Genomic DNA, 144179 nt, shown 5'->3' with positions numbered 1-144179 from the left:
GGTGGAGCAGAAAAGGTCAGAGAGAAAAAGAAAAATGTTTTAACACATTAATTCAAAATATTGATGCCACTGCCATGATAAATCCTGTTAGCATTAGCATGCCTAGCTGCAGTGATAACATTAACAGTCCACCGCCAAGTGAAGAGGAAGGAGGAAAGAGTCTGGACAGATGAGCAGGCTGATTCCAGTGGAGAGCAGGAGCAAGAAGAGGAGGATGCTGCCGAGGATGAGCGAAAAGTGCATGACAACCTCCAGCAGGTGATACTGCTGGTTTGGTGATTTTGACTTTCAGTGTGAGTTACACGCCTTTTTTTTTTTTTTTTTTTTTTTTTAACCCTTCAGTCACTTGTCTGTCACTGAGCGAAATACTGATTATAGCTGTGGTGGCAGATCAGGACAGTCATAGAAATCATTTTTGTAATGGTTTGTAATCATCACCTTACTGATAAAGGTGTCAGATCAGAAAATGCTGCCATGGGTATTGGCTATTTTTAAGGCAATGAAAAACATTGGATAATACCTTTAAGTTTGGAGGACTGTATGGTTTTATATATGGCTGATGGTGGATGCAACTTTGCAAAACATTCATGTTGGTGTACATCTACATGAATGAATACATTCTAGAACGCCGTTTTCCAGCAAAAGTAACATGTGACCACAGCAGGAGTTTCAGCTCGTCTCTGGGAATACCTCCGTCCACATTAACTACTGGGCATGTGCGGAGGACAGATGAGCAAGTCAGCCACAGAAAACCAGTGAAGAAGAAATACTATTTCTGTTTCCAGAGCAGCTTCCTGACAGTTTACTGTGAGCAGCTTCCAACAGTTTCAGCAGAGAAGGGTGGTAGATAGATACGTTTAACTCTAAACAAGCTGTCAAAGTAGACAATTAAGAGAACAACACTCGCGTGAAACCGCATTGTTATGTTTCTTCTTCTTTTTCTTCCAATGAAATGCCTCACTACTGCCACCATCTGTTTTATTACCAATATGAAAGCTGTTTTCTCCATACACACTACTACTCCAAACCAACGTTCTAACATTTACACACTCTGGAGGTCGTTTTGGAAAAATTTCCGGGGGAGAAAAACACTGTTTTAGTCTGGATGGAGGTCAAATTGAAGAGAAGTGGCTTAGTGTGGACATGGTCTTGGTCTCTCATTCAAATCCACAGCTTTAAAACATCACTAATCGCTGATTGTGAGCATGAAAACGGGTGAAAACATTCCAATCCCTCTTTTCTTTTAAGTCTCAACTTTTGGCTCCTGCAATGAACCACCCCCTAGCTGTACCTTCCATTTGAGTCGGAACACTTTGGATCCCCTCCTATGCCACCCCACCAAAATACTGACAATTGTCACAAACACACAGGAAACCCACTGGCCGGGGGAAACTGCTATCGAGTTATTGGCGCATGGGCCCGGGGAGGGGTTGGCATCCATATCATGAGAGAGGTGGTTAGGCCACTGCTGCGAGGTTTTCACGCTCCGCCGGCTCGCCGATCAGAGGCCGACCGCAGCAAACACATGGGCAACAACTGCCTGCCAGGCCGGCCAGTGGATAACACATCCGTGCTAAATGAAAATGGCCGGCCGGGGTGAAATTGTGCACCTCTCGCTGCAAGCAGAAAAGATGGTAGTGTTGTGTTTAAGTGCCGTCCCTTCCCCACCCTCCGTCTCTCCAACCCCTGCCCCCCCCACCCACCTACATCCATTTGCTATCATTATGTACTACTGCCCCCTACTGCGGGACTGCGGCTGTGGTGCCCCCAAGGTCAGTGGGAGTGGGGGCGGGGGAGCTGGGCAGGGGGTCTCTTTACTTCTGAAGAGGCTGGAACAATCGATGGCAAGCCACCAGCCACCACAGGGGCCCCCCCGAGGGCCCTCACAACACTAACATTAGTGGAGATGTCTTCCTCCGTGGGGAGGGAGGGGAGGATGGGGCAGCCTGTTGGGAGTTAATGAGGGAGGTGGGGGGTCCCATCGGGGTCGGTCCATGAGCTTGAGGACAAGGGTGGATGGAGGGGAAATGGACAGCTTGTCAGCAGCTTTTCATGTGTGAAATTTTCTCCTGCACTCTCGTTCTAGATAGAAATGTAGCTCCGATGATTTGATAGAAGTTTGACAACAATTTGAGAAATATCTGTCAGAAAACGTGACATTTCAGCAGCCGGACAGAGACGGACAGGAGAACAAAGAGATGCACTTATTTGTAGATGCAGGCCACTGATTTAGATGTCTCTTCACAAAACGTAATTATCATCCTGTCGCCCCCTAAACATGTGCATTAGCAGTCCTGAGCTCAGAGGCGGTGCATTTACTCCCTTAAAGGTTTGAGAAAGTCAAACGTGACATTCAGGTTTATATTGTCTGAATGGTGAGAGCTTTTGCATTTTCAAAATATCCCTTTTTACACACTCTTTCTGCTCAAATAAATGCATCATAACTGGACTCCATCTTGATTGGCTCTCCTCACTAAGGCTGTTTTCCATTCTGACCCCTCCACCCCCCCACTCTGTTACAAAGTGTCTCTCCGTGTGCAGTCACAGTCACAGCTGTGGAAGGCCCTCCATATTAAGGGATCAGGTATAAATACAATGGCAAACTTTGGGAATCCCTCATTGGAATCAAAATACAACGTAACCTCTAATTCTGCAACATGTGCACGACAATATCAAATGTGTGTCTGAGTTAGGGTAACTTATTAAGAAGTTGACCTATCATAACACACATTTAAATAAGGACATGAGCCTCATCAATAGAAACTAGATGTGCAGCAGCCTCCTGTACTTACTTGGAGCTGGTTACCTCTTACTCCACTGGACAGTAAGTGCAAAAATAAGCAGCTGAGTGTTGTCTGGTCTCTCAACTGTTCATTATGGATCACAAAACAGTAAAGAAGCAAAGCTCTCACAGCATTTTGTGTCTTCATTTCAGTTCAAAAATCTGATGCTCCTAATCATGCTGTTTGCTGTCTCCATCATGTCTCTGGTCAACAACGTGAATAAAAACATAGACAAACTAGTCTGCTTTCATCACACTCTGGCCATAAACCCTCAAACCTTTAATAAAAAAAAACACAGGACTGACAATTTAATTTCCTCTTTATTATAATGGAGCTGTTTTCAACCACAAGACATTTAGTCAAACATCAACATTTATCAGTGTGTAACATATCAGAACAGAAACAGAAAATCATATAGTATAAAACTTAGAAAAAGTGTTTTTTTTAAAGAAGCAGGGAAAAGCCAGGAGGATGGAGGAGTGAAGAGAGAGCTGGATGTTTAGGGGCTGGTTTTCTTGGGTCTGCCTCTGGATATCTTGGCGAGTCCAGGTGACGTCTGGGTGCCCATCTCCACCAATCTGGATTTGGGGACGCTGCGTTTTCCAGTGCTGGCAACCTTTTTTGGTCTAGGAGACTTTTTAGGACTCTTCTTTACACCGTTCACTTCTGGGAGGGGAAAACACACTTTCACTGCTATATCATAAAGCAAACCAACATAAAGTCCCGACAAATATCGGTAAAACACTCAAATGTTTATCATGCTCTGTCCCACTAATGTTAGCGGAGCAGCAATCAGCAGTAACAAACTAGACCGGCTGACCAACACACACTCCAGCATTGAACAACTTGAACCAACTCTGAGGTGAAGACAGTAACTCGGTGCTCAGTCTGTTTCACCTCAGAAACCCTGCGGCCACTCAGCGTGTTGGACAGCGATGGCTTTCCCCGGAGCTGACGGTACAGCAGATAGGCTGCTCTTAATAACACAGCGGAGCACCCCTCCTCCTCCCACTCCTTTTATTATTCTCATACAGGCAGGAGACTGTAAGATGTTTTCAAATTCATTCATTCATTCATTAATGTAGTTCACTTTTGGCTGCGGACCATTTATCTTATCTACCAGTTATGTTTCATATATTCATCAGCATTCAAAGTCATTGATAAACAATGGAGATAATAAAATATTCATGTTGACACTGAAAACCTGTGTCAGCATAGTTTTTTTCCACACAAAAAACTGATCAGGTATCAATAAAATCTGATCAATTCCCATCCCTGAGACAAGGTATCTGATCAGAGGAGAGAAAACCTACCGTTTTTCTTTGCGACTCTCTTTTTCTTGACCGGACTTCCGTCAGTTTCATCACCTCCTTCTCCTTGATCTGCTGCTTTCTTTCTCTTGGTCGTCTTCTGGAAGGGGAAGCAAATGAAGAGAAGGGGACTGTCAACCAGGAGGTGGCTAAACATGAACGTTTGTAGTTGTTTTTAAGATAATGCTCAGCTGTGGGTCATGTACTGGGCACGACCATCAAACTCTACTGTAGCTGGTCTTCCGTGTATTCATTGACAAAACTGCTCATACAAAAAGGAGCCCAAATGCAAAGTACAACACAATTTTTTAAGTCTATAAGTAGAGAGTTTGTTGATGCTCTCAGGCCTGATGTTGAGGGGAATAAAGAGACAAACACTGAGGCGAGGCCTTGACTTGGTGATGAGGCGACCCGACTTTTCGGGGCCTCAAGCCTTCTTGCGTGTGAAGTCTGAGCAAATGCAATTATCGCTCTGCCATCTCACCAGCCACCGAGACCTCGCAGACATTAATCCATTAAAACGTCTGATTATGTATTCCGCTGTTTTGACCACAGAGCGGCAAATAGAAACACTCCAGCTTTCCTTTCTTACCGTGTTTAAACATCGGGGTCAACAAAGATGAAGGTTTTTTTTTTAAAAATCGCTGCTAATACGGCAAAGAGTTTTCCATAAACTATCAATTTATTATCTCCTTCATCTCTACAGAAATCACAGCGAGAGTGAGGTCTGCTGAGGAAAGAGAAAGAAAAGGTGGCCCCCCAAAGAGTCGAGCACTTAGTGAAGGCAATCAACTCCTCCGTCCATCCTCCTCCATCCTGGGCCTCTATAATGAAGCTCCACTCTCAGCCTGAACTATCACTGATCCCCCCTGCCCCCCCCCCTTTCCATCTTTGCTTCCATTTTGACAATTGCTACCTCATGATCACCATGTGGCACCCGCTGAGGTGAACAGATTGGCGGGATAATTACATACAATAACCGGTGCCGGGGCCCGGTAACCCTTCGGCTGGCGACGCCATGTCCCCGGTGGCATCTTCCATATGCACAGAGAGTCAGAGAGCAAGAGCCAGAGAGTGAGAGACACAGACTGCAGGAGAGGAGAAGAAGAAGAGAGAAATAGGAAGATGGAAAGCAGGAAAGAAATATGACTGATCATATTGTCAATAAAATTAATATTAGAATGTGAACCTGTAAGAATACAGACACTGTAGCTGTGTGCAAATAAGTAATTAATGTTATTTCCCACTGCAACAAATTATATCTTTAGCTATAGTAGCAAGTTGTAGCTTCAGCCTCAGTCTTTAAGCATTATATGATGTAAGGGAGTACATCTATAAGACCATTTCAAACAAGTCAGATGGAGTTTTGATGCAGCCACAGTTGACCTGTAAGCCAGTGAAACTGATGGTGTTTAGTTCAAACTGAGAAGCTGCTTTTGTCCACCTCTGCCTGAAATCAAGTACCTGTTTTATCAAATGTTAGTACAAATTTTTGAGTGTTAAATCTTCTGCCAACATGATTGTAAACAGCATATGTGCTGTTGCGCAAACAGGTGCCTATCTGAACATCCGTCTGAAACAGAGCGACATTAGCATTCATTTGGAGTTGTGTTTGTGTCCACCTGTTCACTCTGTGGTGAATGTAAGACCGATATTCACTCTTTTCTTCGCTCAGTTTTGGTCTCCGCCAACCCCTGAGAAAAATATCTGGCTGCTAAAAATGTCTGTTTGCTGCTGAGGAGGTTGTGCGCAGTGGGGTTTTTAGAACTTTTTCACTGAAAACAGCTGCCTGCTGCTGCTCTTGCTGCTGCAGGAAACAAGGTTGATGAGAGTGGTGAGACTGAACCAAAACAGTTAAGTTGCAGGTTTTAAAACCAAAACAATGAGCTGAAAGATGCTGAAATGCTCCATAAAGCTACAGAGTCACACATAGTCAACTTTAAGTAATCACTGACAAGTAAACCTTACTTACTAAAAGCAGATAAGACGGAGATTTCAATAACATTCAAGACACAGAGTAACATGTCATAGAATGCTTCAATAAGACCTTGAACTACTGGATTAAAGACGTTTCATTTGTGGGCCGACTCACCAATAATGATGAGACGGCCTACAGGGATGAGGTGGAGCATCTGACATCATGATGCTCCTTCAAAAACCTTGTCCTCAATGTCCAAAAGACCAAAGAACTGATTATGGACGTCAGGAAGACGAAAAGCTGCAGACTTTCCTCCATCTTTATCAACAGGGCTGAAGTGGAGCATGTCTCTATTTTAAATTCCTGGGATTCTGCATCTCTGAGGATCTCACCTGGACAATTAACACCTGCTTCCTAAAAAGGCTCAATAACGCCTGGACTTCATGAGGAGGCTGAGGAGGACCCGCCTGTTACCAAAGATCCTCATGAACCTTTACCGCAGCACCACTTTAGAGCATCCTCACAAACTGCATCTCAGTGTGGTTTGGCGACTGAACGATAGCAGACAGGAAAGCCCTGCAGCGGGTGGTCGAGACCTGCCCTGCACATCACCAGCACCCAGCTCCTGGCCATACAGGACATCTAGAACAAAACACCCCACCCACCCCAACCATGGACTGTTCTTCCACCTACCCTCTGGTAGGTGCTACAGGAGCCTCTGAGCCCAAAGCTTCTTCCCATCACTCACACCCGACCCCCACCTCTCTGTCATCGCACTTTTTATGACTCTGTTGCACTACTGCCCATTTCTACCTCTGAGACTGTTATTTACATTGCTCCTCTCATTGCACATCCCCCCACCTTAAATATATACAAGCTCATTTCATTATAGTTTGTAAAATCATGTTTATTTCTTATATTACATTGTTATATTGTTGCTAACTTTTATATCTTATCTATTTTATGCCATCTTTCTATTGCTATGTTCCAGTGTGTAGGAGAGAGGAAAGAAAGGATAGATGGAGTCATTTTTTCTAAAGTGATGCTTAATGAAATAAAATTTAAGAGAAAACTGCCCACTACAGCAGTATTATGAAGCATTTGTGGTAGATGAACCATGACAATTTTGCTTCCTTGGCAATAAATAAAGCTAAAAGAAGGTGTATCATCACAATAAGAAATATTATGTCTAATATCATTTGACCTTGTTGCCCAGGGGATGAGAAACTGAAGATGGAGAGGGAAAAGAAAGGTGGAGGAAGACTGAGTTAAAAGAAGTAAACAATAGACTGTCAGTCTTTATGTTTTAATATTCCATTCAAGATGTCAGATGTTTAAGATCCCATCCAGACACGTTTGAAGACATAGAAAAATATCCAGCTTTGAGTAAATGACCTCATTAACATCCTTTAAATTAGATATTGTCCTTCCAACTCATTCTAATCTATGAATATACAAACATTGTTTATTTCAAAACTTTAACTGCTGGACACCAGATGTCTCCTACTTCACTGAAAAGTCCATTCTCAGTGTATTTGCATTGGAGGCGTCACACTTATGTAAGTTGTATACTGGACCATGATTAGCTCCAAACTAGTTGTGATGTCACAAATCATGCTTGTAGGTACATGTGTTAAACTGACATTTAGGGTGACTGATTTATAAAATTTCTACAAGTAATAAACACACCATTATAAAAACATAACCTTCAAGAATGTGGCTCAAGCCTTCCAAATTCCCCAATATGCAACCTCTGAAAGCTTTTTCAATTGTCTTATTCCAGTAAATATTGTCATGTGTCACTGTTGTTATAATGGCATAATGTTATGTCGACTTGTAAACAGCATGACACTTATGTTCAACTGAGATATCTGTTCCCGTTGGCAAGTGCTGTTTAATGCTGCTGCATCACTGGCAGATACTGATCCATGTAGAGGCAGCAGTCACTAATGAGGCTAATGGCTGTATGGTAGCCTTGTTAATGGGCTAGCCATACATAAATACTGGCCCTCTAAGGCTAGTGCAGCCAGACAGCCAAACAATACTCCTAAGACTTTACTCTGGCTCTGTCTCTTTTCCTAAGCTCTTCATGCTATGCTGATTATTGTCCACACATTCATCAGCTATACAATAACTCCATGATGAAGTGAAGGTGTGAGAGAGAATGATTTGCTGCACTGACCTTGGCAGGAGGTGATACAGCTCCGTTGATGGGAGTGAACTCTAGTTTGCTGTCGTCTTTAGCCTGGATAGTCTTCAGTCCGGCCTGCAGGATGGAGCGGAACTTGTCGTACGGTGGGTTGTCTTGGTAACCAAGAGCTTTCACCTCCTCCATGAACCTCTGCATCTCATCTACAACACAGAGAGAAACGCTAAGACGCACCAGTTCATCATAACCTGACAGCCTGCAAATAGCTCCTCACCTCTATGCCACAATCAGTTGTACCAGAAAATGGATCAAGGAGATTATCAAGTCTTCTGCTTTGTGTTTTCTTTCTTCTTTTGTACACTGATATTTTGTTTTGTGTCTGATAAGTTAGCTCTGTGAGAGCTTGTCCTTGTAAAGTGTTTTGATATGCGTTTTGTGATGAAAGACTATTTAAATAACCCTGACTGGACTTGAACATCTCTCATCCTCGTGTTGCTGACTATCTTTGTTCCGAGACTCTGTCGTCACCATAATGTTCCACTCTTGTCACAGCGTCGTGCTTAATTCTGTTTGCTGTGACTTTCTTCAGACTTGACAAACAGTCACAAACACAAACACACACACACACACACACACACACACACACACACACACGCACACGCACACGCACACACACACACACACAGATGGAGTTGTAAACAACAGTTTGGTTGTGCTCCACAGAGCAGAAGGAAGGAGGTGTGACGCTTCGCGTTTTGTCTCTTTTGCCTGAACCGACACGCTGCCTGCAGGTCAAAGTGCCAACATTAAAGTGGCAACTCAACAAACGTCAGACTCACCATTTACAGCCTGCGCTATAAATGTTTCCTGCATTTGTTCTTCCCCTCGATCCTAATGAGAAGCATGTAGACGTGGATCAACATACTACTTCTAAAATCATCAAACACATCTCTTTCAGAAATGACTCAATATTTGTACATTTTTGCGTTTTAAATCAAAATCCAATTTATTTTATTTCCTGAAAAGTAGTCCATCTTTAAAGGAATAGTTCAACATTTTTTTGGAAATATGCTTATTTGCTTCTTGTTGGATGTAACTCTCCCTAAAACCACAGACGTGTGTATGGAACAAACAAAGAGAGAGTTCATCAGTGAGCTTTAGAGGAGATGTATTTTTAAACTTTGGACATTCCTGAGCATGTCACTCCCAGGAGGAAAGCAAAAAAGTGTTGAATGACTCCTTTAAAGGATTAGATCTTTGTGCCACCATCAGGTGAAGTGGTCACAACAGTTCCAGTGAAAAGTTTCGGCACTGGTGTTAAATAATCATTGTCATTACAGGTTAATTACCCACCTTGCTAATTGTGGACCCACAGCCACTTTTTCCTTTTGTCTTAATTCCTTGATTTACGCTCGTTCTGCAGAAGCACTGGTTTAACCCTGTCATCTGGTGAGCTATCAGCTAGATGGAGGCGACAGAGGCTCACACACACACACACACACACAGCTGGAAGCTGGTACAAACAGCCTTGTACGGTATTACTGGGCCATTAAGCAGCTGGAGAAACCAGAGGGTAAAAGGTAATACTTGTGGATTTGTACTGATTTCTTTATTGCTATTACTGCCAATGAAAATTCATCACTCACCTACTTTCTGTCCTACTGTAGGCTTGTTTTATCTCATTCATAGTCACCGATCGCTTAAAAAAAAACTTGCTCTCTATCGTCATTTAATAACAGAAGCGTGTAAAAGTGTGTGAATCCCTCTTACCTGGTCTGTCTTGAGAGGAGAAACACTTGGTCATAAACTCAGAGATGTTTTCTTGACTCCTGTAAGTGAGATCCAAAGTAGTGTTGAGATTTGGAACATTACTGAACTGAATTCTAAACGTTTGACTTTGACGGCAGTTGTGCTTCTCTCACCTGATTTTGGAGTCTCTGACGTAGAGGGGGTCCTGCAGCCTGTCCTCCCAGGGCAGGCGACCGCACAGCCACTGAAGCATGCAGTAACCTAGGATCTCCAGGTCGCTCCGTCTACATGCAGCTGGAGACACACAACCACCAATCAGCAGCAGCAGCAGCAGCAAAAACTGTCAGCAGCACCTTTTTGAGTACTGACATTAATAAAAATATCAACATTCATGTGGAAATGCACTGTTGTCAGGTTGTGAACACCACGGTAAATGCCTTGTATTATATGAGTCTTGCCCTTCCTTACATGCTGTATATAAAGCGTTTTGCTTGATATTCATATTTTCATTCATAGAGTTGGCATGGTTGTATCAGCCTTTTCATTCATACCTGTTGCTCCTCACTGCAAGAGGAAAAAGTCACTTTTATACTGAGACAGTATGAAGAATCTCCTCAACAACGCTGACCTGGATCATTCACATTGTTTTGTTGTTTTCTGGATTGATTTCATTTTATGTGTGCTTTAGAGATGTCAATTAATGTTTAGTTGTCTTGATCTTGCAAAGGTGGAACAAGATTTAGAATCTCTCTGTTAAAGGATAAAGCCAACAAATCTCATGAATGAATTGATCCTACTAACAAGTATTGTGTGTCTATCCAAAGCCTGATATACAGTATCTTATTCCTCTGTGCCATACAGCTCATTTATTGTCCAGAAACTAATGAAAACCCATCAGTGAGCCACACCACTGCACCGAGTGATATGTTCCTTCATTATGAAGAACTGGTTTACTGTAGTTTATTTAGAAACAGACTAATAACAGTGATCATGTTTTCAGTCTGCAGCGTCGTTCTGTGTAAAGCAGACACCACTGAGCATGTGTAGCGCTCCGTTAGCTTGCTGTACTACATATCACAACCTCTTGACTTTGTACTCAAGTTATTTGAGGAATGTATAATGTCTGGGTCAGAGTGTGATTGATACAAGTATGAATATACATGTGAGAAATGGTTGGATGTGATGGATACACTTCATGTATACGATACTCTGAAGTAGTGTGATGAATTAAAACATAGCTTGATAGAGTTCAAACCCTACTTTCACACCTCCACACCTGGCCAATCACTGCCTGAAGTGGTTATGACTGTTGGATTGTCGGCCAACGACATTTATTCATACATGAGACCAACATGTTCAACTGCTGACACTTACATAAAGTGCAAGACTGAGAGGAACATACAACAAATTGACACCTTGCAAAGGTTAAAATACTCCAAATAGTTGGATGTTTAAGTAACATAATAGAAAAGAAAGGACAATGGCATCTGTCCATGATGATGTCATAGAATGTAACGCCTGTCACCTTGGTTTTAGGAGCTTATAAATACGTATACTTGTCATAGCTACCTGCTCCTTTGTGGGCGTCGATGCTTGTGAACTCGATGGTGCCGTCGTGACATCTCTTGGGGTCTTCCTTGTACTCTTTCATGACACCGTCGGGCGCGTACCTATATGCCAGTCCATAATCTACTAAGTAAACCTACAGTTCACAAACACAGCAATTCAGGCATGCACACACACACACACATGCACGGACCAAGAACAAGGTCATACTTTTAGACTTTCAGATACATATTTCACTTCTCCTGGAACTCCAAAATGAAACTGTGTTCATGCAGCGTAGATGGGGGCTGATTCCTCACTTCTGGATATCAAATTATAATCCGAGCTTTGAGCTTTATTATTATATTTGATCTGCATTATGCTTGTATACTACAGCCGCTTATTGGCTTTAATAAAGAAACATTATAAAAGCAAATCTACATTCCCAGTAACTCCAGGGAAAGCGTCAAAATAGCACAGCTATAAAAACAACAACCCTACCTAATATTCAAATCCTGAGGGGCCGATTTTTAAATTGTCATTTATAAATAGCTCTTTAATAACACCACCAATGATACATTATTAATCTTCAAATTAAATATTTGCCCCTGCCCCCACCCTGTTTGCTAGAAAAAGCTCTTTGTTGCTGCCATCTAATCTCCCCCGTTTGGAACACACACACACACACACACACACACACACACACACTCCCCCTCCTCTCCAGGCCTTAATTGAATCTAATGAAGCAGCACAAGTGTGTTATGATCAAAAAAAACACAATCATCTCCCTGCTTTCAAGGAACAGTGCCGAGGTCACAATAGAACCTTAGTTTCCCAACACAAAGAATGGAAAATAGAGAAAAATGCGTGATGATTTTAGCGATGATGATGATGCTACTGACCTGGTTGGGATCGCTGTGGCTCAACATGAGGTTGGATGCTTTAATGTCAGCATGCACATACTCGTGATCATGGATGAACTCCAGGATATCCAGCTACACAAGGACAAAACAATGTTACACCTTCATAGTGCTGATGAAATATATCTCTGAAGTTTGTCATTTTGATTTCTAACATGCCTTGAGGATAAGATCTCCGTCTGGTATGAACATGTCATATCTATCTGAATAAGGAATAATGCATGTAACGCCCACATCTGGAGGAGGTCTGGCTCACACTCTGATCACATGTCAGCCAGGTGTAAATGACATCTGTACGGTGTGACCAAATGCTTCAAAAAGGAAAAGGTCACCTAACTTCCCCCTTTTTTCCTGCCGTCTCAAGCTGCCCTTCAAAAAGCTACAGATGAGCTCTTCTTCTGCAAAAGAGTCCATCCAGCAGCATCACTTCCACAGACTCTTGACGTGATCTTGTGACTGACGTAGCAGCTGAGGTAGCGTTCGTGCTAGCAAGTTTCTTCGCTGGCTCTGATTATTTTATTACAGTATAACTAATGTTAGCATACTTAGCAAGGCTGCAGAAAAGTAGCCTACCATGCTTTAAGCTCCAGTGGTTGGTGGTCATAACATGCAACTGTGTTGACCTATTAAACTATGTTAATGCTCTCCTCACTGATGCTCAATGGGTAATCACGACACCAAACTATCTGACAATTGAGGAAGCTACACTATAAAAATAATTAAAAAGAAAGATTGTGGCTGAAGGTAAGGCTTTTTGCTGCCTTTGTAAACTGCTATACATTGACGTTAGCTTGTCACTAGGTAAGACAGAGGGACAGAGTTATTATAAAAGTATTCTTGATGGCTGCAGGTCGTGTCTGGTTCCCCCTCATGCTTCCTGTCTCTAACACATTTTCTCATAATAACATTCCTGTGATTCCATCAACCTGTTGTTTACCAGTGGAAACATGTAAGCAAAATGAAACCATTTGATGATGATGTAACTAACCAGTCGAAGACCGAGCTGCAGGACCAGTTTTCTGGGGAACTTCTTTCCACATTCTTCAAACTTCTTCTGCAGGTCTGTGCCCAGTCTGTCAATAACCATGAACCTATACCTGGAAAGCACAATGAGTACTTCTTTAGTACTTTCAAAGTGTCAGACAGGCTGTGTGCTTATCATCTGTAGAGTTAGCAGAAGACCTATGAAAGAAAAAGAGCTCAAAACTCCTTGTTAAATGTTAAAAAGAGCCTTTGAAACAACGTGAGAGCTCCTGTGATTAAACCTAAAGATGCCCTGTAACTGACATGATGCCACTAAAATACAAATGCACCCTTTCATCTAAACATCTAGGATTACACACATGTTTCTAGCACATTTTTATATGTGTGCTATTAAGGTAACATCCAAAGGTTACTCATCATTTTTCTCTCTTTAACCCAGTGCATAACCCTAACTAGACAAGATGCAATCTTATACATATAATCATACATTTAAAGCAGCTTAATATCTTTTTTTAATCTAGAAAGATGCAGAATACAACATGAAAAATAGAGAAAAGCATGGTGCTATTTGCAGTAGATTGACTCCCGTCCACTTATTTTGGTTCTGCCTTTCTGTCAAACAGTTTTAGAATAACTTTTGTTTTTATATATAAGCAGTTAAATAACTTTCATGTTATTTTGGAAACCTGTATTATTTAGTATCTTACAAGAGATACAAATCCTGAGTTGTACATTTATGGTGAAGCACAAATTCTATTGTATTTACCTTGACGTTTTATGGAATGACAAACTTGACACTGATCTTCTGTACACTACCTCTGTTTGTTTTGTGATACAAGCATTTTGTACTCATTCTATTGTTAAACTCTGATCATGTAGTGGCGTGTATTTGTAAAGTTGCAACTGCAAATGAACATTTCAGGTTCTGAGTGTTGGCCCTGTATTCAAACCTTACCTTTTCCCTCCTCTCTCATGCAGACCTGAGCCCCAGTACCTGGGAACTCCCAGATTCTTCAGCTTGTGAGACTTCATCCACCTCTCAACTGCAGGCCGAGAGGAAACATATCAGCGAATGTTTTTAAGGTACTTAAAAAGCGAGTGTACAAATCCATGAAATGCACAGCATCTAAAAATCAAAGACAGTTTGGTAACTGCAACTTCCTGTGAGCACACAGCTAACTGCTAACTGGTGCTGGTGTAAGTGGGTGATGGCTGTGATGCTCAAAGTAATAAGAGTATAATTCCGTGGGGGGGAGCCGGGCACCGTGGCCGCGAGCTAATCTGCTGCTGGGACAAATATTTACCAACAACGTGAGATTCCACCATGAATAAAATATGAGCCTTTGGTTCCTTAGTAATATAACAGTTAATTGTCAGGGGAGATTGACATTTGGATTGTTATTATATAAAATGCAAAGCTGTGGCCTGGGGGCCAATGGAGCTGCCACCAAAAGCTTCCCTTCCTCTGCAGGGCCCCTTCGTGCCTCCTCTACAAGATTGTCTTTTTTAATTAAGAAAGTTGCCTTTCTTTTATTTGTTTGCCCTGGTGGTGAGAGACTATGTGGTATGATGATCACAAGGCTAACTCTGGCTTAGTGACATACTTCTAGGTATATGTCTGTGTGTGTGTGTGTGTGTGTGTGTGTGTGTGTGTGTGTGTGTGTGTGTGTGTGTTTATGCATGTTTCTAAGGACCGGTGAACTGACTTACTCAGATCAGGCTTTGCAGCTCTCATGTAAAACTTGAGCTCAGAGAACAGCGGTCCGTTTTCACTGGGCTCCTGTGGAGAAAACAACAAGTCCAGTTACAGTCTAGATTGGACTAGGTATTACCAGGTATTAAAGTCTGTTAAAAGCTTTCTGGGTTTGTCACACCACAGAAGAATGTGTTATCAACCACCCAGCCAAATTTGAATGATTAAAAAAAATAGCCAAGTGTATGAAACAGTGTCTGAACAGAGCCTGGCACTGACAAAGACTGACACATGTGTTGTCAGACATCTTTTGTTAAAGGTTACACATGAACAGACAGAATACACACACAGTGCAACAGAGGGGTGTAGTAGTATGTAGGGGTGGTCAGTATCCATTCAATTCTCTATATCAGTATATCAGGTTTTATATTGTGATATCAGTATAAACCATGATGTAGTAACATTTCTGTAAACTGTTTTCTTTCATAAATGAGATGATATTATTTCTACCATGGCAGAAGGTTATATCATCTTGGCATTTGATTTTAATCAAGTGCTGGATGGTTACATGGATAAGACTAAATTTATAGCAGTTATAGCAAAAGATAGACTAGCTATCTGTATGTTAATGAGAGATCTGGGGTTAATTAATATATGGCGTTTACTTAATCCCAGGGGAAGAGAATATTCTCTTCTTCCTCATCGCCATGACAGTCAGTCTAGATTTGATTACTTTTCAATTTCAAACCAACTTACTGAAAGCCTAATAAATAGTAATATCGGGGCTTTTCATTAACAAACCATGCAATGGTAGATTTGCTATTGGAGATTCAAGAAGAGAAAGTTTTCTGATGATACAGATGGTGTCTTAATTCATTATTATTACAGAATGAACCAGTTCAAAATTCAATCGCAGAAGACTCTTTTCTTTTGAAGAAAATGAAGGTTCTACAGAAAAAACGGCAACAATATGAGAGACCTCTAAAGTGTTTGTTGGAGGTCGGCCTCTAAAAAGAAAAAAGAAAATAAGGCTAAAGTGGAAAATTTGGAGCATCAGATTCTACAACAGGAGAAAAAAAACTGGTGAAAGAATATTCAAGCTCAACGCTTCAACAAACATGAAAATTAAAAAGTCAAGTGCACAAGTTTTTTTAATGCTAAAGTGGAGTCTGCTTTATTTTGGAAGAGAACAATTTATTATGAAGAGGGGGATAAAACTGGGAAACTTTTGGCCAATCAGATAAAAACAGCAAGAAAAAGTAGACTTAGTGTAGACACAAAGAGCATTAGCAGAGTTTTTTATGATTTCTATAAAAGTTTGTTTGAGTGTGAGGATGATTCAGGAGAGGAACGACTACAACGCGACTACAACGCTTAGAGACAGAGGTTAGAAAGGCCATCTAACAAGTGAATGAGGGAAAGTCCCTGAGGTTAGATGGTTTTCCCATAGAAACCTATAAACAGTGTTTCCCACAGGTTGACGGTTTACTTGTGGTGTTGGGTGGCATAGTGGGTGACGGGCGGGTTCAGTAGCCTTGTAAACTAGTCAAACATAGATTCATGAATAACTCTGTTTACTGCTGGTTGAAATGATCTCATTTTGCCAAACCATTCACTGGTGTACTTAGTCTACTGAAATACAATATGAAATATAACTGCCAATTAAGATAAATGGTCCACAGCCTTTTGATTTTAAAAAGTGAACTGCTTTTATTCATGAAATATAACAAATAAAATATGATGCATTATTATTCACTAACCTATCCAGCATTATATGAGAATTAAAAGCTACACTTTTAACACAAGTTAAGTACAAGTAATCGTGCTAATACCTCTTTTTTACTCTTCACTATTGAGTCAAAATTTGAATGCTGACTTGTACTGCACAGTATTAATAGGTTTACTTCAGAAAAAAAGTTTTGAGTACTTCCTCTACCACTGCCAATACTAACATTCCACGTTAGAGAGAAGGTGAAAATAAAGCAAGACAGAGTTTGCCTGGGGCCCCCAAATCACTAAATCCGGCCCCGGGCGGGGTGCTCCGCTGTGTTACTATTAATGTTATGTCTCCAGCAGCCTCTCTGCTGCACTGTAAGCTCCAGGAAAAACCATCGTTGTCCAAGACGTGGATGGATGGATGTATTGACAAGATAACTCTAGTGTGTTCATGCTGTAGACTGTCCAGGTGCTGCACTGCCCTCACAGTTGACTTTCACCTTTTTCCTCGGCATCACCTTATTAACTAACATTTAGAAAATTGATTTTTGACATTTGTGAATTAAATCAGAGTGATAGGAGATAAGAATAGAAATGCTTATATGGGTTGAAGGTCCGCTGGTCTGTGTGCATTGTGAAATGACAGTTGTGCTTTTGGGATTTGATCTACCTGGGTGGGTCTTAATCTATCCAGGTGGGGGGGAAACACTGATAAATCTTTCATTGACATACTAACCCGAAAGATTAACAGATGTCTTTATAGAAGCTCTGCAAATAAAAAGACTACCTGAGTCCCTGATAATTCTTATCCCTAAAAAAAAGATAGGACGATAATTAACAGGATACTTTAAGTCTCTATTTCATTGAGTAATGCTGATGGAAGGGTGCTATCAAAGATCCTAGCTGCCAGATTAGAGAGAGTTCTCCCAAGTATTATTCATAATGACCAAGTGGGCTTTATGAAGAATAAGAGCTCTACCGTCACTAGCCCTGTCACTCTGCTTGCTCTGTTGATTGTTCTTAGTAAATTTGGGTTTGGTCCAGAATTCCGGAAGTGGATCGATATCCTGACAAATGGAATGATTTCCCCCTTTTTTACATTATCAAGGTCCACCAAGAAGGGATGTCCCATCCTCCAGCCTGTAGAGGTTGAGGTAGCTTCAACTCATCACTCAGTAGGAAAACTGCCTCATAAACAGCGTATTAATGTGTGGTATGATGAAACAGTACATGAGATGTGGGTTTATTAAAGTGACTAAGGAGAGGGATGTTTGTACTCTTCAGACAGAGAGGATCTATTTTATATATTCTACCTACCACAGTTCAAAGTTTTCTGCTCTTTGAAAGCAGTTTTTATTCCATCCTCACTTTGTGATAAACCTTTATTTATGGAGTGACTGATTTACCTCTAGTGTCTAATCTAAACTTGTCAAATGAATTGAGTAAACAAGGTTGATGATTGATTATCTAATCGTTTGTATGATGTTTTATTTATGTTAAAGGTAACTTTGAATGATTTTAACTAATGATAAACGTAAAAAAAAACCAAAGATTTTAAATTCAGGATGGTCCACATTCATTTCAGGACGGCTTAGATTGTATTTTGGGACAGTTCCGGGAGGATGGTGAAAAAAGTTAGTTAAGAGCCCTGGGACCCCACTCCAATGACCACCTGTGGGTCCCATGGACTCATTACATTGAAACCCTATCAACATCACCCAAATTGGCTAAACACTGGAAGCTGGAAGGAGAAAAGGCAAAATGGATGCAACTAGAAATGAATATGACAGCATCATTTAAACCATCACAGGTCTTATATCAAATATTAGACAAAAATTCAGGTGTGCCAGAAATAGATCCTATTTTTGACCACAGGAAGGTATGTCATATGGCAAACAAAATGATGAAGTAATCTCCATATCTGTATGGAATAATCCTGAGATTGATGTGGGAAAGTCTATTTATTGGTAAAAAAATGGGTAAAAGTGGGAGATACTTTGGGAGATTTTCACAAGGATGAGTCACATCTTTCATGTGATGAGATGTGTGCTCAGTATAATTTGAACTGTAAGGATGTTTGGAGATACAAATCAAAAGCTGGGAGTGTATGGTGTCAAGATGCACAAAGGAACAAATGTGATGTGGAGCTTCTTTTCCAGCCCTAAAAAATCAAGCAAACAGCTTCACTATGTTATAAAATGTTATGCAAAGTGAATAGTGTTATTTGTGACAATTTCAGAAAGGTATGGCAAAATGACTTGAAATGTGAAATAGATAAGAAGACATGGTCACATATTGTATCAAATAATGGGAGGAATATAAGAGAAGCTAGGGGAAGAGGCAGCCTATCGTAAAGTTTTGAACAGTGTTTTCTACACACCCATCAAATTACTGCAGATTCGCTGGAGATGTAGAGGGGTACAAGGCTCCCTTCTTCATGCACTGTTGACCTGTCCTGTCATACAGCCACTGTGGGGCAGGGTGATGTAGAATTTAAAATTGTATGAATGGGAATTGTTTCAATGCTTAGATTAGTCTGAAAATACTGGAATAGCTTGTTGATAAAAGAATAATGATATTTGTTCCTTTTGTGCATCTTAAATGAGTGTATCCTTGTTCATCTTTGAGTTATACTGGCCATTATGTGTATTTCTTACAATCTGCACTTTGTGTATAGAGTATACAAGCATGATGTACACTCACTGGCCATTTTAATAGGAACACCTGTGCAATCTAATGCAATCCAATACAACAGCCCTGTCATAAATTATACTTTTACAAAGCTTATACATTTTCAGTTCTTGTTGACATTGTCAGAAAGGTTTTAACTCTACTTTATGTTTATTATTGAGGTGGTGTACTGGACTGCATTATATTGAAAAGTGTTCCTAATATTTTGCCGCCCTCATGTATGTTAATGGGGCACATTTCATTTCCTTTTTCAGTGGAAAGCTTTTAATATGACATAACCCTAACCCTACAGCAGAGATTGTTTTCATCTGCAGTGACTTAACGTGCCTGTGATACGGCTGAAAGTGGTCAGAAAATGGTCAAATAAAGCAGATATCTGAAAGTAGAAACACAGGAGAGAAACTAAACTTCAAAACCACAGAGATTCAGTTAGAAGCCACAAAAGTACTGAGAGCTGAACACACAGCTTTCTCTCTGGTCTCCAGCACAGACATGAGTTCAGTCTTGCCGCACGACTCGCGCCTGTTTGAGGGGGAGAAGGGGGGGGTCGTCACGGGCAACCCACTTGGATGCAGGTCAGACGTGTTTAAGATGGTAATGCAAATCAACGCAGCATGGTTTGACTCGACGCGGCCAAAAGTGCCAATGGAAAACCCCGATACAACTGGGGAAGAACTGGTATAAACTGGGTTATTAAAAACAAAACAGAAACGACTGCAAAAGAAATGTGTGACTGATAAACTGTGCTGCACTCAAGGAAGGGGGCTGAATTAATTTTAAAGGGGAGTATATTGCTAAGTAGGCGTGTGCACCCACTTCACATATGAAAGAAAACAAGTAAACAATTAAAATAATGATTTTCCGATAATTTAGATTCTTACCACTTTGATGACATAGCGAGCATCAGCACCTACAGGTTTTGCAGAATTCTCATCAGCTGGAGAAAAAGACAAAGAATAATTTCAATACTCAATAGAGCACCTTTAAGATCACTGAAGTGTCAGACTTTGCAGGTTAGATCCTGCACAGTACAAAGTTGCATTTAAATACACTGAATAGTCAACTATTAATGATGTTAGTGTCTGGTGTTCAAGCAAGAGGTTTTGTCTGAGAGAGAACCAAAACTGAAAGTCTGATGAATGATAAAACTATCAGTAGATGTCTTTGGGGTTATGTATATGACTTTCAAACTGGATCATCAGCCACTCATCTCGTCTTACCCAAATATATGAGGCCAAAGCCGCCCTGTCCGACTGGTGCCCCCAGCTTCCAGGCCTTCTTCCCAGTGTCTGTAAGGACTTCTCCGGGTGGAAACTCCTCTGCTAGCTTCCTCTTGGGTGGAGCTCTGCCTTTCGCTGCCGCCTTAGCTTTAGGAGGCATCTGAAACGCAGTCATCTTTAGCAGTTGATGCTAACTTACTGCATGCATGACTAGTTCACTTTGGATGTAGTTAGTAACGTTATTTCCAATTGTATACTAAGCTAATTTACAATACATTGTGAACAGACCCAACAGAGATCATATAATGTCGCAGTTAACTCTTAAAAGTGCGGTTTTAGCTTCAGTGGTAACGTTACAGAAGTGTCATATTTGATTATTCTATTCACTAATGATAGGCAGCTGAGTTAGCTAGTGATAACTGCATCCTGAGGTCGTCCGTTCCCTGTTAGTGAAGTATGTGCAGCTTATAAAGTCAGTTAACATAGCTTTAGTTAACACTATTCAACATTATGTTTGATTGGGAGCTGACAGCCTCCTGTCGTTAAAACCATACGCGTTTGTGGGCAGAGTGAGTCTATAAACGCTAAGTTAACAGATGAGCCAAGTAACATTACACCTAAATAAATGTCTGTTAGCTATCATGCTACCCGTTAGCATCGCTAAATGACGTTAGCTGATATATGACGACGTTTAACAAGACTATCTGCCGACTATCTGCGACACTGTCAGTACAGCCGACACTCGCACATTTTATTAGAGTATAAAATGAATACACACCTTGACTTTGTTGTTGAACGTTGACTGTAAGGACTGTTGTTGACTGTGAGGACCAAACTTCCCGCACAACCACCAGGAAGTGGCGTCACGACACTTTGCTATTCTATTGGTCAATTACGCTGCGTAATTTACGGCAGAGACTCTGTGGATGTGCGTTACTGAATATGGAGTCATAGGAGTGCCATAAAAAAGAATAAATCTGTAAAAGAATAAGAAAATAAGTGTGGAAATATAAAGAGGAATAAATAAAAGAATAAATAAGCAAATAAAAATGTGGATATATAAGGATAAATATATAAAAGGTAAATATATGTGGAAATATAAAGACATAAAATATAAAAGAATAATTCTAAGCATTTTCATATATTTTCACATTTACCTTTTAAATATATTTTTATTTATTATTTACATATAAATTACTCTATTTTTCTGTATAATTATTTATTTATTTATGCTTATATAATGTTATTTTATTTATTTTTCCATATTCTTTTTCCAAATGCTTTTACATTTTCCCTATTGCTTTTGCTTTTGTTTTTCCTTGAAGGACCAAGCTATCAGTCAGCTGGCTTTGGGCAGGCCTTCCTTCCCAAGCTGACATCACACTCGGTAGAAAGCTGTCAAGTTAAGCCCCTGCAAGAATGGCAAGATGGCCATTTAAACTTCATTTTTTATATGTAAAATTGGACTTATTAGCATCACATGGTTGTAATTTTACTTCTCATGGAGTTATAGGACATCAATTCAATTCAATTCAATTTTATTTATATAGCGCCAAATCACAACAAAAGTCATCTCAGGGCACTTTTCACATGGTCTAGACCATACTCTTTAAGTTACAGAGAGAGAGACCCAAATATTCCCCCATGAGCAAGCACTTGGCCACAGCGGTAAGGAAAAACTCCCCTTTAACGAGAAGAAACCTCAAGCTGAACCCGGCTCTAGATGGGTGGCCATCTGCCCTGACCAGTTGGGTTGAGAGAGAGAGAAGAGGGTGAGGGGTTGAAAGGGGGGGGCAGCGAAGCAGAACAGCAATAGCAACAACAACAACAACAACAATAGATACATGACCAGTAGCAACAAACAGCAACAGCTGGAGAAGGACAGACGAAGGACATCAACACATCAGCGTGGTTTATGGGGTTTCCTACGGATGAGAAAGCACAAAGAGCTCCAGGGAAGAAGTAAAGTTAAGAACATGCATTAATGGTAAAAGAATACATACAGATGGAGAAGAGGAGAGAGGAGCTCAGTGCATCAACGGAAGTCCCCCAGCAGTCTAGGCCTATAGCAGCATAATTAAGGGCTGGTCCAAGGCGAGTCTGGTCAGCCCTAACTATAAGTTTTATCAAATTGGAAAGTTTTAAGCGTAGAGAGGGTGTCTGCTCCCCGGACCGAATCTGGAAGATGGTTCCACAAGAGAGGAGCCTGATAGCTGAAGGCTCTTCCTCCCATTCTACTTTTGGTGACTGTAGGAACCACCAGTAAGGCATATATATATACACAGACACACAGACACACACACACACATACATACATACATTCATATTGTTTATATATGTTCACACTGTATCTTAGTGTATTCATATCACTCTGTTCATACTGCATATATATACAGCTGAAAATGCCTGACCAAATATTAACCACATTACAACTTAACTAACAAAAAATCCCAAAATGTTTCAACAGAGATTTCAACAAGGGGGGTCCCAGGGCAAAAATAAGTTGTGGGCCCCTATTGAACCCCTCTGTTTCTCATATCCTATGTGCATTGTGTATGTGTTAGTTAGTGATTAGTAATTACTTTGTGGTAACTTAATTAATTAGAAATGTATTTTAAAAAATGCACAGTGTAAGCACATATACACATACTGAAATAATTAATGCAACACTGCAATTCAGCCTTATGTTTTAAAAGTGCCTTCAGTATTAACAAACAAACATGCAATTAATTAAATCACCACCAAGTAATTGCCACATGGTTAACCTGGAGCCTTCAGGCCTTTTGAGAGCTTGGGGCAGTCCCCACTTTGTCCTGTTAATCCAGCCTCAGATATTATATTCTTCAGTTAGATTGCCTCTGAAAATGAAGGCAAGAACTTTAGGCAGAAACTTTGGTTATTTGGTTTAAAGCTGCACTTAGCAGGATTTTTTTTTTTTTTGGTTAAATCTATTCAATCAACACTCTCACTCACAACCCCGTCTGTGACCAGAACTGAATTTGTTTCTCCCAAATTGTAATGATTTTGATTTTTTGTTTGTTTGTTGTTTGTTTTTTTGTTTCCCCAAAGTCATTTCTAATGCCAGTCTAGTGAGATCCTCTGGACACTAATGAAAGATGAAAATTTAACGAGTTGAGTTCAAAATGAAAACTATATACAGAATACAGTACATAGCAGTGAGGTAGCAGTTAAACCAAAAGTCTTATTTTGGTTCTCTAATCTTTATGCTGAAAAACATTACAAACATCAGGTTTGTAATCAGGTTACTGATATTAATGTACAGGATTTTTCAGTCATGCTGGGATGGCAGTCAGTCGGTCCACCACTTTTTTTTTGAGGCTGAAATATCTCTGCACCAAGTGGATGGTCTCCACAGGGTGAATTGTAATGACTTTGGTGATTTATTTTATTGATTGCAATTATCAGGTCAAAATTTCAATTTGTCCAATACTTTGGTTTATAACCAAATACATACAAAACTAATGACATTCCCATCAGCCTCAGCTGTACTGTGTTTAGTTTAGCTGGTGGCTTGTTTAGTCTAATTAGCGAATGTTAACACACTAAACTAAGATAGCGAACATGGTAAACATTATCTGCAAGCACTGCTGTGCTTTATTAGCAACCTCACAAAGCCACTAGTTTTGCTGTAGACTCTTAGTTTTGTTAGATATTAAACATTTCTTCAGCCACTACGAAAATACACAAGTGTAGCTGTAATTTCCTACAGGGACAAAGACAAGTAAATGAAGCTTATTATCTCTACAGGAAAGACATATTGTAAATCCTAATGTCTAGTGGCCACAGAAGTGAATCAAAGCCAGCTGGACACACTGAGGGAAGCCCATGATGATACCTATGACATTATGAATGATTTGCAGGTAACCGTCTCTAAGGATTTTGCATGCAGAATAGAAAAATGCAAATGAAAAATGCTGACTATTAAGTGAGACTTACCTGTGGGCATCGTCACTCTTTCACTAAACTTCCATCTTCACAATAAAACTGATAACACCACGCTATTATATTGTATTTAATTTGTTTGCTACTGCCTGGGTCTTCATGCGTAATGTTCTTTAACATTCAAGAGTCCACTTTGTGTAGATTTTGCATAGTTCACATCTCTTGTTGTTGACTTGTCCTTCATGCGTTTTTGATAAAAGTGATTCTAGCCTCAGGTTCTTTTCTTTGGTGTGTCAAAAGCAGATATAAAAGGAGAAAAAATGTAGAATTAATTAACACTCAGGATGCAGCTATAACTGTAACCGTATATTCTGTGACCTCAGAACTCCATACAATACTCTGTGATTCTGTCACATAGTGTCCCCAATGCAAACCTTGAGGGAACTATCAAACTGCAATTTTTCTTTTTTTCTTTTTTTTCTTGTTACCTGCATCCGGCAGCACGTTACATCTTTTAAACTATTTGTCATCTCTCAGATATCTGCATACTGTTTGCATACTGCAGACCATTTGATGGTCTCACCCAGTAGAAAACAATGGATTTTTTTGCATTTCTTAGTTCCTTGGGGCAAACAACAACACAATGACATATAGATCCTCTACCAAATGGTTAAGATGTAGATTTAGGTGCACATCTACCAGATAGATGAAATGACGTCCCAAAAGTGCATTTTCAAATAGTTGCTTAGATTGGTCCCCAAACATTTGTTTTATTACACAACCATTTTAAGGAGTAAGGACAGCTGGCGTGGCAGGACAACTCACACTAAATGTTGACATTGTTGTGTTACACGTCACGCCTCTGATTCTGGAATGCCTTCATGCTATCTAAAATCACACACAGGGCGGCACTATGCCGGCTTTGTCTGGTTCAGTGTAAAAAAGCAAAGCCGGCATAATGCTGGGTCTTCTTTATGGGAATATTACAGGATCTGAGTATAAGAGGGGATTTGTCTCTTCTGGCTTTGGACAGAGCCAGTCCAGCTGTTTCTCCTTGTTTCCAGTGTTTATGCTAAGATAAGCTAAGCTAAGTTAACTGGAGGCTGGCTGTACCGCCTTATTCTTTTTCCCACCCGCATTCCACGAAGACCCGCCCTTCTCTACCTCTGATTAGCCAGTACTCTTTTCCTTTGTTGGTTAGGTTGGTTAAGTTTAGGCATGAGGATGGTTAGGGTTAGGGTAAGAATATCAGGGTCAGAGCCAGTCCGAGGCAGAGTAGGGGTTGGTCTTGGCAGAATGCAGGTGGGGAAAAAAAAATTTACTGTACAGACATGAGAGTGGTATGGGTTTTTTTCCTCTTACTCTTGGCAAGGAAACAAATTATAGTATAATTAGTAATTAAGTATATTTCCCAAAAAGTTTAACTATTTCTTAAAAAAATCTTTAAAGATGAATCAATGTCACAAAAAAATAACAAAAGTGCAATTACAGTGAGTTTTTCCAACAAGATATCATAACTTAAGAGAGATGAGTCCATTAGTCTGTGAAATATAACCTGGTCATCTTGTGACCAGGTTATATTTCATCTACTTAGCACTTTCCCACTGTGGGTCCTTGCACCTCTGTTTAGGACCTGTTACATGTTGAATTTTTCAGGGATAGCAAGGTTCTTTCCTCATTTTAAACCAGGAAAAACCCTGGTTAAAGATATACTTTGATACAGTACATGCTGATCTTGTGGCACACCTACTGTTGAATGTATGTAAATGTGCAGAGCCTTACCTATTTTGAATGTGTCATTTGATACAAACATATTGGGTTTCACTCGCAACCCTGTGCACAACTCATGAATAAGATATTGTTCCTTTAGTGTCTTGTCTTTCCAAGGGCCACAGAGTGGAAAGAACGGCATCCAATAGAGCCAACCCAACAACTGTTTGTACATCAACTGTTGCACGCTCTTCTCCCTCTTTAAATTAGCATTACTTCCATAACTGTTGCCATGGCTCCACGGACAAGATAGGCTGTGGAGGTTGTTGACATGTTGAGTTTCATGCTGGAAGTGAACTGAACCTTTGCTTTCAAATTCCAACTGACAGCTCCATGGTGGACTCCTACACTGAGGGATGACCCGCTGTAGTGACAAAGAAAATGATGAGCAGAGTGATGATGGAGCAGAAAAACCCAGCAAGAACCAGAAGAAGAGAAGTAAAGGAGGAAAGCATGTGTCTTTCCCCCCTGATGAACAGATAGTGTCCGGCTTTGCCGAGCACAGCAACACTGACAGAAAGGGTAAGCTGTTGTTTTATTGTATCTGCTTCATCTGCTCTACTTCAATATAAGTGGTGAGATTTTACACCATGATGCCATTTTGGTGACTTTTGGTCAATCAAATTAAAGTTTTTCACTTGACTTTGTGAGTTAATTCTCCATATCATGTCACACATTGATTTAACAGAAACAAGATTAGGTCAAAACCTATATGGCTGGACCGTGTATGGTCAATGTGTGAAATTGTGTGTTACAGGTACTCCAACTCAACAGATCCTCTTTTTAGATGTCATTCTTGCATTATTAAGTGAAAAATAATAGGATTTGATGTTCATTCAATCCTTTTAGTTATAATTTGAATAACTGGTACTTTTGGCCTGAACTCACAGCTGAAACCAGACTCTAAAAGACTATCCAGGTCATCTTTGTGTTATCATATTTAAAAAATACTGGATTCAAAACATATGAAATGCAATCCAGCTTTTGAATGAGACACAAAGATCAAAGTTTTGACATGTTACAGTCTTTATAATCCATCACATCTGGAATTTCTGATGTCATCAGGCTGTGGTTGATAAATGTAGATGCCTGATCGGCTGATTTATTGTTCAGACAGACATTTATGTCCTTCTCACTTCTCATTGATTGCTGTCTTCCCTGTGGAACACCCCCCTCACACACACACACACACAGTACAACACAGTTTACCGTATGGCATTTGCAAACCCCTTAAGCACTTGTGAGTGGTTGCTGGTGGCTCACTGGGATGAAGAGACATTAAAGCAGTAAACGAATGTGTTCTTCTGTTTTAGCTGACAGCTGCCTCACCTTGACAGAGGTAACGGTGGCCTACCAGCAGAGCTGCAGCAAACACCAGGTCCAACCCAGAGCACACATCCTGCACCAGCTTCAGGTACTGTACGCTGATTTACATATCAATGCTAGTCCTTGTACATGTCAATCAAACAGCAGGAGGCAAGACTTCTGTTGGATTTACTGCTGAAGTTTGAGTTTCTGTAGCTGGTGCTCTGTTTGTTTAGCCATGGTGACTATCATAACTCATTCATCATCCAACATTGTGCCAAAATGTGTCTCCCTGAGGAAGTAATCATGGTAAATATTAAAAGTTTAAAGAACGTCTCAGACTGTTATGATGATGTGGTGGTGCACAATGAATGATCCTGATAGTCAGTGAAAACACAGAAGTCACTTTGTGTGTGTATGTGTGTGTGTGCATACTCCATCACATTGTGGGGACTTGCCTCCCTTTTGGGGACATAGTCCCCATAACATAAATCAGTACATCAATGGTGAAGACTTGGTTTCAGGTTAAGGTTTAGGGTAAGGTTTAGGGTTAGGGTAAGTCCATTTTTAGTTTTAGACCTTGGGAATGAGGACATTTTTGGAGATTGAGGACATTTTGGCCAGTCCCCACTTTGGGATAGTGTGTGTGTGTGTGTGTGTGTGTCCGCTGCTTCCTTCCTTCCCTCCCCAGTCTTTTGTTGCCCTCTCACTGGATATTAGCTATCGTCAGTCTCAAACTTGTTTCCAAGGTGCTTTGACTACAAGTGTATCTTGTTTTTGGACATCAACATCATTCAAACACAAGGTCAAGATATGTCTTAGAACCGGTCAAACTAGATGGCAGATGGTACTCACAACTTACTCACTTGGAGGTATTGCTTCATGTTAAAGAGAAATAAGCAAAAATTGTATGAGATATTGGTGTGGTAGGTTGTGAAATAGTGAATGATCTACTTCACTACACAGTGAACATCACTACATGTAGGTCCAACGCGGCACTGGGTAATAATTTCACTGTTTGCCTTCGTTTTCTCTGCAAGAAAACTTTGTCTAACCTGGTCCTATACTTGTTACTGCGTTAAAAAATCTCACCAATAAACCTGGTGACTAAAATAAACCATAGTTTTCCTTTAAGTTGTGCTTTGTTAATGTGAAAAGCTCTCTTCTATTTTAATTTCCCCTAGTTTGATTCTACTAAATATGATTTTTACTATTAATCTGAACTAAATGAAATGTACAAGGGTATACTCACCACTGCATCCATGCATTTTAGGCTAATGTGAAGTGTCTTGCAGTTACAAACTTTCATTATTACCAATGAAAATAAGTTTCATTCCAACATTGACAACAGATCCTCATGCTAGAGGTCTAAACTCCAACAGAGATGAAACCTGCTCCAGCAAAATGAAATATCGCTTTAAAACAAGTGTGTGTCACCCTGCTCTTATATGCGGCATCAGCAACTCTGCTCTGCACAATAACTGCCCTGCAATGCTATTACAGCGCTCCCAAAATGGATCAATATCCACACTATATAACCTGGTGCAAGATCAAAAGAAATGAGACACTCAAACCCTGCACACTGTCAGAGCATATCTGACAGCACACTCAAGGTTTTATTAAAAATACTTCTTTTCATGTAACAGTACAATCTTACACACACACATACTATAAAAGCTTACTTTGGAGTTCCAACATATACAGCACTGTATGTAAACACACACACTCGCTCTGACACAGTGAGAAAGTATGCACACACTAAAATCCCTTGGATAATTTGAATCATTTCCTTCCATCAGCCTCAATCAAGCTTATTGCTGCAAAGCGCTAACAGCATCTCCTCTCCAAACAAGAGGCTAAGAGCAGGTTAACTGCCGTGCAGGGCTGAAGTTAGTGTGAATGCAAATAATCGCACAGCTGTAAACATCAGCACACACACATGCATAATGGTGCATGACACTTTGTTGATATTGAATAGGGGTAGGCGATTATTAAATTACAAATATTTACCATAGGAGCGATTTACTGTGTTCTTCCTGCAATTCAGTCTCTCAGTGTTCAACAAAAATGTACATTTACTGTATGTGTAACATAGAAAAGTGCTTGTTTTGATAGAAAAGACTTATTTTTGTCTCAGAAAATATTATAATTACTAGTAATTATTAGCTGAGTTATTCTGGGTAAGTCATTATTTTAAAGATTAAAGCTGTGTTCAGACTGACAAACGTGTATTCTACCTAAACTGTTTGGTACAGGAAGTTTGGTTCAGTTAGTGACTTTCTTCATTATGTACACCCTATAAATGTAATAATTACTGTTGAATTAGTTTAATGCTAACTTGAGTCAAGTTTTTTTTATTAAATAACTATTTGGCACATTTCATGCCTCTTTTAGACAACAACAGTGGAGCGATGACAGAAAATGAGGTAGAGAGAGATGCTGCAAAGATCTAATAGAGGACATTGCAGTTCATAGTCTGTGTCTTAACCGCGGTTAGGTCGATGTCTTAGCACATGCTAAGACACCAAGTATGCGTTTAGTGTCACATACATTTCAAAATGCTTTTGCTCTGGAACACTTTTTGTCTGTTAGCTAGCCAATGCTACTGAGGCTAGCCCCTTGATGCATAGCTAATATGATGACCGTAAATATGAAACTAGAGCTGGAAGAGACTCAAACTGTAGATTTATTGTTATGCCCTTAATAGGCACCACTGGCTGCGGCAAACAACAAAACAAAAGAATACACGGCCATCCAGCAAGTTGAACTTAGCTCAACTTTTGCTGCAGCACAATGTGGTCTCATCTAGCAAGGTGCTGTGTTGCCCAATCAGATACATGCAAGTAGATTACTTTGTAACATTAACTGGGGAATTAAATGATTGCCAGAATTGTGACAATATTCTAGAGTTTTAAAAGCCTATTATAAACCCCTGTGCAGTGTTTTGGCATCTTAAAATCCTTCAGACTCCTGGATTTATATTACTCAGACTGGCCTTCCTGGATCGTACTTCATCTCACTGGTACCTAAAGCAATGCACCCACATAGACTGTTGTTTTATTTTAATGTAGTGCTGTTTTAGGTCTGAATGCCCAGCAAGGTCACTCTTATGACTCAAACACTGGAGATGTGAAAAAAAGATGCCGTTCATTGTGAACTGAACCTTAGAAAACATGCTCATGCTGCCCAGTGCAACTCAAAGGCTACATCACATACAAATCCAATTGTATTTTTGCCTCCAAGTGACTCAGATCAGATTTTTTTTCACTGAAGTGTGAACAAGCCAAATCAGATTTTTTTCATATCAGATCTGGGCCACTTGCATATGTTGTCCTACGTCTGATTTATATCTGATCTCTGGCTGTGCGACCACTGCCAGAATGGTCAGATAGGAATTCATGTGGATTTTTTAACATCTCACTTCTCTGCACATATCGCCTGTCGTCATCATTCAGTGTCGGCACCTCACAGACCAGGAAAAGATAAAGATTGAGGAGAGCAACAACAGCGGCGGGGGTCAATGGAGAGATGAAGATGTTTCAAAATTTCATGAAGAAGCTTCTATTCAAGCCAAACTGGAAGGAATTCATTGTAACCGAATGCTAATCATGTTATTGTTGTTAGTCTGTTTTTTTATCGTTGTGACATGCGGGTCACATTTCTATTAAATCTGTGCATGAGTGGCAGTTTAGGACTTCAAAGGTGTTCACACTGGAGCCAGATACATGTCACTTACAAACATGAATGTGAACCATCAGCACAAAAAGATCAGATCTGACTAAGAAATCAGAATTGAACATTAAGGCCTGCAATATGAACATAGCCAAGGACTTTATGCACATGTCCTCTGACCTGCAATTCCATTGTGAAACAGAGACACGTAGTCAGTTTTCATTATAGTTTTCTGCTCTACTCAACTATGTAAAACAATTTTAAACAAAACGGAGGAAAAAGCTGATTGTTGCAGTCAATGGTTTCCTACTTCTCTATGATAGAATGACTGGAATCAGACTATTTCATAGTGTGGCGGTACAGTGGCAACTTGAAAAAAATACCTGTCCAATCAGAGCACAACTAAATGATGTGCTCAACACAAACACACGCAAAATCTGCAGGCTTATAAGAATCAGTGTGAAAAAGGAATAACAGAGTAGTTTTGGGAGAAAAAAAAAACACATCTGACTGTTTTTATTCTCTCTTTACAATGAAAAATGGATGACATATCTATATGGGCAGATGTATCAGGGCTTTTTATTATGCATAAGTGGTGCTGGTATTGGAAATCCCCTATCAATCTATACTTTTAAACACACACATCGCACTCGCATAAACTCAAGCGCGAGCATAAAAATACTGAACGCTTTCCTCTGTCTCCGTAACTCTCTCCCTCCTTCTCTCTCCCTCTCCAATAAAATAAACTCACTTATTCTCTCTTAGCCACACTTGAAACACACAGTCTGCCATTTATAATTCATTTTATGTACATACTTACTTTACTTGGACCAGCCATGTTAAAGCCCCCCCCCCCCCCCCTCGCATAAATTTCACTTGAGATCAAGGGGAATTATTTGTGGAAAATTAGAGACTTAGCAGTGCTTACATTAAGCATACAGCCACCGTATTATCTCTGAGGTGCTAATGAACCCAGTTGCATTCAAAATGAATGTAGGTGGTCCTCCTGAAAGAGTAAAATATGTATGGTTAAGCATTAGCTAAGAGGGGCAATATTTAGACCAAAAGGGCTGCATGCGAATGAATCCATAATAAGACGATGCAAAACGAAAAGACGAACGCCTAAAGAGCAAATTTATTAAATTAGGTCTTTTCAGGCGAGGGGCGATTCCCCCGAGGACAGGCATTGAAGACTATTTAAAGCTTTTTTCATTGCACCCTTGGGCCCCTTTGCACTCCTTTGAAATGTTGTAAGTGGATAAAACAGCATTGCTGTTGGTGACATCTTCATAGGAGTGGTAAACAATAATAGGTTGGAGCCAGCGGGGTCCAAGGCCGCCATGCTTAAACTCTCTGATTTCACTGTGCAAACTGTGAAGTCTGCGTCTCTCTCTCCGCTCCGTGTTTGTGTCTGGCTCGCTCTGTGATTAGAAATGTAATTGAGATGATCAAGCTCCAACTCTACATGACTGTTTTTTGGCACGAGGGAAAAAGCTCAACCGCGGTGATTTATATTCAAATAGAGAAATAAGTGTGAAGCACATTAGGAGATGATACAGGTGGTACTGTAAGGTCGGTTTCTTGGTTCAACTTTCCCTGGGGAGAGAGGGTTATGTTATGTGTTTATCCATATATATACAGCGTTATTAAGTCACAGTTTGAGTCTTTGCACAGCGCACGTATTGCATCATTTCCTGCTAATATAAAACCATATCCTATGTTGATTTCTTGTAAGAATAAGATAAACTGTAAGAAGATTAGTATATAACATATTGTATACATTTAGTATATAGTATAAAAACTGGGACTGAGCTATGGGATTAGTTTTTTTTGCCCTGGGTATTGCCTTTAAGGCTTCTAGCAACTGACTGGTGGAGCTTGCTGCAACTGTGTGCAGCCTAATATAAAGATCTGCACACGAGTAAGAGCTGAAAAACCTTCTGTTTCTTCCTTTGCACACTTACAATATGTGTAATTCTACCAAAATGATACTAGAATTGAACATCAACCAAAGATGAGGCAATAAAGGTCAGTGCTCTTTGTAGTAAAGATGGAAATGATACGTTATCATCAGGTCGCTATCAATCGAACTAACCGTGAGTTTAAATAGGTTTGTGTATTGATAATGTAGAAATGTACATATATGTATCATTATTACTGTATGGAAAGCTGAACACAGATTTATCATCTTCACCAAACTGTTATTTTATGTTTGTTTTGTTCATACTGTACGTAGCACATTAACCATCATATTCATCTGAATGAAACTGGACAACAAAAATCCATTTTTAGTTGAAATCATAGCAGAATTTTTTCCCCCTTAAGTCAAATAACAGAAGTTTCATTTGACATCATTTAGCAAACATAATTATTATTTTTTTTTCATGAAATCACAACAGAAATCTTAAAGAATGTGTTTTTTTTTTTAGCCTGATTCTGGCACAGCTTCAGCAGCAGTCTTGCTTATCACAGCTTGCTCTCCTCCTTCACAAATGAATGGAAATTAATTATCCTCCCAGAATTTAGATCTCATGCATCAGCTTGTTGAATAGATAAACAGATCAGCTCAATATTCCTTCTCCCCCTAATGTGCTGAGGGTTATTTATTGATAGATTTGTTTCAGTTTACAGAGAGAGAAAAAAAAAACTGTTGTTTCTAGGTTTGAAGAGAAGTATTTTCCAACCCTCCAAACACAAAAGGATTCCAAATCAAGCAAACGCAATCTATTGAGTTTGTATTCTTTCTGTGATGTTTGGAGAATAAGCTCGGAATTAGTTGCATGTTGGCAAATCTTCTAATGAATAGCTTAGTGGTTGTTTCCCTTGCAGATTATTCAGTTGAGTGGACTGAAGAGAAATCAATTACCACAACTTAACTTTCACTATTTATCCCACAGCTAAGGAAAAAATGGCCCTACATGACAATGTGCCTCTCTTAAATTCATAGGGTCAGATTCAATTCCCAGAAATGTTATTTTCCCGGGATAAATCCCTCGGAGGAGGAGGAGAGGAGGAGGAGGAGGAGGAGGAGGGTGGGGGGAGAATAGAGAGAATCCCTCCAGAAATGAAAAGACAAGAGAAAATCTGTTTTTACAGACCACCGCTGCTTTCTCAGCTCTTTTGATTAGCATTAATGTTGCACTGCGGAAGTCTGCCGGCACAACTGTTATAGCTCCACACACACACACACACACAAGTTTGTGCAGCTATCCTTGTTAGGACATTGCATTGACTTCCATTCATTCCAGCCCAAACCTTAACCATAACCAATTCATGCCTAACCCTAACCCCTAACTATGATCTAAGAAATGAGGTTTAGTCTCATTAGGACCAGGCTTTGGTCCCCATGAGGACTACTGGTCCTGACAAGGTTGGTGTTTATACAAGCAAAGGTCCCAGTGAGGTAACAAAAACGCGTACACACACACACACAGAAAGCTATATCTCTCCCTGCCTGTGTAATTCTAAAGGGAACAGTCTTTTTTCTTTTAAATTAAATGCATGCTGATTGTTATTGCGGCGCCCCCCCCGTGTGTGTGGAATAGTCGGCAGCGAGGTAAATGTCACTAAGTGCCACACTATTTTCCTTGGTGGTTGTTAGCAGGTTCTGCATGCAAAATAAAAAGCGCAGAGAGGAGGAGGAGGAGGAGGAGGAGGAGAAGAAGGAGACGGTGGAGGGAGGGAGGAGGGAGGAGGAGGAGGTGGAGGAGTGTTCCTGCGTGCGTCTGAATGCGAGGGCTTATCAGGGAACAGCAGGGGGACCGGACATATGTCGCTCCTCTCATTACAGGCCGAGACGGCGATAACGGGGCGGTTAGTGGCGCATTTGAAATGGCGAACAGCGGCAGCCGCAGTGATCACATGGAAAAAGAGAAGCGGGGAGTATGGGTCGGGATGAGGATCACCACGGGACCTGCCGCTAACACACTCCAGTCTGTCATTCAGACGGCCTCGTACACACACACACACACACACACACTGACACTGACACTGTCTGCCACAACATGCTTTATTTAAAACACAGTGATTCTGGAGCCTTTTCATTGTAGTTTTACATGATTTTACTTTAACGCCGTTTGGGAAACAGCACGCCTAACTGAAAAAAGGATAAAACACGGTCTACATGTAAAAGAGTCTATTTTACATTCTTTGCCTCTAATTGAATTGGGAGCAGTTGCAGTTAAACTGAATGGCATGTGTGATGCACTATTGGTGGTGCACTATTAGGGTGAATTGAATTTGCATGGTTGGGTGGTCACACAAGTAATATGAGTGCTTTTGTAAGTGGGATAATATTACAGGCCTGGACTCACTGAGGGTTCATACAAGGGAGACGTTCTGTCACCGAAATGACCACATTTTTACCAAAAAAAAAAAAAGACCCAGTCAACACGTAAAGAATCTTTACAGCTGTCGTGCTCATGCATATGTAAATGATATGCTAATTGTGTGATTTTTTTGCCCACATTTTAATTGTTCACAGACGAGATTTCCCTCTCTTCACTTCATAACTCCCCCAAATGACTGTGTTTGAAGCACATACAATATAGGAGCCTTTCAATTCATTTAAAGGGTCAGTTCACCCAAATTGTAAAAAACATATTTCTTCACTTACCCTCGTAAGTCGTATGTAGTTGTGAAGATACTTTGGGGTTTTTTTTTGTCCAGGCTTTTATATCTGTCTCTAATGTGTTTGAATGGAATTTCATTTATACACAAAATCTGAGCATGGCTTTTGTCACTTTGGTCATGTGATGACACCAGGTGACATTTTTGTTTTCAAGTATGATATCTGGCGGAGGATCCACAGACAGGGTGAGGATGTCAGACAGTAGTGAGAGATGGACTAACACATTTCTGGCTTTGTTCTTTTCATTTGCTGAGACTAAGAATAATATAGACTAACTCCAGCTTTACCCCTAAAACACAATGTGCAATAAACAAATATAAAATAATGCTTAGATATCCCAGCATGCTTTGTGGACACGATAACTCATTTTTAGTTGGTTTATTCTGTTGAGACAATGTAGTGATATAACATATCAGTATCAATGCATGTGTTTTATATTTAATGTATGCATGCATATGAGCGTGTGTGTGTATGCGTGTGTATGTGCGCATATGCACATGCATGCATATATGCATACATGTACTGTATATGTATAGATATGCATTAATATAAGAGTATATTCCCAGGCTGTAGCCAGGGTTCTATAATATTACATAAGAAATATTAATATAATGTTCTTATACATATTTGCGGGTAACAATTTTGCTGTTTTACCTATTGATGATTGAGTTTCATTCTCTTTATTTTTTAAGTTTGTGTGTGTTGTGTGTTTCGAGGTAGTGCAAGACAGCCGTGTGATTTCCTCACATGTGATAAAGCACATGTGCCTGCAGGTGAATGTATCATGTGAGGAGGTGTTGTAAAGGTGACGTACTGATTTTAAATATGAAGTCGCTGAAAATATCACATCATCACATGATGAATGAACATATGCTTTACATATGAAGCTACATATACAATATCTAAAACTACTGTAATCAGCTTATAAACTGATAACAATATGTACGTTTTTTACTTGTAGAATGTTGTTACTAAAAAATCCCAAAGATGTGACCTCGGTGCTCTCAATGGTTGTTACCTACAACCTGTGTGTGTATATATATACACACATGTATATGTGTGTTAATGCATATCTAACTTATATTTATTGTCTAGACTGTGGAGCTTGTTCATACATTTTGTACATTGTGAGAAGGGTAGTTAGGTATAATAAACTGCAACTTCAGCCTACACCTCTTTGGTCACTGCTATAATCTCTGTTTGATTCATTATTTTGTGGTTGTGTGAGCACATGGGTGTATTTCTGCTTTCAGTTTATTATTGTTTACTTTAACTTGAAGAGCCGAGAGGATAGATGAAATTATATCAAATCAAATTAAACGCCTGTGCTGATGAACAGACCCTGGTGAGTCCCAGAACCCTTCAGCACAGGCTTCCTCACTCACACTGTTCATGGTAAAACAGGAAGGAAATGACGGATCTGATTTAGAATTCAGATTCACAAACATTACAAAAAGTGGCAATTTATTGTATCGGCCAGCTTGTTATTTAATCGACTGTTTTTTAATGATGATTTAACAGATTCTCACAAACAATTTGTATCAAATTCTAAAACTGTGTCTCACTCATCCCTGTATGTTTCCTCCCTCCCTCCTCCTGATGTAAAGGCCCATATAACTGGATAACAAAAAAAACTCACAGAAGATTCAGCTGAAAGTTAAATGTACATCACACCCAAACACACAGATCAGACTGATGCTGTACAACGTGCTGTTCACTCACACACACACACACACACACACACACACCCTTCCAGCCAAGCACTCACCACTCAGGCTTGAATGTGTACATTATTTTTGACATCAGCCATTTAAGGGGACAGTATATTTTACACAAAGTGGCATTAATTAAGTTGCTAAACGCAGGCTATCATGTATTTCAAAAACCCGCGCCGACCAACAAAGGTAATGACAGCGGGAAATACTCTGCAAGTCAATTAGAATTTTATGTACGTTTTTAGATCTTTCTCTTTTTTTTTTTTTTTTTTTAATGATAAATGAAGTTACTAATTTTGTCTGTGCTCTTTCTAGACACTGCAGCTTTAATTGCTAATTGTTAACAGCGAACGAATACATTTGCATATTAATTAGCTCCCAATTTACATTTTTAATTTGCTGCCTTCAAAGGGTGTGAGATAAAAGGTCGTGTTATTTTAAATAATTTATCCTTTATTGCAGAAAAGATGCTGAAAGGAAAATGTGGGGGTGATTTTTAACCCCTAAGAGCTCTGAAAAATGCACGTTAAAAATACATAAATGTATATATATATATATATATATATATATATATATATATATATATATATATATATATATATATATATATTTAGTTGTTTTGTTTTTTTGTCAGTTAATTAAATGGGCTAAGAAGAAAAATGGTGCACTCAAACAGTTTTTAATACAAAGCCACCGGGAGAGGCAGAGCAGCGGACGGTTGAGTGAAGAATAGTGAATGCACTAGAGATGACTTCTGTGGAAGTCAAGTTTGGAAACCAGATCCCCCCCCCCTCCTCCTCTCTCTCTCTCTCTCTCTCTTTTCCTGCTGCCTGTGTGTGTGTGAGAGAGAGAGAGAGAGTGTGAGTGTGTGTGTGTGCGAGGGAGGGAACGCGTTTCTTTTTTATCACTCCATTTTGTCCTCTCTCCCTCCTGACACATCAATTGATTTGGCAGCCGGCGCCTTCGGTTTCCGTCTTTCACCACGAGGCAGCGGCGAGCAGAGAGGGAACGAACAAGTTCAGAAATTCATTAAGATGAAAAACAGCCGCCACTGTATTTCTTGTGAGGAGGAGGAGGAGGAGGAGGAAGTGCTGCGTGTGTTTCTTTCTTTTTCTCTAGCTCTCTCTCTCTCTGTACATGTGTGTGTGTGTGTATTAGTGAGTGTGATACGGGTAGCCAGCCAGTTGTTCAGTACTTACTGAGTGTTGTTCATTAGCTCGGTGCCACAAACACACCAGTTTCACAAGCAGTCGCCGGCCGGACGTAAGCACAGAGTGACACTCTTTTATTTTTTTTGCTGCTGTTGTTGTGACAGACTTTTAAAAAAAAAAAATCAGAGGTGACATAAATGCATGCAAAGTTAGTGAAAGAGATAAATGGAGCAGGCTGGAAATAACTCCTCCAAAATAAAACTTTATTCCAGTTGGAAATTTTGAAACTTTTTTTTTTTTGATGATAAGCAGCTTCAAGCAACTCTGACTGCATACTCCCCACCCTGGTTGTACTTAACCCACCTCCCCTGCCCCCCCAGCACTGACCACTGACAAGTCTGTGTATTATCACCACGAGGCAACAGGAAGTCTTTTACACCCTCACACTGAAAAATAACGGTACACGTTGTAATATCTGATGAGATGCGGAGCTAAAGTGAGTATAATGGTGCAGTTTGGGGTGTGAACTCCTTTTCAGAAAGCAGAGCAAAGTTAAATTTGACTATTTAACACCTTTAAATTCAAATAACTTGTTGGAAAAAATACAATCACATACATGAATCACTAAAGAAGGGTTACATATATATCATATCAATTCCCAAACTCATTTTTCATTTGCTGTCTGTGTGGTTAGGCTCCTTGTTCAATAATAGAGACGTATTAGGATGTAAGATGATGACCCTGGTCAGTGTTGTTGCTATTATACTCACAGGAACCTGATGGAGTAAAGGAGACAGTGACAGCAAAGGAGGATGGATCCGTAGATCCAGTTTGAGAGGCAGTTCTATAGGTGTCATCACTCCAGAGCAAACACACAGTCTTGATTCTTATTAAACCAAGAGTTATCCATATTTACAATTTATGTACATGGTAGTGAAGGGTGCAACAGGGTGGAAGTTAGGAGTAGGAGAGAATAACATTTAGTGTTATTAATATTTTGTGTTTCTTATATGCAAAAGCAGAGTGCAAATAATGTCTGTTTCATGAATAAAAGCAAGCGCTTCCTGAGGTTTCACACAGAAGAAGAAGAAGAAGAAGAAAAAGTGAAGATCGAGGTTCATAAAATGTTTGAAAATATACATAAGAAACAAAGTACCATCAGTATGTTCCAGAACAACTGTCTGATGCATATATGTTTCTTCTTTTCACCTAATATTGTTCTACAGAAATCTGATCTTTTAGATTTTTATAGTGTTTTATACCCATATGTCACATTATTGCCCAAAGGGTAATAATAAATGCAATTAAAAAAGAGAAATATATCATAAAATGTCGAGCAGACCCACTAATCCTCAAGGTTTGTTGTGTCTTTGGGATCAAATTAACACAAAATATCAAATCAAACTCAAATGAGATGAAATTGCAGCTTCTCTTCCTCCTATGGGGTTGCAGTGAAGAAATCCCTCTGTATTTATACATAAAACAATGTTAAAGCACATAATACAGTACACACACACACACACACACACACACACACATATACTCACAGTGTGTGAGAATGTGTGCATGTAGACACATTTGTGCATGAGTATGTGTGTGTGTGTGTCTCAGTTAAGATGATTACGGGGGGAAATTCAACCACCTCTACCAATTACACAACAGCCTCTTGTATACATAAACAGTGCAATTTATGTCCCATTGATCTGTCTAATTCTTTCAACAGGAGCACATTATGGCCGCCGTCCTTTTGTCTCCCGCCTTGCTCTCCTCTCTGCAGCACGAGAGCCGAGCGAGGAGAGCCTTCCAAGTCCTTTTGTACTCCCCGTGTCCCTTTGAACAATGAATCATATTTAGCAACAAGAGAGGGAAACAAGGAGCTGCTCGCAAATAAGAAGGCGGCAATGCAGTCAGCCAGCCAAGATGAGTCGGTGTAGAGAAAGCAGTTAGAAAGCCAATGTTTGACTGATGTGTTAGTGAAGAGGATGACAGGGCCGGCGCAAGAATTTTTGGGGGCCCTGAGCAGCATTGGACACCCTCCATCCAAGTTCCTTTTTGACATTACAAAAGGTTTTATTTAATATCATAAAGTGATAATAAAAGATGACTGGAAACGCTCAGTTTTTCCTTCCAAAGTAGATCCTTAAAGCAACTGAAAAACTGACTTTAAATGCCAAGTATTTCTCTAGGATATTAAATATTAATGACAAAATGCACAAAAATTACAGGTAATGTTTGGAAAAAATGAATTCTCAGTTATTATATTAAGAGTTTAACACTAGTCTGCTTCATCATGACTAAACATGCAAATATTAAAGTTAAAGTTTGAAGAAAATATTCTCACTTCTTATATTAAGAAGTAAGAAGTGTTTGATCAGGACTGTGTAGATGTTGTTTGATCAGATTTGATTGACATCAGTTTGGCAAACAAGCCAACAACTACCATCAAATATCTATTCCGATGTTGTAACATCCTGATTGGTGCACGGAAATGCGTGACATCAGCTTTTTCCCAGTTGAGCCCCTCCCACTTCAAACCGGTGAGAAAAGAAAGGACGAGAATACAGATACTGAAATCTTTCAGGTGAAATCAGCAAAAATGTTTTTATTAGGATAGAAAACGTTCATGTCGGATCACCGTCACTCAGTGAGAAGCTGGCCCTGAAAATAGGTTTTAAGGGCCTTTAAAGTAAAGTAAACGCGGTATTTGTCCCTATAAAAACCTAAAATCTTATTTCCTGACACTTATAATCATTCAAATAAAATAAATAAACCTTGTGTTATATTTAGTACTGTGTCCTTCCTGTTAAAAGTACAAATGAACAGAGGAACCCAAAGAAGCTTCACATCTGATTTAATTTGCTCACTTTGGAGCCCCCTAGTGGCCAATGGGCCCTAATTGAAGCTTTCACTATTTAATATTTTATTTCTTTTCTGTTTTATACTAATATTTAATGCTCCTGAATTTGACAGTTTCCCTGCTAAACACTCAAATATCTCCCAGAGCTGTGTTCTTGTGGGGTGTAAGAGCCTCTGAAAAGGCATTTGAATCATGAGGCAAAAGCTTTAATTTGAATCCAGACTCATTAAATGATTTCAGGGTTAGCAGCTTTTGACCTCAGCCCGTCCTAATCAAAGATAAGGAAAAATTGAGATGTATTACCGTCATTAAATATCAACATAACTAACTTTTTGGTCACTGCCATCATATCAGAGGTGAAGCATATTTAATAAAAGGGCCAAATCAGCTCTATATATTAGCCCAACCCTAGTCAGAATGATCCCCTGTTCCAGATTATGATCTTACCACCATCTATAAAAGGAAGCTTTAAAAAAAAAACCTTGTTCCCTGTCCCTGTTTAGCTTGTCAGTCGAAAAAAAAAAAAAAAAAAATCAGTGTTTTCCACCATCCGCACAAATCTGCCACCTCCAGTGATTGATGCAGTCAAATTAGATGTATGTGGAACACTGGCTCTGGCAAATGAACACATCAACTGATGACCAGCTGTTTCTAATTATTATACACTGGTTAATTAGGACGCCGTGTCACCATCAACGGCGGCGGTAAACTGTGTGAAATTCATAATTCATGCTCTGGCGTCCAATAAGCCTCCCTGATCAAACCGGTACAGTGTGGCATGGATGGAGAGGCCGTGCAGAAAGAGACTGGGGAGGGTGGATGGTGCACTGCTGTTGCCAAATATCTGTGTGTGTGTGTGTGTGTGTGTGTGCGTGTGTGTGTGTTCGCGCCTTTCCCTCACACCTCCTGCTTCTACCCCTCTCTCTGTCTCTCTCTCAGCAGGGTGTGTGTGTAGGTGGCAGTGTGAAATGTCTGGATCTCAAAGGTAAGCTGAACGCTTCACTCCATCATTATTAAATATGACTGAGGGCTTTATGTGACATTCATGATACACTGAATGATTTTGTAATGTTTTACATATTCAATGGAAATGTAATCATAAAAAAATATGTAATAATAAACCAATAATATCTGAGACAATATTACTATATCTGAGATTATTTTTGTATTGAAAAAAAAAAAACCTTTATGATAAAAGTCAAATCAGTGTGATATCTTTGATACTTCACACACATATATACACAGTGTTCTTTACTCTTGAAGATTTGTTCCAAGCCAAGTTTGTTGAAATGATCCTGCAAAACAAAGAGAGTTCATATCCTTTGTTTGATATAGTTCATTATTTATCTTCATGTGTTTATCAAAAATGCAGAACTTCCATTGGAAACATGGAGACAAAAATGACTCCATTACTGGACTCTGCAGAATCCAGTGCAATAATTCCACGTTTGTAATGCACTTTCAAGAATTTTCTAGAAATTAGTGTCATTAGAAATAACTCTAGAATAAGGCACATCACTTTTAAAAAATGTTAACAAACTAATCCCTTGCAACAATAGCATGTGTATTGGAAACAGGTAGATATTTTGCACTTGTTTTACCAGAATATGACTTTCATTCATTTCCCAACCCAAATCAATTTTGAGCCAATCCTAACTCTAAAGCTAAAGCTAATTCATGTCATCCTGTTGAAACCTAAAATCAAACCCTAATCTGAATGTAACTATTAAACTAAGGCAAACGTGATACCGTTTTAAATACTAATACTAAACCAAACCTTAATCTAAATTCCACTGTTTTTACATTAAACTAAACCTGATCCAGGCTCAAATCCTAAAGTTAAATCAGAATCCTAAACTAAATTTAATTGTGATTCTTATATTAACCAAACCTAATCCTAGTTCAAATATTAAATCTAAATCCTAATCCTAAACAAGCATGGATTGTAACCCTTACAATAACTAAACCTAATCCTAGTTCAAATCCTAATGCTAAACCCAAATCCTGTACTAAATTTGATTTTGGCCTCAATTATTAAAGAAAATCTAATGCTATTTAAATACTTAAAAACATTAGCTGCTGCTCTTTCTAAAAATCTTCCAGACAAATAGGGATTTGATATCCAAAAAACAAAACCAAAACCAAAACCCTAACCCTAACCTGAATTAAATTTGATCGTTATTATAAACTTAGCATATTCATAGTTCATATCTTAAACCTAAACACACACCTTCATCCTAAAATGTTTCTTATCTTACAATATGTTTCTTGTCCTCATAGTGTAGTGAACTAAACCTAAACCTACTTCCAGTCTTAATCTTTACTACACTTGGGTAAACTAAACCTAATCTATACTCAAATCAGTCATCTCTTTTACCAGTGAACACTGGACAAACACTGGTCTTCATTCTGAAGGTCTTAAAACTTTTTTTTTTAAAAAAAAGGTGGTTCTCACAAGTATAGAAGCGCAGCAGCAGACACATCATCATACAGCAGCAGTGTAAAGTTGTGTAAGATGCTATGATGGGCGTCACTGTCGTCACGCGCTGATGACATCTGACTGCGGGTGTCGCTGCCTTATTATCTTCCCGACGCAGGGCGGATTAGAAAAATGGGATTTCAGATGGCTCTCCCTTCCACCCCACACGCCCTCTGCCATCGCTCAGTTAAGTGATTATTGTTAAAACATAGGGGGAAAAAATCATTTTGGAAATAATTATGATAGTAATTATCATTTCCCCCTTCTTGGCCGGGGAGATAAGAATTAACCCAGGAGAGAGAGGGAGAGGAAGAGAGATTGAGTCTTAAAAGTGTTTGATCAGTCACAGTTTGATTTGGAGTGTGACTCCTGATCTGGGCTGGGGAGCGACAGTAATCAGATTACTAAATGGTAACTGTAATTCTGTAAATTAATGAACAAAGACACATCAAATATAAGGCAACTTGTTGGATGAGTATAATTAAAGAAGTGTGGGAAACACATCAGAGTAATCAGATTACAAAAATGGTAACAGTGATCCCTGATAATCACTACTGAAAATATAATAATGACTTTGAAACAATAGGATTAAAAGTTGGATTACAAAAATTAAAATAAAAAATGTGGAAGAGAATGTAGAGAAACAAAAAGGCAAAGCTTAATTTCACATATCTTTATATAGATGGCAGATGCAACTTCAGCAGTGCACTGTTGAGATTCTGGCAGTGGAGGAAGAAGTATTAATTTCTCTGACTGAAATAAGAGTGAAGATGTTCAAATCAAACTTTAGTCATCCACAAAGGATATTTTTGTGTCCAAGATGCTCAGCATACGGAGTCAAATAAGTATACTGTACACATGGTATAAATATACTGTATGTACCAGGGGTGGAACAGTACACAAAATCTATAGTTCAACATGTTCTATATTATAATGCATTGGCTATATTTATGACTGTAAAAATTATGAAAGTTATGGTCAATAAGTCAAAAAACACCAATGTCAGCAATCAAATATTACCCATTAAGGCAGGTATAGCATATTAATAATTAACTTTTATAATGAACTGCTCTAATCAACCATTAGAGCATTGCAGTTTAGCAGTGTAGTTTAAGCTTTCCATATTTAGTTCAACAGTTCTCTTTGAGGACTTGCTGTATTGTCAGGTTTTACACAATTAAGTAGCTTTCTGGGGTCAGTTCATCGGTACTGGAACATTAGCGGGTCTACAACCCTGTAATAGACACATTCAGGTGATGCTGATGACAAATGGTTTGAAAAATTTGATTGTTTGTATCTCCAGACCAAACTTCAGTTGAACGATGTTGGCACACAGTTTCCATTCATTCCACCAGTCTTTGTCTAGTGTGACTCTGTCTATACTGTCTATATGAGCTGCAGTACACATGCAGGGGCTAACCCAACTAGCATGGTTTAGCTAACAGATAACCACTGTCCCGATGCCAAAACATACCAAACTAAAAATTACATACTGAACCAAATGCTCTGTACTGAATGGTTCAGGACAAATATATGTTGACAAATATTAAAACAGAATGTAATAAAGGTGCCATGCAATAGTGCAACTATGTTATTATGTAAAACTATATAAAAAAAAGTGCATTTGTGTTACTATTTCAAAAATGCATAGAAATATAAAGTATAAATGGAAAATGGGGGAAAAAAACACTATAAAACGTATAAAGATTTGATCACACTGCAAGAAAATGTGATAAAATAGAGTAGAAATAGCAATAGATAAGTGAGGTTCATATTAGTACATAATACATTATTATAACTGATGTATTAACATGTAAGTAACATTTTCATATTGTAGATGTATGGGGGAGATCATTTTTAGCTACTTAATATTATGTTAAGATGTTCCATCTATAACATCATATTTAATAAGATGATCATATGTTTTGTATATAAAATCTGCAAAGTAACTAATAATTATAACAGTCAATTAAGTCTAATGGAGTAAAAAGTACCATATTTTACACTTAAATGTAGTGGAGTAGAAATATAAAATAGCATAAAAAAAAACCCAAGTACCTCAAATCTGTACTGCAGTGCAGTACTTGAGTAAATGTACTTAGTTACATTCCATCACTGGATTCTGGTAAATAAGAATCATTCATTTAGTTCCATATTCAATAGGATTTTGGAGGTAAAGTATCTGAAAGTAATCAGACGTTCAGAGGAAGTTCAGTTGGTGTATACAAGTTTGTTAGTTTATTGATTACAATGTTCTGCAGGCAGTCAGTAATCAATGGACGCTTGAGCATTCACGTCTAGGGAGTCCAATCATGAAAAACTGTGTCCTGTTCCTCCTAACTGGAGCTGTTATCATTATTTTTCTTTCTCTGTTTCTGATTAAGTCTCCCAACTTTATTAAAAGAAAACATACACATGCACACAAATAGACTTTGCCTATAAAGGAAGTTGTGATTTTTGCTGAAATGTTCATTTCAGAAAAGGATAAAGCACATTTACAGCCGTGCAATTTTGCCTGTTAGCAGACAGCCTCCCAATTATCTTCCGTTTGATTACTTGCCTCTATCAAGGTGAGCGATTAGACCACCGCTCCTGTGAAGCTCTGGAAGTCGTCCTGAAATCGCTGCACTTTGATTTCATCAATCTGCAGGCAGCCCAACTGGAAGAAAATGTGAGTTTTATGAGCAAAACTTATTTTCCTCATCTTCGTCTTCCAATTCCAATACAGTTTCATATTCAGGCCTTCCTCTGTATCAGATTAGAGACTATTTTTTTCTTTCCAAAAGAACTTCATAACATTCCTGTCAAATTTGGGGCCTTGCTTTCTTCATTTTTTCCCTTCACTATTTTTTTTCTCTTCCAGGGAGCCTCGTCCTTGCTGGATATGATTTTGTACTATGAATCTACCAGCCATCTTGACATTTCTGACAACAGCAGTATGGGAACATCGGGTTGGAGGGCCCTCGCTCATTTGATAAAGCAGGTTGGCTGACGCAGTGGAATAGTAATCTTTTCTTGTAGGCTTTCTCCAGGGGATAATGGACATTGTAGAAAGTGAGTTTGTTGCACATTACATGGATTGAAGATGCAGGGCAGAGAAAACAGGGTGAGAACTTCTCCCACTACGCATATAGCATAAACACATCAGTACACGCACACATATTGCATTACAGCAGCAACATGGATAGCATTAGCAGGCATAACTGATTAGCTGTGAGGTGAGAAACAATCAGTCTCATTCCGAATGTTACCACTGACTGACTTTAGCATCTGTGTGTTCAGAGCAGGACAGGATGAAGGCAACAATGTGAGGACTCTCAACCATCATGTAGTTGGTTTCTTGAAATAAACAACTTTTACTGTGTGTTAAGACAGAACGCGAAGCGAATTGTAAGAGTGATTTCATACAAAGTCAATGCAAATTGACTGACAGGAATACGTGTCTGTGCAAGATAAAAAAATTAAAATATGCACTTCATGAATGTGCTTCATAAACGTAGACAAGAGGAAAAAGTAGAAAGATTGGAGGGAATAACTGACAGAACTGGAGTTCCTGGTGAGTTCTGAGTTCATTCGGAGGCTGAGCTGAACACAAACACATACACGGTTGATACATCGGTTGCTAGCTAGCTTTCAGCTAACATACAGTTGGTAATTTGGCTGCTTAGGGCAAATAAACAGTCCAGCAGTCAAATACACACAAATGTGGCAAGGTGCTTTGCATTTTGTCTGAATACACCTTTCAGTTTCTCACTCTGTTCTCTTTGAGTATCTTCAGTCAGGCATTGTAATTTGATGCTAGTAAAGAGGACTGACATCTGTCAAACTGGCAAAATTGACTGTCTGATGTGGACATTGCAAGAATTGATTGTGGACAACCAAATTGAAATTTAACCATGGATGACAACACACATTTAAATATTACATTACATTTATTCATTTGGCAGATGCTTTTGTCCTAAGTGACATACAAACGACCTACAACTAAGTTGTAATAACTCAGTTGTCAACATACAAATAAAATGAGTAAATGTCGATGGTAAATGTATTTTCCTTCACAAAAAGCAGCACCAGTTTTTTTACGCATCCTTGTGAAATAGATGGTGCTGGAGCAGTGACATCATGACCACCTTAGACTGTATGTCACAGGGCTAGTAGCTGGGAAACTAACCACTGAAATATTAGCCAGCCACCACATGCTAGTGCCAGTTAGTCACAATTGCTCTCCAAGCTGTTCCGCTTTCTAAATCTACATTACTTGAAGCATGAGATGTAACAAGTTGACTTTTAAAATATATAACCTTAACCACCATCTTTCTCTAACCTTAGCCAACCTAAACCAATGGTTCCCAACTGGTATAGTTAGAAGGCCCAAATTCTGTCTAGACATCAGGTCACAGTCCACACATTGACCAATTTACATTCAGTTTATTTACATCTATCCATTCCACCTGTCAGTGGACTCCGGTTGGAGGGCCCTCGCTCATTTGATGAAGCAGGTTGGCTGACACAGTGGAATAGTAATCTTTTCTTGATTCAAACCCAGGACTTTCCTATTGTTAGCCACTGAGTTGCCCTTTAATTTTATTTCACTGAATGTAAACAAATTTAATATTGGAACTGGGGCAAACACAATAAAATAAGAAGCATTGCAGCACAGTGCAATTAGGACTTCAAACCAACATTTAAAAATATGTTAAAAACGTAATAGCTGTTACAATTAATTCTTACTTATTGAGGCTACTACTATTATTAGGGTAAAGCATAAAACAGTCCATATAAAAATAGCAGAGTAATACAACAGCTGCAGTGCTGTTATCAAGCCAGGCCAGTACTTGACTGCATATAACATTTTTGTTTGTTTGATTTTTGTTTTTGTTCTTTTTTGTGTTTTGTGCCAGTAAAGTAACATACATAACAAGGGCCACATGATTCACTGAGCTGGCATCAATTGACTACTTGTACTGGAAAGTTCTATGTAGAGTTGCAAAAATCCCATTCATCCTTCCCATAGACAATGGGACTTGCATTTGGAGCACTTTTTTTGCATCAGCAGTACAGTACAAAATATGCTTCTTTGATAAAAAAACAAAAAACAAAGGTACAAGCCTGTGTACACAAAAACTTTGGGGTACAACTCCCAGGGTGCATTTGGGAAAGAAACATCCACTCACTGAGCTTAAAATTCTATAACATGCCGCTAAAAGCAAACGGAAGCTAAAGATTATGATGTTATTTAACAGATTTTACAATATTCAGATTAAATCAGTTTGTTTTCAGATTCTGGGGTAATGCTGGGTTAATTAAGCAACTATATAACTATGTTTTTTTTTCCCAACTCAAATGTCTTCAACCAAAATGAGTGTAATATCAGATACCTACTACCATTATTACTAGGCCTGCATGATGGAAAATACAATAATTACAACATAGTGACAAACTGCTCAAAGTGGAGAAATATTCGGGGCTAAAGACAAAATCTTTGGGGCTACAGTGCAATGCCCATGACCAGTACCATTCTACACCAATCAAAACCCCCACATGTCCCACTAACACTATCCCAAACCCTTATCCAAGATGCCCTATATCTGCCCCAACCAACCCTCCACATCATCCTGCAGTATGGACTCCTGTCACTCCGGCTGGTTTTCTTCTTCCTCCCAGTTATTGGTGAGTGTTGGTGAGTGTGATGTCAGGGAGGACAGACAGGCTGAGTGTTCGACAGCTTTTTCTTCCATCATTTATCATCTTTCCTTGTTCTTTCTCTATTTTGGGGCAGATTAGACTTTCTGAGTTGTCTTTGTGTCCTGTGCATTTTTCTGTAAACTGTACAATGTGTGTTTTGTTTCAGAGTGTGCGTCTATCCAGACTGGATGTGTGTAATGTGCCCGTGGTTGACTATCCGGCCCAGTCTCTATCTAAAGCCCTGCTGACCAGCCGGCTCACAGTGCTGCACCTTCACAATGCCCAGCTCAGCGGCATGCCACTATACACACTGGGTATGACGCACACACACACACACTACTCACGCCACAGTGTGTTTGTTCTCACTCATGATACACTGAGACCACATTTGTGTTTGAATGTTTTGAGTATGCAAGTGTGGACAGAATTCATGTGTGTGTATGTGCATGTGTAAATGTGCTTGGTGTGTGCATGGGTGTGTTAGTGTATGTGTGTGTGTGTGTGTGTGTCCTGTGGCCAGCAGGACCAGATTTTGACCTGTGACCGTCTCTGCAGGCCTGGACCCGGATTAGAGGCCTAATCTCTTACCTGTCACTTTACACACCGCTGCACACATCTATAAAGGCTCTGGCAGCCAGGACAGACACACACACACACATACACATACACATTTTGTAGCCATGTATTGTCTCTTGAACAAAGATATAACCTTAGATATGCACACTTTTATATGATCTCTATACAATTACATACTTGTTAAATACATGCCTACACTTATGCTTATAGCATAGGCACATTAAGCCCCATTCGGACAGGATTTATTTTTCTTTAGGAGGTGGAGTGATTTTAACATCACCTGCCCTGGTCACTGAGTTTAATCTAGCCTGTGTGTCTGTGTATGTGGGTAATTTTTCACCCCCAGTCCAGTGGTAATTACAGCTGCAATGACCTACTGCTTTTCAGTGAACTCGCTGGTCCTCCTGTAATTTAAATACCATCCGCACTGATGTCTTGTCTTATAAAGTGGATCTTTTTGCTGGAAGAGCTGCTTGTCCTTCTTCCATAAAAATGTTTTTGCTAATCTGATGGGTGGAAACATTCTAACACAGCAACATTCTGAGTACAAATATGACAAATATGAAAAAAAATAAAACCACCGGGAGAGCAAGACCTCATAAAAGCTCAATTAATTCAGCTACAGGCACTGGTCTTCTCTTTTGAGCCCTGTTTTTAGCTGATATTTGTTTACATTTTGGCAAATTGGCCCCATTAAAAGTCTGCTGAATTATCTATTAGCAGCTCCTATTTGCAGTGTGCCCATGGATATACAGACAGGTATCATTGGATTACTTTGATACTGAAGAAACTTAAAAACGTAATGATTCTCAGGCAAGTTCTGAAGCCTCTTTTTTTAGGATTATTGTGTCAGTCACACTGAATGATATCAATATATGTGTCATATCTGTGTGTTCTGACTGATTGAGTTATGATTACAAGAAGGATTTTTGACTCTTCTTCACCTCATGCAGTATCTTTGTCACATTTTCAACTCTTCAGCACCCCCTTGGGAAGGATTTTGGCTTTCTCTTTGGGTTCTGTTGTGCTGGATGTCCATCTAACAGACATGGACTAAAACACCACATGAAAGGACGAGTTAAATTAGTGAGGAGCACAGAGAATATTTCATTCCTCACCTCCCCCTGTAATATTAATCCCAGCCAAATGGGACTTCATTTTGTTTTGATACATACAAATTATTAAAGTGTCATTTGAAATATTTAAAATAAGAAAACGCAGCGACTTCAGCAAACGTCCAACTTCTCTGACCTTCATTGATTGGCTGCTGTTGTATTTCTGAACAGTATCAGTGGCGATGGAGAAGTACCATTACAGCACTGGATGAGTATACACACACACATAAATACACTCACCGCTGGAGAACGCAACACTCAGAGGGGGGTAGAGTGGTGTTCATGGATGGACTGATGCGCACACACATACACACACACACACAAACACACACACACACAAACACACACAAACATATGGATAGACATGTGCAACAGGGGTAGTTCACATTAGGCTTGAGCTAGATGGTGGTTTAGCTAAAAAATACATTACACACAAAAATTATTTCTGAAAATAATCATTTTCTTTTACTTTCTTGTAGTTGTTTTCATATTACATAACCCAGTGAGGATTATAATAAAAGGCTGTTCTAATTCTACTGCATGATCAGATGTCCTAGTAAAACAATCTCTGTGTCTGACTTTTCTTCGGGACAAAAAGAAAGCAGTGAACACAGCCTCGCATCTCCTCTCAGCTGGGAGCAGAGAAAGACCCAAATGGACACAGTATGCTGCCCACTCTTCCAGACAGCAACTTGCTCCTCTAACATTTTCAGTTGCTTCCTGGATCTCTTTGATATTTTAGGGTCTCACAACCCCCCCCCCTCCTCCTGCGCTCTGTTCCCACCCCACGCTCTCTGCCTTTGCTGAGCCTGCCACCACCACCCCTTCCGTCCCGGCGGGGGGTCCCGGCTGAGGATCATTGCCTTCGATCGGAGGGGCCTCTGATTGCGGGATTGGGCGCTCGCGGTGGAGTCGACCGGATCAATCCTACCGATTCCACCATTTGGTTCCCACTGTGCCTGATGACAATGTTGGCATTCCACATGCAGCCCAATAGGCTTGATCAAATCTGCAGCATCGATCTGGATGCAAGGGCAGCGAGAGCCCAGGCAACACGGACACGTAGTACAGTACACAGTACACAAATACACAGGAGATGCCCACACCACACACTTTACCGTTACACATAAATACAAGGCACTGAAGAAAGCTGTGATAAAATGCTGTAATGAAAAGATTCTAACAATGGTGTATATTCTGACATTTTTTAGAGAGGGTCTTGAAATTTGACAGGTGTTTTGTAAGATCTCCTGTGCTGGGGAGTTACAACTCTGGCTCCAACAATGGTTTGTTCATGTTAGAAAGGCAAAGGAGTGCCACTTGATCTTTACTGGAGTAATTGCAGGAGGCGGCAATTCCTGCTGTGCTCTCATTTTCATGCTCAAGTTCACTCACCAACAGTCTATCACAGTTACAACCTGGAGGATCGATGTTGCTCAGAGGACATACAAGTACAATGGATCATATATCTAATATCAATTTGAAAACATCTATATATCTCAACTGGGTGAGAAGGTGTGCATCCAAAGTTGGAATAGTAAATTTCCTTATAGTCCTACTCCTCCTTCTGAGGAGGTTGTAGACAGTCATGTGCCTCCTCTGATTGTGTCACCTTCTGAGAGCTTCACCGGTTGTGCATAACGTGGAAGTTTCACATTATCCCCTCTGGTTCCACCCTCCTACATGCAGGTGCTTTGACCAAACAGTAGTAGTCACTAGACAAGGGCTTGTTCCCCAACTGGCTTCCCACCAACAAATACTGCATAACTGAGGTCAGGAGAAGAAGCTTAGAACTCAGAATAACTTCCAAAAATCACTGTTCAGCTGTTATAATTCAGGTATTTTAACCTGGGTCTTAATGTCATAATTTTGGTCGTTATGGTATGGCTCATGCTAACCAGCGTGGAGTTTGATTTTAAAAAGTATATTAGGGCAAATAGTGCAAGACCTGTAAAGCTTTCCAAATGAACTTCAGCAGTTTTACATAAATAATTTCAAAAGCTTGTCTCTGAGTCCAACTAAAAACAAAAAAAGCCTCCTGGACTACAGTATCCAATAGCGGTAACTGCTAATAACTTTGGGCCCTGTTCCTGATATTTTGAGTATTCTCTTTTTTGTTCTTTTTGTTGCTGCCTGTAGTTGGTGCGCTGAAGTCAAACAGGGCTCTGCAAGAGCTCCACCTTACCAGCAACCTGCTGAACAGCTACCAGGACGCCCTGCAGATAGGTGACCTGCTACGCTACAACACCACTTTACAGATGCTGGAGCTTAGCAACAATGCTGTAGCAGATGCTGGTAAGATGCTCTCCTTTGTAACAGAACAAACACGCATATTTACTCAAAGCTGCACAGTGCAAAGGTATGAAGTGGTGAGTGCTGAATGATGCAGGAATAAAATAACAAAGAAAAAGAGATCTAATAATAAGTTGGAGAAAGAGCAGGCCATAAAAGAGGAAAAAGAGGTGTTTATAGCTGTATTTTTGAACTTTAGCTGTTTCCTCCTGCTACCAGTCTTTATGCTAAGCTAGGGTTACCTGACACCAGCTCCTTATTTAACACACAGATATGAAATTGATGTCAATCTTTTCATCTCACTCAGAAAGAGTTCACAATTGTATACACTCAGCCAATGGAAACACTCCTTTTTTGATATGTCACCCTTTGTGATTAAAGTGTGAATTGCAGATAAACTCAATCATTTAGACTGGATTCTTATGACTGGACCTTAAAAAGACTAATTCAACATGTTGGGAAAGATATATGGGGAAATATGTTTGGGTAAGTTATAAGCTTTCTTTCCGGGAACAAAGTGAACAAAGAGTTCAAAGTTCACAAATTTATTAACCTACACCTTTAAAGCTCACTAATTAAGATGTTGCTGGTTTGTTGTGTGATGTACACAAACGGAAAAATAAAAACAACAATTTAGTTTCATGGTGAAACTATTTCTTGACAATTTTCTCATCTCAGAGAAAGCAGAGGGATGTATTTCCCCAAATGTCACATTATTCTTTTCGCTTGAGGCAAAATCGTTTTGTTAACAGAAAAACATTCCTGAACTTCAATCACACTGTGTTAACAGGAGGCACAGCTAATGTTTGCAGACAGTAAAAGTGTGACACACATCTTACTAATGATTAGCGATAATACTTATAAGCACATATCAACCTTCTGTAGTTACTGGAGCTCAAGTCCAAAGTGGCACCGCAGCAACACTCCCACTAAACATCTGTCAGTGTCATTTAGCTTGCAAAAACACAAGCTCAGGCAAGCAGTAAAGTTAAACATGTTCTGCTAATTACCATAAATTAATGCTGTTGTTTTTTTTTTTATTATTATCCAGGTTTGGAGGAGCTGTGTGATGGTCTGAGGTGGCAGACGGCAGGTCTGAAGATCTTACTGCTGAAGAACAACCAGATCACAGCAAAAGGCATGGTCCATCTGGCCAAAGCTCTGGTGAGGAGCATAATACCAGCAGTCAGCATATAAACACATTCCAATGCTAAAGAAGAGTCATTTTATTTGAAGGCAAGTCAAAAGCCAGGCCTGCTCTGAATGCTTCATTTACAACTGGTTTTTTCTACCTTGCTGATGAGCTGACGTCGGCTCATTGCACACGCCCATTCTACACATAGTCATGTTAGTGCTACTAACTTTAGCTGTGGTAGGGTGATCAAATATGTTTGCTAACATCTAACCTATACCACAGGCCATCATTACTCATTCCTAAAATAAGTGAGTTACTTGTAAATCCAGGGGAAAAGTAACCATTGAATGATTCTGCACTCTTATGATTGGAGGAAGTAGGCCCTTACATGGTGCACTAAAGGTACGTGCTCTAATAGAGAGCTGACGTGAAAAAACTTAGGGGTTCTGTTCCAGAAATACATAAATAACTGAAAATCCAGCCTTGCAACACAGCTTTTCTCAACAGTATGTCATGTTGTTCACTCCATATGTTTAAACAAGGATGGTAATTTTAAAAAAACAGAAAGTATCTTATATGATTATTCAAGATTTCTGTTTTTTCACAGTCTTTGATGAACAGCATTTCCCAAAATTGACACTTGTTTCAAAAAAGAGTTTGTACTTGTGGATCGTCCACATATTCAGAGACTTAATGTTTATGTAGAGGGTTCCTTTGGTGTATATTAGGGTTCTTCAAGTAGTAGTTTGGATCCATGCATTAAGTGCTGGAGCCCGTTTTTTGTCTTTGGATACTTTTCCTCTCCTTACTTCCAGCACTGCAAAAGGTTCAGCAGAAACTGTGAACACTAAACGCTATGCTTCAAACTGACTAGGTCATACAATGTGTTGTCTGAACACATCTAAAGGCAGAATTGTTTATACCTGTTCTGAATGGCCACACTTGAAGGTGACGTGAAATGCCTGCATCCCACTATGCCCCCCAATCTCTCCGAGCTCTCTGTCTTTTGTCCGTTTTTGTAGTCATGAAGTGTTGAATCATACAAATGGGGATCACAGTGAAATGACAGAGATAGTTGTGTGAAGAATGAAAAAAAAAAAAAAGAGAGCTTAAGCCTGCTTTATATACCCAGCTGGCCAAATGCTCAATGACAATACACTGGCACTTCAGATTTTCCATTTCCAATCTTACAGTGTGGAGAAAATAGCTTATTTTCTGGATATGGATCCATTTCTGACCATGAAGTGACAAACAGCCCTGTTAGCTTCATGCTACATGAGCTAAACTTCCTCAGATGCTTTAGTCCAACTCATACCTGCTTTCCTTTACCCAGTATTGAGGAAATGAAGAGTGTAGGGCCTCATCCAGAAAATCCCCCTTCTGAAAACGTCCCGCCTCCACACGTTTCATTGTACAGTCCTAATAACATGCACTCCTTCCGCCTGATTGGCAGCATAAACTGCACCTTCCTGTCATGTGAGTGGCGATTGTGGAAGTCAAAATGCTAGAAATTAAAGGCCTGCCTTGCACACTCACACACACACACACACACACACACACAGACTTCCCCTGTCTCCTCCAGTGCAACCAAAAGAAGGAACAGTTTGATTAAATAATAGATGTGTGTTAAGGAGGGGTGCGCATGTGGCCTGCCAGTCACAGGGATAAGTAGATGTCCTTGCAGGCCATAATAATGATAATTAGACTCGTAGCTGGTCGTGTCGAATATGATGAGGAGGAGAGCTGTTATTAACCTTTCTGGTTGGTGTATCTGCTTTTCCTCTCTGCCCTCCTGGCTTGTTGTCTTGTCTCTTGAAGGACTAAGACAAGGGGGGCAGATCTGGGCCAAAATCCACTTAATATTTGAGTTGTAGAGTTCCCTCTCTTTGTTCAAATTTTTAAAATGATTATTCTAAGGTGAATATGTCATGCGGGGCCCTTGTTCTTTCAAACTTTGCGTGCTTCCGCTGTTTTTTTGTTTAAAGCCAGCATGTCATGTGTGAAAGCATACTGTGTTTTTTGGTGCTTTCACACTCCTACCCCCATCAAACTTCTCACTCCAACCCTCCCGTGGTTTACGTTTGACAGGCTTCAACCATGCTTGACTCTCACACACTCTCAACCACGCAGTCGCCTCTTTAATTGTCTGGTATTATCCCTCGTGCATATCCATTGGAGATGCTCTTCCTCCCTCTCCTCCTCCCCTCTTCACCGGAGAAGCTTCTCGCCACGCGTTGGATGTGGCGGTGCCTCTGTGTGCCGCGACTCAGCAAGGAAAAGGGGGGGGGGGGGGGGGGACCCTCTCGAGTGTGTTTGTTGTCACCGCGGTGCAAATTAACTCAGAAGAAGACGCTCTCCGGGTCTGTCGGTTGCCTTCCTGGCTTCCTTTCCGCCCCCGCGCTCCCTCTCTTCAGAGCAGTGACCAGAGGAGTTTAACAAGGGTGGCGAGGCGAGGGGGCAACCAAGGAGTGGGTGGCGCGTTCCTCTTCAAGCTGTTGGGCAACATGGGCCCCTCGTGCCCCAGACACCCCCAGCTTTATGCGCCAACTAATCAACCTTCAATGCTAATGTGGCTCTGGAGAGTGGAAACAAAAGTTCTGAGCATTTAACATGAGAGGAAACATTTTGAGAAGGAATAATAATCACCGCATAATAATAATGATCATTAAAACTTCTCAGCCTTTCCACACTCACTTGCACACTGAATGTAGCACACTGCACAGAAGACAGAGTGAACCAAAGATTCATTGTTGGGTAAAGATTCATAAACAGTGATTAAAATTCTTCAGTTTTTAAAGATTATTTTTTGTTGGGGGTTTTTTTGCCTTTATGTGACAGTCAGTGTAGGAGACATAAGAGACAGGAAACACAGGGAGAGAGAGATAGAGGTATGACATGCAACAAGGGTCCCTCGGCCAGGAGTTGAGCTGTGGAACTGTATATGCACCTTAACCATTAAGCCACAAGGGCACCCCTAATTCTTCAGGTTTTATCAGTACAAAAAGTCCCTGGATCCAGTTTGAATAGTGTTTGGACCCACATAAGAGCTGAGATGAATGTCAGTCAATGTGACCACAGGATCCTTGTGTTGCAGCCAGTGCTGAAGGTCTTGCAGGTCCTGGATCTGGGAGAGAACCTCCTGGGGAATGAGGGGATCCAGGTAATCAGGGAGCCTCTGATGCTGAACAGCTCAGTGCTGCAGCTGGGCCTGGCCCAAGCCAACATCACTTGTGAAGGTACACCATATACAGCATCTCTTTTACAGTGTCACAACATTTTTGGAGTTAGAAATAAAGTAAACAAAGTAAGATCATTTTGTCAAGATGAGGCCCAGTAGAATAATTAACATTTAATATTTGATTTTAATTGCTATTTTGGCTGGGGGGGCAGTGCACCAACCTGTAAATACATCAATGACCTACAGTATAATCACCTATCACCCATAAAGCATGGGAAACATGTTAGCAAACACTCGCCTATTTACACATCCAGCAGACAGAACTATGTTAGCATTTATTTGAAGTTTCAGGCCATCTGGCGAATGTAAGTCCAATATTCACTGGCCTTTTAGCTCTGTTTTGGTCTTCATCAATTCCTGAGAAAAATGTCAGGCTTTTTGCTGCTAAATTTTCCACTATGTTCACCAGTTAGTTGCTAACTTTGGCCACAGTTTGGTGCTGGTTGCGTAACTTACAGGGGGTTTTATCAAAGCTTTATTGCTGAAAAGCTGCCTGCTGCTGTTGGAAACGACACTGATGAGAGCTGTGAGACTGAATCAAAACAATAAAATTGCAAGCCATAAAAACAGAACAATGAACTGAAACATGCTAAAATTCTCCTAAGGGGACCTACGGAGTCAGGTAAAAACTGTGGGTTTTCACTCCAACTACACATTGTCAGTTCACCCATTCTTAATAAAGAAATATTGGTTAGCGGAGCTTTAATGTTGAATTTGATTTAAATTTTAGTTTTAGAAACATCCCTCTGAGGCAGAGCTGTTCTGGATGCAACATTTACCTTAATGCCTGAGTCTCAATGTGTGAAGCCAAACCATAGATGTTTCTGGTTAAGTTAGCTTTAAACCAAAGCCCAGTGACAGGGTTAGGAGGGTAAATGAAATGTTATGGAGTTATACCTATCCTAGTAAGAAATGCAGTCTAAAGTAGGTCATTTAAGGTATCTAACCAAGTGACATACTAAGCTAGCCTGCTGACCTTCTGTTGTTAAACGTTTTATTTGGTGAAGGTGCTGTTGCATTGGCTGAGTTCCTTGCTGAGAGTCGTCAGATTCAGCAACTGGACGTCCGCCAGAATGAGGTGAAGCTTGGAGGCCTGATGGCCTTGTGTCTGGCCCTGAGGATGAACCAGTCTCTTGCTCGCCTGGATTTGGACTACATACCCCCACAGGAGCAGGTAGGTGCAGCTATAATTAGACTATAGTTACAGATCTTAATGGTCTTGGTCTTAAAATGGTATTTTACAGTGATTTTACACATAAGCATGTGTTTCCAGGTGTAGGGGAGTACTACTGCATATGTGTAAAAGTAGTATAAAACTTTTTGTGTCTCCAGAGGGAGCTGTGTGAAATCTGTTAATTACCTCAAGTAATGTCACTTGAGTCAGCATCAGTTGGGTCTGAAGACTACAAGTTTGAAAAGTAAAAAAATCTGGGTGTGTGGAGTTAGAAAGAAGTGAAGTTACCAGACCTCTGTAGCTCCTCATCTCTGCTGGAGTCCAGCAGCTCCAGGCTACACTAACTGCTACTAGAATAACACACCAGAATCTCTAAACCAAATTAGGTAAGATAAGGCTGCTGCACTTATTTAGATTTTCTGACTCACTTTTTGTGTCCATTGAGAGTCCAACGGCATTGTAGTAGTGCGTTGTAATGGTTGTTTCAGTAGTTACTTTAGTTTAATAGTCAATAGTATGATAGTTATTCTCTTCTTAGTTGACTGACTGAGCCTTTAGTACATAACAGGGCTCATAACTCCAAAATAATTTAATTTCACATGTTCTCAGACATGTTCTTTCGATCAACATTGCTTCATCAGCTGGATTACTTAAGTGTGTGAAAACATTTCCCTGCTTATATTGGTTTATGCTGTATAACAGCAGGTTATTGACTTCCATCCTGCCTGGTGTTAACAGTACAAGCTACTGGTGGTGCTGTCATAGTCTTTCAAATGAAACACTTTGTACTTCAGCTCTGCACAACCTCAAAGGACTACTGGTGCTTCCATTAAAATTTTCCTTCTAATTAAGAATGAAGGGATATTGGTGATTTCAAGATTATTTATTCGTAGCATCTTGTCTTTTGTGGTATATTGACTCACTGTGGTCACAGATTTGTCACTTGGAGACACAAGTAAGTCATTCATGTCTCAGTTCATCAGTGATACTTGTTTTTTTTTTCTCTCTACCTTCCATGGCTGCAGAGGCCCGAGGAAAACGATGCCATAACTTTAATACATGCCCCTGCTGGATTCACAAAATAATTACCCACACTTGCCATCTGTTTGTCATGATTTTATCTCTGCTAACTTATTTGCATATTAAAGCATTAATTAAAATCTCCAAGGAACGGAATGCTTACTTTAAAATTAACTCTGAAGGCGATCCGTGCACAGCTTCCAAAGTTGTTTTATTTTTGTTTGCAGTGGTTTTCTGTTTGTCTGCGTGTTGTTTACACGATTAAGTCTGATTTTTATGAAATGTCTCCTCTGGCTAAAGTCAAGCAGCAAGATGTGCCAGATTTTGGAGAAGCAGCTTTTAAGAGCCATGATGCTTGTGTGTGTCATTAAAGCTGGGACTTCTTCTTCTCCTTCTTCTTCCTCACTTTGCACATGCACCAAAGCCTCCATATTGGCGGCTCTGTTTTCATGCTCCTCTAAGCCGCCGAGAGACGTGATTAGCATTTCCACCATTGTTGGGAGTTAGTGTGGCTCGGTATTTTAAGGGAATGGTAATAAGGGAATTTTTAAGCTCTGTCAGGTTTTGGAGTCACACAGCTGGGATTTGTCTTGGCGTGGCATATCCAGGTGGGAGGAGTGACGATTGTATTAAAAAGCAAATCTTTCCATCAGAAAACAGCGGGTGGCCAGATCAAGTGTTCTCGCTCAGTCACATTCCCCGGGTCGCCAAGGAATACGTGAAAATTTCATTCTTCTGAAGGAAAATAAGTGTGGGTATGAATGTGAGTGAGTGACGGAGGGGGTTATGGCAGCACTTTGAGTGTGTTTGACAGAGTCGCTGATATAGAGTTTGTGTGTTCATACATGTGCCTTTTGTATGTGTGTGGTTTTACCACGATGCGGGGGGTGATTGAAGATGCGCATATTTAAAAGGCGAGAAAAGAAGGTGGCAAGAGGGGAGGAAATCTGGGTCCTCTCGTCTTTGTTTACAAGAGTCTGATTTTTCATGTCTGTTGCCACGCTGCTCCATTTGATCACTGGCCTGTTTGCTGTTAATTATTAATTATTTACCCATCTGAAATATTCATGCACCCTGGCCCTAGTGGAAAGCAGCCTTTCTGAGGGGCAAGTTCTCTCTGTAGCCATTGCAAGGTGGAGTTGTTTATACATCCTTATCAGGGGACTCTGTCAACCCAGCTAATGAACTAAACTTCCCCCTGCCTGACGCTCTCTTAATCGCAGGTCGGACGAGGGAAACCTCGGCACTCTGTTTACCTGTTTGATGCTTAAATATTTGGCTTTGGATTTGGTCAACGTGAGTGTCCTGTCAGCTGTTCTCCAGCAGAGAAGTTCCGTGATAACGCTGGAGAGTGTCCTCTCCTGAATGTCGCATGTCAGCAAGGTGTAGCTGTTAGAGAGTGGTTGTCTCACTGAGTGATAATTACAACAGCATGGTGTTTGTGTGTGTGTGTGTGTGTGTGTGTAGGAAGGAAAGACAACAGGAAGGATCTTCAGTAGCTTGTTTGGGTGGTCCTGTGGAGGGGGACAACAGGAGCAATTGTAGTATATTGAGAGAAAGCCAAAAGGACAAAAAAGTATTTTTATATTTAAAGGGTGAAGTCATTTTATTCAACTTTATTTATAATTTGTTAAACCATGCATCTACACATGACACCTAAAATACTTACAGAAACAGCTCCTCTACTGAACCTTTCAGTTTAACTACGGTATGTACTGTACATACTAAGATGTACATGAAATTCTGTGTCAGCTTAAAGAGAACAACCAGTCGTCACCTTGGGTTACAATAGTTATCTAGTTCATAACACAATCAGCTGCTGCAGAGCTGGATTAACCCATTAAGGAGCCATAGAGTTGTAGGCCCTCATTAAACCCCCTGTTCCTGTTGCATATAAGTACCCAACTCCAGAAACCAACCAGTACCCTGCCCCAGCATTGGTATGTAGAGGTCAAATCTGCAACTCTGGTCTCATAGTTAAGATGTTCTTTATATAAGTGTTGCTGGAGTTTTGACCTCTTCTTTTCCTTCTCCATGCACCTTGGAAGTACTTGCCAGAAATCCCCTCCCAGCTTTGTTGTGTGTCAGCTTGTGTTTATTTGATTAAGTATACATTTATTTAGGAGTACACGCCATGCAATATCAACTGGAATAATTAAAAGCTAGGGCCCTTCTGCAAGTCAGGCCTGAGATGAGGTAAATCTACCTTAAAGCCCTCACCATGGTGCATATTCCCCGGCAAAATTGCAGTTCATCTAATAACCACATTGCCACATAGTGAGGCCCCAGAGTGATTGTCCACTTTGGTGTCAATGCAGAGGCTCTTTATATATGAAGTGCCATTGCTAAGAAAAATGAACAATGGATGTATACAGTAAACTTCTTTATGAATTTGTATTGTATTAGTTGTGTTTTTAGATGCAAAGCTTCTCATGGAACATCTACAGTCATTCTCGTGCCTCCTCCTCTGAACTGTCTGTTCATGTCGACAACACTGTATGTCAATGATTCAGCAAACGTCATTTGATATAGCACTAATTACACTGTATTAAAGGACTAGTTGACTATTTTTCAGCCCAGATCTTAGTTACATGTGCTTTGATTTGATTGGTTAGTTAAAACTAACCAACACTAGTCTGATAAAGGTTTTATGACTTGATTGCATCCAATATAAAGAGTATATTCAACATATATGCAAACAGTCCACTCCCAACACCAAATGTTCATATTGAACATATTGTATCTGCAAAACATTTTGCACCCTGGCAAGTAAAGTATTATCAATATTTTTAGCCACACTATTGGCATGGCTCTAGGGATAGCAAAGTCAGTCACTCTACTGGTTTACGGTCCATCAATTCACTACATTGGTCCAAACTAAAATATTTTAGCAACTGATGGATGGATCGCCATGAAATTTGGTACAGATGTTCAAGGTCCCCAGAGGATGAATTCACAGACATTGGTGATCTGACCTTTCCTGTAGTGCCACCAATCAGTGTTTTCAATTATTCAGGGAATTATCTTGGCATCTACAAGAAGGATTGGCACAGAGTTTTGTACAAACATTCATGGTTCCCAGAATGTCTGACTGCTCATTTAGTGCCACCAGCAGGTTGACATTTTTGGTTCTGTGTGAAATGTCTCAACATATGTAGTGAAGCTTACAAGCTATGCACTCGAGCCTGCCGCACACTCCCAGCCTTCCACTTGTAGGCTCTGTATCTACCTTCCCAGAGGGGAGAAGTTAGTATTGTCACTCCCCACTCCCTGCTGTGCTGAGCATAACTTCAGAGGTTACTATCAGCCCTTCACTCCAAGCAGTTTTTGTGATGTAATGTTCACATAAAGGTTGTAGCGAGCTTTGAATGGCCATAAAAAAACATGGAAATCTGCTTGGCTCTTGATAAATGACAGTGAAAAGATCAGCTGTGGTCGGTCTTTATTTTATCCAACAATGTAGACACCTCGGCTGAGTTTCCTGGTTTTTGAAGACATTGCGATAAACGTGAGAGGAGAGAGACATCTGAGAAAAGATACATGTGTTGGTATGGGTCTGTGGAGAGATTGCTGTGGGAATGTACAGCGCAGAGGGCACCGTTTGAAGGAGTGTGGATTCTTATTTTAGGAACAGCATGAAACAAAGAGGTCTCTGGGTATGTTTTCAGGCACCCTTCCTGTCACGGTCAGTCCCAGTAGGGTGGGTAGGTGACAGGACGGCCTGACCATGCATGTAGTCGGCACTCAGGTTTCAGCTCGCATCATGATGACACCGGTGCTCTGGGGAATAGAGTACGTAGGCAGACAACAGCAACCAGGCAGAACAAACCTCCCAGCAACGCCTCAGAGGGCAGCTGGGATCGGCTCCGAGCAGCCGGGGGGGACCAGGGTTCACATTGCTACCAGATCAGCCAGTCACCTACTGGAACCAGACCACAGAATACAGCTCACATAGTTCAGAGAGCACAAAGAGAGGACTATTTTTAACAACTATTTAACCAAGTGAACCACCAAAGAACATCTGATTTATGATGATGTAACATGAGCAAATTCACCTTTTAGGGGAGTTTTCACTGAATTAACACTTCCCGCATTTAATCCATGATTAAATTATGTTCTCTTGTAGTATAAAAACACTCAAAAAAGGCATTTATATTTTGAGATGAGGTGTATCTGAATGGCTCCCAAGCTTTTAAATGTGGACCGGACCACAGCAAAACATTTCGACCAACATGTGGTATGAGCAGTGATTGCATGCAGTACAAACACCTGGTTAAAATCTATATGAACCATAGCTGAAGTATATTACAACCTGACATACAGTAGCATCATCAGTAGCATCTTCACTGAAGTAATGGGGAGCGCAACAGCTGGATGATACCATACTTGCATGACCATGGGTGCTCTATTTCTAGAAATTTTTCTAGAAATATTAAAAATATATTCCAATAATTAAATATTCAAATTTTAAGGGGACAGTTCACCAAAATTTCATTCTGAGATTTCTGTCTCAAACCCAATGAAATTAAAGTGAATGGAATATCATTTGTGGTCTTCTAAGGATTGAAAAGTTCATTCAACAGTAACATTACTGTGACCTGTGACAGTGACCTTACTGTAAATCATTTCTCCACTTTGCTGCCTTCGTAATCCCGCCTTACCCCCAGGTTTGTAAAACTCCAAATATTTTTCAATGCTCAGAGCCCCATAAATGAAACTCCATTCACCTTCATTATATTGGGATAGATAAATAATGTTTTAGTCTCTTAAATGAAGAATTTTTAGAAACCCTAGTTGACCAGTTTAATAAGTAAATAAAATTAAGTGTCATGATAGGCTTTCCAGACTGTTGTCACTCCATCAAATCACAGCTGGACCTCACAGACTAGTAGATATCAGCTTCATATATCAGTCTACAGTACATTAACATGCAAAGCCACTCAATTCTCGTCGTGTCCCTCACTAAAATGCAGCATTACTTGTGTAGAGGGTTGACTTTTCCTCCTGATACCTCTGAAAGGGACAAAGCTGGATGAATCTTTCCAGCAGACGAGAGGGGGTGGGGGGGGTGGGCGGGAGCTGGGGTTGCTTGGGGGGGGGGGCAATCCCCTGTCTCTCTGCAAACACAACAACAACAGCAGCAACACACTCCTCGCTGCACTCCTGATGTATTTTCAGGCAAAAACAGGCATATTTGCCAGCTGTGTAATTTACTGCGGCTCTCATTTGCATATTAAAGCCTTAATTAGCCCCTTTGAGCGTGTGTGTGTGTGTTTGTGTGTGAGCGAGGTGTTGGGGGGGGGGGGGTGTAGTGTAATCACTTGGACGTGTAGTCAGGGGAAGGGGGGTGAGGGGGGAGGGAATCAGCATTTCGGGGGTCTGGATTGGGGCCGGAGGGGAGCGGAGCCGCCCTGGTTCCCCCTGTGGACCGGCTGGTTCTGATACAGAGCGAGATGCAGCTCTTTGATGAATAACACTCGACATGTCTCCTTGTCATTTTTAATCACTCTCACTCTTCCAAACCAGGAGGTGTGACCTGCACTATCACAGGAAGAAGGGATGTGTTTTTTTATGCTCTCAGTGAGTGGAGGTGATGGAAAACTGACAGAGGAGAAGGTGGGAATAAGGAAACACTAGTTCAGATTGTTACACTGTAACTATAAGGTAACTTTTGCATATCCTCACTTACCACATAGTGTTAACAAGTGCCCCTCAGTTTTCTTCTTAAGCAGTCTAAGTTACAAAAATATTTTTTACATAATGTACAAAAATGTTGCACATATACAGTTTTCTGTAGTAAGCAAGCAGCAAGTTGAATTATGAAGTTTTTCTTTTTTTTTTGGCTCCAATATTACATTAAATAAGAAATGCTAGATGTCTTCCACATCAATTTATTTCCCTGTAATGTACTTGATTTTTTTTAAAGTCTCGGCATCTCAAATAGAATTTAAAATAATGTTGTAGATGAATAGCTAATAAAGTCAGGATAAGACTGGAAGCAGGTGGGAACAGCTAGGCTAGCTCCGTCTAAAGTGAAAAATATAGCTACCAATACCTCTAAAGCTCACTAATTAACATGTATCTCGTTAGTTTAATCCTACATGTGTATTTTTAAAACTATAGACAGAGCCAGGCTAGCTGTTTCCACCCTTTTTCAGGTCTTTATGCTAAGCTAGGCTAACCATGTCCCAGCTCTGTACTCAACACACAGACATGTAATATTCTTCTCATCCCACTCTTGGAAAGAAAACAAGTGTATTTTCCAAAATATTGAATTACTTTCGTTCAAAACTCAGCTGTGTCACATGCGTTTGTAATGGACTCACTGGCTCAGGCCACATGTTCAAGTATACTTGACCAAGGGACTGTTGCTCCAGATGGTCAAACCAGTTACCTGCATGGTATCTCGCTGCTGTCAGGGTATGTGAATGAGTGAATATGAGACAAATCGTAAAGTGTTATATTTGCCATTTTATATTTGCCATTTCCTGGTGGCTTCTGCTTGGCAGAGGAGGTTGTACAACATAATGCAATCCAATGCAACACAAACTGTTCATTCATTCATTCTTGGTCTATTGTTTTATATTAAATTATATTCTACAGTTCTTACTGTTATCGTGTCCAACCCCTGTATGCCTCTAGGGCAGCTCTTTAGAGTTACATATCCAAAGTGTTAATGAGCTCTGATGGATATAGACTGAAACACTGGTTTGACACTCACATCTTAATTAAAGGACGGGTTCACAATTTTTCAGGTCTGTCTTAAAACAGTCAGGAGCCTAAATGAACACTGAAGCATGTTTTGCTGTAATCATTCCTCCTGTTCATAATGACCATTAGAAAATCCCTTCATAATGCACTTACAATGTAAGTGATGGGGGACAAAATCCACAGTCCTCCTTCTGTGCAAAAATGTATTAAAAAGTTTATCTGAATCTAATATGAAGCTTCAGATAAAGGCCGATAAGGCTGAAGAATAACTCCTTTTGCACAAAATGACTGTGTGGACACACTGTGGATTTTGGCCTCCATCACTTACATTGAAAGCACATTTGAAGTGGATCTCTTTAATAGTCAGTATGAACAGGGGGAATGATTACAGCGAGGAAAATCCCTTGTGGTATAGCCATGCTGATAGTTTGGAGATTCTGTCTTTTACTGGGGTACAATGGAGGTGAATTCTATTTGTGGTGCTCACAGCATTGTAAAATTGCAAAAAAAAATGTTGTGAGCAACATCCTTTTCCAAAAACAATGTACTGGGGAATCCAGATATTCCACAGATCTCAGTGTGAACAGTTTTCCTTTAAATTACAGTCCGTACAGGGAGTATAACTAAATTCCATTCAGTCCATTGTACTGGGGTTGATGCAGAAATCTCATAGATGTCTATCTTTAAACCTGGACAAATTAAGTCAAAACTATCTGTAAGTTAAGATCATTTTCATAATTTGGGTGAACAGACTCTTTTAACTAAGGATTTTGGTGTACATCATACCTGCTCTTACTTTAGCAGAAATACTCATCTGCTTTACAAGGAATATGGTTTGTATAATACTGTACAGTGATCAAACTGTTGTTTTTTCTCTCATTCATAAAGTTAGCCCAGCTCACATAGGCCTATAATACTCCAAAAGTACAGTTTCATTGGTGAAACCAAGTTGCTTTATGGAAACTTTATTCACTTTGCAGCTTTGTTGACACACACAAGTCAGTGAGATTCAAAATTTTTGCAGCGCCACAAGGTCGTTTTATGCAGAGGAGGCTTTTCTCAGTGGTCATAGCCCAGTAAGTCCACATTCCCCATTCAGACATGCAAGATGCTCGCTCAAACAACTTTGCATAATGACCAAAACACTGGAAGTTCTGCAATTGATATGGGCCTCCTCTGCATAAGAGGGGGCATATGTATATAAACCCCGCATAAGTGGGGTATCGGATCGCATCGCCTTTCAACGGGCATGTCCTGAGGCGCCACGCTCAAACAGTCACCCATCAGCAGCTGGCAGCCTCTCATCTGACTACCATGAAGCCCCATGCGTGTCTATCTCTCTCGCTCCCTTCATCCACAAGCCACATCCCTTTCACTTTTGAATGGCGGGCTGACTGCAGAAATTGCCCCTGTCCACCATGCGCGCTGAATATTTAACTATGAATATAAAATATCTTGGCAAGACTTCAACCACCTTCAAAAGTGAGAGCCCCACCAACTCTCTCGTCATACACACACCCTCCCAGTATCCCCTCTTTTTTGCACTCCTGAATCGATCATCCCATCCCTGTATGGAGGGATGTCAGGAGAAACTTCCGACACTAAAGCTCTGTGGATGATAAGGTGAGACAACACAGCGCAGGGTTTTGGTGGAAAGAGGAGTCTGACAGAGTGAGGGAAAACATAACGGCTGAGGAGTTCTGCTTTGGCGGTTTGCCTGCTTTGCCTCTCGCTCCATTCAAGACCCTCCCTCCATCCTCGCTGCCAAACAACTTTCCCCTCTCCTTCACCTTAATCCACACAAGGGACAGTGGTGCCAATTGTAGATCAATACTGGCCTGTGATGATCAGCACTTAACATGTTCCGTCCCAGACCATCAGTAGGAAGCAATTTGTTTATGGAGATTTAATTGAGTTAATGTTTAAAAGCAGGGCAGTAGCTGGCTTTGAAAACTGGCCCTGTATCAGCTCATTTGGTTTAAGGGCCTAAATAGATTGAAACAGGTTTGGGCACGTTCAAGGCCACGTTCAAGGCCACGGTCAAACAGTGCTGTCTGTGCTCTGGGCCAGCAATCCTCACCTGATGGATTCTTAAAGAGGGGAAAGTGATTTCCAGGATATTCAGACAGTAACGCATTTGTTTGATATTCATTAAATTGAAGGGCTGTAGCATGCAGTCCATCTTCATCAGATTTTAGACAAGCTTTGTTAAACAGAGCAAGAATCGGTGCGAGTTCTGTTTGAGAAAGAGACTTTTTCCTTTCTCCCTTTCTTTTGCTTTCCTTGCTCTACTAGGATGGGTTGCACACACTGCCTGCATTGTGTCATATAACAATTGCCATTTAATGCCTGTAGTACACAATAAACAGGCCAAACAGATGGAAGAAGTAGTCAAGATAGATTAGCCGGAATTTCCAGAATATGATAGAACTGTTGCTTTTCTGAAGAGTTGATGCTGGGTGATAGGACAGTCCTACAACACTGACATCACGATGGTGCAGGTGTGTGGGCCTGTATATAAAAAAATAGTCATGAACATTTTTAAATGCATCATATGCTGAGAGTGAAAGTTCTGCTACATGACTTGAACCCTATGGGTCCCAATAGAGTTACAGGTTTCAGGCTGGACCCATTTTGTTACATAAAGCCTTGGTTCAGGAAGGGTTATATTAAAATGTAATTTATCAAGATTTTTTTATCTTTGTCTTTCTGACTGTTCCAATCATCAGCATCCATGCATATCATGTATTGTAAGTATTTATGGAATGCCCATGGGAAAGAAAAGAGACATGGAGGGATATTTACTAAGCTTGTCACAAATTACTGTCAGGGACCGCATTTTCAATTTTATTTAGAGGGGTATTTACTAAGACTACAAAGCCCAGCTGCAGTTTATCTGATTCGCATAAAGTGCCGCTAAGTAAGAGCTAATGCTGGGTTGTTTTGACCGGGCATGTTCTGCATCTTTTGGAACTGCAAGCATGTATTCATCCCACAAGAGGAACAGGTCCAAGATGAATTGCCACGATATGATTATCAGCTGATAAATGCTAAAAATTACTGACCACATTCATGCTCCTCAGTGGAGTGCAGTCCTTAGGTCATTTTCAACCCACATATCTGAAAGGTTTGAATGCAGCAAGTTGAAAAAAATGTTTATTTGTCCTGAATTTGATGTGTTACAGCATGAAATATACAGTAACCTCAGTGTCTCATTGGGAGGCCAAACAGAAAGCCCCTACGTCAGTCTGGTGTCAATGTTCCACCTCCTGTCCTCCCGTCCTGTCTTGCATGTCCCTCATCCTCTATCCTAGCAACATCCTCCACTGTCCCATTGCTCCCCCCAAGTCTGGTCCAGGCACCATGGTGGGGAGGTAATTGGATTTGTTGTCACCTCCACTGGCTGGCAGGCCCAGCCTGTCTGCTCAGCTTAGTGATGAAGACATCAGTATGACAGGAACCCTGGGAGAGGATCAGCTGGTGTCCTGGACACCACTAATAAAGCTGTGGTCATGCCACGGCCATGCCGCCACGGCTGCAGCCAGCTGTTACCTCTGCCACCTCTTCTTCAGTGCCAGTGCCCATTCCACAGCTTGGGGAGTGGGGGGTGACATGGTGAATGAAGAGTGGGCAGCCTTATTAAAGCAGATGCCAGTCTCCCCTTCGCTCTGTTGGAGAGGTCACAGAAACCCTCCACAAACACTCCTCTGTGGTTCCAGGCAATGCTGGCACCAGACACCAGTGTCCGGGCATTCCCCATGACGCACTGTGTCGCCAGGCATCTTATTACTGTAAAGCACTGACAGGAGGCTAGCCAAAGTCAAGGTCTGTAGTTTAGGCTTCACTGCAGTTGTCCCCTGGTTCACCCCATCAGGGATCAAAGAGTTATGTCCTCGGTGTCTTGCAAAATGTGAAATCTTCAAACAGTATACTAATTAATGCAATAAAGGAAATCTAGTTGATCTTCCTACAGATGCTGGTGCAGTTTTGAGAGATAGTCTGGTTTGGATATAAAGTTGGAGAATATGTTCCTCTTGCAGCTTATAGAGATGTGTGTGTGGGGTTGGTCACAATGAACTGTAGAGTCAATTAGAGGTATAAAATAAAATAAGAAGCAGACAACACGTTTAAGGCTCCGGTTGGGACCGCTAGGTACAGATGGAAAAACCAACAGTTAGTGAGGTGTTGTTCCGCTATGGGCCTCCACAACAACTTCAGTGCTCCAGTGTGTGTGGAACTCTGCTTATCTCATTTGTTGTTCTGGTGATGGTGATGGAGAGCACTCTCTAACACATAGTTACAAAATGTCCCATAAGTGCTCAGTCTGGTTGAGATCTGGGGCCTCATTTATAACCATTGCATGTGCACAATATGGGGCTTGAAAGATGTGTTCATCACTTCCCACGAAAAAGTTGGAATTTATAAAAACAAACTTGACAGGAGAATGTGCGCTACTGTATGGAAACTGTGACCCAGGCATACGAGGCCTGTTGAGGGTGGACTGTATGGTGCTCACACTCATGGTCAGTTGTGGAGCAGCACAGTGCCCTTGAAATGCCAGGATGATGCCAGGATGTGGCAGGTGGCAGGATTCTGAAAGGTCTGGCTTGCCTTTCCCCAATATGAACCCTGAATATAGTGATTACTCTCCACCTCAACCACGTTAACTAACTGATGAAATTATCATCATTTGTAGAAATCCAGGATTATATCAAATAACTTAATAATATAATATAATATCTTCTAATACTGTGCATATATCACCAAGTGACCACTTTGTTTAATGCTGCATTAACAGCTGCTGCAGCCATCATCATCATCATCATCTCACACTTTCTTCTGTTACTGCTGCTGTTCTCCACAGGAACAACATGTACATCATTATTCATCAATGCTTTTGCATTGACCACTTACGGTCAATTTTGGGAGTGTAGGGATGTGATATTAGGTCCACGTGCACACCTTTTCAAGTTGATTGTGAGTTATAGAGGGAAAAATGCATGCATTCTTGTTTGCACACAGTTTTATAAATCTGATTGTTTTTGGCACAAGCTACTTTTTGGCTTTTGAGTGCACATACACTTTAGTTATGGGTCCTACGCACTGTTTCATAACTGAGGCCCCTGGTGACTGTGAAAACCATAGCATATGAATCACATTATTTTCATTTTGTGTATTTGGATATGACAACTGTTGGGCTTTTACTGTGAATTTCACCCTGTGCAGGTAGACATGCCAACATCTCATTGCTGTTGGATGAAAACCTTGAATCTCATAGTTGGAAGAAAATTCTCAACCTTTTATCCTTGTATAATCCTTTCAGATATAATTGGACACTGGCAAAAAAAAAATGCATGGCCAGTTTGCCAAGCTTTTGTCAAGGCAATATTTGTAATTTATGAAAAATATTTTCACAAAATGTAGAATATCCTCACCATGCATATTATACGGGAGCATAAATGAGCATGGAGGATATGATGCTGACCTTGCACCTGTGAGATGATTATGTGATGGCAGTGATGTCTGAAGTAAAGACAGTGAGATGCAGTAATGAAAATGATGTGATTGTAATAATGGTGAGGCAGCAATGGCAACATGTCAGTAGTGAGGATGTGGCAGGATGGATGATAGGATGGTGGTGATGACACTGTCTTTACCATTTTCTGTGAACCATGCATCCTTTACATTACCACATTTTTTTCTTGGCTGAAATTAGAACTTTCTGGTAAAAATGTGCCTTCAGAGGCCAGATGAGCAGCTTTCATTTTGCCAAAGAAAGTCCAAAATTATTTAAACTATTTAAACTGTGATAAAAAGACAAAAAAAAAATACATAAAAAGTAACCTTTGAAAATAAAAACTATGAAGAGGCTATTTCCTCATTCACCCCTCATTCATTCATATACAGTATATCACAGTAAAACTTTGAGCCAACTCTAAAAACCTTTCTATGACTCTTCTTTACTGTTTAATTTACATTAAAAATCAACCAATAACCATCTATCACATTATAGCAATGTCTTAACTGAATAGATTAGTTCTTGAGAAAGTATTCAATTGTATTCAATTTGTAAAATGAGAGTAAATATGCAGGACTTGCTCCTGTACTCCCAACATCTCCGTCTCATATCCGAGCAGCGAGCTGTGTTGCAAGTCATTCACATTCCCTGCCTCATCTTCACCTGTCTCTGCAGTCTGAGCTACCTATCAAAACACGGTCCAAATATCAATCCGCTGGAAAAAAAAAATACAAAAGAAAACAACTTCAAACATTCAGTGAAAACTCTAATGGCCAACATGGGAATGGAAATGAAGGAAATCGACAGAATATGAAAGCCAGACGAGTGCTGCATAAGCAATGCATGTGCCCTTAAGGAAACGATGAGTGTAGAGTGTCCGTCATTATTGCTTTATTTGCTGCATGTATTACTTTTGTCTGTACTATGAAAATAAATATGATTAATAAATAGGAGTCATTTTAGTGTATTTCACTTTTCATGAAGCTGGTGAAAGGCTGCTGTCCATTTAATGTCATTGCTGGTTTATTAGACGCTCTACGGTGAGTCTACAGTCCAAAGAAGTAAAGAAACAGAAAGAAGGAGTCCTACAGATGCACTCGGACTCTTCTCAAATTCTACAAAACATTAAATTGTACATATTTCTACTTTAAAGGCTTTTTCTACCAGATCATGAGGAAACGAGACAGGTGGCGTGTCGGTTATTAACGCTGATTAAGATGCTCTCTGACAGATGACCTGGCATCACTAAAGGTGTAGGTGACTTATATTCTATCCACATACATAACACACCTCACCCACACGGTAACCTCAGAGAACATGTCATGAGTGACGGTTGTCACCTTCAACATTTCTGTACATATGGACGCTCAGCTCAGACGCATGCTGCTAAAATGATTCTTTCACATGGGTTGTTTAACTTTAAAAACACCATATACATGCACACTCTTATATACTACATACAGTAACTCACATGAAGAACGAGCGCACATGTCAGAAATATATTTGTATGTATTTACTAATGACTTGATCAGATAATTGCTGCGTGCTGATGAACAACAGCTGTCATCAGCTGATACTACAGACTCCCTCTCACTCTGTCTTAACAGCAGAAAGTACAAACAAAAGGCTTTAGAAAAGACAACCCTTAATTCTCCTCTTCCATATTCCAATTTTTTTTGGGGTAGAACTAAACACCACAGTGCATAAAACAGGGGGAGGTGCTCTGGTTTGCGTGATTATGAATTTTTAAATTGTCTGTAATTTTGCCATTCCCGTAGACAATACAGAGAAACAGCGAGGCAATCGGCAGAGTTCGCCCTTGGGGAGGCCGTTTAGAAAATGTCACGGACATCAAGGCTTTTTTTTTTTTACCAAGTCCTGGATTGCATATTCACCTCTATAAAGACCCAATCATAGGTAGCTCCATGGCCGCCGTCACTGAAAGTCATTGAACAGCTCACGGTGGTGGCATTGAGGAATGTTGGGGAAACACTTTGAGGAGTGACCAATGGGAGGATAAACTTTGAAACAAAAGTTGAAAAGGAGAAAGAAAGCAGATGACACTTTTTACAGTTTGTTTCATTGTCTTTAATGTAAGTAATGATAAAAATACCTTAAAATATGTTGTTTTATTGTGTGTTTTCTGCAAATTTCTGCCTCCAGATTTTAAAAGTTAGATACAAAGAAAGAAATTTGCCAGCATCTTTCTTCAAATCTAACTCTTAACATCGATTTAAAAGAAAGAAACTGGTGAACATCAACAACATCCAGTAAAAAAAAAAAAAGGAGAGACAAGGAGTGTAATCTCCTGTAACCAGAACAACCAGAGCTCAAGTTTTACCTGCGTTGATTTAGGGGGGGAAAAGTTGTAAGTGTGAAGATCAATTAGGCAGAATTAAGGCGGCGCTGGCTTGGGAGAGCATGGCCGGGGGTCTCTGCGGTGGTCTCTCCAGATAATCAGCAGCCGCTGGGCCCTCCATAATCATATGGAGGAGTGTTAGCTTTCACACACCGCCGCTAAAGAGAGGGATTAGAAACTCACACAGCCTGATAAATACAGGGTAGGATGGAGAGAGGATAGAGAGGCAGACAGGGGAGGTGTGTGTGTGTGTGTGTGTGTGTGTGTGTGCTGGTAGGTTGGGCAGCGTGAGGTCAGAGAGTAGCAGAGTACTGCTGGAGAAACTTCACTATGTCATACCTGAATCATGAAATATAGTATAAATGACTGGATTTGATTGCAAAAACAGACATTGTTACATACCAGTAGAATCATTCTCATACATGCAGTGCTGAAAATGACAATAGATGAGGAGGTATACAGATTCTAACAGACAGTTCAGTATCATTTATACAACATTTATTCAACTATTTAGCAAGATTTACCAGCAAGGCCAAGGCTGGCAGTGGTGTTCACATGTCTATTGCTTGTTTGGAGCATCTCCACAGTCTGAACAGAACTGTTTCTAGTCAGATCAAGTCCATCTCATTCTTTTTTTTTTTTTTTTTTTTTTTGATATGATTTGATTTTGAAGACCTGTACTCTAGACAATCAGGGTCCCCTGATTGTGCAAATTTGTTTGTGAATATGCACCATTAAATTACAGCATCATCCAAAACATTACTGTCAAGGGCCTTTATATGTTTATTATTTCAGTTTTTATTACACTCACATGGAGTTTATTCTTATGGAAATCTGAGGTTCATCCTCACCTCAAGGGTCATTTAGTTGCTGTTCTGGAGCTTTTGATCATCAGCAAATGGAGCTGCTCATCCTTCATGAATTTGTAGATGTTCTTATTGAGAACTTACACTTCTATGATACCTATGCAAACTACATCTGCTGATCAAGATCACGTCATATAATTGAAAGCTCCAGAACAGCTACTAAATGGAGGTTGAGATTATTTTGTCAACTATGGAAATCTGTTTAATTGAAAGTGGCAGGATACAGGGTGATGATGATGGTGATGATGGTGGTGGAGTGTCGTTATGGGCCCGAGTGTGTGAATCCAGCCACGACTGCCACTGAAACTTTTTATTATTATATAACTTTTTATGATTTTATCAGTAATTACAGACAACTCTGTGAAACCGGGAAGCAAAATACATTAGTCATTGATTTTCTTGCAACAATAAATATTCCTCACTGCAGTCAGCCACAGTTTCACCAGCCTCAGATTGAGAAGACTGAAGAATACTGACATGTCTGAAGTTTATACAGTTTGTGCCACTTTTTTTAGGATCATCATTAAATGGAGATCAAATAAAAAAAATCTGCCAAATGAAATAATCTTGAATGGAATTGCATTCACTGACCAGATCATGTGTCATTCTCAGGTTCATTCATGAAAACAATAATTCAGCATTTCCTGTGATGTCACATTTACAGTCATTGTGTCTTTTTTTTGTTTTTTTTTTTGGGTTGAGCCTTGATTCATTTGGTCCTGAACACTAGTCTGCACACTGATCCACAGTCCCCTGTGATTAGATGGAGTAACATTCAGCAGCTGGTGTCACTGCAGGGAGCACAACTGTGATCTGTGAATATTTATCTGTCAAATTCATACACTTATTTACATCCCAAAAAAAAATATCTATATTTATCAATAAGGATGGCCTAATTTTTCCAATTTCCCTCCACATCACCATCTCTGTTAGCACGCTCCACACAGACAAGGCGACAAATCAAGCTGCTGTGGATAAATTTAAACGCCAGATCGCTTTAACCTCAACATCCACAGATAAAGTCAAGTTTATGTATAAAGGCATCAACCAAACTGCAGCGCAAAAACGGAACAATTTACCAAAAGACAAAATACACACAAAAAAAATTAAGCCTGATATGGTAATAAGAAGCCTGTTACCTCAAATAAGATCTGAAATCTACTCAAATTCACTGTCAGTAAAAGTAAGTGATTTGCTGTGTGTGTGTTTTTGTTTATGCATTCAGGGTCAGAGAATATTTTATGTTTTATTCACGCAGCCTTTTTTTGGGGGGGAGCGTCTCATATTCAGCCTCTTGTTTTCATTCCTGTGACTTTCAGTTTGACTTTATTTTTTTTTTCTCCATCGTCGTCTCTCTCGCGGTGAACCTCTGTGTAATTATCAAATCATAACTTCCCAAATATGTTGATGTTGTAATTACCAAAAAAAAAAAAACCCCAAAAAAGAAGAGCCTGCATGTACAGCAGAAGACTCCAGTGAACCCAGATAACATTAATGTTAAAACTGAGCGTGGCACCACCTCCGCCCCTTAAAACGCCAGCCGTCATTTTCATAATTGTTGTAATGAATACTTCAGCTCTGCAATAATACTCATTATTTTTGTAGTTTTATAGCTGTTAGTCCATGTAGAATCTGCGTGTGACGCTGCACCGCGAGATAAATGTCATTTTTTTAGGAATTTTAGGGAGTTTCGAAAGTGAGAAATAACAAGAAAATAATGAAAGTGTCAGTTTTCATATCAAGAAAATTGCGCATTAAAACTGTTTATCTTTATTTGCTCAACAATCAAATTCAAAAAAAATTCTATTTAGTTGTATTGAGTGTGCAGTAATGTGTTTATCTCTTATTTAAAGATCACCCAGCTGGATTAATTCTAATGGATGTGATTTCTCTTTTTGTCTGTTGTACCCCCTGCATTGTCAAAACTTCACAGTCAAACGCCTTAAATACAACAACATAGCTTTGTTTCTCACTGATGAACATGAAAACATATTCTCTCATCTCACACACACACACACACACACACACACACACACACACACACAGATGCACACACGCTAGTGAGAGGAGCAGATATTTGGTATACAACAGTGACATCTTCAGTCGGAGTGATGGAAGGCTGCGGAGAGGGTCGGGGACACAGACGAGGAAGGGAAGGAACAATAGAGTGGAGGAAATGCTGGTAATTACTGCCATTTATAGAAAGAGAAAAGGGCTCTCTAAATATGCTTAAAGTGCATTCATTAACATTTACTCAGCGTTATTCTACTTCCTCTGAATAACAGAGCGGTTCCTTTGTTTCTCATACAGTACGTGCTGTTCAAGTTTGCTGACGTAGGAAAGCAGCTGATTGACTTAATGCTGTTATGTACAGTCTGTAAGAACGGGTGGAGGTGAAGTATTTACAACAACTTGGGAGATTAAAACACCTAACCAGGTCAAATCTGGATGCTCTGCTGTAGGGGAAATGTTCCACGCAGAGCTCAATACTTTATCTGGACTGAGCCAAATGTTCCTGTTGCACCGAATATCGAAAACTGACAAGTACTGAAAGCTGGTGCAGGATTTGTAGTGTTGTTATCTTATATTTTAAATCAGAATTTTATTGATTTAAATTATAACTGCAAAGCAAAGAAGGTGGATGGTGTTGAACATGCAACCACAGTTGAGCAGAGGTGCAGGACAAATGCAGTAAACAAAAAGGAACAGAGCAGCAGTCCTGATGCTTAAAAATGCAATCATTTATTGATCCAATGCTTCAAGTTTTAAAAGGTCTTTGTCAGGAAACTGGCATGTGAAGGAAAAGCAGGTTATGTATATGTGAGAAAAGACACAATCCCAGAATGATGGACTGTATGTACATAAACTGAACACTGTGTCACTTCATGGATTCACTTTATATTTGAAAAAATGTACATTATATATCGTGTGAAGGCAGCAGTAGACTGTGTTGGAATTATGGATGTTTTTGTATCACGTCATGTCCAAACTGAAGGTGGAGCTGTCATTTTTTCATATAGTCTGCTCTTCATCACATGGATGTGAATGGATTGCCTTGATGGTTGGAATATTCAATATTCCCACTGTGGACTGCTTCTCTTTTTCCTTCAAGTCCTGATCTTGCCAGTCTTAGAATGTATTTTATTTATGTCAAGTTTACATTTGGACAACATTTACATTTGAGAACTTTGGCTTTTACAAAATTTTAAAGAAATTCGAAATTAGAAAAGCTAATATTCCTGATAGTAAGGTATCAATAGAGTATTGTTTTGGTTTCCGTACAGAAACAATATCTCCACAGGAAGGTCAAAGGTCAGGGAGAAACCCTGCAGCCTGAATAGTTTTTTCTTATGGTACATTTGATAAAATGTGGGTGCAGTTCTTTATGTTGCTCCACTGCCTGGTCTCAGCCTCACTTTATTTGACCATTCTGTTTAACATTATATAGTTTATATAGCACATTTACCACCATATAAAGAGTTAATAAGTCATTTATAACAAACTGTAACACTATAACTGTCAACAACTATATTTCTACAGATGAAGATGAAGTGTATCTGATGTATATAAAGATAAAGACTGCTTGATAACATAATATAGTCGTAATCATATTTATAATAAAGTTTTAAATGAATTGCTGTAAATGAATGTGCATATGAATGGTTTGGATTTACTGATGTGTGTGATGTTATACTGTGTTATCAAGCATTTATTAAGTGTTTATACATCAGTTATAGATGCTTCCTAGAGGAAGGTAGAATTCAAGACAAAAACATTAATAAACACTCCATACAACTACATCATACAGTGTGTTAGAAGTGTGTATTTAGGGTTTATATGATGTTCGTAAGTGTTCCCCTCTGACCTCTGACCTCTGACCTGCCAGGCACAGAGACACCACACTCACTCTGATATTTGAGGGTTTTAGGAGCTTTTGATTATCATCCAGCAGTTTGACCTCAAAAGAAATTAGAATAGAAAAATTAATTCCTTTCATTTCTGTCAAAATAAAATCTGAGCTTAACCTCCCAAAAACTGAGTTTTTATTATTTTAAAAACAAAACAAAAAATATAAAATAGAACTGATATTTTTTGTAGAATTTTTGTGATTTTTTTTTATAAAGATATGTGCAAATAAATAAAATACTGCATCATCAGTGTGATCAGTGTGTCTCTCTGAGCAGAAAAACTAACAAAACTGTAGAAACTGTAGAAAAACTACATTTAACAAATTACTGTATTCAAATATATTTTCTGTAAATTCAATTTTTCCTTTGAAGACTTTTGAAGACAATTCTAAGAAAACACAGAAAGACAGATCAGGTCATTCATCTAAACTGCATCATATATGAGTGTGTGTGTGTGTGTGTGTGTGTGTGTGTGTGTGTGTGTGTGTGTAAGTCATTTTGGCTGCAGTGTTTTTGAGCCGCGATGGAATCCATAAACTTACACACCTCCAAATTTAAAGCACTGGCATTGTTGATCAGCCTCAACAATATGACTTAAACACACACACACACACACACACACACAAAAAAAGCACAATACGCCACTCACATAATACTTGAAACTGGCATCTGAGATATCATTTACATATATTAGCATATAAAGTAATTGGCACAGATGCCAAGGAAGCAGCCGCAAACAGATTAATTGTCATCGAGCAGTCGTGGTGACATAGTTAAAAATGAGCTCCTTTTAAGGCACCAATTATCAGAGAATTTCCAAAGTAACCTTTTTTCATCAACGATTCCCTTCCCCACTGTTGTTGCCTCTAACACACACACACACACACACACACACACACACACACACACACAGAGAGAGAAACTGAGAGGACAGACCCGTAATATGCATAGTATCAGCATCCTAAATGTATAAATATTGTAAATAGCTGTCTGTCGTCTTTCAAGTTGCGCCTTTGAAATCAGGCCGCGCCGCATCCCGCTCTGAAAACGAGCACATGTGCCTTTGTTTAGCCCGAGACGAGAACAAACGGCGAATTCTCTCACACACGCTCATTGTGAGAATCCATAATGAATTTTCACAGATAGAAATAAGAATGCCTCTGCTGGGGCTTCCATATGCAGTTTTCCTCTGGTTTTTTTTTTTTTTTATGAACACATTTTAATGCTCTCTGAGCCCTGATTTAGGCACAGGTATTGTTATGCTTTGTGCATATATGTGTGTGTGTGTGAGGGTGTAAATGTTAAAACTGATCTGCCTCTGAACCTGCACATGTTCACATTTGACAAAACACCACCTCCCCTCCACCCCCATCCCCTCCACCCTCTATCTCTCTCTATCTCTATATTTCACTCAGCATTTAGCAGATTTAGCAGAAGTGCTCGGGCCTTGTTGACCCTGCAGTGTGTGTGTGTGTGTTTTTCAGCGTACAAGTCCGTGCTTTTTCTTGCACAGCTAACGAATGAGCTAGTTTAAGCCGCCCGCACCTCTGAGAGCTTTAAACGCTCCTTTCCCGGCAGCCACCGTGCAGCCATCTTAACTAAATGTTGAGACGGCGGAGAGAGAGAGAGAGAGAGAGACGGAGACGGGAGAGAGGCGAGACAGAGGCCGCGGTGATCCCACGTGGAAACATCAGGCGGAGAGGAGGAGGAGGGGGGGGGTGCAGGATGTGTTGCTGTTGAAATTAGACTTCAATATCGACTACAACTGCAGGAAATAAAACCCGGCATACCTTACATGACAAGTATATTTAGTTTAATTTCATATTTTGACAAGCTGATAAACATTTTCACCGGGACGAGTTCTGGTTTGAGAGCTTTCAGTGTCACTTTAAAAAAGGTACAATGTGTGATTTAAATGCTTAAAAAGTCTGGAGTGTATATTTAAAGTGCACTTTAGAGAACTCCATACTAACTGTTGTGTCACTGCAATGGTTCATTATTAATATTCAAACATGTGAGTGTTATGATACCGGTCGTCTCTGCTGCCGTCACGATCAGTCGTCTGGTTTTTTCTTTCATTGCATGTTGTTTTTCCATCTACCACATGTTAGACTGTGACTCTATTCAGTAGCAGATGTGTACTGTACTATCATGTACATTATGTGGTGAGATATTCATTTGATAATTTTTTTTCCATCTATTTCTTAGGTGTCTTTTTAACATCAGGACAACAGAAGTAAATGAGACTTCAGTTAGACTCAGCAGGACTATTTGCTGCTCTTTGACTAAAGTTTGCTAAAAACTACAACAGCCAGATGTTTTAGGAAATTGCTAAGGCTTAAAAAAATGAATCTATATATTTGTGATATTGTGTGAAGGTAGACTTCAGTATGGAGCAGTGGGCTTGAAGCTGAGTGACAGGCTGGCATGAACTGAGAGAAACATATTGTTGGTCTTTTCATTGGATTTGTTCATGATAAGAAAAATGTATAATAACAGACAAGTGACCCCTTGTCTTACAAACCGGCTTTTCAATTTTTTTTTAATTTGATTGGAATAATTTCAAGAGGCTTTAAGTGGTAAAACTATCAGTATTTTATAAGAGAGACTAGAGAACGGCCTGAAAATGAAATTTAGGTTTTTCTTATTTTCTACCTCAGTAATCATCTTGCGACCTCCTGCATGGTCCTGATGCCCAGGTTGGGAACCACTGCTTTAAAAGGATGGACAGGGTTCTATTCTGGTTAAGCAACACAAAACATGCTGATTTTCCAACATAGAAACTTATTTAATTTCCTTGAAATCAAAGCAGTCACATTTTTAGATGATATTATTTGTATATTGTACAACTGCACTGTCAGAATTGGCCTTGAGAAACTTCTATTAGCTCTGGTTGAAAATATTATAATAGAAGACAAATGGAGCTCTTGACACACACATTAGAGTTTTGACATGGCAGGAAACGGAGGAGAAAGTAAAGAAAGAGGTAATTGTGTGACGACAAAACAAAGGAGTTCCCCCTGGCACCGAGTCTGGAAACAAGAGTTTGTTTGGGTTTTCAGGACTGACAGGAAGGGTCAAAAAGTGTCTTACTATGTGTGCATATACATGTGTGTGTGTGTGTGTGTGTGTGTGTGTGCTTTTGAGCTGTGCGTTGATGTCACAGAAGCAGCCACTGAGATTGTTTGAGTGTTTTTATACACGCATGCAGCAGCACCTTTGCATTTCTACACTTATGCACAGATGTACATGTAGATATGTGTTGGTATATATGTGTGTGTGTGTGTGTGTGTGTGTGTGTGCGCGCGCTCCCATGTGTGTTTATATTCCTTAATGACTTTCTAATTCAGGGCCAGCAGGAACCTGCCTTTATCTCTATTAGTTTAGTAGCCTGGCAAACAAAGAGAGTCTGTGGCCGTGGCACCGAGCCAGAGGAAGACTCAGCCGTAAAAGCACTTGTCCATCTGCGTCTCCTCCTCCTCCTCCTCCTCCTCCTCCACCTCCCCCTCTCTTATTCCTCCTCTCTGGGTGTGAAATGTTCTCCTCCTGTCTCTCGGTAAAGGGGGAAAAAAAAAAAAAAAAGAGAAAAAAAGTCTTGATTCCAGGCTCAGCAGTTCGCTTACTCAATCTAGAGGTATTGATTGTTCCACTTGCCGATCAAGTGCAGAGAAAATATGTAGTGTGGATCGGGGGGGGGGGGGGGGGGGGGGGGGAGTGTGTGTGTTTGTGAAATCAGTAAATTAGTTTTGCTTTGCTGAAAGTCTAGCACCTCTATAAAAGATATTAGGACGTGACATTCCCATGAGGTTTGTGGTGATTTTACACGTAGAAATGTACAAGGAGGGATCAGATAGTACAATATTATTAATAGCAAGTAAAAGATTTGTAGCAAATGGGGGAAAAAAAATGTTAAATAGATGATATTCCTAAACAAAGTGTTTCTCTGTGGACAAAGTACAAATGAAAAAGTCAGATAGAGATATTGGGATGTCTGAAGGCTGGTCAACAGCATCTTTAAATGTCTGTAATCTCTGGAATATTCCATGCATGTCCTGCTCTGGGCCCTGCAATCATTCTGTCCCTTAAAAGAGCACAGAAAGCTACTAACTCACCATACAGGCCTTTTAGTAGTAGTTCTGGAGCTGTTGATCATTCACAGTCATCATCATCATCATCAGCAGATGGAGTTCACCTTGTTGTAGGAATTGTAGATGTTCAACATTTTTTGTGAGCACTTGAAGGACTTCTTGTGTATGTTGGTTTAAAAGTTGAGGTTCAAAGTTTTTATGAGAAATGGGCAAACTTGATCTGCTGGTAAAGATCACTCAAATCAATCCATTTTTATTTATATAGTGTCAAATCACAACAAAAGTCATCTCAGGGCTCTTTTCACATAGAGCAGGTCTAGACCGTACTCTTTAATTTACAGAGACACAACAATTCCCCCATGAGCAGCACTTAGATGCTTGCTCAAGATCATAACATTAATTTGATTGAAAGTTCCAGAACAGCTACTAAACTGACCTCATGATGAGATTGTTTTCTCAACAGTATTACAATTTGACAAAATTAAGTTCAAAGCAGCAGCCAAACCCAAATGTACTCAACAAACGAGCTGATAAATGTTGCATATATGTGTGTCTATGTAAACCAACGTCACTGTTAGAGCAGTCGTTCCCAACCTGGGCTTTGAGAACCCTGGAAATACTCCCAAAATAAAATCACAGGGTTCACAAAGTGATTGAAGGGATTTGTTGGTTTTTTTCTTGTTGAACTTAAGGCCATAAGCTGTGATAAGTGGTCATAAAAAGATATGAATTCATATTAAGTGGTCAAAAGCCAAAATCACGTTACTCTTTCTAACTTCCTTACACTGTCTGTGGCTTTTTAAAAAAAGCCACAGACAGAAATTTCCTAAAACAGCTGGTCATTGTAGTTTTTAAAATGTTACTCAAACAGGAGATAGTAGATTTGTTGTGGACTATTTTCAGCGGCGGATGAATCCACATTCGCAGTTCTAGTGAGTATTTCTGGCAGCAGGAGTGTGTGTATGTGTGTGTGTGCAATTGAGTCAAACTACAACGTGTGTGTCCAAAATATAGAATATCACCAGACTTACCCCTAAAGTGTTACATTAATAATAACACAGGCATGAAATATGACACGGAGATGGTCATTTTACAAAGCAGCATCACCTCTGGCTCCTTCCGGGGGGGAGGGAGGGGGGGGGGAGGGGGCAGCTTGTTCCTTTGTGTTTACCTTGTCGGCCTCATTACACGGCATATGCTCCTCACTGCTGCAACAGCCGCTCACTATATGTTGACTGTATGGTTGTTTTGTGCCGGAGCACTGCCAAAGTAATCCCATGTGACCGTGGAGACAGGCTGGGGAAACACTGACATTTAACACTGTGTTCTGCTGGGAAATGGCCACTCACCACTGCACTGCACTAGATTATAGAGGAAGGAGTGGTGGTAGATCTCCTGTTATCAGCTGCCACTGATGCCATGAAAAGCCAAGGTGTCATTAAAGTGTGTGTATGTGTGTGTGTGTGATGGGGGGATGTTATACTTGTATTAATGATGTAATGGGGGGCAAAAGCTGTTCACACACACACATTATAGGCACTCACCACCCTCTTGTACACAAACAATTAGTCTCTCAAAGTTAACAATTACATTTCAGGATTAAGATTTGCTTTACTGTTAGAAGTCAAGGTGAAGCTGTGTTCAGACCAGCTTGAGCTCTGCATGAAGGAACGCAGCCCTCTCATTCATTTGAATGGATCCAGTGTGTTGATGCCAACGCAGAGCGCTCTGGCAAAACAACGCAGGGTCACATACATGCAAACGCACATTTCTGGTAGATTACTTTGGAATGTGAATCAGAGTCCTGCAGCAGGTTGGGTACAGTATGTGTAATACTTTGGGCTTTGACAAAAATGAACAAAATGCAGTTTTTTTTAAAAACATCTAAACAAGCTGAATCTTATCAAGCCCAATTAGTCGCCATGAATGGTTTCATTTTGAAAGACCACAACACAACCTTTCACTCTAGAGCAGCTAGCGGATGGAAACGGATGACCTCTACACAAAAATAGCCAGTGGTGAATACAAAGTTGTGGACAATACATCATCGAAGGCCAAGTCGGACGTATAGGACTGAACTGTGTGTGATCACTAACTGAGAATAACATTGTCAGTGGAGTTTGCTGCTTGTAAAAAGTGGCAGAAAGTATAGAGAGAAAGAAAGTAGCTTTCGATAGCTGCAGACTCAGGTGCTGTGTCAATCAATAGATACTTTTCCACTAACACCACTCTCAAGCTGCCGAAACGGGAAGACAAAGAGACCTTAACCCAGCTCACAGTGAAATCTGCTGTTGCGTTTTTTTGTACATTTTAATTTAAGCAATGTGATCAGACATCTGTTTAACTTAAGGCTGTTGACATATTGCACAAGTTAAAATAAAAGGACTCTAAAGTGAGTGCTTTATGTGTTTACCTCCAGGTTCAGGCCGGGTCACGGGATTTATTTTATCAGGTGGGGTCTGGATTTGATTTCCAGATGATTGCAGGTAACGGGTCGGTTCCAGTACGGAGGCTTGGGTCGTTTCTTTTTTCAAAAGTGCTGTTGTTTAAAGCTGTTATGGTCTTGTGTCTGAAGATAAAGTGCTTCACGTTGCTGCAAAACATCCTTAAACCTTTTGGGGGCAACAGAAACATGTAGTGAACATAACACTGATGATATGTTAAATCAGTTGCTTATTTCCACATCCAGCAGTTACGTAGCAACATGATCATTCATGTGGAGTCGTGTTTCTGTCCACTTGGTGAATGTAAGTCCAATATTCACTCTCTTTTAGCTTCTGTTTTTACTCTCTACCAACTCCTGAGGGAAATATCTGGCTCTTTAGCTGCTAAATGCTCCACTATGTTCACCAGCTAGTCTACAGCTAACTGTGTCTGTTTGCCGTTTGTTGCTGAGCAGGAAACAACTGGAAACAGCTGTAGAGTCGCTGATAATTCTCTGTAGGTTCATCACTACAAGAGACCCCTCACTGACATTAGATACATTATTATAAAAATATTTATCATACAATCACATGCCATATTCACCCTTATAGAGACTTTTACTTCCACAAATCACTAGTCTCTAGCCCTGGATGCCTTGTACAGAAAAAATGTTTCCATAATTTTACAGATTCTTCTTTTGTAATGATTGTGTGTGGGGGGAAAAAGTCCTTTTGGGTCCCAGTGGGTCACATGACCGGCAAATCCAACTGCAGTTCCTAAACTAAAAGCACCTCACAGCTCAGAGCTGTCCTTGGAGGTTTGGTGTGGACAGAGACAAATCCAGAATTCCAACAAGCTTAGTTTACTTACTGTGTGTGTGTGTGTGTGTGTGTGTGTGTGTTTGAGTTGTTATGGTCACCCACTGGCATTTACCAGTGTACCTGTGTGTGTGCCGGCTGGATGCAAGTGCATAAATCAGCTGTATCCTGGCTTTGTCTTTTCTCAACTCTGTGTGTGTGCGTGTATACTCACAGATGCTGTCTGTATGCTGTGTGTGTATCACAGATGTATGTGCTCACAAATGCTCACGGATATACAGCGCGTGTGTGTGTGTGTGTCTGTGTGGGTGAAAGTGTGTTCCTCCTTTGACCCCTTCGGCTCCAGTGTATGGCGTCACTGGCATCTCTCTCTCTGTCTGCAGAAGGCAGTGGCTATGGGAGGCTGATTAGGGTGAAAACATCGGAATACGTACGCATACACATGGACAATCGGCACACATGCACTGAAAACGTGCACATACACACTGAAAATTTTCACCACCTTCACACACACACACACAGCAGGATATAGGCTACTTTTGTGTGTGTGTGTGTGTGTGTGTGTGTGTGTGTGTATCTGAGTTTGTGTGTGTAAAATCATTTCGGTGCACCTGAAAGTTGTTGCACTGTAACAGGAAGGCAGGTTGAGCTTTAAATCCCGACCTTCCTGTTGCAGTGAACTGACTTCCAGCCCCCTGTGCACGAGTGCATGAGTGTGTCTGAGTGCGTGAGTGTGTGCATGTTAAATATTTTTCAGTGTGCTCGGAATTTGTTTCAGTGTAACACGAAGGCTTAGATTCAGAGCTCAACCTGCACCTACATAGCTCTACAGTGTTGTCCTTTCAAAGAGGAAGACGAAGATGCAGTTATTACTATCAATTGTAGTTGGCCCTGGGTTACTGCTAGTATTGGTGAAATGCACAATTATTTTATATGCACACACTCAGATACCCACACACACATACAAATAGCATATATCCTGCTGTGTGTGAAGGTGGAGGGATGTGAACATTTTCACTGCGTATGTGCTCATTGTCATGTGTATGTACACGTATTTAAACCCTAATCAGCCTCCCATAAGTGGCTTTGAACTCTGAACCCCCCCACCACCACCACTATCACCAAAAACACACACAAACAAACACACACACACAAACACGAGCCTCTTCCATCAGCAGAAGGTTGCATTGCTGTTCTCCACATGCCCACCTCTCACCCATCCAGCCCTCCCCCCCCACACATCCTCCTCCTCCACCTCACCTACCCCCGGTGTTGGCAAAGGCATCTGGGTGTGTGTGTGTGTGTGTGTGTGTGTGTGTGTGCGTGTGTGTGTCAGGCGGGCTGCTGCGTGGTGAGCGTGCCCTCTGTCATTCACGCAGAGCAGCCCTGTCCAACTGTCACTTCCTGACAGGCTGATAATCAATCTCTTTATTAACTGCTCTGCTGCAGACCGCCACCATGGAAGGGAGGAGGGAGGAGGGAGGAGGGAGGAGGAGGAGGTGAAGAGAAAAAAGGAGGGAGGGAGGAGAAAAAACAGATCAGGACTCACACTGTAGCTTGGATAGTTGAGTTTGTCTTTTATTAAGGAAAAGGTTCACTTTCAAGGCAGCTGGGGTGTTTCAAAATAAACTATTGTAGTAAAGTATGGGTAAGAAATGGTCAGTGTTTAATGATGGAAAGGAGATATAGCAATGCTTCCATAGATCTGGAGGATCACCAGATGACAATATTATGTTTGGGTTTTTTTCTTACTCATTTTTCAATCATGCAATGAAAAATATTTAAATTAAAAAGCTTGAGAAGGAAACATCACTCACTTGTTAAAACTGCTCATGATTCACAGACAATACATCTGTAACCAGGAGTCACACATGGATATGACTTTATTTTAAGGGTAAAGAAAAAAGGTTGGGAACAAAGAAGATGTGAAATGAATATAGTTCCAACAAGCTTCTAAAAGTTTAAAGAGTTTAAAAGTGTCTTCTTCAACTTTTCCTATAATGTCTGCATTTGTGTGTGCATTTGTGATCCTAGTTGATGGAATGTTTGTTTGCTTGTTAGTCTGGTTGAACTACCAGGCTAACTACTAGCTAAAGTTAAACAGGTAAGTACTAGCTAACTTATAAGGTCAAAGCTGATGTATCTTCAACTGCAGTTCCTCTAACAGACACTTGATGGCTCTCTAAGAAACCCAACTATCTTGAGTGAATAGTGAGAAGTTGTAGTTTTGCTTCCGCTGTGCGTCATCATTATTCCATTACGAAGATATATTAAGACTTAAAGGGGATATATTCTACACATTTCCAGGTCTGTCTTTTAAGCTAGGGCTCTACTGGAATATCTGTAAATCCCATGACTTACAGTTAAAAACTTATTATTTAACTCATACTGACCCTTTACACAACCCCTCAGTTCAGCCTCTGTCTGAAACAGGCTGTTTTAGCTCCTGTCTCTTTAAGGCCCCCTTCCAGAGGTGCCCACTCTGTTCTGATTGGCCTTCTACAGAACTCTACTCAGCTCGGCTACTCAGGACGCTATGTCAACAAACCATGAAACAAACTATAGTAGTAGGATTTCACTACTTTTTCCTCATTCTTTACTCAAAATGTCAACTTCTCAAATACATCAGCACATGTCCGAGCCCGAATCCGATCTGAAACATGAGGGTGGACAACGCAAACAACATACAGAAAAACCTTAACAATCTAAGCAACCAAGTCCATGGAATGGATGGGCGTTTATGGGCATGCACAACAAGCTGATGTCAGTTGTTGATTTTGCTCATCCGCATCCCAGCATGCAAAGCAGACGTGGCTACAGGAGCCATTTAGCTCAAACTTGCGCCCTTAGTGTGGTTTGTTTAGGCTGCATGAATGCTGTCAACCAAAGAAGACCAACCGCTGCATTTTATGATAGTAGATGTGATTTTAGCATGAATGCAAAAGTTAAACCACAATTATTAAACAAGTTAAGTTAATCACAAGTGATCTATATAAGAAAAAATGTACATTTATGCAAATTATCAAAAGGTGAAAAAGAGGTGTAATTGAGATGTCTTTTGCTACTCCATCTTTTGCTAGTTCAAAGTAGGGAAATGTAGCTACCCCTCTGCCTCTAGTAATATCAAGGTCTACCTGGTCATCAATACACAAACAAGTTGTATTGCAGGTTCGACTAACAATGCTCATAATTTGTGACACCAGATGAGATAAATATACACATATAGTACAGTATATTGCTTCATAACTTGCTATCAGTCAATACAATTTGATTTGTCCACATGGCTTTACCTAATGCTGCTGATGATGCAGGATGACATCACTAAAATTGTCCAATGAATGAGTTACATGTCAGTCCACATGACTTCAAGTTTACAGCTCTTGGTACAGTTGTAAAAAGTCAGTGTGAACACAAACTGCACCAGAACTGAAAGGCAACAATGTATCACTTTTTCCGCAGGCCGGACCAAATTAACTGAACTCCAGGTGTGATTAAATGCTGGTCTTGCATCATCTATTTCCATGTGTTTAAGAGGATAAAGAGGATAAAGCAGAGTGTTGACGAAGGAGAAAGCGGCTCAAGCTACTGTCCAGACCTGCTGCTGCTGGTTTTTGGGATGCTGGGCTTTCTGACAGAATCATACCTGCCGTCACAGCGATAATTTATGAGGCAGGAAAGCGCATCAGTGATTCTGGTGGCCGGCAGCTAGCTAGCAGTCAGCCTGTCATCTGCTCTGTCCTTTTTACTCTCCACTCTTTCATTTGTTTCTTTTTCCAGTTTTCTCTGAGTCTGCCATTTCTCCTCTCTTCTTCTTTCTTTCTGTTCACATTTAGTGGCACAATTCACTTTTTTTCTTATGTCCACTGATAACTGAAGGTACATACAGTATACAACCCACACAAGCAAATGCAGCAAACTAAGGCACATTCTGTTGAGATTTTCAAAAAGGAATCTTGGGAAATGTAGGAAATCACCAACTGAAGAGGAGCAGATAAAACAGGTTGAGGCAAAGTGGGAACCATGAAGGTATATTACGACATTTAATCACAAAGCTTCACATATTGATGAGATCTGATATGTAAGAAGATCACAAGGGAGACTTTCTACACCATCAGCAGTCTGACATTAGTGGATATTCATGCTCCCCAGAGGATGATTACTAACACTTTCCATTTTGGACACTCCATTAACTTCCCTCCAGAGCCACTATAAGGACTAAAATGTTAATTTAGCAAACAAGATGTCTCATAATCTGATGATCTGATTGTAATGAAGGTAGCTGAACACATCCATGCACTCAGTCTTTCCATTTGAATGAGCCCATGACTTTTTCCTCTGACCCCATCTTCAAGACAAAACCTAACTTTTGCTAAAGCTCTAACAATACTGTATGTCATAATGTCAGTATGTTGTGTGTTCTGTCCAACACTTTTATAATACGGGGTGTCATGAACAATGCAGCTTCTGGGGGCTGCTAACAAAGATTTTCAATCAATGGATTACTGTGAACAAAACATTTACTGGCTATTTTATTTTCCAAGTTAATGAACAAGCAGTCAGACCATCAGACAGGAAGCACAGGTCTGACTTCTCTCCTGACACCTATTCTAATACTTACAATCTAATCTACTAACAATACTAACAATCTAATACAACTCAGAGTATCTACCAGTAGCGAGTACCAGTCTGATACTGGTGTCCTCTTCTTCCCAATTTTAAAAACTGTGTATCACACTGTGTGAACATTATTGTAGTCATTTTCATGTAATGTAACATGAAATGAAAAACTGAGCAGTGGCTGAATGAATGTAACTGATGGCAGAAGCACAATGTTTTGTCAAAAAGCTGATGAAGAATCTGTATTTTCTGTGGATCGGTCCCGTCTGGCTGATACCCGATCACTTATTAAAATATTGGTGCTGATATGTCAGTTTCACCTCCAAATAAAGTGGTTTAGATAACTGGATAAATGGCTTTCTTACAGCCTGTCTCATGATCTGACTGCTTGTGTTTCTTGCCCCATTAGACTTTGTTGTAATGACATGATGTGATGTGAGTGCAATGACTCATTTTGACGCATTTTCTTCAAGAATCCAATCTTTGACATAAATTTGTCCACAAAGCCAGTTATTACCAGGATCAGACTACATAATATCAACCCGATATTGGCTCAGGCAGACAGACATGGGACATTGGGAACAAAATTGAGCGTTGGGCGTAACAATTGGTTATTTTATCCAGTATAGTGTGTCGCAGTGGAAGACAGCCAGCACAGCATCTGAGACACCTCACAGCGTCCTGACAAAAAAAACACTAGCGAGGCAGAATTTGTTGACTTTGAACTTCTACAACGTGTTCTGTTACGATGACTCTACGAGCTCAGGGCACACTTTTACACACTGCTGTAAACATGGCGGAGGAAGGAAGGGATGATGATGATGATGATGGTGCTGCAGGTGGAACTTTGAAGTCCATCTCTGACAACTCCTTTCTGATCAACTATGCAAGTCATGAAAGATGGATGATTGGTCGGGGTCCAACATGTAGTCTGCTATGTCTCTTGGCTAGAATTAATGACTCTATAATCAGCTAATCTCAGATTTTAACCATCCAGACATGACAGAGATAGTTAAATAGTTGTTGCTATGGTACCCTGACAACAGCTGCACTATCAAGAAATATATGCCTAGTCATGTGAACTCTTTTGTGAAAGAAATTACACAAGTCAAGGACAGTAAGGGTGAATTAACTTTGGCATTTCACTAATCCTGATGCCTCTGTTTTGATGGTTGTGTTGTTGTGTGTGTGATCAACAGGATGAGTTTCTGATGGAGACCCAGACGAGGCTTCTCTCAGAGATCAACCAGCGGTGCCTCGCCAATGCCAGCGTCTCCGGCCTCGCCACGGAAACCTCTGAGACGTTACCCGCCGAGGCCGACGGACCAGCTGACAGCATGACTACAGCCTGAGCTCACAAACACACACACACACACATATCACACAGAGGAGGAAAAATGGCTAACCTTGTACAGATCACCTGAGAAGCTGCTCATGGATACATTCACACCGCCACCGTGTCCCCAACCCAAACAGCTGACTAGCAGATATATGCGAATAATAATTCTATCGCAAATAATGATAACCATAAAACTCCAAATCCGGGTAATAAAGGCGGAGTAGAGCTCCCTAATGAAACGCCGGCCTCCCCGCTGCTTCCCTCCTAATGTTCCCGCCGAGCCGCTCGCCACTTTCCATAAAGCAATTTTGCAAGCCCACTTCAAACGTGAATCACCTAGAAATGAAGAGAACTGCCCCCCCCACACCCTTCTGAACCCCCCCCCCACCACCATTACCCCCACCCTCCCCTTCCTACAACACTCACACTGGAGCCCTGTGTGTGTGTGTGTGTGTGTGTGTGTCGCAAATCCCTGTTTGCTTGTGTTCCATCATCACTAATGTTCACAGTGATGCATTGCGGGACACTCCTCAGAGGTGTGTGTGTGTGTGCCTGTGTGTGCGCCTGTGTGTGCATGCATGTGTTTGTGTGTGTAAAGATGTAGCGTCATTACTCTGACAGAGGTAGCAGCCATGAACTCAGCCAAGTTCCATCTGCATTAATCAACTGGAAAACACAGGCAGACGTTCAACAGCAATACAATGTGAAACAATTCAGCAGCGTGCGTACAGCTACAGTAAACAGAGGGGTGGAGGTGTCTGTCAGCGGCTCTTTATGGTTGTATCAGCTTGTATAAGAAGCAGAAGCAGAGGGCAGGACCCTCACACAGGATGCTTTAAGACTATTTTCACTTCTTTTTGATGATTTATTCCTTAATGTTTACTGTACTACCTAGTGATCTCTCTCAGTGCAGAGGTTGAACTTGGCAAGTTGCAGCCAGTTATGTCATTAAACTTCACCACTGTGCACCTGTTATCTTCATTGTAACGTATATTTACAATAAAAATGAACCTAATATCATACACTGCACTGTCTCGGTTTGTTTTCATGTCTGTACTGTATATGCATTCGTTTTCATTGAGGTGTAATGTCCATGTAAAGAGCGGAAATAACAGAGAGGCAGCGCTGTTAACCGTCCAATAAAAAACATGAACCTTAACTTTACCTTCAGACAAACCAATTTGGCAGCAACAAATATCAGACATCAACTCTGAGACCCGGTATCTAGACTCTGACCTCATCACTCCCCTTAATGAAACACCAAGCTCAGCACAGCAGGGAGTGACAAAATAACTCTCAACCGAGGGAAGGTAGATTCAGAGCCTACAGGTGGATGCTGGGGTGGAGGTGTAGCTATGCACTGCGGCAGCAGCAGCAGCAGAAAAGGACATGTTGTCCAACATGTCCACATTCTGGCAGATGGGAACCAGTGCTGCTGAATCCACATTAAAATGTGTAAATTGAAACTGCTTGATGTAAAATTAGTAACCAAGAAAAATCTGTCAGCTGTAAGACGTAGTATTCATGTAATGGGAACATAATGGTTCCAAAAAACCTGAAATGAACACTCATCAGTGAGTGAACAGACCCCTCCTGCACAGAGAACATCACTGCACATATCAGACATCAACATCAGGCACTTAAGAACTCAAATGTGTTCTGGCAAGCATAATATTCACATATGCTAAATATAGTGACTTATTTTCTCCATGTGGCATCACAGGCCTATAAAGTAGACTATTGGTTCCAAACCTGGAGGTCACAAGATCAATTTGAGGGTCATGACATGGTAAAGAGGAGAGCAAAGCAGAAAAGGCTCCACAAGGTTATATTGATTTTTCAACCTTTCCTCTAATCTTTGCCACTATTCTCATAAAATACCAGATAATTTTACTTCTTCAGGCCTCTAGAAAGTACTTTAAAAAAACACACTTAGTACTAGTCTTATGCAACTGATGAAAATGTGAAGTGGAGCAGAGCAGGTGGAGCCAAACGCAGGAGACTGTAGGCAGAACAAGAATGAAGAATAACTTCTTTATTCTGGAAATGCAGGCGAAGCAAAACTGAAGCAAACAGAACAAAAGGATCCAACAAAGACTGAAGTGAAAACAGGACTAAAATACTAACTGAACTAACGAGGAGATGAGGTGCAGGTGGGGAGATGGGCGGAGAAACTCAAGTGAGGGGAAGGAGGAGATGAAACAGGAGGAAGGGAAAGAAGCTGATAGGCTGGGGAAACACTGGGGGAACGGGCAGGGCTAACGAGGCTGAATGCAGGGCAGGTGTGGAGGGAAAAGCAGGCTGAGGAAAACAAGAAAAAACACAAAAAAGTCAATAGCTGCCCTGGGCTGAGGACAAATCTAAAACAGAACTTCATGAGTACAATTAAGTTGTCTTCATATATAAACCATCAATCAAACTGTCTCAGAATTACATAAATATAACTTGAATAAGTACACAAGTCATAGTAAGCAAACACAGCTAATAAACTTCAGCATTACATTGCCAACCTAGGAACCTTTGCCATAAAGACTAGAAACATAAATTGCTGTTGACATAAACATGAACCAATAAATCTGTCAAGCAGCGTGACCTGCATATTAAGACCGCACGTAACAACATAAATTGGACTGAAAGACAACTGTTGCTCTGAGTTTCAGTTCACTTTTGCACTTATTTTCTCTGAGAGTCAATAAAGCAAGCAACAGTGTCTCAAGTGGTCCTTACATAGAATTTGCAACCGATTAAGTCGCTTCTCGTTCACTCATACGTCCGAGTTCGAGAGAACGATTCATTTGATCTCGTTCAGTGAGTAGCTGCCAGGCTGTCTCGACTCGAGTCACTCACTGACGCTTTCGTTCGAGACAATGACTCACGTTCAGTTTTGAGCAACTGTGCTACCATAGCAGACAGGCAGGCAGTTGAGCCTTAAGCCAAGGTTTTCAATGTCATGAAGATGGCTCTCTTTTAACCTGGTTAGATCACCATAGTAACTGATGCGGCAAACTTAGCCTGGTCCGGAGCAGGTTATGTTCCAAGTTTTGGCTTAAATCAGCTATAAAAAACGCTGCCCTTTCACTAACCACCTCTTTTGAAAATGGCATCACCGTTTTTGGAAAATCCTGTGGACCTTGGTGCAATAATTGTGCAAGGTTCTCTTCGGAGAGAGTCTTTAGAGACTGGAGTGATCCGTTATCATTTCCTGATGTCATTCTCTATGAACGCTACAGATTCTCAGCTGAATGAATACGTTATTTATGCAAACTGCTGGAGCCAGTAACTCCACAAAAAGAAGCCGTGCGCTCACAGTAGCACAACTTGTGTGCATATCGTTGCGTTTTTTTGCCACAGGAACCTACATGCATTCAGTTGGTGATGCAGAAAATCTGAGCAAGAATACTGTATGCCGCGTTATTCTCAAGGTTGTACTTGCTCTCACTGAACTACTGAATATGTTTGTAGTGTTCCCCGGCCATTTGCCCACAATGGCTATAAAAGAAGCCTTCTATAAAATCGCAGGTAACATACATTAATAGTTCAGAATATTAACAATCAGTATGATGCATACTTGCATGTGAAATAATATATATAAATCTAATTCCTTCATAGGATTCCCTAGGGTGATAAGTGTTGATTGCACCCACATACCCATCAGTGGAGCCTCGGGGGAACATGAGGGCGACTTTGTCGACAAAAGTCCTTTCATAGTATCAATTTCCAGGTAAACTACTTGGTACTCATTTTTGTAAGGTGATTGGCATTTTCCGGGAGTCATCACTGGGTCATCGGTTTGAGCAGGTATGGCAAATATATACAATTAATGCTATTGCTTGTTTAATTGTGGCACTGTTCAAGTAAGTTCCTCTCCTTTTATTAACAGGGCACTATGATGGACTGCTGCTGGGGGACAGAGGATACTCTTGCACACGGTTCTTGATGACCCCCTATCCTGACCCACAGACACCACCAGAGAGGAGCTTTAATGTGGCCCTCAGTAAATGCCGGGTCAGGATTGAGATGACCTTTGGGGTCATCAAGTCCCGTTTTAACTGTCTCCGTGGTCTGAGGGTCTCTCCCAAGTGGGCCTGCCAGATCATAACAGCATGCGTGGTGCTCCAAAACATCGCCACCATCCGAAAGGTGAGGGACCCTCATGTGCCATTGATGGCACCTGACATCGTGGACCCCATTACCCTGGATCACCCCACTGGAGCAGCCATTAGACAGGCCATTACTAATCAGTTTTTTATGTAAAAGAAAACAAAAGCGATATTTTATTTCATATATCATTCTGATTCTGTTTTATTCCAAATTTAATTATCTGTAAATACTGTAGCCTGTGTTCTATGTGTGTAGCATGAAGGAGCTACAACTGTCATTTCATTTTGCAACCCTGTTGTACGACAAGTTAAGTTGACAAGTTGAACCTTGAAAAAAAGAATACACCAATCACAGGATGTGTTTCACATTTTTGTTTAGTTGTTCTGTCTTTGCTCGGAAGAAAGAGTCATAAGTATACAATGTCAATCATGCTTAACCAATAAAATTCTAAGTACCATTTACTGCAATACCTTCTCCAGTTGCTCAATTTCCAATTTGAGCTTTTTGATCTCTAGTTCTTTTTTAATGTTGTCCAGCTCCAGGTTCCTTTTGTATAAGGCCCTCACATTGTCTACTCCTACCTGTATAAATAGTATTAGTTGACAGGACATTGAAGTGTTCATCAAGCAACAGAGATCACTGGGATAGACTTTTCAGTGATATTGGTGTTGTACTGTGTTCATGATTTACCTAGATTGGCGTGTTCTTGGTAAGGCTCACTTTAAAAGACGGACATAGGACTACGAGAAAATATCAAATTAACACCATCAGCAATTTTCTGCCAGCATTCCTCTCTCACCTTATTTACAGCAACTGTGTAGCTTTTTGCTGTGATAATTGTTTTATATTGCTCATAACCCTCCATTATAGTCACTTGTTCTTCTTGACTAAAGTAGGCGGCACGTGATCTATCCATTTCATGCAGACAAAGACTAAAATGATGCGTCAAACGCCCCTTGTTATGGGAACGCGCACAGAGCTTGAAGCAGAAAGCCTAGGAAGAAAGATCATAACCACCATCGTGATTATCTCTGATTGCGAGTTTAGGGTTTGTTGAGCCAGCTTACTGAAAGAAAGCCTGGCTATGTTGACCTTGCTTCGCAGTACACCCCTCTGTCCTTCTCCCCCTTAGTCCAGTCTAAACAAACAGGGGGAATGTCTGAGGGCATCTGGTGGACTGGTGGAGGAACACAGCCAGACTGGGACAGAACCATGACAGAAAAGGGATTGAAAGTTCAGTTCTTAGCTTTGTTTTAAGGGGTTACAAGCCAGAAGTGTTACGAAGTACATTAGAACTAAATTACTGGGCTATTTTTGGTGTTAAGCAAGAACCATTTTGACACGTTTTTAATTTTATTGTTCTGTGTCAGTTTACGACTGATCCCATAAATTCAGTTTTTACCTGTGAACATTCGGAATCTGACAAAAGTTCTTGAAGGACTGTATGTAAAGTACTGGTGTGTGAATGGGGGCTGAACCTTGTTTTACTTTAAAAGAAAAGCCCTCCATAGCATTATAAATATTTTCTTTGGACCCTCTGCTAGATCCTCCATTATCCAAAATAATATATAACAGTGTTGAATTAGTATAACTCATGCAATCATAAATCTATAAAAAAGGCATTTTAACCCATAATATATTCATGGAATCATTTTCACACGTTTCACTAATAACTAAATAGTGAGAAGATTGTTCCATGTTTCTCAAAATTTGACATAGTGGGTCTGGGGGGACACTACCTAATTAGATATGACTATTTGTGTGACTATTAGCAATATTGCAAGTGAAGGCTGAAATAAAATAAAAATTTGGGGTAAGTAAAAAAACAGATGATAGACCCTCCCTCTGCTCTTTAAATAAGTCAGATAAGCCTTCCTGTAGCCAAAAGAAGAATTACAATACCCTCCCATTTTTCCGACCCCTCCTCCCCACCAAACCATTTTTGTACAGTCCCTAAATTGTTACAAGTTAAGCTCAAATCTGTGAGTACAAACATGTTTAGAATATACAGCCATTTGTGTGGCAGATGTAGTTATTTCATAGCCTGTATTGATCCAGTACTTCCTGCTCTGGTCTGAAGGCCGCAGGGTATCAAACTGAGTTGTAAGCAGGCAGAATAGACCTGATCTGCTGTGCTGGATGTGACAATATCTGTTCCATCACTCTCATGACTAACACCCCCTCCCCACCAAGACATTACTTGTGAAAGATCCAGTGATTGACAGATGAGATCAGACGAGTGGATTTAGCAGGGGAGATCTCTGCCTTCCCTCCGTGGGATCTGAGATTCACACCCAGTGCACCCGTACATAAACCCCCCTCCCACACACACACACACACACACACACACACACACACACACACACAAACACACATACACACACAATCCACACACCCTCCCAGATGACACTCCACTGCCCCCAAGCCAGAGTGGGAGGTGTGTGTGATTTTTTTTTTCTCTTTATGTGTGTGTGTGTGTGTGTGTGTGTGTGTGTGTGTGTGGAAGCAGACAGCAGCATGTGGCGCCGCCAACATGGCTCAACCCCCCCCCTCACCCCTCTGCACCCTCAACTTCACCTGATGTTTCAGCTCCTTGCCTTCATCCGCAGCCTCCGCCTCCTCCTCGACCTCCTCCATCATAACCCATGTGGGCATGGCCGCCTCCCAACCTCCCTCTCCTCCAGCCAAAGTGGCCACAGGACTGGTTTCAAGCCCAAACCCAAGCCCCGCTCATTGGTGCCTCCCCACCCCCCACCACCCCTCCAACCTTCCCTGCAGCCCGGGCGATCTGAACCTGATCCAGTCCTGATGGCAGAGGCAGAGGAGGCAGATGCCTGGGCAGTGGGAGTAGGGCAGCGGCCATGACAGGACTGAGGCTACTTTATCATAGTTAGGAAGGAGTGAGGGCAAGGCATGAATATCAGCACGTACACACCAACACGCACAAAATGCAGAAAAAAGCATATTTACTTTTACGCTTTTAGCAGAATCTAAAAATGTACTGCCATGACGCAATCACGTAAATCCTAGTTTCAATCAGGCAATTCCTAACAACAGAATGCTGAAATTACAGCAGAATTAAAGGCTGTAATATTACAGTATGATAATGAAAACAAGTATTCAAATACAAAACAAGTATGTGACTTCTCATTAAGTGTCATTTTAATGTATGTTTCAGCTGAAATGTGGAAAGAAGTCAAGCAAAGTTGTACACTGTTGTTAAAATTAAAACATGTACTCAGACAAAGAGTTTTGGACTAGTGAACTACTAGTGAAACTAGTGCAAAATCTAAGCTCTTCCTCAGCACTTTTCTGACTGAACTAGACATAAGTCCACTGGGCACGGCTGTGTTACATTCCAGCTCCGGCTGAGACGATATATTTACACATCAGGTCTATTTTTTGCCATAACAGCTTGTGTCGCTGAAGTGTGAAATCCACTTGTGAATGTATATACATGCTTATATTTATTGACAATTGACTTCAAATTTTAATTTAATCCCATCTCATTTGTCACTGATTTTGTCATAATGGATATATCGAAAAAATACTGTTATCAATTTGTTTGTATTTAAGTTGCAAAAAAGCAAGTACAAGGGAATTCAGAAGGTAAACCATCCAATCAGTGTTCCAGGGGGCTGTGGGAGAGTTTAAAATGCTGCTGCGAGATTAATCATCATAAATGATCTCTAAAGTATGCAGAATAGAGAACACAACTTACAAGACATGATGGATGCGTCCTCTTTCGGTTTGACCTCCTAATAAAGTGAAAGCTAATTCGGTTGAACTGTTAGTTTGGTTTGTTTACAACTTGTCTGATCATCATGTTGTTGCAATCCAAGTAATCCTAACAAATTATGTCAATATTAGACGATTCTGTGCCTTGTGATTTACATTCAGTGGAAGGTGTGAAGGTCGGGTTGGTGGATGGGCTGAGATTTCAAACTTTCATGCAAGAGACTAAAGTTCACCTCTTGTCCCAGACCTGCAATTTTCATTGAATGGGAATGGTAGATGGACTGTGCTTGTATAGCACCTTTCTAGTCTTTTGACCACTCAAAGCACTTTTGACACTACGAGTCACATTCACCCATTCACACACACAATCATACACTGAATGGGTACAGGGGCTACCATGCAAGGTTCCAACCTGCCCATCAGAGGAATCTAATCATTCACACACTGATGGAACAGCCATCAGGAGCAATTTGGGGTTCAGTATCTTGCCCAATGACACTTGGACATGCTGACTGGAGGAGGCGGGAATCAGCCAATCTTCTGATTAGTGGACAACCCGCTCTACATCCTGAGCCACAGCCGCCCTGAGCTACACCGATCTTACATATCAAAGTGTGTTACTGCTGTATACGTGAAAAAAGTAGTATAACGCCTTTTGTGTCTTCAGAGGGAGCTGTTTGGCCTCAAGTGATGTCACTTGAGTAGGTGTCGGTTGGGGTTTAAGACTACGAGTTTGAAAATGAAAAAAAAATCTGGGGTTGTGCGATTAGAAAGAAGTCTGTCATCTCTGCTGGAGGCTAGCAGCTCCAGACTACATTAGCCGCTACTAGCATAACACACCCGAATCCATAGATTTATAATAGGAATTGGATACAGCATTGGAGGCGTGGCTCCATTCATTCTTATGAAAGTTGCTCAGTGGCGCATGAAGCCAAAAAGCCAATTACTGCTGTAAAGAAAGAAATAATTGCATGCATACTGAATATGCTCTACGTGCCCCAGCACCCATAGAGCATCACTCACTAGAGCTCTAGCTCACTAGAGATTTCTGCTGACCGAGTCGACTAAGTTCTGGTTTAGCCCTCTGCTAATGTGAATGGGGATAAAATTATAATAATGGTGCGGCTTTTCTGGACTTTCCAAATGTCATTGGATCAAATGGATCAAATTCTGATAGTGAAACGAGTCATTTTGCGGGGAATGTGACGCTCAAATAATGTATCCACTGTTAGAGCTGCTCCTTTTCCCATGATTGTGTGCGGACCCAGAAGTTGCAATTACACAGTTGAGTCAAATTGGGTTCAAAGCCTGGCATTCTTCTTGGGGACTCTCCCGGATCTCCAACTGAAGTGTTGATGATCTAGTTGCATTGTAGTAATTTAGGTGGCAAGGGTTTTTTGTTTGTTTTTTTGAAGATTTTTTCTGCAATTTGCCTTTATTTGATACCAATGGGAAGGCAGATAGAGAGAAGGCAATGAACAACGGAACTGAACCTGGGGACGTTGCAGTCATGCGGTATGCATCAACCAGTAGGAGTCCGGACTGCCACTGGCGACATGTTTTGCCAACAAAGACAAAAATGTGTGGAATAAAAAAGACAGTATCTCGGGTTCTGCTACGAGTGCAATGCTAAATCAGAGGAGTACTCTCTTAACTAGAACCACAATCTTTCCCTAACCTTAATCCCCATACCATAGTTAGTTTGACGTAAAAAAAAAAAAAAAAGAAAAAGAATCCAAGATCTCAGCAGCCCTTTTATCACAAAGAACTGATGCCAGAGCTATGTAAAAACAAAAGCCATTGTAATAAACTGTAATTTCCCTCTAATGTTATTATCATACTGTATGTCAGGTGAAGCCACACATCCACATAAGGATCAATGAAACATTAAATAACTCAAATTTTGTGAATAAAAAGTGTTTCTGCAACTCAGTGTTCAAAGACAGACTAGGCTGTTGAAGTATGCACACAGTATGTTGTCTCATCCTTTGTCCCTCTGGGGGATGATGAGGTGAAGTTTTCCTGAGCACTGATGTAAAGAATAGGTCAGCGCTGGTTGTAATCATTCATCGCAGCCTGACATTATGGCTGAGCAATTAGGCAGGACAGTTGTGTACTTTACTAATGAACAATGGTTGAACGAAGCCTCCCTCAATGCTCCCATCCATCACCCACAAACATCCCCGACTTTTCCAAGCTCACACACACACACACACACAAACATACAAACACACACACACACACGCCCTGCTGTTGCTGGGCTGTTGGAGGTGTTTCCACCGGTTTGATGAGTTTCTGGCCAATGCTCTCAGCCTCCCTGCTGAATGTGTGGCTGCCTCTCCTCCTCCTCCTCCTCTTCGTCTTTCCCCCTTGTCAACACAATCCCTCCATCCATCCGTCCTGAGGCCCGGGGCCGGCGGGGGCCGATCCGCCCCTCGCAGCGTCCTCTGGGTGCTCTCTGCTTCTCCTCTGGTCCCCCTCCCACCGCACATACACACATTTGTCTTTGGGCACCAGTGAGGGCCTTTGATTTATTACATGAGTTCTCTAAACCTACACCCTGGTCTTCAGTTCTGTAATGTTTAGCAACTTCACCCTTACTACTCATTCATTTAACATTATAAAACATAACATTGAATTTCATCTTAACGCAAAAACCGCATCTTGTTTTTTGTCAAGCTGACAACAATGCCATTTCAATGGTACAAATAATACTAGCAACAAATAACCTGAAAGACTGAGCTGCAATGTGGTTTGTTATGAAATTAGAACATAAACTAACTACAATAAATGACCCCAACATGCAAGGATTTATGGGTAAAGTGAGACAGATTATCTGATGGGAGGTGGACCGTTACAACCTGCAAGGCCAGGGTCACGTGACTAATAGGCGAGCTAATCTGTTAACACTGTTTACTACCACTTTGACCACTATTGGCTGTGTGAGCTGTTATAATGTTGGGTTGACAATGTTGTTTTACAAGTTTTTATTTGGAAAAAAATGGTCTGATGGACATATTTTTTAAAAAAAAATCACATCAAAAAAATGTGAAAGGATCCTTAAATGTTGTGCATGATTATCCATAATGGATATAATGTTATATTTGACGGGAGGTTAGCTTGCTACAAATCTCTCATGATCATAGTCTTTATATTCCATTCTTGCAATGTTCAATTCACAATTTGTTATAACTTCTGTATAAAGTTTTATATTTTTTGTTGCTCAGTTCTTCACTGTTTCCGGTCTTCTACAAGTCAACAAATTAGCAAGGCTATCGAAAGTACCCTACCAGTGGTCATGTGACCCTTGCCTTACAGGTCATAGCAGTTCACCGAGAGTCTCCCGTCATCTGATAGCTAGTAGTTTTTACAGCTTGGCTTAGCTTGTCTAGCTAACAGACTATATTCTGGACCGATGATGAACTGGAAACTGGTCGGTTATGCTTTCAAACCTTACATGTGGTTGCTAAAGTTCAGCAGTAAAGACAATATTTGTGCATCTATTTGACTTTGTTAGAGAAACAAATATTGTGACTAATTTGCAGTGGAATTGCAAAGTTGGAAGAGCTGCTGGTTCCAGAAACATTTTCCCCATGATTCTTTTTTCAAGTTTAAAAATATATCCTTGATGTTCACCAACATAGAAACAAAGGAGTCTTCTTCTGGATAATTTAAAAATACTTTGGGTTTATGGGATTGAAAAAATTAGTCAGTTTGATAAGTGTCCCAAAACAACGTTATGTTTAGAGCGACAAAGTCCAAATAAGGAGGAGGTCAGGGTGAATGGATGGGACACAAAACATCAGACTCTAACACGAGAGATCACTGTTCACTAACAGTAAGTCAACATTGTTTTGTTTTTTTAAACTATGACCACAATCCTCCCCTAACCATGTGATTTTTTATTGTAACCATGACGATGCAGGTCCAATAATCTTAATTAAGATTTAATTAGCTAGTAATGCAGACCAAACCCTAACCATATCATAATACTTTTCAACAGTGATTTGTAAGGCTCAGACAAATGATGTGATGAGTATTCGTTCTTGGCCAATCACATATTTTGTCGTTTAGTTTTGAGGACGTGTTAGTTTATGTTAAAGCCATTTTTTCTTGTTTAGTCAGAGACGCTTACATCAAGGAATTTACCATTTATAGCAATGCTTACACAGTTAGATTTAGAAATGCTGTCTTGAATACATGAATCTTGGAAGTCGTAGTTAACTTCTCTCATTACTTTTTATGTCCCTTAGCTTTTACTTTTTGTCAAATAATTAGATATTATATAAATTGTGTACTGGGGTGTGAGTGCCACCAAAAACTGCTAAGTTCAAACCATAACTGTACACATCCAGTGTAGACAGTGGAGTGCTGCCAGTGTTGACAAGGTGTTATAGTTTTACCAGATGATGAGGTCATTAAAGTGTTCAACCCCACAAGGTCAGTAATATGCTTAATCTGCATACTAGACTTTTGATATTTCTTATGTAAAATGTGAAAATGTTGGCCTGATGGTGCAAAAGTTCAGGATTCAACAAAATCATGAGGACTCATCCTGGGGACCATGGACACCTGTGACAAAATTCATGGACAAGTTAACCTTAACCTCAAGTATCCCTTGAAAAAAAGGTCAGGGAGTCACCAAAACCATTTGTAAACATCCTCTGGGTCCAATAAATCTCTATGTACACCTCAGGAATTACTATCTCTCATGTTGCATAGACAAAGATGAATGTATCGCTGCCTGTGCTAACTGGTTGCTCCAGACATTCTCCTTTGATAAAAGCCAAGAAACTGCTGGTACTCATTAGTGGAGAAGAGGAAGAAGACTGCTCTTCTTCCTCTCTTGAGTTGGCGTGCTTGTTGGAATGACACATGCCCATTCATTACTGGGGAAATAGGGAGTGAGGAGGAGGAGGGGATCGCTTCTGCAGGGCTCTTGTGGCTGTGCCAACTTTTGGGAAACAGACGACAGGAGTGGAAGCGAGGAGCAGCCGAGTTAAGGCTCCATATACTCCCAGTGAAATCCAAATCTGGCTCATTCACAAAGGCTGTCGAACTGCTGCTGAATGTGGAGCTGCGACCAAATGTCAGCGCTCTCATTGAGACTCTTGGTCTGTTCGTTAAATGATGAAGGAGCTCGCAAGTCTTGACAGGAAGTGACGCAGTGGGAGGAAATTATACAGCTGGAGAGATGACACTGCTGAATAGTTGCGGGGGCGAGGGTTTGAAGAAAGTTTGTAAAAATGTCAACTGACCAACGTGTGCTGTGGCAATACACAAACCATCCACTTTACTTGCTTTACATTTAATTACATTTTTAATTTTGTTCAAGGTATTTCAAGATATACTTGCTGCTAACTACACTGTAGTAGGTGTGTAGGTGTGTGTTTTAACTCTAAATGTGTATGTGTTTTAGGGTTGAAATGTCATGTGTTGAGGCCCCAAGAGTTCGCCCCATTACCAAAAATGTCTATATGGGTCCACACTAATACAAACTGTGAATGTTTTTTGTTTTTTGGTAAGGTGAATATGCACCTCTAAAACCCCATGTCAAAAACTGGGTTTAATATCGTCATTATTTAAGTTTAGATTGCAATCACATGGTACACATTCCTGTATTGATCTGTTTAATTTGTGTACTTGAAGGTGACAGTCCCCTCTGGGTTAGCATGTACTTTATATATGTGTGTGCAATCGCAGAACTGACAAACATCCCAAAACAAAACTGTTGACACCAGAAATCATTTGCAGTTTTGGCATTTTGATTCTTGGTAATGTGGCAGCAGAGTATTTTCAGGTGGAGGCTGTCAAACAACCATACATTCATTTTATCCTAATAACCATCCTTTTCCCTCCTCAGGCTTCTACCTAAAGAAAAGCAAAACGCTGCCACTCCTAACCTTGACACCTGCCACGGCCCGTTTTGATAAATTTACATTAAAAGAGGTGAGGCGTCTGGCGGCGGAGTCTGCCTTCCACCAGCTTTAATCAATGAAAACGTTTTTGTGGGCCTCCGGAGAGTGAGTGGAGCCGAAGATAAATATTGGCAGAAAAGAAAAATGTGTTGTCCTCCCCAATCGAGGGGGACATAATGATATTCAGAAGGAGACCCCCTGCCGAGACGCGAGGCAAACTGTTCCTAAGCAACAAGACACATTTTCCCTCTCGGAGTGCTCAGAATGGGGCTGGTGGCTGGGTTTTTGGGGAGGTGTGTGTTGGTGTGTGTTTGTAGGGGGTGGGGGGGGGGGGGGGGGGGGGGGGGGTTCCCCTGACGACTTAAACCTGCAGTTTGATGTGTGTGTCATTCTGTCTGTCTAGAAAAAGTGTGTATTTGTCTATTTGGGTATGAGCTTGTAGTTTAAAGTCTGTGTGTGTGTGTGTGTGTCATCCCTCCATGGATTAAGGGGTGTTAGGGAACAGTGACCAGCATCAGTGAGAGTGGATTCAGTCCAGATGCTGCCACACACTCAGACATACATGGCTTACTGCAGCTGATGGCTTGTATTAGTTATGATGGAAGAACATATATAACATGAGGACAAATGTTAAAGGTTATTACAGCCGTATGATTTCAGTGGTGTTGAATTATGTTCTCTTCATGGCAACAAGTCAATTTATTAATAAACAACAATGCAAGACAACCTAATATTCTCCTAAAGTCCTTATGTGCATTGCTGTTTATTAATAAACTGACTTGTTAAATGCTTAAGAATTCATGAGTTGCTTTAAAGGACGAGTTCACAATTTTTCAAGTCTGTCTTAAAACATCAGTCAGGTGTCCTTATGAACAGTGAAAGAGGTTTTTCTCACTGTAATCATTCCTCCTGTTCATACTGACTAAAAAGATCCCCTTCAATGTAAGTGCAAGTGTTTTCAATGTAAGTGATGGAGGCCAAAAAACACAGAGTGTCCACACAGTCATTTAGTGCAACAATACATTTAAAAGTTGATCTGAAGCTTATATGAGGCTCCAGCAGTCTGAGTTAGTCATATCAAGTGGATATCTGCCACATTTACAGTCTTTTTAGCATCAAATTCCCTCTTTGTGTTTCCCTGTTGAGCTGCGGTGGAAGTATGGTAACAAAAAGAGACTTTGGCACTAAAAAGACTGTAACATTAAAAGATATCTACTTGGTTTGACTGAAGCTTCATATTAGATTCAGATAAACTTTTATATACATTTTTGTACAGAAGGAGGACTGTGGATTTTGTCCCCCATCACTTCCATTGTAAGTGCATTATGAAGGGATCTTCTAATGGTCAGTATGACAGGAGGAATGATTACAGCAAGAAAAACCTGTTTCAATGTTCATTTGGGAACCTGACTGTTGTTTTAAGACAGAAATTGTGAACCTGTCCTTTAAGGAGTAACTGCTGAATTTTATCTTATCTATAAGGCAAGCCTAAAATGATCTGTAGGCTACACTACAATACACTTATTGGCTTTCTCACAGAGTGAGATGAGATTATTGATATCAATCTTCTCATCTCACTCTTGGAAAGAAAGAGAATAAGTGTATTTTGGAAAACTTTGAAGTATTCCTTAGAGGTTTAAGTGGTTTAACATCTGAGTTAATTTGAGATGTATTCACTCACAGACTACTTACATCTGTGTAGGTAGTCTACCTGTAGATGTTGGTAGTCTGTCCTCTAAGCCTGCAAAGTGAGGATATACTGGACCTACTGTAAAACTGAGCTATTTAAACAGATATTCCAACAGTTTAGTGTTGCTTTTTCATAACACTGGAGGTCGCACAAGAGACACATTTTTAAGAATAGTCAAAATCAAATCTGCAAAGGCCAAGATATTCTGTCCTTTAGTCCACATAATGGGTTAAGTTCCAAAAACACTGAATTCTCATAATACTGTCTTTCGTTAGACATAGTCCATTAAACACCCGCTTCATTCAAACTGCACACTTCCAGTTTGAAACTCGCCGAGCTAAGAAAACTTTGATGGCATCACTTGACAAAGTTCCTCCAGAGCAACAGAAGACATTATACAGCTGTTACCACAGGCCAGTACATCATCAGTATGTGTAAAATCAGAGTGCCCCTAGTTTACAGTATCCTGAAGGATATACACACAGATTAAGGGATGATTAGTGCGCTCAGTTCATACAGGCTGAGCTTGAAGGTTCATTCCTAAGCTGGAGTTGGAGTTAGTCAGTGTAGTAACTTGTGAAGGCTTTTGGACTGTAAAAAAAAATCCCAGCAGGACTTTAGGTCCACGACTGAACAGAAAAAGCTGAGACTACAGACACTGAAACTTTATTACCCATGTTCTCCCTTAACTGTTCTTTCACCATCCACATTTTCTTTCAGTGTGGTGATAGTTGTACATGTGACCAGAGTTCAGAGGATAGTTGTATTTGTGCATCACATAAAAACTATTTCATCATAGATGATGAGAACACACAGAGGTCCCACAATCATCACCTTCCCAGTCAGTGACTCTCCTGACAGCTAATAGATGATCTAAGACTGACACCTAGTGGTTCAACACTGGTAGTAAACACACAAGACGAAGAAGTCGAGCCTGTTCCAGATCTGGAAATAATATCAAGCCAGAACTATCCAATCATGCAAACCTTTTAAGACTTTCTCTGAAGTCTAAAGGTCAGATGTCATCTGTAGCTTGAGGTGTCCTGACTCTAAACTTTACACTGCTAAATCAGCAGCATGTTTTTGGAATGCTGTTTCGAATGTACTTTTACAGCTCAGACAGACATCTGTGCTGCATTCTTGGCCATTACACTGTCATTATTTTATATGACTTCAGTTTTGTTTGTAGGATCCATGGCTAATAGATTAGACATGTATATTAGGCCTTTTTCATTACAACAAATATTGTCGCTGTCTTATTTACAGCCATGTAATGGTTAGGCTTGTTTTGAATTTAAGTTTTAAGATATAACAGACTGTACCAATGTGTGTCCAAGTTTTAGTTCTGTTACTTTACATCACATAGTTTGTTTACTGCAGCATGACACATCATCTCTGATTATGTAACTGCTGTCAAAGCTACATTTTGGTTGCCTGGTAACTCAGTTACAGTTGCACATTTTGACTGGAAAAGTCAAATCAACGGACTGTTCAGATCAGTCTGCAAAAAACAAAACAAAACAAAAAAATCTAGAATAAAACATTTTTAACATTAGTTTGATCATAGCACGATCAAAATGTGAGCCAAAGGTTTGGTGTGAAATATAGCACCAAGATGCATAACTCTTATACTGCATATGGTGTTATCATTTTCTATTTGTAAAATCAAGCACTGTACAGAATAAGTTATTGGATGATATAAACTAGGTCCCTTTACTCATTGAAGGAGGTTAGGTTTCCCCCTGCTGGACATACAGAGGAACACATGTGATTACAAGAAATACAGGCAAACTTTTGTGGGTTTTAGAAGTCAAACGCAGATCAGTAATCCCAACTCAAGGTCCACTTACTTTAAACTCCATGACGCTTCCTTCATCAGCAGATGGAGTTTGATCAGTTGTCATGGAGATGGATCTGTTGACATGAGAGGTCAGCAGCTGTTTTTCATTTTATCAGCTGTATAGCAGTTTTAGCTGGCTTAAAAAGCAAGCTCATTCTTGATTCAGTAAAACTTGAGTTGAGATTGTTTTGTCAAACTACTATGTCCAAAGTAAAGAATGAATCTTGGTGCTTATCTCTGATGAGTGTTTTGGACAATTTGATGGACAGTTTTGAGAGCCTCATGTGAGAAAACACTACTAGCAGATTCCCTTCTATTTAGAATTTTCTCTTTATATGTATGGACATCATGTATGGATAGTCTGCCTTCCTCCACAGGGGAAAACGACCCTGTTTGACTTAAGAAATATACTGAGTACACTTAATCTAAAGGATTCTGGAGTTTAAATGCATTACCTAAATCAACTTAAATAAAATGAGGTGGAGGTTCCACATGTTGCCAAGGACGGGGAACAGTAGAGGATGCTGACTGTGACCTTTTGTCCCACAGGAGACAAAGAGGATAAATTCATTAATTCTTAATGCAAGTCTTACCTGCATTGTCTATAATACAACAAATTCTGTCATTCACCTCTGTGACTGTCTCCCATTTAAGTCATGGACCACTTTGCTTTAGCAAGAAGACTTCTGGCATTTAACTCTATATCAAACTATTCCCTCTTGAAATGAGTATTCTACTACAAGTTTGTGCAGTTAAAGGTGCAGTCACACTGGATTTCACATACAGTATACAGGTGTAAAGGAAGGCCCACTTCTTTAGGAGGATGAACTCTGGTCACTGAGTGTAAATGACTCCTCACTAAGATATACAATAAAATATTGGCCCCATGTTTTTGACTATGAGAATATTGTCTTAACATATTTACTGTCAAAATCTGTGTTTTGCTTTGCCGGAGACTCTCCGTGTCGTGTTTGTACCTGGGACTCACAGATGGTGGATTCAAATTGTCTTGCAGCAGCTTGTGTCCCAATGTTTCCCAAATAAACTCAACTAATTTCCCCATGTGGTGATTAAGTATGTACAATGAAATAATTTGGTGTTCCGTCGCAACCAATTATGTACACTTTGGAGTCGCGAGTGGCAACATGATAGAGACACAAATTAGCTGCCATTTGTAACATTTATCCTTCCTGGAAATCGGAAAGCCAAATCAAAGCAATTATGACCCGAGCGTGTCTACTTTGGAGTTTACCAAGTTCATTATGCAAATTAACTTCCTAATTAGCTTTCGGCTTCATACACACTTTCATCTGCTTTTTTTTTTTTTTTTTGTGGGGGGGGGGGGGGGGGGGGGTGCTTTTAAGTAATGGCCGGCACACAAGAGTCCAAACAAAGCTGTGTGTTAATACAACAGGGGCGGAGAATGGGCCACTTACAAATCAGACCTAATCAAAATCTCAGCGTGAACCGAGGGACACTTGGCATCTGACGGATGAAATACTGTCACAAGTCCCAAAGCTGCATGTAACTGACTTCAGTCTCTAATATCCTAAAGAGCACAGGAAAATCAAGAGGAAGAAAGTCTTTTATTTCAGTCTTTTTCATTTGTGTTTCCTGTAAATCATGTATGGTGCGACCACAACAACTTGCCTCTACTGTCAGTAGTTTAAGGGGTTGTTCTTTATCAAATACTCCGCCTGGAACGAGACAAACCAAAAGAGATGATCAGATATATATTTATGATCACAATCCTGTGGAGTCAGATTGTAAGAATTATGTAATAACCTGTGGTGAATTTATTACCAGGAAGTCCACGGGGTCCTGTGGCCGGGCTGTGCAGCACTCGATCAGGCCCTGGGTCAGAGTGGGCATGACGTGCTCCATCAGGTAGTTCCTCATTGGGACTGACTGAGCCTCCAGCAGCTCCTCCTCCTGCTGCCTCGCCTCCTCTAAACCTTTACACTGACACACACACACACCAGGCAACAAACACATACACAGTTATCTACTCATTAATCTGTCTTAGTACAACTGTGGTCATAGTTTTGTCCATCATTTTTTTAGCTATGATAGTTTTGTGCTTACCACTGCTGAAAAGAAGATGAGTCAAGAAACACAAGCAGTCTATTATATTTTAGAATGGGGACAATCTTCTGCCAGAAAAATTCAGTCGTGAGTGATGCATTCATCTCAGCGACATCATTTCATTTCCAGTCAACGCAGAAGCTGTGATAGTGGTTGTTAACATTGTTCATGTTGACTGAAATCATTTGATTCAAAAGTTGTTTCTTCCTCAAGTGGACTCACAGCAGCCTGTACAGCTGTGTCCATCTCATTCACAGTGAAAGCAGTTCACTGTGCTGATCGTTACATTCAACATACAAATGATCTTTAACACATTGACACATTGGCTCAATTTCAGAGACCCAACAAAAATGTGACTTCAGGGGATCTTCTGCACCTCCAAACCTCTAGCACTTACCCACTCCTCCCAGCGTGCAGCCCTCTGCCCGGCCTCCTCCACCTCCCTCCGCTCCTCCTCAGCTTTCTCCTGGGCCTCTCTCTTAATCCTCTGCTCAGCCTTCCTCATCTCCTCCTCCTGCACCTCCTGGCTGCTGGGGCCGTAGTTCCTGGGTTGGCCCACCACGTCAAAGATCTTCTGCATCAGTAGCAGGCTGTCAGGTTCATCATCACTGGTGATCTCTGGAGAAGAGACAAGTAATAGAACAAATATATCAGCTATTAGTCAATCTAGGGTAGACTAACTGTTGTGACATAAATCACAGGCAGGAGTGATGTTTTTGCTTCATCTGCATCCAAGGCATCAACTGACATAAATACCACATGTAAACCAGGTCATCATATAGTTTTACAGTGTTCCTATATACAGTTTTGTTGTATGTACAGTAGGTGGTGTTGGTTCACTGCTGTTTTGATCAAAGTACAGACAGTATATAGTAAGTGATGGAAAGACAAAATGACATGTTCAATGTCCCACTAGCAGCCTCTAGAGGTGGCCATGTTTATTACAGCCTACAATAAAAAAAAAGGGTTGAACTGTGTGTTTGCTGTTCTTAGAGCCTAATTTCTATCCTGAGGGTGGAACTACATAAAATACTTAATTGTTTTATTATTCAAATTTTGAAGTTAGCTCAAACATGGGAAGAGATTAAATATTCAGTCTGTAATGATCTTACAGAATTCAAGATTCACAGTTCCTAAAATGACACTATGATCTATTGCATGCCCTGTTGCCCTCAGCATTATAGGCACTTCATTAATGTAAAATGGCCAAACTCCACCAATAATCATGAGACCAAACCATCTTAGAAGTAATGTGAAGAAGAATTTGGGATTAAATGCCATACCATAGATGGAAAAACCATGGATAAAGGTAACTGCTGACTTAGTAAAATAAATGTAAAAATGTGGTCTTGTGTGTTGTATTTCTTTTTCAAAATTACCTGAAATTATCTTAAAAGTTTATTTCCATTAGGTTTGACAGTTTTACATTCAAAAAATAACTTGACTTTTAAATGACGACCTGTGAAGTCGTTGCCCCGGGTTACCCGGTGTTTTGGACAGATACACCAGGAGAGGATTGCTTTGAACAGACGGTCTTGAATGAGTTATTAGCGGAGAGAGAAGCTTTAACTGATCTACAATTTTTCATGGGACTGTGTGAACTGTTTTGTCAGTATTCAACACACCAGCTAATCTGCACTAGAAACTGTACAGAATATTTCACCATAACTGACAAGTTTGATGTGCAGATAAACACGGAGGTTTCTGTGGTTTTTAGTTTGCAACAGTCCGGCTCTGGTTGCACAAAATTTTAATCAGCAGATCTGCCATACGCAACTGTGCCACAGTGTGCAACTTCATTCCAATAGAGACAGCAGATGGAACAGATACCTGCTGCCTTCAGATGGCTGTAAAGGAGAGGCTGTTAGTATATGATGCTAGCTGTTGTGGATGGTGGTAAAAATGACTCATTAATTCAGTCTCACAGGCCATGACATAACCAGAAAAAAGCTTTAAAATCTTTAAAAAAGGGAAGAATTCACTGTTTTGTTCTCAAATGATAAAACGAAGCATTCTGAACAGCTACAGCTCTGATTCACACCTCTGACTGGTTTCTTCTCCATAACAATGACAGCTGAGGGTAAAGGGTACTGTATGTACTATCAGCCATGCCAACCTGAGAGAAAAAACATGATTTCTCACGGACAAAGTAGAAAGTAAACTTCTAGTGCTGTTAAATTATCCCAAAGATTCCTGTGATTCCTCAGTAATGCTGAACATGCAGCTCGACCAACGAACATCAGGATGTGGTCATGCTTCATGGATTACCCAGGTACAGAGGGCTGATGTCCAGCTCATCAAAGTAGTTGACAACTGTTTCATCTTCTGTATTTTTCTCTCTGTATCCATCCAGCCGTTGCAGGAAGTGCTCCTGCTCATAGTTGTACTCCTGCACCAGCCTCTCAGGCAGGTTCATCACCCGATCCTTCAGGAAGCCGTCTGACGCATCCAGACACAGCACAAACTCTGTTCCACACACAAGAACACCATTACAAACACTGGAAACTCACAGGATAAGGCCTTCTCACTAATAAATCTTGTGTGGGTTATTGCAACTTGTTTGTGCAGGCTGAAATATGTCTAGCGTTCAACAGTGTTTCCCTCCAAAAAACATAACTGACACTGCACAACAGAGGTGTTCCTGGTGTCACACCTGGCATAATCTTCTTGTTGTATGAGGAAATCTGCGATGTACCATCTTCTGACTCATGATCTTCAGCTAAAAAAGAAAGAAAAATACACATGTGTATGTATGTATAGCATGTATCCATGTGATTGTGATGCTGTTGCAGTAGGAGCTCTCACCATAGAAGAGTTCTTTAGCTTGTTCATATGTCTTGGGAAAGCCGTCCAGAACAAAACCCTGGTTTCTGCAGGGTTTAGACATCAGCTTGTCCTTCATCACTTTCACCAACAGCTGCTCATCCAACAGTCCTAGTGGACAAATGAGCTGATGAGATGCTGATCCTGGAATGTAGCACCTCACTTTCATAAAGTTAGGGGACTTGTGAAAGACTAATAGAAAATCAAAGCGGTCTGAGATATTCTCATCTTTTATTAAAGACAAAAGATGTTACAGTAGCTCCCAAAAAAGTATTTGACTGAAAAAAGGTGACATTTTGACTCCGACTGGGTCTTCATCAGGCAAATGGCCAACGTGACAAAGAGCAAAATATCAAGAGTTTTAGAAAACATGTGGACTTCATTACTTGAAGCCAGTTTTATTAGGAGGGCATGAGTTCTACTGTGTTACTGGCAGAAACTAACATTTACAAGGTGAGTGTGGGTCTGTACCTGCGTTCTGCTCCATACTGTCTCTCAGGCTGCCCAGCAGCTCCTGGGCTTCTGCTGCAGAGTTCTCATCCTCTGCATCTGGATCAGCATTCCTCACAGCATCCTCCTAGAAATAAGTACAGAAATGGAATTGTGAGGACATTAAAGGATGTTCTGCATGAAAGACTCTGTAGTGATGAACCCACAGAGAATTATCACTGTAGTCTCTACAGAGATTTTTAGCATGTTTTAGCTCATTGTTTTGGTTTCACAAAGAGCTGAAGGTTAGTGACTGGCTGGTGAATGTGGAGAAGCATTTAGCAGCTAACGAGAAGTCAGAGCTACAAGGATTTCAGATTGTTCTATAGCCCCTAAGAAAAAAAATATTGAAAATTCAGTTTGAAAGAGCAGAGCAGCAAACCAGTTTTGAGATGGTCTCAGAGATGGTTTCCTTCAGTCTGATGTGATGGAGCTTGTAGTGTTCACAGATCTCTTTGGACACTGTGCTCTTCCCCACAGCAGGAGGACCCAGGACACACAAACGGATGGGCTGGAGAGAACACGCTACATGGATTATTTAATGCAACTGAAAGAGTACTTAAAGATATACTGTATGTGGAGGTAGAAATATTATCATTACATTTTGATTGGGTTGGTCATTTTATTATGATTGAAACAGTTAGCACCAGTGTTTCTGCTTTCTGTCCAGCACCTACCAGCAGTCCTCTGGTCTGTCGGTACTCCTCCACCACCAGCTCTATGTTGTCCAACAGACCAGATTCACACACCCAGCGGATGGAGAACAGTTCCTTTAGGTGTACAGCCTCCATACGAAGGTTAATACACATGGAATCAATTTCCATCACCTGTTGAGAGGACATGGTTAGCTTAGCTTAGCATAAGGACTAGTAGCAGAGGGAAACAGTTAGCCTGGCTCTGTCCAAAGAGGGAAAAAAAGGCCCTCCAACACCTACAGGTACCATAGTACCAAACCTGGCAACCTCACCATGACAAAAAGACTCTGGCAAGCTTCAAAGTTCCGACATGTAACTCCATTTAAAACTCTGTTATTGTTACATTTCTGAAACAAATCTGTGTCCAGATTTAGCAAACAAGATATTTATTAACAATGTTAATTAACGAGCTTTAGAGGTGCTGCTCAGCATAATTTTTCACTTTGCACAGAGTCAGACTAGCTGTTCCCCCTGCTTCACAACAAGTATCATATTTGTACAATATGTTAACCCTTTGTACGATATACAATCAATGATAAAATAATAAATAAAATAAATATACATGTATGATCATTTCACAATGTTTTTTCCATATATTGTTTTCCATAATAGTGAAATGGTATGGAGCTGATGTATTCGGATATGTGTTCATGGTAAACTAACCCTGAATCTGCCATTAATGATCTAACATCTCTGCTGAGATCTTGTACATCTTTGACTCTGGTCTAGTTACTGTAGTCAGCATTACTGAGGCACAACTGTGAATAATCCAGTGTCAGCTCTGACATCAAGACAATATAATGTAGGTGCAACTAACACTCAAGTCCTGTGTGAGGAAGGCTTCCTCAAATGCCCTTTTCTGGATCTTCCCTGGTCCAAGCGCAGAGGCAACTGCCTGGTGGAGAAACATGTCAAATGTCATCACATTGTCATCTTTATATCTCAGGAAACATATCAGGCGTATATATATATATATACTGTAAATATAGGTGAGTGGGTGGTCGCATAAAGTACATAAGTTGCATAAACTATTTTTTTTTACAGTGTTACATTGATCTGAAATTTCTAATTCTAGCAGATGTAACCTTTACTTTTTACATGATTACAGTATCAATCTGAAGAGGGATTTCCAACCCATTCACAGGGACATGTTTAAACCATTTACACATGTTTTGATCACCACTAACTTGCCATACACACCTTCACAATGTCCTTCATGGTGTTGTTGGAATAGTCCACAGCTAGCAGGTAGTATGGCTTGGGCTGATGCTCAATTACGTTCTGAATCACACTTTAACACAAAGAAATCATTCTGTATTTAAAATACGAGTACAGAGTTTAGAGCAAATATATATGTCACAAATTTAAGTCAATATAGTGTTTATGTAAGTGTTTAGTAAAGAAGGCTCTGTGCGATCTATATTCTCATAACAATAAATGTTCAAGGAAGCTATGTATTATTTGTGTGTGTGTGTGTGTGTGTGTGTGTGTGTCCAACCTTGCCAGGTCATTGATGTGAATCATGGGAACTATGTTGTTGCCCTCTCCAAACACAGGTATTTCATTTTCTTTGCCCAGCCACGACATCTAACAATACAGAATATTATCCAATTAGCTGCGCGCACTTACTGTACTCAGCTAATCTAATTACACAAATTCACATTTTTGAACCAATTGACAGTGAGATGGTGAACATGAGTCTTAATGTTTATTTGTGATTTCTTATCCACCACCGTCAGCCACACTGTCAAAGAGCAACTTCCTGTAATACTTCCTGAAAGTCTTGTGTTTGATGACCTCCAGTGGTTTTGATATTAAGTTTTTTTCTTACATTATGGTGAATTATTATGGAGTTACATGCTGTATTTGCTTCTCAACACTTCCAGTTTACACACAGACATGCACGTAGCTTTGTAAAGATCGACTGGGTTACTTTTACTGGAGAAAAAGTCATAAATTTGATGATTACGATCTCAAGTCATAAGAAATGTCTTTTTTCTATGATTTCAAAGTAGATTTACTGATGCTTATGGCTATCTTTATAAAAGGTAAGCTCTGCTGATTTTTACAGTGTGTATGATGTCTGCACATTGTTGTCTGACAGACTTATGATTTTGAGATTAAGGGGTTTGAATTTTGATGCAAATTGCATCCCTCAGCGCAAAGGCTTAACAAATTCTTTGTAGCCACTGTGCAAAATTTCCACTTGTACACCATGAATATCAAAATGAAATGAGCAGATTTGACAAGAAATTAACTGAGCATATCAATGATCCTCAGTAGATGAACTCTCCTGAACTTTCCATTCTGCACACTTCTGAGTTTTTTCTTTTTTTTTTATAGCAACACCCTCAGGACATTTTTTTGTTTTATTGTAGACAACATATTGTGTCCCTTTATCTAATTTTTATATTGTGGCTCAAGGGGGTGCTAGTTGGGATTCACACCTGGAGTTTCTTTGATACATAGAGACACTCCCATATAATGATGATATACAAGGGGATAGTAAAAGCAACATTCTACAGCAGTCCTGAATTCTCACCTTGAAAAAAAAGTGGAAGACCTGCTCTCCCATCCCGTACTGAAGTCCTGATGCCACCACGTATGTAGAGAACAATGATCTGTCCTGAAAGCCATGAGGCGGGGCGTTACAGCCTCATTGAAATATGTAAAGTACACACGAAGTAACAACTTACAAATGTACAAGAATTTGAAACTCACAGTTTTGCCCATTTTGACCACCCTCTTCTCCAGGTCAATGTGTTGTTTGAAGTTGGGATGTGCTCTTCTTCTCCTGAAATCCTCATCAGTGAAAGGAAGCTCCAGATCATCCTGTTGCACAACATATAAAACTGACATGATTTCAATGACATTCTACAACTGTCATTGAAATCTGTTCATTTTAGATGTACCAGGCCTATTAGAGTATGTGACATACACACACAGTATAGTCCGGAGGTACTCTATGTATGCACTCACGAAGTTGACTGGCTTGCTGCATGCCCAGGTCATCACCGTAGAGACGAGGATGAATGTCTTCTGTCCAGTAAAATTGCCAATTTTGTTGTGGAGGGCTACAAATACAACACATAAGAGGTGACTACTTAATTCATTGATTCTGTTATCATTCTCCACCAGCCTAAACCTTTTCAGGTTCTGCTCATGTGTCCCTGCAACAACTGGGCAGATACCCTATAATGCTGTAATAAAACTACTGAGGTGATTTCTTGCCTTTTGGGGTTTTTGACTGAGAAACCCTGATGTAAAGGTTCATAATTAACATTAATTGACATAGACTGTAACTGTGAGGAGCATTTATGTAAAATAAAAATCATGTGGCAGTATACCCTTAGAAGTAGAAGAGCCTCGAGGAACCTTTCGGGGTTCCTCCCAATTGCCACTGTGGAGGAACCTTTTCAGTTCAAAAAGGTTCCTCGAGGAACCTCTCCTGCAGGGTTATATAAGAGTGTTAACTGATATGCCTGCAGTTTCTACAGCTATTGTAACATGACACTGTAAAGATGCAAATAGTTCATACACTTCCAGTATACAGTACCAGTCAAAAGTCTGGACAAACTTTCTCATTTCAAGTGAATGGGAAAGAGTCCAAACTTTTGACTGGTGTAGTAGGTGGCAGTAAATAAAATACACATTTATACTAAAAGGAATACACTTCAAAAAGACAAACAGTAGCTCAATGAAACATTACAGCAGAGATCATTTTCATTTCTGATGACAAATATGTATTTGATGCTGTTTGCAACTGACAGAACCTGCTACATACTGTAGATGTAAACCTCCAATACAACCAGTCAACCATCTGTGAACAATGTTAAGACAGTAGACACTAAACAACCCGTCAGCCCCTCAACAACCACACGCCTACCTGAAACAGCCCAGAGGGCCTCTTCTACTTGATCGGCATGCTGGGTAATGTTGTAGATGATAACATCACACTCCATCAGTTTTGGAAGAAGCTCATCCCTGTTCAGTTGCTAAACAGGAAGTAATATAAGGAATATAAAGAAAATGTAAAAAAAAAAAAAAAAAAAAAAAAAGTCCTGGACTTTAATAATGTTAATTTACAGTATATCACTATACTGGACAGCTTTTGTTTGATGAAATACTTACAAAGTACTCCTCCTGCATATAAGGTCTGTCCTCCTCAGACCTGTCAGAAACTGTTCCAACAATCTGAAAAGCTCCTGCTATCATCCTCTCCTCCTCTTCCTCAGTCTCCATCTCTCCATCAGAAGCAGCAGGTGCTCCAGCCACACACTCCGACAAAAACTGCAAAGAAGATGTAAACGTTAACTAGTTAACTTACAGTGTGCTGCCGACCAAAGCAAAGCTGTCCACAAACGCACCAGCTGTGCCGTTAACTTTAGGCTTTAGCTACAAAGCTAGCAGCTTGGCTAACTCAATGCTGATACTCCACGTTAAAATACATTTACCTTGGCAATACATTTGGACGCGTATGAGTCTATGTTGTTGATAAAAACTCGTTTAGGTGTATGTTTGGCTTTTTCCATCGTCCTCTCCGCCATATTAGCTAATATAACACTGTTAGCAGGTGTTGTTGATGTCCCGTTGCCATGGAGATGAGCTCTCGCGGTGTGATATCATGGACAGACCACACGGCAGATTTTAAGTAAAAGTGTATTTTATAAACTATCTTCATGAAGTAAAGTTGAAGAAATCTACAGAGACACATATGAAATATAATTTTCGCTTCCAGACATTACAAAATACACGAGGGTTGAGATTTTAACATAAAACTGACAACTGCGCAACAAATACAATGCAGCATCCTGATGATGACCCTATTGTATTGGTCTAATGTATCACCCAGTTTTACTATTCACCAAACAGGCTAGGTGACATGCTAGCCTATGTGCTTTAATATTGTAAAATAAGTGGACCTCCTATGTTAAGTTAACCGCACTGAAAACATCTTACATCCTGATATGACACTTATAAAAACCACATATAGGCCTAGTTCTACTCTTTACACTTCAGGGCCTTCTCAGGGTCTCTAACCCCATATTGGGTGGTCAATATGACTCTTATCCTAAACTCTGCAGTCTTCAAAATGTGTTCAGATATGTGAACCCTTGCTAGCTAAATGAACCTGCTTTATTATAGGAAACAAAAGATTTAGTAGAGTATTCCTGCATATTATTTGTTATTTACTGTGGCTTGTGTATCATTGTACTTGAGTTAATTAAGGATGGCTGTTACTAATCAGTATTCACAAGGTAATTTTCAGGGATTATTTGACAAAAGGGTAACTTCTATATATAGCAAAATAATAATGAGAAGTAAACATATATTACCTGTAATTATTATTTTTAATGAAACAGCAGCATTGGTTGATTGAAACAAAAGCAGGGGACAACATCAGCATTCACCTGGTGAATGTAATATTCACTTTCTTTTAGCTCTGTTTTGGTCTCTATCATCTCCTGAGGAAAATATCTGACTCTTTAGCTGCTAAATGCTCCACTGTAACAATTAGCTGCTGGGCAGGTAGTGTACAGTGGGGGTTTTAGAGCTTTTTTTACTTTAATGTTGAAGGTACTTTATTTTTTGTTCAAATAATTTCACTGTCGAACAGAACAGGTAGTTATACATGTGTGTACCAATAATACATTGAAATTAACAAGTACATACCTGATAACTGTTTTTTCTCCCAGGAGTCACTTGAACATATCACAGCAGGAAAAGGTCAGATGTCATTACATAACACTACATTTAAGTGTTCCAGTATCTTGCCATTATTATTATTAATTACACCTGCTGAGAAAAAGCACCTGTTACAACATGATACCAGCAAGTCCATATCTTTTTATGCCAATGCCTGCATGATGGTTACCTATAGGAATCACTCTGTAATAACTGTACTGTAGGGATCCTTGACCAACATGTAAAATAAATGGATCTTCAATTGTGAGATTATGGGCTGTAAGAACAGGCTTTCAAACAGAGGTGAAAGCCTGTTTTTCATCCCAGTGAGGTAGTCAAACTTTATTCCAACTACACATGATTTTGAACTGTTACAAAGCAGTTTTTCAAAAACAGAAAATATAAAATGTTTTTATTCCATAAAAACCACATAGTGCAAAATAATTTACAGTGATGTTAAGACAGCAGATTTCAAGGGTACCGTGATTTATGTTACATGATGTTCCCTCAATGCTTGTGTAAAACCTTTTAAATCTTAAGAACAAACAAAAAAAAAAAAAAAATTAAATCTGTATTTTACTTGAAGCCAGAGATATCACTCTGAGGTGTTAAATCAATCGATCGTATTGATCTAGTCAATAAATTATTCAGAACATTCACAACATAGTGTAAATCATTATTTCACAGTGGAATCATTTTTCTGCCTCCACAGAAAAGTTATCAAACTGAGCCAGTTCATATGAGTGTGTTCCTATGGCGGCCCAGCCATTCTTTGGGTTCAGTACCACAGCTTTCTTCCACAGTGGATATCCATTCAGCAGCCCTGACGCATACTGGCCCTGCAGGAGAGAGATCACAGTGACAAGCTGCAGTGGAGGGTTTTACTACATACAGTACATGTACCTGCTTTACTGGATACAGCATGACTCTTTACAGGCAGACAGTCAGTCACATGAATGTGACAATAAAGCATGCAGATGTGTTCAGTTACCATGTGATTACACTGTAACCAACATTAACAACCAGTCACTGTAGTCATTTACTAATGAGCAGAGCAACCAGCAATGTAAAGAGGTTAAACAAGATGGATTGCTCAAAAACATGTTTTATATTTCTTTATCAATGGGACTTACAGTGTGATCTGACATATACAAAAGCTACTAACTGACATATTCAAATGTCTTGTTATGTCTGATTTATAGCCCAAGACCCAAGAATATTCACTATGTGAATTTTTGGCATTTTTGCTTAAATGACTAATCAATTATTAAAATTACATCAATTTTCTGTCGACCAACTAATCGATTACAAATCATTAGCAGCTTTACTTTCAAGTATATTTCATTGAGTTATGCTTTATTTTTGCGGGTAAGACTACAGTTATCATCACTTAAAGTCACCTAAAGCACAACATTTGACCATAAGGGCCCTAGTTTTCTTACACAATGACCAGTGCAAAGCCTGCTATATTGATTCATGTATGTGCAACAACGCAAAGGGCAAAGGACTGTGTGAAGAGGAATGTAAATGGCAGGGTGTGGGGAGTAAGCCAATCTCAGCCAATCACACAGGTCTTGTAGCACTGAAATAGCTGAGCTAATTGCAGTGAAGCATGACAACAGCTCAACAAATGAAAACACTTACTTTTACAGTGAGGGATAGGGTGTGCCAACCATATGCTCGGGTACCAGACTGTCCCTCAGCCAGTACCGTCTGACCAGCTGTGGACAAAACAAGACAACAAACAGATGTTTATTTATTACTGGCCTCCATGATACAATGTGTAATGAAGCAGAGAGTGATACTACTGACCAAGATCATTGGTGACTTTGTATGTGCCATCTGCAAAGACCCAGAAGAAGACTCCTTTGGCGCTACGGACTGACTGCCCTCCTTTATCCACCCTGGCTGCTACGAAAACACCACCAGTCTTAACTTTCTCCATGAAGACATCACATGAGACGGTCAGGTTCTGCCTGCAAAACAAAACAAAAAATTGTGTAAATGCAAAGGTTCATCCTGTCCGCTGTGGCCTCTCTGCTCTGTGTGTGTGTAGCTCAGCCCCGCCCTCGGTCAAACACACACACACACACACACACAGACCTGCAGCTCTTTATACATCCATGAGACAAAGACCAAGAGCAGAGCGGAGCAGAGGAGAGAGACAGAGACAGTGATGTAACCTGGTCGCTACACTACCAGTCCCGACCTCACAACCCGATTATTTTTGAGTATGTACATTTTTTATTTTAGGAAAATCCTGCGTATTATACCTTTAAACAAAAGCTGACAGGTTTCATATCTGGCAGGTTATATTGCAGAGTTTCTGCAGGCTTCACCAAGTTAAATTTAAGACTTTTTAAGACCTGCAGATACCCTGTATTTGTGTGTGTGTAGCATGGTCTCACCACTGATAGTCTCCTATGACGCTGATGGTCTGGTCAGCGTCCGCCACCCATGTGACGGGTCTCTCAGTCAGAACCTGGCGCAAGGTGAAAACGTGAGGTCCGGGGTCGGTCAGGTTGATGTAGTACTCAAACACCCCGGTCTGGTCAGCAAAGTCTGGAGCTTCTGAGAAGGCAGGGTTTCCTACATACAGAGATGCAAAAGCACCATGAAGGTCTTCTCTTCCTCCTCATTTCAAAGTGTCATTGTAAAATTCTGTGACTGGGCCCATTTATGGATACTGTATAATTTGGGGGCCAAGCACTGAAGGTGTCCCTTTTTGTTTTGATACTCTGTTCCTTTTTGAAATGATACATTTTTAAACCTGTGTCTTTCAGTTCAATTTTATATACATGCTCTTAGCTTAAGCTCTTGTAACCAAACTTGGTGCATGTGTTTGGATGCTGGGTCTGAGCTTTACTGCACAGTCCTGGGATGTTCTGCCACTAGAGGGAACCAAAACCTTGACATTTTTATATCTCATTAATGAATGCACAAAATCTGCATAATCAATAAACTCTCCAAATTTTCTAGTATTTGTCCACATGCTACCAAAATCACAGAGTCACAGCTTGTTTAGAGTCTGGAGATGAAATGTTGTAAAAAGTTCAGAAATACGCTCAAAATCTACAATGCATTGGTTTAGATGATTTTAGCATAATATGTACTGTGCAAACAAAATGTTTTAAATTGCCAAATGTGTGATCAAACTTTAATGAAAATATCAGAAAACATTTTTTGTTGATAACTAAACTAAATGAATAGACCATTGGACATAGTAATCTAGTGGTCTAAACACATGCCCTGAAACTGTAAGGTCACCTGTTCACATCCAGCCTGGTACCAAGCTGCATCCTCCTGTTTCTGCCCATCACTTGTGAACTCTTGTGGTTTTAAATGTATTATTTCCTGGTTTGTAAATGAGCATTTGTAAGTTTATTGATTCTTTACTTTCCCAAAGATCCTGTGAATGTTTTCCATTTCAGAATTGCTGGAAAAACCAGGACAAGAGAGTAATAACCAGTAGAAAACCAGTGAATACTCTGGGCTGTGTGTATGTTACTTACGGACATTAAAGTCGTCCTTGTAGACTTTGGGGAAGCGAGCGGAGGCGGGTGGGTCGGGGTAACTGCCTTTCTGTCCTGCTGTGATTGTGGTTAATGTGTAAACCTCGTCTTCAGCCAGATTTAAGGTGAAGGATCCGTCTGACAGCTGAAATCATCACAACATATTTGTGAGAGACAGTTAGATAAGATGCTGTTCAAGTCTTTCTGGGACTGTCCCTTTACCTTCAGTGGAGTTAGCTTCTCGAAGAAGGAGGAAGGCTTTTTTGTTTTGAAGTTGAACTGCGAACGCCATACTTGGAGCTCCTTAATGGAGGCCTAGGAAAAATAAATAAGCTTGAGTAAGACTGAAGTATCACTCAGTGTCTTTTAATAGTTTAGTGAAGACCTCAGAGGAACTTACAAAGGATCCCTTCAGCTGGAAGGTTGCATTCTGGGATGTCACGTTGAAGTGAGGGAGTGGAGGTCTTATGCAAACTGAATGATCATGAGTCTGTAAACGGAGGAAGAAACGAGGGGAAAAAAAGTTGTAGTGTTTTTGTAATACTGTAACATTAAGCAACATTTGTTTCTTATATATATGTAACAACAACACATGAGCATCTATAACTTTTAGGCACTTCCAATTATGTAATGATTTCAAATGACAGAGTGCCAGAAGATGAAAAGATTAGAAGCAAAAAGTAAAAATAAAAACAGGAAAGCTGAACTTGCCATGGTTTCTATGACAACAGTGAGGTTTCCGTTTCCATCAGTAAGGGCTACATAACTTCCACCTTGTACCAGATGTCCAACAGTCTGCAGGTACGTCCATCCTGGCTGAGTGAACTGTGTGGTGTGGGCTACAAACAAAACAATTCAGTGCTATGATGTAACATTTCCTATTAACTCATTTCAAATGTTTTATATGTGAATACAACTCAGTTCATGTTTAAAAAGTCTGTTTCTGCTTTTATCTAAATAAACAGGAACTAGGGTTGTCCATTGAACTGCTATATGAAATATAACTGACCAACAGGAAAAAGCAGAGGAAGTGTGTGAGGGTTATGCAGCTTGTGAACTCTGATAACTAGGAAGCATCTCTTGCCTGTATGAGAGCAATGAAATGAAATTTGTAATTTACTGACCAACATCACAGTTTTTTTGTAAAAGCAGAAGTTTGTGTGTTGTTGTGGAGTAAAGTGTTCCAGTGTGTTATTAATATTCTGTCTGCAGCAGTGGAGCCTCTCTGCTGGACCATTAGTGCCATCGTTATCCAAAATGCAGTTTTCTTCACTTGACCAGACTGTTGTTTGTTAATGGTGGAGTTGCACTAACGCTTTTTTAAAGATGAACTACAAGATAAAACCAATATGTGCTCACTCTGCACCTTCCGGTTACACTGACTTGTAGAAGATAAGAATTGCAATTCTTAAAGTTTTCCACCCAACCCTGCTGTATGCTATCAAACTACACCATCTTATAACTTTATTAACCTTTTTGACATATACAGTAATAATTAAAAGCCTCTTTACACTACAGTGCAATACATTATAATAATAATCTGCTTTCTCCTCATATCTTTGACATGGGATGCATACATGTAGTTCATTCTTTTAAGTTTTTAGCTTAATATTATTACTGCTGGGGTGTCATGTTAGTGTGATGTTAACTAACTAACTGCAGAAAAACACTGTTGTCCATATAGTCGCGTTGTTCTCAGTATCAGCTTGGAATATGAAACCACTGAAATGTAGCACCTGTGTCAATATGGGTGTCAACTGTACTCTTTCAACGATCCTCCTTTGCTGTTAAGATCAACAGAAATAACAAGTCTCACATTTGCACGATATGTCATAATATCTGTCTCTCTATGCAGGTTGTCATGCCCACCTGTGATCCAGATAGGAGACTCCACCACATAGTTGCCACTCCAGGGCTCCTGAGCTGTCATCAGCCCGTCTCGGCCGAACGGCAGGTCCTCATAGTAGCTGGCCACCAGGTTCCAGGAGATGGTGCTGGAGGAAGAGTCAGTCAGACAGCTGCTTCTGATTTCATTTTTTATTTAGTTTTTTACACCATGAAGATAAAATATTTTCTTTTTTATATTAAAAAAAACAACAAAAACTTATATCAAACTGGATAGTTAATAGAAGTTTGAAGTGCTAGAAATGATTTGTAAGGTCAGTTAAAAACTTTTCAAACATTTCATTCATATAAAGTAAACATGATGATTAAATGTCAATCATAAAAACACAGAGTTGCTTGTGTGTTTGCTTACGCAGTCATGAGTCCGTTGACATAGTTCTGGTTGAGGATGCGAGCCCAGCAGCCTCCTCCCACCTCATCGTTGAAGGTGCTGTAGTCCTCTGAGGACCACAGCTTCTTCTGTGTCTTCAGGGCCTCGATTACTGTGTTGGTGCCTGGGTAGTGGGCCCTGAGGGGTCACACATATGAAACACAGGGGCAAGGTTCATATGATAAGAATGACACTACTTTTCATTTACGTTTAATAAGTGATAAGTTACTCATGTATTTTTCTTGAGTAACTGTGTTCACCACAAGTCTCTACAGACAGACAACAAACCATGCACCACTGCTGACAGACGTAAAATCTATTAGAATAAACCAAGAAATGTGATTGGTGCTTCTTTAGGAGCTTAAAACTACCAAGAACATGGCAGAATACAGGAAGATACTCATGCACACACACACCGACTAGAAACATTCAGTATTTTCAGGCACAAGTATCAAGTTAAGTGACAGATTCTCACAACAGCTGGCTGATGTTATAGCATCCAGACAGGCGAAAGAGGCCGTGCATGCAAGCTTGACTGATTGATTGATTGACAGGCACAGAGAAGGATCCTACCCTATCACGTCTACAGCTCTGCTGAGCTCGGGGTCTAGCAGCAGACACAGGGTAATGGGCTCCCACAGGTTGTCACTGGCTATGATCCTGACCCTCTCCAAGCCGCTCTTATCCAGTGTGTACCGCAGCAGCTGGTACAGCCAGTCACAGTGACACAGGAAGACAGAGAGCAGAGGAAGAGAGGCAGCTGTGACAATTCTGACTTTGTCTGGCTTAAAAGTATTTGCTGCGACCATGTAAAGCTCAAACACCTGTGAAAACTTTTTGGGGAAATAAAGCCAATATGCCTTCAAACTGACACCCATGTGTTTTTATTAAATAATGGGGTTTAACACCGATTACTGTGTAAACTTTAAAGCTGCATTAATTGTTTTTTGTTTTTGATTTTTATTCATTTAGGCCACTAGGGGGTGGCAGAAGAAGCTTGAAAACACAACAATGACATATTATCATCTTGTGCAGTTGTTACGTCCAATATTCACCCTCCTTTTAGCTCTGGTTTGGTCCCCACCAACCCCTGAGAAAAATATCTGGCTCTTTAGCTGCTAAACGCTCCACTTAGTTCACCAGCTAATTGCTAACTATCTGTCTGCTGAGAGTCTGTTCACTAATTCATCTGTTCCCACAGTTTGTGTTCACAAGAGATCAGCCTGATATCAGCACACAGCTAGCCAGTTAGGGCTAGCTACCAGACTGGTAAGAACACACTGAAGAAAGTAGAATCCACACACAGTTCACTTGACTGCCACCTCTCTGATGATAGCCATAGCTAACTAGCCGTCCTAATTTTCTACAGTCCTGTAAACTGTGACATGTGCACGCTGTAAATATTCACATCACAGCTCACAGGACTCAAGATGGCTAACGTAGCCAGCTAACATTGACTTTAATTTTGGACGCAAAATAACGTTTTGTGCATTGCAACTCAATTCCCAACATTTGACTGTACCATTTCAAACAAGTTACCACAACCTGCATATAACATTGAACACACATGTACACGTATTTCAAAAGGACAGAACTCTCCATGCACAGCCAGTATTTTCAGTCAGGTGCTGGTTGGTTGCAGGAACACAAGGTGAAAATTAACCACCGCACACTGAGATGACTTTACTGTGACTTTATTAGGAGCCAACAACACATGTTACATGTATTCACTGAGATAAGCCATAATTATCCAGGGTCCATTAGGATTTTAGGAATCAATATTGGATAACCAGCCCTAGTGGTAATTATCTGTGGCTGATTGATCCACCGATAATATACAATATTGATTAATGCAGCTTTAAAATAATGTATTTCTGTTTTTTTAACATGACGGCAGCAATATACTGTGCAGTTTTCTACATTGAAATTGGTGAGCTACGTTAAGTGGAAAAAGTGTCATGCTTCATTTGAAAATACTTTTCCATGCACATGGGCATGCATATATGCAGGTTATCAAGTTAGTTTATGATTGAACTGTCACTTATGACTCTAGGAGTGCAAGAGAAAAACAGCCACAAACATTTATAGAGAGGAAGGAGTCGCTGGATGAGGAACACAAGCCCAACTCAACAAGTGCATTAAGCAAAGACACACCCGGATGCAGAAAATATTTCACCATCTGTGCATCACATGTTTAGTTGTCATCAATTGTCCTTCAGTGAAACCCGCATACCTCTGCATTGTGACTGCAGTGCCGTTTGGTCAAATTAGTGATTATGCAGTAAGAGTTTTAAGCATCTCATTTCGTGCAACCTTCCAAGTGTGACCTCAAGCCGACTGTACTTACCCAATCACGTCAACAGCATCATTAAGGTACGGGTCAACGATAATAGAATTGGCGATGCTCCAATCACCATCAGCTGCGATGATGCCAACGTCAGTAAGACCAACTTTATCCAGCGTGTTCCGGAGCACCTTGGCAACAAAGACATGCTCTCAGAGGAACCCAGCTAGACTTTAAAAATCATCTCAACCACTGAGAAGTCAAACTTGTATTTCTCATGTCAGACAAAACTCAATGTTGGTGGCTGTTTTTCCTCCTTTAAGTCACAGTTTAGGCTTAAGTTCATAAATAATACACAAAGACTTGCCTGGTATATCAATGAAAGATAAAAGATTAGAATTACCTTGATGTACTTGCTGTCAAAGTTTCGCTCGTTCCAAATCTAAATAAGTGAAAGTGAGTTTCAGTTACACAGGTTCATTTGTAATCAGCTGCTAGCTGCTAACACGAAACCACTTAACACTAACATCCTACATCCATCATTACATACAAATTCGTTTCAACATGGTTAAATCCAACTGAATTTTGTTAGACTTGCTTTGTGTAACAATTACACAAAACTTTGTGACCGCAATAGTTGCAGTTGAGTAGTTGAGACTTTATTTTTTAATCACTGGAAGGAAGGATGGCTACAACTGGAAATTAGGGCACTAACACATAAACAAGGCATGCTGGCTATCATTCATTTTGTAGAGGAAGCAGCAGGCAGGTAGAGGCAGTTAGTGTGGAGGGCAAAGTTCACATAAATAAATGAACTGTGACCCGGAGGGGGTGAGGTAACTTATCACAGCTGATGTCTATCACGTATTTATAGTAAATAAATGTAGTTGGAAACGTATTATTTACTCCTGAAATGACATCAGATAGAGGCCCCTCAGTGGTCCGTATCACTATCAGCTGTAACAGCAATAGTACAGTAAACTACATTTGATTAACAGCCTGATTGATCTGCTTACTTTAACACATAATGACATTATGATCAGCAATTTTGCCTTTTATTCCTTCCTAGTAAACAACACAAACTTGTACTGACCTCTACCATGAAATAAGTTGCATATATACTTTCTAGATATATTTACATGTCCATTGTTGAAGGCAAACTTCTGATATAGAGGGCAGTTCTATGATACATAACATGAAGAGTGAACAGGAATGATATTCATAGTAGATGAGTACACACCCCAATATACTCAATGTCCAGATCATGGTACTGCTTAGCCCCAAGGATCCAGTTCACCACGTATGCTGCAGTGATGTCTGGAAAGTCATAGGGCCAGTTCTTGCCATGGCCCACCCAACCAGGAAACGCCCAGGGCAAACCTGCACACATACACATACACACACACACACACACACACACGGCTGAAGATACTTTGTGTACCACCAATACACAGTGATAATTGTAAGTTAAACTTGCAAGTCTTTGATATAGCAAAGAGGTAGAAGTTCCATGAGGCTTGTTATGCCAATTGTTTTCAAGCTGCATGTTACTAGTATTTACAGAGGGATTGAAGCCATAATCCAGGGTTGAATGAAAAGAAGAACTGGTTCAGTGTTAATTCAAGAAAAACCTGTTTGTTTGCCCTCCCTGGAATGCAGGGCAGAAGAAAAGACAGTGTGCTTTCTTACCTATGAGTGTGATATTCGGGTTCCTCTTCTTAGCCTCTTTCATAAGCCACCACTCATAGCCTCTGAAGTAGTTTTCATCATTCTCATAGTGCATGTGCGACGGCTCCGTCCCATCTTGAAAAATATCACAGTCCAATGAGACGTCAAAACCAGAAGATAACATTACAGTTGGGGTTTTTTTTGTTGAATGATCTATGCTCTGAGGTTTGTCTGGGTTTTTACATGGCCCTGATATAAAGCACTTTCTCTACCCTGAGCAGATAAAACTAGAATATCTAAACAGTCACGTTATACTGTACTACATCTATTCTACTGTCAGACGTGTGGAACAATTCTTTTTCTCAAGTCATCAGACTAGTCAGCACTGCGGGAAACAACATCTGTGAATATGGACATCAATCAATCTGGCACTTACTGGGGTCACATACTACAATTACAACTATCTGATTACTCCATTAAGTGATCAACAGAAAATTAATCAATAGTAAGGCTGCAACTAATGGTTATTTTTCATCATCAGTTAATATGTATATAGAAAATGTATCACTCATATTTTGTCCATAGATTAATTGTTATTTGTAAATTTTCCAGCAAAATGGTTCCAGCTTCTCAAACATGAGAATTTACTACTATTTCTTGTCTTACATTATAGTAAACTGAATATCTTTGGGTTATGTACTGCTGGTTGGACCAAAAAAGCAATGAGGAGACATTGTTATGGAGACATTTTTTACTGTGTCAAAAAATGCAAAAATGCCAACTATTTTCTGGCTCAAGGTTCTCAGAATGAGAGGATTTGCTGCCCTTCTCTGTTTTTGTGTCACTGTAAATGTAATATCTTTTGGTTCTGTGCGGGTGTTTGAATATAATTAACACACTGAAGCTGTCATTGTGGGTTTCCTGGAAAGTATGAGGAGAGATTTCTGCTATTTCTGATATGCTTTAGTGTAAAGATGAATTAATAAACGTTCAACATTAGTTTTAGTGCTACTAAGTATCACTCACCGGTAGTTTGGGCATCTCCTCCAATCTCTACCTTCAGTATGTGCAAAGACGCCCCAAAGTTTGGCTGCAGACATCATAAAAAAGACATAAACATGAGTTTCCAAGTAGCTGCTACAGTAAACTGTATGAATGATTGTAGCCTACCTTGAAAAGGTAGTCTAATATTTGGCTGCGGTAAGGCTCAGCGTAATTGACCAGTAAACGAGACGTCGCCTAAAGAAACCAGGACACAAAATGTGACATTAGTGAAAATGATAACTGGAGTATTCAGGCAGACTTTACGTCCTCCTGTGGACACTATCGTACCAGGAAGTAGTCGAGATAAACTCACCCCTCCGCCGCTCAAGCCCCCAATTCCGTCAAACACTCTCCCCAGTCCGTCTTTATCGTTCAGGATATAAGTCTGTGAAGAGCAGCAATGCGAAGAAAAACTTAAAAACACCACAAACACCGCCAGCACTCTCTGCTCCATACTGTTCAACTGCAGTCTGCCTTCTGTACGTCACATGGTACATCACATGACAGCTCTGCGAGCGGTCACGTGCTCTCAAAAGACTTCAGTCAATAAGCAACATTAAAATATTACTAAACTCAGCATATTTCAAATATGACACAAATGTATTACACATTGAAATATATAACGCTCAAGTATTACAGTTAGTATAATTTCAAAATGAACATAATGTTTATTTTTATTTATTTTAAATTTTCAAGTTTTTTTTTTTTTTAAATAGGCTATAGTTAGGCTACAGGAAGGACATTTGAAAAAGATGAGAGGAAACAACATCTTTCGTAAAAATAAGAAACTAGAGAGAACAGTCAGTACATACATCAAGAAGTGACTTGGACTCCCACAATGCCTCAGCATGTTATGGAAACGAGGCTCCGGAACCGCCTATCACTAGCCTTACTGAAGAATACAAATGCTCCAAGGTAAGGCTGGTCATGACCCTGACAGAAACTCAGGACGCACAATACAGGCGGCAGCTCCCAGACTGGCAGCAGGCAGAAAGTGGAACCCATCTGAGGCACCAAGTGCAGCATGGAAGAGACAGCTTTGGGCTAGGCACAAATAGACCCACATGACACAGAGCAACACCTGCCAAGAAGAGGGCTGGTGGTAAAAGTGAAACAGCAGCAGGAGTAGGCAGATTGACGTGCAAAGGCAGTCTCACAAGCAAAACAGGGCCAATGGACAAGATGGGGAAACCTTGTACACCAGAAGCTTGCCTGGAAGGATCTTTGGGAAATGGAAGGAGGCAGACTTAGCCTCATCATCAGAGCCATCTACAATGTTCTTCCCAGTCCCAAGAGCCCGAGCCAGTGGCTTGGAAGACCCATCATGTCTCCTTTGCCAAACACCAGGAACCCTATGGCACATACTCACCGGCTACAAGACCAGCCTCACCCAAGGACACCACACCTGGAGGTCAAACCAGGTCCTTCAGCAACTAGCACTAGTCTTGGAAAAAAGGAGGACTAACAACAATGCCTTCTCTTCCCCAACCCCTGGCTTCTCAAACACCATGGCCTTTGTACCAGCAGGAAAGGTATTAAAGAGGTCAGCTGCAGGAAAAGAATCAAGCCTACTCTACACAGCCCAAGACTGGAAGATGAAGGTCAATCTAGACCAGAAGCTCACCTTTCCATCATTTCATTATGATCATTACAACCAGTCTCACGCCAGATGTGATCGTGTAGTCAGCCTCACAAAATGCCCTGTTCATCATAGAACTGGCAGTGCCATGGGAGGATGCAGTTGGTGAAGCATACAAACAAAAAGTACTCCGATCTAGCAACTGAAGCAGATCAAAAGGGCTGGAGAACACAGGTGTTCCCTGTGGGGGTCGGCTGCAGGGGTTTGGGGCCATGTCAACCACCAGGCTGCTGAAAGGGCAAGGACAGGTCCTCTGACAGACCATCAGGTCAATGGCAGAGGCTGCCGAACTAAGCAGCAACTGGCTCTGGCTGAAAAGAAAGGACAAGAACTGGGAGGCAAGAAGACCAACAGCAAGCCGGAGGGATAGAAGCAGAGGGGGGTGCACCTTGGACACCAGGTGTTGCTGTTGAGCCCTCCGGTGATGTCATGGGCCTATCAACGAAACACAAAGGAAGGAGGGTGCCTCAGGGTGCCACTGATTTACAGTCCACACAAACAGGTCTGAATCATTGACAGAAGAAACCTGTCAATGAAACAACCTCAACTGATCCTCCTGAAGTTCTGTTGCTGTGAGGGCCTAGCGATGAAAACACTAAGGAAGGAGGGCCCACCTGATGACCCCAGTGAAGCGTTTACCCCTACTCCCACTCAAGGAATGATTGCCAATTACAATGTGGGATTGTAAAACCAAGTCTTATGAGCTCAACTGATAGTTTTGGTTAGCCTACTAGTTCAGATGAGGGTTTGACACAATGGATACTTTAACAAGCTTTTAAAATACAACACATTGTCAAAGATGAAACAAGTGGTTTCCAACCTTTTTGGCTTTTGACATCTTACAAAAAGTAGTGTGTAGTCGAGGTAACATGTCAGATGTATATGAGTTGTTAACAGCTAAACTTATAATAAATAATGAAAAAATAAATGTTCAAATGATCCAGTATTTCACCAAAAACCAAAGATTAGAGTGTAAATCCAAAACTGAAAACAAAAACTTAGTTTTTTTGTCTCATGACCCCTCAGATTTATCTGGTGACCCTTTGGAGAGGCCCGACCCTTAGGTTGGGAACAATTGGACTAAACTAGCTAACTGTATATAAAGTAGTTCAAACTAGCTCCACCTCCAGCAGCTACAACAGTAACATGCTGCTTTCACACTGATGCTTCAGTATTAATAATCTAATGATGTCAAATATAATAATATATCATCCAGAGGCACCAAACCACTACTTAAAGCTACATCAAGCTCATAATACCTTTGTACTTTTTCTTAAGTAGGATTTTTTAATGCAGGAGTTTTACTTGCAATGGAGTATTTTTACATTGCTGTGTTGGTATCTTTTCCAGAATTTTAATAGTTGTTCTAGGCTTATTTAATGTCTCAGAGGTGCAATAAAGGACCTTGTCACAGGGTGTCACTGTTGTCCATCTAAACAAGGTTTGGCTGCAGATGAACCAGCAGACAGATCAACTCAGTAAACCTTCTGCTTTGAAATGATTCATCAATATACATCAAACTTTTTAGAATCTTGGGATATAAAATATTATTGCTCCTTCTGTCAAGTTAATGTGACCATGAATTGAATTGTGTTGGTAATTATTAGGCCTCACTTGAATGGCTAAATTTGCATTATTCTTATTTGATCAATTGTATTATGTAATACCTAAACTTAACCTAAAATTTGTTTTTGAAAGTGCTCTCTATAGAAATGTGCACAGAGCTAATTTTAAGTCATTAAAACAACATAATACCATGTCATACATAAAATACAAAATACATACTGTACGTATATGTATTTACATACATACATACATACATATATACATACATACAAACATTTTGTCCAGTTTAACAAATTTACACCTAGTTACCTTTTTTGCAACAATCTATCTAACAGTCTACTCTGATTCTCTGCTCACTGATCCTGATCCTTCAGAGCCACAGGGGGGTGGAATTTATCTCAGTATGCACTGCGCAAGAGGCAGAGTACTCTGTATGTACACATAATGTAGCTACCACTTCATAAGGACCATCAGAGAATGAGTAAACAAACTGCCCAACACATTATGAATATACATGTAATGATTTTACAAAGCTAACACCATCTTAATCCAAATCAGCCAACACACACTTTTTTCACATAAACAATGCATCAAAATCCTAGTCAACATAATAGCCATAATGTAATATGTACATAAGAGCCTAAGGCAAAATCCCTACATCCAAGTTAACATCATTCCTGAGGGCTTATAATCAAAAGTCTATAAAGTATACTGAAGGCCTGCATAGAACACAATAATACAACACATACAATATACACAGTACTACTGTATCTAAAGATTGAGCAACATGTTAAAGTACTGGTCTTAGACTTGTTTCCTGGTTTGGGCTAAACCCCTGAGTTCAAATGAAGGCAAATTTTAAAATGTTTTAAAATGTGAAAAATGTTGATCACTGATTCCCAAAACCCAAGATACAACCTCAAATGTCTTGTTTTGTCTTGACCAACAGTCCACAACCCAAAGATATTCAGTTTACTGTCACAGAGGACTAGAGAAACCACAAAGTATTTACATTCAAGAAGCTGGAATCAGAGATTTTTTCTTAAAAAGTTACTCAAAGCATAATAGTAAACCCACAATTTACACTACTGTAACAGAAACTCAAACATTACAACATCTTGACAGTAAGTCAAGCATAAGAAATGTGTTATTTGTTCCCTGTTCTTTTGTTTCATCATTGCAGTGCTGGTGCAGTTATTAGCAATCATGTTACAATGCTCCTCATCAGTAAAAACTGTTAAAATAAGGAAAAATGCAGGAAAAATACTGCATTGAATCTGTGATCTGTATGTTTAGTTGTAACAGTTTGAGCTTGTGTTAACATGAATTATCTATGATCTGAGGACTCAGCATTTAATTTTTGTGAAAATTAAGCCAAATAAAACTACTTCTAACCCTGAAGTACTTCTAGATCTATTCATCAAGTTCAACTACTTCTGAATAGCCAGAATATCTCCATTTCCTACTGCAGGAGACATTTACTGCCATCGTGTGCATCATGTTTCAATGATCCTCTCGTTGAAAAAGTCGTTTCTCTCTCAACTGTAGCCTGCAGGTCGCTCCTCCTTCGCTGCTCTTCTGCCTTCAGCTCCTTCAAAAGTCTTCGTTCCTCTTTCTTTGAGGCCTTTTTTGCTTTTCTGAACATCTTTGTAGTGTAGTGCCTTCCGCCATTCTTCAGAGTCATTCTGTCAATTTTCTCCAGGAGCCTATCAGTCTGTTCCTGGTCTCTCACTTGGTTGTTGAAGACATGATATTGCCCGTAGCAAGCCTCAATTAACTCTGTGAGTTTTTCACTCTTTGAAATAAAGTCCTCAATAGTTTGTTTCTTCAGTTTGTCTCCATGTGTGAACAGAACTATTGAGTATTTAGCTGCTTCTTTGCCAAAAGTGCTTTGAATCACTCTCATGGTTTCCTCCTCCTCCTGGGTGAACCTGCCCAGTTTGAGAACCACCAGGAAGGCATGAGGACCAGGAGAAGACAGAGAAATACAACTCTCGATCTTTGCCAACACTTCTTTTTGGGTGTAATTGGTGTCAAACAGCCCTGGAGTGTCGATGACAGCGACCATTCGACCACCGACCTCTCTCTCAGCTCTCTTGCACTGAAATGTCCAGGAAGAGGAAGACAGCTCTGACTCGAACTCCTCTCTTCCCAGGATGGTGTTTCCTGCTGCACTCTTCCCCGCTCCTGTCTTCCCGACAAGTATGATGCGTACTTCATCACTGTTCTTCTGCTTCCTAGATCCTGCCAAGATAAAATAAGCAACATCTTTGTTTTCAGTTTTGTGCTGCTGGCACTGTATGAAATATGGAACTGTAATACAGGTTTGTACTGTACATGTTCACTGATCAAACATCAAAGTATAGGTTGGGTTTTGTCTTCCCAGAATGTTGAGCAGAACTCTTTTGTAAGAATCGGAATACAACTGGCCTATAGGAAATACCTTTCCCCAAGCCATCACCATCTGTTTTACTCATAGAAAAAAAACATTATATAGTGCATGGAGAAGTGTAACAAATACTAGGAAAGACAAACATAGCCAAAGTTACAGTTAAAATTAATACACTAAAAGCAAACTGAGAAATACAAAGTAAGGCATAAGGTCAAAATAAAAGGTGTTGCAATGGCTGGAATGATGTGAGACACCTTAGTGAGACGTACTTGTCACCTTCTCACCTTTAGCCTTAAGCACTGGCTGGCAGCAATGGAAAAGAAAAGCCAAAACCAGCTTCTCAAATGTGACGACTTGCTGCTTTTCTCTGTTTTATGTCATTTCAAACTCAATATTTTTATATTTTGGAACTGACTGACTGACTGACTAAACAAATTACTTGAACACAAATGACAAATAACAGCAATGCCATTACAATTAAAGAAAAAAAAAAACAGTCTATCCAAATGTGTATTAATCTGCCACTGAAAGTAATCCAACAAATGCATTATTGCCCCCTGTGTGAGTAACATTTGCTAACTATAAAGCCCAGCTGTTTTGGGAAATTACTTACAGGCTTTTTCTTTTAAATGAAGCAATATATTTAGCAGCGGGGTAGGGCGGCCTGTGAGACAGATTAACATATTGGTGGTTTTGGTGTCTTCATCAGATTTGTTGAATAAGAAAAGCATTGAATGTTGTCTGCCTTTTTAAAAAAAAACTTTATTTAATAAGGAAAAAATGATATACATCAATGTGAACATATGTTCCTAGTCCCACATATACTGTATAAACTTACATACTCATAGACATTTACATATATACAAGCATACACATTCTACTGTACACACACCTGTGCATATAAACACTTTATGATGCATAATGTACATTCACACCCACCTTCACCCTCAGTCTACCTTATCTTTGATACAGAGTTTGTCCATTGTTATAAAAGACTGAACAAAATAATTTCTCTATAAAACCTTTATTAAACCAATAAATTGATATACAATATGCACATAGACAGTCTTACATAATTTATTTAGATACTACAAGTATGTAATCATTCAGTCACAATCTATCATGGGAAGTACTTTAATGATTTTATGGAAAAATACTATACAGTGAACACACTGTTAAAGATGCAGCATAATACAAGTTGATTTGTATGGCCTATGTCAGGTAGAAATTATTACAGTTGTTGAAAAAAAAGATTGGATTATGTAATATTTTATGCAAATTAAGTTCTGAGTTTAAAGTCCCCCTCCAGTCAACAATGTGTTTTTCTTCTTGTTCCTTCAGTTGGATGTTGCTCCCTTCTCTGTGCAGAATGATGCATGTGCAGAGTTTGTCATCTGCTGAAGGAGGAAAGTTTCTCACAGGCATATATCTATGAACCTGATTGGTGACATCACAAATAGTCTGGAGCCAATTGATGGCCACTATACAACTAACAGAAGTGTGATGTGGAAACTTGAAGCCTCCAGTGCACAAACACTGAGAATTGACTCTTCAGTGAAGTAGGAGACATCTTGTGTCCAGCATTTTAACTTGTTTTCATAGATTCTGGATTTTTCAATGAAGGAGAAGGAGTAGATGTCATTTGAAGAATTTTTAATATGGTAACTGAATATTTTTGTGGAAAAAATATTTCAGGCACAATTCATACTTCCAAGCAGTGGATATTTTTATGTCTAAAAACATATCTGGAGGGGATCTTGAAGCGTTTACTTAAGAACAGTTTCAAGCTGGAGTAATGCTTTACTGTTCTTATTGCACATGGCATCGCTCTGAGACTCTGACCGATAAAGCACCAACACCAGCTCCGACAGCTGCTCCAGCTGCGACTCCAACTACCAAACCGACTGGGCCCGCCGCAACTCCAAGCAAACCTCCAATGGCAGCACCACAGGCTGTTGCTATAGCTACTGCTGGAGCAGCGGTGAACTCATTTGATCTTTCAGCTCGAGCTCTGGCTTCACAATTATATCTGACATGCATCCTTTTCTCCTCTGTGTGGTAGGCTATTCCTTTATATTTGGCTCTCAGTTCATCCAGCTCTTTCTGCTTCTGTTCTTCCAGCTCCTTCAGGAGTCGCTGTTTCTCCTTTTCGATGGCTGCCTCTGCTCTTGTGAACATTTCGTTGGTGTAGTAGCTTCCGCCGTTAGCCATAGTCATCTTGTCAATTTTATCCAGGAGTTTATTTGTTTGTACGGGGTCTTTCACTTCATTGTTGAAAACATGATATCGATCATTGCACTTCCAAATAAGGGCCTTCAGTTCTGGACTCTGTGAAATATAGTCTTCAATGGTCTGGTTCCTCAGCTGGTCACCGTGTGTGAACAACACCATTGTGTATTCAGCTGCATCTATCCCAAAGGTGGTCTGAATCATCTTCACAGTGTCCTGCTCCTCCTGGGTGAACCTGCCCAGCTGAAGAACCACCAGGAAGGCGTGAGGACCAGGGGCAGAAAAAGAGATGCACATCTTGATCCTCTTCAACACTTCTTCTTGGGTGTAATTTGTGTCGAACAGCCCTGGAGTGTCAATAACTGCGACCTTTCGACCACTGATGTCTCCCTTGGCTTTCTGACATTCAGCGGTTAGGGAAGATGGAGACAGTTCTGACTCGAATGCTTCTCTCCCCAGGATGGTGTTTCCTGCCGCGCTCTTCCCGACTCCAGTTTTCCCAACTAGAACAATCCTCCTCTCATTTGAATCTGTGAAATCTCCAAACCCTGTCGGACAGAAATACACCGTTCGTCATACAGTGTCGAGTCAGACAGGCTGTGTCCACACTTCAGATGAAAAAACAGATCTCAGCTGACTGCATTTTTGATGATAAGTGAGTCATACCTCACGAGACAGTATCGGTATGTACCTATCTTTCAAGCCAAAAATAACCTTACAAGGCTGAAAAAAAATCTTATCTTGATGACAATGCATTTTGATGTCATCCGACAGTTTGGAAAAGCTCCGATATCCACCAAATTGATGCATTTTCTCAACTAAGAGTATTATGTAAGTGTAAATGAATAGAAACTATAAAAAACAAAGCATTTTCTCTAATTTATTATGTTCTGACTTCATTCTTTAGTGTTTTCTTCTTTAATCTCTGTCTTTGGTTTTATGTATGGAAGCCAATTAGTGTCCCTGAAATAAATTATAATAAATTAGTAGATGATGAGTTAGGATTGATTAAAAAAAAGTCTTAGGGTTAGGGTGCCAACCATGAGCCACAATGTTCCTTGTTTGCTTCCAGGCAGGGATTGATTATTTCTCTTATGTCAGCTAGTTAAGTCAATATTTTTTCTTAAACTGCTAAAAAGTTGTATAACTTAATTACACTAACAACTTAAAATTAAGCACCATTGCCTACAAGGAATGCAAAGTTTAAGCAATGTCCCGTATCAGTCATCAGCGATATTAACATTAAATCATATAGCTATTACAAAGCAATAGTGTTAGATGTTTTTCCTTAATTCAAGTTTTGCAAACTTGCAGATGATCATCTATTAAATAAACTATGAACTTATTGTCTTTGTTGCAAATGAACAAGTGTTAACTAACTGACATTTAGCAAATCAGCTAGCCTGGAGAGCTTGTGACTTACTAGCACCAGCATGTTCCCCACTGGCTAGCATGTTAGCAGTTAGCGAGGAATGTGTGAATTCACTGTGCCACTTCCTGGTATCACCAGGACTTCAAAATGCATTTTTACATTAAAAAAAAAAAAAGAAAACAACTTACTGCCTCAGAATTTTGACTTAGTTATAAAAACTATGATCAATGAAATAATTATCATTTGCTAAACTAGGATTTTTAAAAAATAAATAAATAATGAAAAAGATAAAAAATTAGAAAGTGAAAGACTACGGATTTTTATGGGTAGACTTTCATGTGTTTACATTCATGGTTTTCAAAATTCAATAAATCACAATCACTGAAACAAAAGTTGAATGAGAATCATGCATTTAATTAGTCTCATTACACTCAAATTCATGTGATGAACAATTCAGTGCATCCTTAAAACACCAATACCAGTGTCAGAACCTAAAATTGTAGCTATTCTCAATGAGACTGGCTATAATTTGGTCTAGTCTGTCCTGTTTTTGTTCTCTGCTGCCAACATAAAAGAGAAAGAATCAACATGGAAAGTGTCATTTTGTGCTTCATCTTACCTAAATTGTTATTTAAAGCATCTTTGAGTATACAGAAAAAGCACTCTATAGATAAAATGTATTATTATTATTATTACATCAGGATAAGCAACTGTTGTTGATACTCCACCACCTGGTTCAGACTTAAATATCTCAAAAATTGTATCTAATAAATACAATACACTCTGACTCTGATGACCCCGACTTTTCCTTAAGTACCACTGTGAGGTTTAGATTTGTGCCTTTCAGTGAAATGTCTCGACAACTATTGGATGGATTGCCTTGATATTTTGTAAACACATTCATTCGACTCAGGATGAATTGTAATAACTGTGGGGATCCTCTATCTTTTCATGATATGCCATCATTAGGTGTCAAATATTTTGGTTTATGACTTAATACTAGCAAAACTAATGACATCTCCATCAGAGAGAGAGAGAGATTTTATTTGAATACTAACACTACCACCTAATACTTAAAAAAAATCTCATTTCCTGACAAATTGCTATGGAAGGGTTGTTTTTTTTTTTTTTGTATATATGTATATAGGTGCACAAAACAGAAACATGATACATAAAAACACCCTGAACATGTCCATCAATCATGTAACACAATTTTTTGACAGAAGATAAAGTCAGTTGCACTTCTGGGCAGAGTGGCACACACATATTTAAAGTTACAGATGACAGGATATTAGGTTTTAATTAGCTTTTATTATGTATTTCTTATATCATTCATTGTAGCATTAAAAATGCCAGTGGTAATATCAATGCTTCAAGAATCAGAATTTAGTTGCCTCTGGGGGAGCTCAGGTCTCTTTTTGGGGGAGCTAAACGCCTCTTGGCACCCCCATAATTCAAATGCTGAATATTGTGCCTGAATACAGCCTCTAATAGCCGCCAGCTTGGCTGCAGTTCTTATTCCCCTTTTAACCCTAAAACTTCACATTCATCACTTAAACACTGTGTGCTCACTTAGAATAGTTGAGTTCTATCAATGGTATAAAATATTTTATGCTTTACAAACATAAAGACAAAACCTGTGTGGAGTAGTGATGATCCAGTGGGACGTGTTACTGAGGTGAGATATGTGGCTGGAGTATACCAAGGTCAGAATGAATAATTACAGTCTTATGCACCGAAAAACTCCTGACTCTTACCTTGATAGTGTTTGTCGCCCATGTTGACAAGCCAAAAGGATCCTGCACTTGTGTGTCTTGTCCTGTATGAATTCCTCTTCTTGTGACTTGTTATTGCTTTATGTTTCTTATCTATGCATGGGCGTTCCCTCTGCTCTCTACATAACTGGAATTTCCAAGCAAAGCACAAGGAAGTGTCACATGTTTTTCAGTCAGATCATGTGGAATGTCACATTTAAATACCCACATTTTATGTAAATATTTTATGTGTAGGAATCAGCTCATATCCACCTAAAAACATGAAAATTCCAATAATACATGTCACTTCATGTTCCAAATCAAACCAAATATATCC

The 144179-nt window shown here is 40.1% G+C and overlaps 5 protein-coding genes and 1 pseudogene across 6 annotated transcripts; 2 read left to right on the top strand and 4 right to left on the bottom strand.

Moving 5' to 3' along the window:
- Positions 1-3084: 3084 nt before the first annotated feature.
- Positions 3085-21564, bottom strand: vrk1 (VRK serine/threonine kinase 1). The gene is made up of 13 exons (XM_044375857.1): positions 21457-21564; positions 20679-20838; positions 20340-20395; positions 15069-15138; positions 14314-14401; positions 13363-13471; positions 12357-12449; positions 11479-11611; positions 10083-10203; positions 9931-9989; positions 8194-8363; positions 4097-4193; positions 3085-3449 (listed from the first exon to the last, which is right to left on the bottom strand). Exons 2-13 carry the CDS (start codon positions 20836-20838, stop codon positions 3283-3285), a joined length of 1323 nt encoding a protein of 440 aa, XP_044231792.1. The 5' UTR covers positions 21457-21564; the 3' UTR covers positions 3085-3282.
- A 5143-nt stretch (positions 21565-26707) lies between these two features.
- si:dkey-288a3.2 (protein phosphatase 1 regulatory subunit 37) lies at positions 26708-93056 on the top strand. Its single transcript, XM_044375447.1, has 11 exons — positions 26708-26873; positions 27665-27765; positions 42621-42666; positions 46731-46831; positions 47024-47143; positions 50012-50159; positions 53676-53831; positions 54880-54992; positions 58058-58199; positions 59209-59375; positions 92904-93056. The coding sequence occupies exons 1-11, from the start codon at positions 26708-26710 to the stop codon at positions 93054-93056; spliced, it is 1413 nt and encodes a 470-aa protein (XP_044231382.1).
- A 3084-nt stretch (positions 93057-96140) lies between these two features.
- On the top strand, positions 96141-97601 carry LOC122998967 (annotated as a pseudogene).
- A 14113-nt stretch (positions 97602-111714) lies between these two features.
- On the bottom strand, positions 111715-121208 carry ak7b (adenylate kinase 7b). Its single transcript, XM_044376041.1, has 18 exons — positions 120877-121208; positions 120554-120712; positions 120309-120417; positions 119402-119496; positions 119144-119254; positions 118965-119048; positions 117921-118009; positions 117623-117713; positions 117240-117317; positions 116405-116554; positions 116110-116238; positions 115710-115815; positions 115221-115349; positions 115069-115134; positions 114684-114881; positions 112813-113033; positions 112134-112292; positions 111715-112027 (listed from the first exon to the last, which is right to left on the bottom strand). The coding sequence occupies exons 1-18, from the start codon at positions 120967-120969 to the stop codon at positions 111989-111991; spliced, it is 2106 nt and encodes a 701-aa protein (XP_044231976.1). The 5' UTR covers positions 120970-121208; the 3' UTR covers positions 111715-111988.
- Positions 121209-122502: 1294 nt separating this feature from the next.
- On the bottom strand, positions 122503-133392 carry galcb (galactosylceramidase b). 2 transcript variants are annotated; one of them, XM_044375869.1, is made up of 17 exons: positions 133204-133392; positions 133017-133085; positions 132873-132936; positions 131868-131981; positions 131419-131558; positions 130582-130620; positions 128468-128598; positions 127877-128032; positions 127489-127613; positions 126331-126458; positions 126020-126109; positions 125842-125934; positions 125620-125764; positions 124516-124696; positions 123920-124083; positions 123752-123828; positions 122503-122946 (listed from the first exon to the last, which is right to left on the bottom strand). In XM_044375869.1, the coding sequence occupies exons 1-17, from the start codon at positions 133342-133344 to the stop codon at positions 122800-122802; spliced, it is 2004 nt and encodes a 667-aa protein (XP_044231804.1). In that variant the 5' UTR covers positions 133345-133392; the 3' UTR covers positions 122503-122799. The 2 variants fall into 2 exon arrangements, with proteins under 2 accessions (XP_044231804.1, XP_044231805.1); XM_044375870.1 differs by lacking the exon at positions 128468-128598 and adding an exon at positions 130242-130369 and having other exon boundaries at positions 133204-133384.
- Positions 133393-135538: 2146 nt separating this feature from the next.
- LOC122998514 (GTPase IMAP family member 8-like) lies at positions 135539-143911 on the bottom strand. The gene is made up of 3 exons (XM_044375446.1): positions 143846-143911; positions 140306-141264; positions 135539-138391 (listed from the first exon to the last, which is right to left on the bottom strand). Exons 1-3 carry the CDS (start codon positions 143865-143867, stop codon positions 137558-137560), a joined length of 1815 nt encoding a protein of 604 aa, XP_044231381.1. The 5' UTR covers positions 143868-143911; the 3' UTR covers positions 135539-137557.
- Positions 143912-144179: the final 268 nt, after the last annotated feature.

Source organism: Thunnus albacares, chromosome 15 (assembly GCF_914725855.1).
Source record: "Thunnus albacares chromosome 15, fThuAlb1.1, whole genome shotgun sequence".
NCBI lineage: Eukaryota > Metazoa > Chordata > Actinopteri > Scombriformes > Scombridae > Thunnus > Thunnus albacares.
Note: the sequence above shows the minus strand (reverse complement) of the source record. Positions and strands in the feature narration are given on the sequence as shown.

What these genes read in the sequence shown, in the direction of transcription:
- vrk1 (XM_044375857.1), bottom strand. Translation starts at nt 20,838, where the DNA reads ATGCCTCCTAAAGCTAAGGCGGCAGCGAAAGGCAGAGCTCCACCCAAG. An exon ending in GTCAGAGACTCCAAAATCAG is followed by an intron (nt 9,990 to 10,082) that starts GTGAGAGAAGCA and finishes TCTCACTTACAG; the next exon opens with GAGTCAAGAAAACATCTCTG. An exon ending in GAGAGTCGCAAAGAAAAACG is followed by an intron (nt 3,450 to 4,096) that starts GTAGGTTTTCTC and finishes TTCCCCTCCCAG; the next exon opens with AAGTGAACGGTGTAAAGAAG.
- si:dkey-288a3.2 (XM_044375447.1), top strand. Translation starts at nt 26,708, where the DNA reads ATGACCCGCTGTAGTGACAAAGAAAATGATGAGCAGAGTGATGATGGA. An exon ending in CAGCAACACTGACAGAAAGG is followed by an intron (nt 26,874 to 27,664) that starts GTAAGCTGTTGT and finishes CTTCTGTTTTAG; the next exon opens with CTGACAGCTGCCTCACCTTG. An exon ending in GAAATGTCTGGATCTCAAAG is followed by an intron (nt 42,667 to 46,730) that starts GTAAGCTGAACG and finishes GCCTCTATCAAG; the next exon opens with GTGAGCGATTAGACCACCGC.
- ak7b (XM_044376041.1), bottom strand. Translation starts at nt 120,969, where the DNA reads ATGGCGGAGAGGACGATGGAAAAAGCCAAACATACACCTAAACGAGTT. An exon ending in CGTCCAAATGTATTGCCAAG is followed by an intron (nt 120,713 to 120,876) that starts GTAAATGTATTT and finishes TCTTCTTTGCAG; the next exon opens with TTTTTGTCGGAGTGTGTGGC. An exon ending in TGGTCAAAATGGGCAAAACT is followed by an intron (nt 119,049 to 119,143) that starts GTGAGTTTCAAA and finishes CATGGCTTTCAG; the next exon opens with GACAGATCATTGTTCTCTAC.
- galcb (XM_044375869.1), bottom strand. Translation starts at nt 133,344, where the DNA reads ATGGAGCAGAGAGTGCTGGCGGTGTTTGTGGTGTTTTTAAGTTTTTCT. An exon ending in GGGGCTTGAGCGGCGGAGGG is followed by an intron (nt 133,086 to 133,203) that starts GTGAGTTTATCT and finishes TGGTTTCTTTAG; the next exon opens with GCGACGTCTCGTTTACTGGT. An exon ending in TATTAGACTACCTTTTCAAG is followed by an intron (nt 132,937 to 133,016) that starts GTAGGCTACAAT and finishes TGATGTCTGCAG; the next exon opens with CCAAACTTTGGGGCGTCTTT.
- LOC122998514 (XM_044375446.1), bottom strand. Translation starts at nt 143,867, where the DNA reads ATGGGCGACAAACACTATCAAG. An exon ending in GGGCGACAAACACTATCAAG is followed by an intron (nt 141,265 to 143,845) that starts GTAAGAGTCAGG and finishes TCTGTCCGACAG; the next exon opens with GGTTTGGAGATTTCACAGAT. An exon ending in GAGTCTCAGAGCGATGCCAT is followed by an intron (nt 138,392 to 140,305) that starts GTGCAATAAGAA and finishes TATTTCATACAG; the next exon opens with TGCCAGCAGCACAAAACTGA.